Below are 144,179 nucleotides of genomic sequence, written 5' to 3'. Positions count from 1 at the left end.
TATTGCATTTTCCGGCTGTTTGTTGCAAAAAAAAAAAATTATCCTTGTTTCCCATCTTTCCTGACCTAGAGTAGTCCAAATACAGGCTTTGCTGTATTCTGGACTTTTGGAAAGTTCCTGTGTTGCCCATTTCCTTTCTTGGATAAAGGGAGGCTTCTTTGTTCACCAGTGGCAGTGGGGAGCTTAGAGCAGCCTATCTATCCCTGGAGGAGTGTTCCCAGCACAAGAATCTGGTAGTCTATTGGCCGTTTTGGGCCAATTTCTAGCTCTTTCAATTCCCCTGTATAAAACCCACTTTGGCGCGGTCAAGCTCCTCGTGGTCCTGCAGAGTGGTGCTAGCAGCAGAGAGGCTAAAAGAGTGACTGCTAACCTGATAAAAGTGTTTTTTTCTGCTACTACCTGGGTGACTGTCCGATCTAGCTAAATTGCAAGTATTTCTGCTTCTTGAACTGTTTTAAACTGTTTAAAGTTGTTTTTGCACCTGCACTTTTAAAGTTTGTCCTGTTTGTTGCATTTACCTGTTGAGGCTTCACACTCAAGTGTGCTAGCCTGTGCTACATATTTATTGCATTTTCCTGCTGTTTGTTGCAAAAAAGAAAAAAAAAATATCCTTGTTTCCCATCTTTCCTGACCTAGAGTAGTCCAAATACAGGCTTTGCTGTATTCTGGACTTTTGGAAAGTTCCTGTGTTGCCCATTTCCTTTCTTGGATAAAGGGAGGATTCTTTGTGCACCAGTCTATTGGGGAGCTTAGAGCAACCTTTCTATCCCTGTAGGTGTAAAACCCACTTTGGCGTGGCTTTGTACGATTTTGCGCATAGCGTAGCATCGGGCAGCTCCGCTTAATTGGGTTTAAACCATTCTCAGCTCCACAAAGTCTGCTCTTCACTTTTTCCCTTAGAACTGATTTAGTTCTCATAATAAACACCCTATTCTGACTCTAAAGCCTGGCACTTGCTCACTAAAGCAATTATATAAGTCAGCATTAAAAAATTAAAAGCACTACACCTTCACAAACTCCCCTTGAGTACCTTGTTTCCCATTGGCCCTTTTTTTCAATTATAAAGGAATTCCAAATACTATTCTAGCATGTCCAAAGGTCAGTTGTCAATCTCCTCTCCGGTCCAGCTGGTGAATCTGGGAATCTTGAGGCAATGTTACAACTGCCTCATGTACACAGACAACCCTCTCCTCCTCCACCCAACAAATTCCAACACATGTGAGAGATGCAACTATATAGCCAAACTGGAGGCTAAGCTCTCTCAACTCAGTACTGGCCTAACCAGTCAGGAGGAGAAGGAAACCACACTCACTACAATTCCACTTTCACATAAACCTACCACGACAGCAAACCAAACACATAAACACACAAAAACATACTCGGAGGCTCTAAATAAAAATCTGTCTAAGCAGCAGAGACCTCCAAAGCAGACACCTAAGCAACTGCTACCCCAGAACAAAACATGTGCAACACATAGCTCACAAAGCCAGTGTGCCGAACAGTCACAACCCTTAAGGCTAAACAACACACCTGATACACTTGTAATAGGTGACTCTATCATCAGACACACTGACGTCCCGCTCACCATGCTGAACAAGGAGAAGGTCACGGTGAGCTGCCTGTCGGGCGCTAGGATCCGCCACATAACACAAGCACTCAGGTCACTCCAAGGCAAGTACAAATATGACTCAGTCCTTGTCCATGCTGGTGTGAATGACCTGAGACGTACCTCCCTGGACTACATGAAAAGAGACATAGAGGAGCTCTCTGAGCATGTAGCCCAGGCCGGTATGACCCTGACCGTGAGTAGCATTTTACCCTCACCAAGAATGATGCCACAATATAAAGACAAGATGATCAGTTTCAACAATTGGCCTAAGTATTGGTGTCATTCAAAGGGGATCCAATGCCTGTCAGCCTGGGATGACATGCTCGACAAGCCATGATCCTTCGCTAGGGACGGCTTGCACCTGTCACCTCTGGGCTTTCGGATGTTGGCAAAGGCTCTTGCCACCCCCATAGTGCCTTTTTTAGGCAAGGCTCAAAAGACAAACCCACCTCCATAGGTATCACAAGGGATAAGAAACTAAGAGTAATGCTACTCAATGCCAGAAGTCTAAACCTCAAGATACATGCACTCAAAACTCTCCTTAGCATGGAGAACATTGATATCTGTGCAGTAACAGAAACCTGGTTCAAGGCTCCTGAGAGCACCCCAGCACTACCAGGTTATACCTCATACCATGCTTTTCAGCCCCAAAACTTGGACCGAACCACAAAAGGAGGGGGAAGTATCAATATTCGTCAAAGATACCCACACCTCCAGGTTGGTGGCACAGCACGAAGCATCAGAGACTGACCATGTGCAACTAACAGTGGGTAAAACTGCCTTCTAGTTTATAGCCTGCTACAGACCACCCTCCCAAACCCAGGAACCCCACTCGGCCTTCCTGAGAACACTGGAAAATATGAAGGTCTCTCCAAACACCATTATATTTGGCGACTTCAACTACCCAAACATAGACTGGGAGCATTACTCTAGCTCCAACACCCTAGCCCAAAGGTTCCTAGAATTTATAAACTCAAATGCTATGGAACAACTTGTTACCACTGCCACAAGAGGGGAAAACATACTGGACCTGATCATCACCAACATGGGCGCTCTATGCTCCAGACCAGAAGTGTATCCCTCACTGGTAAGATCAGACCATAAACTAATCTCACTGGATATTCATATCCCGTCCCCACCTCCTGCCCAGAAAACCACAATGAAAAACTTCTCTAAAGCAAATTTCACACTCCTCAAAACTGAGGTGGAATCCTTCAAAGCCCCCGGGCCTGTGGAAAATACGGCCCAGACCGTAGAATCCTTTATAAATGCATTCTATGAACACCTTCAGGAATGCATGGATCATGCAATCCCAAATAAAACCAAGACTCAATCCTCCAAAGGCAGGCATCCTGCCTGATGGACCCCAGCCATAAACAAAGTATACAATAAAAGGAGGAAGCTACTACATGACAGAGCAAAATCCCAAAAAGGGAAGGCATCTCTGATCAGTATTAGCAAAACACTATGAGCACTCATAAAATCGTCTAAGGCCAGCTTTGAGAGAAAAATTGCACAGGACACTAAGGATAATCACAAGGCTTTCTTTAGTTATGTTAGGAACCTGGTCGGGAATTCCCAGATATGCTCAGAATTAGTCCAAAATGACAAAAAAATACACCAAACCTACAGACATTGCCGACATCCTAGTTGACAGGTTCAGCGCAAACCCCCCCCCCACCAAAAGGGCAAATATCTAACCCAGCAAAGTGCTGCCCCCTGACATCTCAGATGCTCAGGTAAGAGCCGCCCTCTCCAAAGCAAAAAACACAGCATCAATGGGACCAGACGGTGTCCCGGGCTGCGTCCTACATGAACTCCAAGAAGAGCTAAACCCAAACATAAAACTACTGTTCAATCTCAGCCTTACTATAGGATATGTACCCAAAGAGTGGCATACAGCAACAGTGGTCCCTCTCCACAAAGGTGGTGCCTCAACGGATCCTGGAAACTATCGCCCCATAAGCCTGACTAGCTTGGTCTGCAAAGCTATGGAAAGGATCATCATGGACCTCATAAATAAAGATATTGGGGACCTACAGACACTGGATCCTACCCAGTTCAGCTTTGTTAAGGGCAGATCCTGCCTCTTAAACCTGGTCAATTTCTTTGAAACAGTCACCAAGGCCATTGGCTGGGAAGGTGGTCCACACAGCCTACCTGGACCTCGCAAAAGCCTTCGATACAATACCCCACTCAGGCATTATAGATAAGCTCACCAGCTTAAATATAAACCCTATGTCACTAGATGGGTTGCAAACTGGCTCAAGGACAGAACCCACATGGTTAGAATTGCTGGAGCCATGTCAGACTCCAAATCAGTTACAAGTGGCATCCCACAAGGCTCAGTCCTGGGACCTCTCTTGTTCGGTATATATTTCTCGGAGGTACATGCCAACATGGAAGGACTGTGGCTGACCAAGTTTGCAGATGACTGCAAACTAGGCGCCATAATCGACTCTCCAGCTGATACAAGCATCCTACAAAAGGGCCTCATAGAAACAGACAACTGGTGCCAGAGCCATGGCCTCAAGCTAAATGCCAAAAAGTGTATAGTCATCCCCTTTGGCAAAATCTAAGTGCCCACAAATTACCACATAGGTGGTAATCCATTAAGTACGGAAGAAGTAATTAGGGACCTGGGGACCCAAGTTGATAGCAATCTCTCATTTGAAAACCAGTGGCCAAAGTGGTTAGAAAATCATTTTATATAGCCCACCTAATCATGAAGGGATTCACATCTAGATCAGGGGAGGTCATCGTGCCTCTTCACTCATCCCTCATCAGGCCCATAATTGAGTACAATGCCCCTTTTGGGATGTACCTTACCAGACACGTGCAGCAACTGGAAAGACCCCAAAAGTACCTCAGCAAGAGGATCAAAGGGCTCAAACAGATGCCATATGCTGCCCGGTTAAAGAAACTCCAGCTCTACTCAGTGGCATACTGCCTGCTCAGAGGCGATCTGTGCCTGACGTATAAAGCCATGTCCAACCCGGAATTAATGGACATGCTGCACCTCAGAAAATCCAAATCCCATCGAGCTACGCGCTCAAGAGACTTCAACCTCAGCACTGAAATAAATAGGACATGTTGGAGGGACAGATTCATAACCCAGAGGCTCCCTTCACTCTGGAATAAAATCCCAGTCCAGGTTAGGCAGAGTCCCTCATTGACTCTCTTCAAGAGGAATCTTGATGAGTGGATGGGAGATCGTAGGTTTACCCCAGGTATCACTTCTGTGTCACTGTTAGACAGAGGCACAGTATACTAACCTCGAAAAAGGGCATAGCAAAATTAATTTAAAATGGGTGGCGAAAGCCAAACACACTCTGGCTAGGCTTATAAATGCCCTAGGGCAGATAGCCTAGTATGAACCTATGAACCTATGAACCTATAATAGGCAGAAAGTAGGTACAGCCAATGGTGAGGATTTTACCATAGTAAAATAAAAGTTGAAACCACCACAGAAAGCGAGGAGAAAAAACAAGAACTAGGTATAGTGCAGCATGAAGATGGAGTAACACACACACGTTTAAAGGATACTGCATTTATAATTATAGTACCATGAAAATCACCCCAGAGCATTTTTCAGTTTTTGAAAAAGGACTTAAATTTGTTCCAACTGGAAAATGTAATATTTGTGATACACTTATCAAACTCAAATTATTTATTAAAAGTTAAATTTAGCCCTTGTCTTTGATAGTAGGGAAGGAAAAAGCTATCAGGAAAGAGGTACCCTGTATAGAAAAAGTCCTATTAACCTCCCCATTACACCCCACTCTGCAGGTTTTTGAATCAGAGTGCATAGAAAGCCTATATAAACTGCCTACAAACAAGAACTTACATAGGCCATGTAACTTGACACTTAAAGAAAAAGAGACCTTGGAAGAGTTGACCTGTAACCCTAATTTTAGTATGGTTCTGTATGATTCAGTAGATTATTCTACTACTATGTTACCCATTCTACACAATACCTCCACTTATTCCGTGGTTTCTCAAAATGAAATCAATACACCACAGAATAGATTTATTTTTGGAGGATTTATTAATTGAAAAAAATAGTACATGCCAAAACGTATGACTTCTTTAAGGTGGACAAACCAAGAGTCCCTTCCATCTTTGGGATCCCCAAGATCCACAAGAGCATTATTAATCCACCGTTCAGACCAGTAGTGGCTGCCGCGGGATCAAATCCACACCCGATAGCACTCCTTATTGATAAATCTCTGAAATTTGTCACACAATGAAAATGCATTTAGTAAAATACTCTTGGGATTTTTTTAGGGAGGCTTATCCCCACAGATGAAGGTTTAAATTTATTTGATAGTTTATCCAGATTTGAGCAATTGAAGGTTTGCATTATCAACTAGCTAGTTGCTAGTAGAGTGGTACTTTGAGGGGAAAACCTTTAAACAGACCAAGAGTATTGCAATGGGTGCAGCCTGTGCCCTAGTATATGCAAACTTGGTTCTATTAGAATGGGAGAAAGAGCATATTTTTAACTCTGATTTTTGGTCATCATCAAGTTATATCTGAAATTTTTGCATGGCATATTTATTCTCTGGGATGGGCCAGAGGAGAGGGTCAGTGAACATATCACCTTTTTGAATAACACCTCTACCTTCTTGAAATTCACACACACTTACCATAAAAGTGCAATAAACTATTTGGACACAAATACTGGAAATTAGGGATGGCAAATTTTGATCAAAGGTTTACAGGAAACCTACTTTTAGTAATTCTTTTTTGCCCTTCACCAGTTCCCACACTATTAGTCAGAAAAGAAGTTTGGTGAAAGGGTAAGTTATACATGCAGCCAGGATGACTTCTAATATAGAAGATCTGATTAATGAAATTGCATTCATTTCAGACTTATTTATGGATAGAGGTTACTCACGGGATCTTGTGACCAGTATCACACATGAAGTTAAAGTAGGATAGGGAAACAAGTATAAGCTCATTTTGGGCACCGAATACGTTGCTGCAAAGGTTGTTACTAATGCTGTAGATGAAAACTACAATAGGGCTATGATAGTTGAGTTCAATTACGTTGCACCAAAATTCAAAGAGATTATTTCTTGTAACTAGAACATGCTCAGGTTCAATCCTGATTTGGTGGTGTCTTAGGTACTGACCCTTAGTTTGTATTTAAAACAGGATGAAAGTTGAAGTGCTGATATGAAATGAATACCCACCATAAAAAGAAAAAAAGGAATAGCAGTTACTAGTAAATGTGGGAACTGTGGACAATGCCACTACATCATGGAAAGTGAGGGCATTACTTCAGACAACACAGCAAAAAGTAGTGTAGTTTTCATGAAGGGAACTTGTAACAGTAAGGGATTAGTTTATTTGTCAATTTGTAGCAAATGTCCTTGTTTTTACATTGGAATGACAGAAAGAAATTTAAATAAAAGAATATACAAGCACACATATAGTATTAAAACTAAAATCCCCAACAATGCTCTATTCAAACATTCTCTCTCAAAAATTTCTCATGATGAATTTTAGTTACCATTCTGGAGCATGTCGATGTGGACCGGTGGGAGGGTGACTGGAAAAATGTTGTTGTTTGTCTTTCAGCTTTTCCCGGTTAGGGGTTGCCACAGCTGAACTCCGGTCCGTAATGATTGGCAGTAGATTTTCACGAACGCCAAGGTGCCAGCTCAACTTCCAACCTTCAATGAAGGCACGCCCATTTACACATGTCTTTCAAATGCCACCCAACCATGTGGAGGACATGCAGACTCTTCACAGAAGGCACTCCCCACACTCCAGCCGAGAATCGAACGGGAGAACCTGTTGCTGTGGGGCAACAACGCTACCGCTGCACCACCACGGCTGGGTGACTGGAAAAATACTCTGCAATATAAGGAATTAGTGTGGCAATTTAGGTTGAATTCCTTTACATACCCTGGCTTGAATGACTATGTTTCCATGAAGCCCATCTTAAAACGAAGGGCAGCTAAATTGTAGCTACGCTTACTGTTTTAATTTTTGAGTTTAACATTTGGTTGCCATAGGATATTCTTACCATTTGTTTTATTTATTTACTAGACACACTCACTGGAAACACTAAGAACATATATACACTTGATAACCTTCATAACAACTAATATCTTATTATATTTTGTTTGTTTCAAAACAAAATTTAAACACATTTACTATGTTCAGATTTCAAATGTTTTAAATATTCCAAATGTACTTAATTAGGACACTTTAAGACAAAAGCAGTACCAATTATATTGGACTGTATTTTATTTTATTTTATGTGACAACTGGATCTGATTCTGGTAGAGTTTAACGTGCTAATGCTTTAAGAGCAAAATGGTTGTCCATGAGAATTTAAATACTATATTGTTATGATTCTGCCTTGGTTTGGGGATGCGTGATGGTATTTAAACCTTTCTATTACTTTGTTTTTTATTCTGATGAAGTCCAGAGCTACAGCATGAAAGCTCTTAGTCAATTATTAAAAATATTTGGATTGTTTTACTTTGGCTCCATTTTCATCTTATCTGTGCACCTACTGCCAAGCCAACATTCATTTGTTGGTATTGGTATTTTTGTTGGTAGTTTTTGCCTGATTAAGTGTGAGGAATTCCAAGCACAAAAGGTAGCATGTTGAGGAAACAAAAATATTTCTCCCTCACTACATCAAGACCCTCAGTATAAAGCAGAGGCCTGGAAAAGCTCAAATTGAGACTTGTCAGGTGCCACTGGAATCCCTTGCATTGGAGTATGATGTCTTCATTACTAGAGTGACCTAAGGAAACATAGTCCCTATCTTCTGGGTCAATGGGAAGCAGAGGTGAGGGTGCACCCACCATCTATGTACTGTAAGTAATCCCTGAATTACCTTCACATGCAAACTGCCAGTGTTTGCCATGAAAATTCTAGTGCCCTCACATTTCTTTCTCCTCAGCTGCCGAAAATGCGCAGCTGCAAAGGACTAGGCTGGAGAGCCTCAAAGAGTGCTGGGATGAGTATACCTGTTACAAGCAGTAGAAGTGTGTAAATTAACAATCCAGTCAGTTCTAGCTGTAGTCAAAGTAGGTATGGGTTTTCCACATGGTTGCCACCTATTTTTGAAAACATATAACTTGGCAGGACTAACTATAACTACAAACAGTGAGAAGTACTGTAGTTCAGTCCTTACCCTACAACAAGATCAGTGTTGTAGAATTTCAGATGTTTCCTATCTATCCTATAAGAATCATTTTTTTCTGGTGCAACAGCAATTGTTTAATGCAACTGTAACAGGAATGTTAGGAGATATCTGTTACCCTAGTAGTTTAGGAGTCTTGCTATTTTCCTTGTTATTTCACAGAACCCAGCTGCCCTTATAGGGAGTGTTCTACATGAAGGGGAACCACCACTATAGGGAGTGTTCTACATAAAGGAGAACCACCACTATAGGGAGTGTTCTACATAAAGGAGAACCACCACTATAGGGAGTGTTCTACATGAAGGGGAACCACCACTATAGGGAGTGTTCTACATGAAGGGGAACCACCACTATAGGGAGTGTTCTACAGGAAGGAGAACCACCACTATAGGGAGTGTTCTACATGAAGGGGAACCACCACTATAGGGAGTGTTCTACATAAAGGAGAACCACCACTATAGGGAGTGTTCTACATAAAGGTGAACCACCACTATAGGGAGTGTTCTACATGAAGGGGAACTACCACTATAGGGAGTGTTCTACATAAAGGAGAACCACCACTATAGGGAATGTTCTACATGAAGGGGAAACACCACTATAGGGAGTGTTCTACATGAAGGAGAACCACCACTATAGGGAGTGTTCTACAAGAAAGGGAACCACCACTATAGGGAGTGCTCTACATGAAGGGGAACAACCACTATAGGGAGTGTTCTACATAAAAGAGAACCACCACTATAGGGAATATTCTACATGAAGGGGAACCACCACTATAGGGAGTGTTCTACATGAAGGGGAACTACCACTATAGGGAGTGTTCTACATGAAGGGGAACAGTTGTTAAGCCTTGATTTACATAGTATTGCCACTTAGGTTGTGAGATCAATACTGACCGCTAGCACAATGGATGTAAGATGAGATATATGTCTGTGGGTGCACACATCTATGGACTTATACGTGTAATGCAGCATGTTAAGGTGCTGCTGCTTTTGCCTTATGTTGCCAGTGGGCTCAATCCATTCCTCATAGGTGGATTACTTTCACAGTATTGGTGGTGGTTGGCTATTATGTTTCTTGTACTTTACAGCAGTACAGATACTCCATTTCATGGGAAATTCTGTGAAACTTGTGGTCTCCATGTCATTGGTACAAATTTCACACCTCTGCTTTATTCACCTTCCTGAAGTGATGACATTAATTCATATTTAACTGTAACCTTCAATCAGATTGTGCAGGTGGCTTAGATGCTCGAACTTTTGTCTTATACTTTGTATATGATAATGGTTATGGTTCATAGGTGTTTACTAAGCTAATGACCACAAGGACCTTTTAAAACCTAGGTATGCATCCCAAATCTCTGACAAGTTCTCATACCCTTGATAAATGTAAGCAAGGGCTTGGGGGATGAAGCATTTACAAGCAGGGCCTGCAAGATAAGCCATTTACAGGCTGTCTGTGTCCATTAGAGACATAGGTGCAAAACCAGGGATGAATTTCCCGTTCTCAATCCAATTGTCCAAGTTACACTTGAATTGGATTAGGGAGGAACTCTGCTTCATATGGATGGGGAGCCTGTTTCAGAGAAGGGGTAGTCTGTGGGATACACACCTGTCTCTCCAGCAGGTCCTATTTATATTACAGGCAAGGTTTACATTTTTAGAAAGGGTAATTCTGGTGCTGTTTGTTTTTGCAGATATGCAGGAGGTTCATCAGGGCAGATTCTATTCCCAACCCTTGTTTGTTTAGAGTGGCATGATTGCACATATTTTCAAGGGGTCTGTATTTGTCTTTCTGACTCCTGAGACCAAAATATTTATCATCATCATCATCATCAGCCCCATTTTTGCCATTTTCTACATGGGGTCGGGGTATCATGTTAGCTGTCACCATCTCTCTTGATTCAGTGCTGCACTGCTGCCTTCTTCAACACTCATGCCTGACTGTCGCACATCTTCTTTCACACAATCCATCCACCTCTTTGCTAGATGTCCTCGTTTCCTCTTACCTTCTTTCTGTCTGTCCAAAACCTTCTTCACCAGATTATCTTCTGCTTTTCTGCACGTGTCCGAACCACCATAATCTGTTCCCTTCGATCTTTTCTGCAATTGCAGCTACTTTGGCTTCTGCTCTTATGTCCTCATTTATTCATCTGTCCCACAGTGTGCATCCTACCACCCTTCTCAGGCACTTCATTTTCATCTCCTCTAGCTTCTTTATCTGCTCTGCCTTTAATGCCCAGGTTTCTGTACCACACAGTAGTACTGGTCGCACCACTGTCTTATACACCCTATTTTTCAGCTTCTTTGCCAGCTGGCTGCCTCTCATTCTAGCTTTGATCTCTTATAAGTTCATAGGTTCATAGGATGATAATAGGCTATTGGTCTGGAGACCTTTATAAGCCTAGCCAAGAATTTTGCCCATGAATTTTCTTCTTTCAGACTTCCCTTCTCCTCAACCACCCCTCCCAGATACTAGAAGCTATTTATCTATTCCACTATCTTCCCTTCTATCTCAGTTCTCAGCTTCTTCTGATTTCCCAAATTTGCTGCCATTACTACTGTTTTATTTGTGCTTAGTTTAATTCCATGTGCCTTCAGTTTTACATTCCATTCCCCTATGCTTTGCTGATTTTCTTGTTCAGAGTCTGTCTGTAATGCCACAACATCTGCATACAGTAACTTTGTTGATCTGTCCCCTCCAACCTGTTTGCTAATGTAGTCCGTCACCAATATGAACAGCAGTGGGCTCAGAGCTGAACCCTGATGTACACCCACTCCCACTGGGAACCCCTCTTTGAGGCAGAACACTGTTCGTACTTGAGTCACTGGGTCCTTGCACATAGCCTGCACTAATTCTACCAGTGTTTCTGGGACTTCAAACCACTGCAGTACTGCTCAGATCAGCTTTCTTTGGACCTTGTCATATGCTTTCTCCACATCTAGGAATGCCCAGTTGGACACTTTCCTCATTTCTAGCTTCTTCTCAACTATCTTTCTCTCTGCAAACACTGGCCCAGTTGTTCTGCATCCTGATCTGAATCCAAACTGCTCATATACTATCTTACATTCTACTACTCCGCATACCCATTTATCACTCACCCTCTCCAGAACTTTCATGCAATATGATAGGAGTTTGATGCCTCTGTACTGCCCACAGTTGTGGATGTCCCCTTTGTTCTTGTACACTGGCAGGAGTATACTTATTCTCCAGTCATCTAGGATATACCTTTCTCTCCACACTGTTATGAGTACCCTCAGGAGACATTTCTCCCCTATCGCACCCAGCATCTTTATCACATCTGCTGTGACCTCATCTGATCCTGCTGCTTTCCCTGACTTCATTTTCCTTAGTGCTGCTCTTACTTCTTCTAAGCTGGGCTCCTCTTCTTCTCTCATTGTAGACTGTTTCTGGGGAAGTACAGCTTCTGTGGGTTTTTTTCATTCAGAAGCTGCTAGAAATACTCCTTCCATCTGCCTTTAATGTCCCATGAACTGGTAAGCAGGTTGTTTCTGGCATCCCTTATGAAGGGTGTCTGACTATCTTCTTTATCTTTCTGTCTTTGCCTTGCAACCTAATATAGTTTCTTTGTACCACCTGCTGAGTCACTTTTCAGATGTTGGTAGAGTGCTTCTGATGCCCTATTGCAACTCCTTTCTTTGCTTCTTTGTTAGCCAACCAGTATTCCTTCCTATCCTGGTCAGTCTTTTCTATCTCCCATTTTTTCCTACACTCCTTCTTTCTTTTGATGACTTTCTGCACTTCTGCATTCCACCACTAGCTTTCCTTATGTACCTTATTTCCATATCTAGCTCAGCCACATATCTGTTCTGTAGTCCTAGCACATGCTCTTTTGAGGCGCTCTTCTTCAACTCCACCTATTTCCTGCTCTTCTTGGGGTGCTAGAGCCTTGAGTAATTCCTTGAACTGTTGCACTTTCTCTCCAGTCAACTTCCAGGTCTTCAGCCTGGTCTCTGTTGACCTTAGAGCCTTCTTTGACCACTGTTTGCAACTGATTGTGGCAACCAGTGGTTTATGCTGTGGGCCGACTGTGTCACTGGGGATGACTTTGCAATCATGGACTCTGCCCCAGTGCCTTTTCCTTATTAGGAGGAAGTCTACCTGGGTTGCATGTTGGCTACTCTTGTATGTGATCTTGTGACTGTCTCTCTTTCTGAACCATGTGTTGGCTACTATCAAGCCATTTGCCAGACAGACATCTAGAATGGCTTTTTCTTCTTTATTCCGGTTGCCCCACACATGTGGACTTAGGCAGTCCTCATATCCTGTTCTATCTGTCCCAATATGTACATTCAAGTCACCCATTATCAACACCAATTCATGTTGTCCTGCTTTATCTAATAGGTCCTGCAACTGAGAATGCACTCTTTTCCTCACTCTCACAGCCCTGCTGTGGGGCATAGGCTGAGATTAAGAATACTGCCCTATCATTACACTGGGGTCTGATTACAATGAGTCTGTCACTAATTCTGATGATATAACTCACTGCTTTCTGAAGTCTCTCTCTGACCACAATTCCCACACCATTTCTAGCCTGTCCCCCTCCTGAGTATTAGACTCTGAATCCCAAACCACGTGGATTCGCTGCATTGCCCTTCCATCTTGTCTCTTGGATACATAGGATGTCCAGCCTCCTCTGTATCATCACGTCATCCACTTCCAAGCTGCATCCTGTCAGTGAACCTGCATTAAGTATAGTAATTCTCAGTTCATGTTTGGCAGGTTGATTGGTTTTACATCCAGATTTTGCTCAATAGAGCTATCCCAGGTAACCCAGATTGGGCAACTAGACACCATCTAGCCAGTAGCTTATTGACCCAGGGCTGCTGGGCTTTATGTCAGGTACACACTGGCCAATAGGGGCACATACACCCCTCCCACTATTAACATGGGTACCTGGCATAGGTCGGAGTAGGCCAGGTCCTCAACCACTTATCACCGGTAACTACCCATGCCCATTTTGGAGACATTAGTCAACATGACCAAATCACCTAGAGCCATATTTTTACACCATCAAGTGGTTAGCCCTGCCTCAGCATGCAGTCTGTGATCCATGTTCTCCTATCTTGACGATACGGTGCACCACAGTAGATGCCCAAAGTGGTTGGCCTGTACAACTCTTCCTCTTAAAGGGCATCATGTAGAGTCTGTGCTGCTGCTGCCCACAGCTCCATTCATTGGTGAGTTTTGAGATGGAAAACCTCAGCATGTTTTACAGATGTGGATGGAACCCCACAGAAACAACATGCAAATTCAAATATGCATTGGTTGGAGGTCAGGATTGAACCTTGTACCTTGCAGGCGAAGACTTTAACCATTATGACAATTGTGATTTAAATATTGACGTGAGCTATATGTTGTCTCTTTAATTATTCATTTGTGTGACAAACACCATTACAATGTGTTTCAGTGCAGATTATACTTCGATTGTGACTTAGCCGAATATGTAAATGCATTATCTTTTCAGTTTGCATGTGATGCTGGTTGTGGGTTCAAATCTTCTTTGGTTGTCTGTTGCACCATCAGTAGTACTTTGGGATTGGTGTTTCTTGTCCTTTCAACTGTATGGCCTATTCTGCTGTTAGTTAACAGTCAGAACTAGAGGGAATAACATCTTGGATCTTGTACTTACTAATATGGTACCATCTTGCACCATCCCTTGTGCATCTTCATCACTTGTTATATCTGACCATAAAGCTGTCTCTTTCAAAATAAAATTGAAACCAGAGATCCCTTCCTCCCAAGGTACTTTTATAAATTTCTTTAAGACAAACTACTTACTCCTAAGTGATACATTGCCTAACTTTAAATCCCCACCAAACCCAGTTAACTTCATTGAATACACAAAAACATACACCATCACACTATACCAGCTAGTAAACAGCTGTATAGTCGCAGCTGTATCCCGTAGGAACAAGTGCAGACCAAACTCCAGAAACAAACCCACAGTGTAGGACCATAATATCAACAAGCTTTTTAACAAAAGGAAAACAAAATTGGCAAGAAGTGTAATTCCTAGAATGTTAGAGCCCTTGTTATTGAAATAAACAAACAAGTCAGTAGCTTAATAAAATCCACCAAAGCCAAGTCTGAAGCAAGCCAAAGACAATCACAAGGCATTTTTATAGTTATGTTTATAATCTCAAAAGCAGAATGCAACAATAAGCTGAGCTGATTGTGAACAATGTTACCTACACCGAGGCTGAAGATATAATGAACCTACTGCCGATAAATTTAGTTCACTCACTCCCCTCCATCTGTCCCTCAAGATATACCTAAAACTGGCTCACCTCCAGCTATCACACACAACCAAGTCATAAAAGTGCTACCAAAAGCTAAAAATACTGCATCAATGGGTTCTGCCAATATTTCTGGATGCATTTTAAGTAGCATGATGCATGATTTAGCCACACCCCTAACAACACTGTTCAATCTCCAGACTCCATACAGGTTTTGTACCAAGTGAATCAAAAATAGCTACAGTCATCCCCCTGCATAAGGGAGGCTGTTCCACAGTCCCAGGCAATTACAGACCTATAAGTCTGACTAGTCTGATATGCAAAGCCATGGAAAGACTTATTGTGGAACTAATCAGTCAGGACATAGAGGACCTTCAAACATTGGACCTGTCTCAGTTTGGATTCATCAAGGGCACGTCATGCTTACTCAGCCTGTTGGATTTTTTGAAAAGGTCACCAAAGCAATAGACAAAGACAAAATGGTACACAGTGCATACCTCGACCTGGCCAAAGCTTTTTACACAGTTCCCCACTCAAGAATAGTAGAAAAGCTAAATAAACTAGGAATAAACCCCTGTGTCACCCATTGGATTGCTAGATGGCTCACAGATAGGTTGCAGGAAATCAAAATAGGAGAAGATACCTGCACAAAGAGACCAGTCAACAGTGGAGTCCCTCAGGGTTCTGTGCTGTGACCTCTCCTGTTTGGCCTCTACTTTTCTAAAGTAAAAGCCAATACCAAAGGGCTCTGGCTGACTAAGTGTGCAGATGATTACAAGCTAGGAGCAGTACTGAATTCCTAAATGATGTAGCCATCTTGCAGGAATGTTTGTCCTAAACCACGTGGTGCCAAAGTGGTGCCAAAATCATGAACAGAAACTAAATGCAAAAATGCATTACTGTATCCTTTGAGAAGTCATCTACCCCAGAGAACTATCACATTGACAATACACCCCTAAGAGTTGGCTCATTTCTTTGGTATTTGGGAATTTATGTGGACTGTGACCTAACTTTTAACCAATGTTTCCATTGTTGTAAGAAAGTCCTTCTATTTTAGACAGATTATAAACAAAGGGATTGAATCTAGCTCTAGGGATGTCATTGTCCCCTTTTACTTGGCCCTCATTAAGCCAGTCATTGAATATAATGCCCCATTTAACATGTACAACAACTGGAATGCCCACAGAGATACCTTATTAAAAGGATATGAGGCCAAAACAACATGTCCTACACTGGCCAACTCAAAGTCCTGTCACTACACTTGGTATCCTACAGAGTACTAAGAGGTGACCTGTGTCTGGCATACAAGGTATCCCCTAACCCAGCATTAATGGATTTATTGAATATCAGCAAGTCTATTGGCATCAGAGATACTCAGCATAGGTATCTAACATCTTCTGCAACATTAACAGAATGGGTTGGCGGTGCAGATATATTTCGCTGAGGATTGTTCTGGAACAGACTCCTCACCCACATAAAACAATGTTCATCCCTGTCCCCAGTCATGCACAACTTGGTTCTATGGATGGGAAAAGACAATTTACACCAGGATGGAGGCAGCTTCTAAATGCTTTATCTCATGCATGGGTCTCTCAAATGTATATATGGTAAGATCCCAGTTATTTTCATTAGGGGTAATATATAGTTATCGACCATGGGATGGGTAAAGCCAATCTCTAGCCAAAAGAGATAGGTTAATTCAAGCAATAAAGGAAAATGGCTAGGCTTAAAATGGCCTTCAAGGGTAGCCTAGTACTTACCTATGTACCTATAAGCATGATTCTCTTTTATTTCTGCACATGTACACTTGTGTCACACATACAATGTTTGCACCCTACAGTGTACTTGCAGAAGTAGCAATATATGTAAACCCTTTCCTTCTGAATTACTTATGTTTATTTCTGTGGGTTCAAGTCCGTTAATGCCACATCATTGTAACTGTGGGGTGTTGTTCATTGCATTATAGTATATGTAATGTAATACGGGTAAGGTTATGCTGTATTTGTACTTCTCTCTCCCTCACCCTGTTTCTCCCTATCTTTTCTATTATATATATTAATTTTTTCTTTAGTTTCTTTCCATTTATTTTATATTTATATGCAGCAGCATCCACAGCAGTAGCCATTTCACCATTAAGGCCTATGACCCACCACCACTGTCAAGAGCCGCCACCACTAGCATCTTCAACATCAGTGTCCACAGGTTTTGCTTTTGACTAAACTCTCACTGGGTCATGGCTGGCAGGGGGCTCAGCTGTGCACCACATTCTATTCCATAAGCCTGGTGTTCCCCTCCCTTTTATGTCCATGTCCCTCCTTGTTAGTCATCCAGTCCTTCCCATCACCATTGTCTTTCTTCTGTGTATCTGTTGTCTCCTTCTTCATTGTCAATCCCAACCCATGGTGTCAGCACCTCTCCTGCCAATCTTGTCTTTCTTCTACTTTGTTTGTGTGCCCCTTTTTACCTACACAATCCCTCTTAACTTCCTCTTACATCTCTTATTACATTTCCCAACTTACCTTTCCTTCATTTTCATATTGTTTTAATATATACATCTATATATAAAATGGGCACCTGACCCACAAAAAAAAAAAAAAAAAGAATCTCCTCTTACATCTCCTCCTTCCTCAATATTCTCTAATTTTCCACCTTCTGCTTGTCTCCCCTTTTCATCACTTTCCTATATTTCCATTTAAATGTGTTTTATTCAAAACATATGAGTTCCCATGCATCATGGCCCTTTAAGGTATCCACATCCTTTTCCTTCTTGCTGTTATACTGCACATGGGACTGCTGAGACTATCATAGAGCCATAGGCATGCCAGTAAACACTGCTTTTGCTTCTGTTTCCTGCAGCTGCAGTGTAGTACTACACACTCTTCCAGCAGTCCCTGCTGCAGCCCTGAGTGGGATATTTAATGAGTGGTACTACACACTCTTCCAGCAGTCCCTGCTGCAGCCCTGAGTGGGATATTTAATGAGTGGTACTGCACACTCTTCCAGCAGTCCCTGCTGCCGCCCAGAGTGGGATATTTAATGAGTGGTACTACACACTCTTCCAGCAGTCCCTGCTGCCGCCCAGAGTGGGATATTTAATGAGTGGTACTACACACTCTTCCAGCAGTCCCTGCTGCAGCATTGAGTGGGATATTTAATGGGTGGTACTACACACTCTTCCAGCAGTCCCTGCTGCAGCCCAGAGTGGGATATTTAATGAGTGGTGCTACACATTTTTCCAGCAGTCACTGCTGCAGCCCAGAGTGGGATATTTAATGAGTGGTATGACACACACACTTCCAGCAGTCCCTGCTGCAGCCCAGAGTGGGATATTTAATGAGTGGTACTACACACTCTTCCAGCAGTCCCTGCGGCACTCCTAAGTGGGATATTTAATGAGTGGTACTACACACTCTTCCAGCAGTCCCTGCTGCAGCCCAGAGTGGGATATTTAATGAGTGGTGCTACACATTCTTCCAGCAGTCTCTGCTGCAGCCCAGAGTGGGATATTTAATGAGTGGTACTGCACACTCTTCCAGCAGTCCCTGCTGCAGCCCAGAGTGGGATATTTAATGAGTGGTATTACACACCCTTCCAGCAGTCCCTGCTGCAGCCCAGAGTGGGATGTTTAATGAGTGGTACTACATACTCTTCCAGCAGTCCCTGTGGCACTCCTAAGTGGGATATTTAATGAGTGGTACTACACACTCTACCAGCAGTCCCTGCTGCAGCACTGAGTGAGATATTTAATTGGTGGTACTACACACTCTTCCAGCAGTCCCTGCTGCAGCATTGAGTGGGATATTTAATGAGTGGTACTACACACTCTTCCAGCAGTCCCTGCGGCAACCCTAAGTGGGATATTTAATGAGTGGTATTACACACTCTAGCAGCAGTCGCTGTTGCAGCCCTGAGTGGGATATTTAATGAGTGGTACTACACACTCTACCAGCAGTCCCTGCTGCAGCACTGAGTGGGATATTTAATGAGTGTTACTGCACACTCTTCCAGCAGTCCCTGCTGCAGCCCTGAGTGGGATATTTAATAAGTGGTACTACTAACTCTACCAGCAGTCCCTGTTGCAGCACTGAGTGGGATATTTAATGGGTGGTACTACACACTCTTCCAGCAATCCCTGTTGCAGCCCTGAGTGGGATATTCAATGAGTGGTACTACACACTCTTCCAGCAGTCCCTGCTGCAGCCCAGAGTGGGATATTTAATTAGTGGTACTACACACTCTTCCAGCAGTGCCTGCTGCAGTATTGAGTGGGATATTTAATGAGTGGTGCTACACACTCTTCCAGCAATCCATGCTGGAGCCCTGAGTGGGATATTTAATGAGTGGTACTACACACTCTTCCAGCAGTCTGTGCTGCATCCCTGAGTGGGATATTTTATTAGTGGTACTGCACACTCTTCCAGCAGTCCCTGCTGCAGCCCTGGAGTGGGATATTTAATGAGTGGTACTACACACTCTACCAGCAGTCCCTGCTGCAGCACTGAGTGGGATATTTAATGAGTGGTACTGCACACTCTTCCAGCAGTCCCTGCTGCAGCCCTGAGTGGATATTTAATGAATGGTACTACACACTCTACCAGCAGTCCCTATTGCAGCACTGAGTGGGATATTTAATGGGTGGTACTACACACTCTTCCAGCAATCCCTGCTGCAGCCCTGAGTGGGATATTTAATTAGTGGTGCTACACACTCTTCCGGCAGTGCCTGCTGCAGTATTGAGTGGGATATTTAATGAGTGGTACTACACACTCTTCCAGCAGTCCCTGCTGCATCCCTGAGTGGGATATTTAATGAGTGGTACTACACAATCTTCCAGCAGTCCCTGCTGCAGCCCAGAGTGGGATATTTAATGAGTGGTACTACACACTCTACTAGCAGTCCCTGCTGCAGCACTGAGTGGGATATTTAATGAGCGGTACTGCACACTCTTCCAGCAGTCCCTGCTGCAGCCCTGAGTGGGATATGTAATGAGTGGTACTACACACTCTACCAGCAGTCCCTGCTGCAGCATTGAGTGGGATATTTAATGGGTGGTACTACACACTCTTCCAGCAATCCCTGCTGCAGCCCTGAGTGGGATATTTAATTAGTGGTACTAGACACTCTTCCAGCAGTCCCTGGTGCATCCCTGAGTGGGATATTTAATTAGTGGTGCTACACACTCTTCCAGCAGTAACTGCTGCAGTATTGAGTGGGATATTTAATGAGTGGTACTACACACTCTTCCAGCAATCCCTGCTGCAGCCCTGAGTGGGATATTTAATGAGTGGTACTACACACTCTTCCAGCAGTCCCTGCTGCATCCCTGAGTGGGATATTTAATGAGTGGTACTACACACTCTTCCAGCAGTCCCTGCTGCAGCCCAGAGTGGGATATTTAATGAGTGGTACTACACACTCTACCAGCAGTCCCTGTTGCAGCATTGAGTGGGATATTTAATGGGTGGTACTACACACTCTTCCAGCAATCCCTGATGCAGCCCTGAGTGGGATATTTAATTAGTGGTACTACACACTCTTCCAGTAGTCCCTGCTGCATCCCTGAGTGGGATATTTAATTAGTGGTACTACACACTCTTCCAGTAGTCCCTGCTGCATCCCTGAGTGGGATATTTAATTAGTGGTGCTACACACTCTTCCAGCAATCCCTGCTGCAGCCCTGAGTGGGATATTTAATTAGTGGTGCTACACACTCTTCCAGCAGTGCCTGCTGCAGTATTGAGTGGGATATTTAATGAGTGGTACTACACACTCTTCCAGCAATCCCTGCTGCAGCCCTGAGTGGGATATTTAATTAGTGGTGCTACACACTCTTCCAGCAGTGCCTGCTGCAGCCCAGAGTGGGATATTTAATTAGTGGTACTGCACACTCTTCCAGCAGTGCCTGCTGCAGTATTGAGTGGGATATTTAATGAGTGGTACTACACACTCTTCTAGCAATCCTTGCTGCAGCCCTGAGTGGGATATTTAATGAGTGGTACTACACACTCTTCCAGCCATCCCTGCGGCAACCCTAAGTGGGATATTTAATGAGTGGTACTACACACTCTAGCAGCAGTCGCTGTTGCAGCCCTGAGCGGGATATTTAATAAGTGGTACTACACACTCTAACAGCAGTCCCTGCTGCATCCCTGAGTGGGATATTTAATGAGTGGTACTACACACTCTTCCAGCAGTCCCTGCTGCAGCCCTGGAGTGGGATATTTAATGAGTGGTACTACACACTCTTCCAGCAGTCCCTGCTGCAGCACTGAGTGAGATATTTAATGAGTGGTACTGCACACTCTTCCAGCAATCCTTGCTGCAGCATTGAGTGGGATATTTAATGAGTGGTACTACACACTCTTCCAGCAGTCCGTGCTGCATCCTTGAGTGGGATATTTAATGAGTGGTACTACACACTCTTCCAGCAGTCCCTGCTGCAGCCCTGGAGTGGGATATTTAATGAGTGGTACTACACACTCTTCCAGCAGTCCCTGCTGCAGCACTGAGTGAGATATTTAATGAGTGGTACTGCACACTCTTCCAGCAATCCCTGCTGCAGCATTGAGTGGGATATTTAATGAGTGGTACTACACACTCTTCCAGCAATCCCTGCTGCATCCTTGAGTGGGATATTTAATGAGTGGTACTACACACTCTTCCAGCAATCCCTGCTGCAGCATTGAGTGGGATATTTAATGAGTGGCACTATACACTCTTCTAGCAATCCTTGCTGCAGCACTGAGTGGGATATTTAATGAGTAGTATTACACACTCTTTCAGCAGTCCCTGCGGCAGTCCTAAGTGGGATATTTAATGAGTGGTACTACACACTCTTCCAGCATCCCTGCTGCAGCCCTGAGTGGGATATTTAATGAGTAGTAGTCCTGGAAGTCCTCAAGCTGTTTTCCAGAAGTATTCATTTTTAAAGAGCATTAAACTTCTTCTCACAAAGTAGGCAGTGGTGGGCTACCTGCGACCATGATCACCATCTTTCTGAGCCCCAGGGATTGTGTTCTAACAATTGTAATAATCTGTGTGGTTCTGTTAACTGTACAGGAAGACTGCATTTTGACAAGGTTAGCAACAGCACAATGACAAAAATATGATTCTATATTTTTAATACCTAATTCAGCACTATTACATTCCATGGGCAACCCTTTACGGATAGTATGTCTATTTACTAGGCTACTCATCTGTGAAAATCATTAAAACTCTATCCTTACATTCCCATGCAGTCTTTTAGCCATTATACTGTGTGTGTGTGAATTACCCAGAGCAGCTAGAACAAAGATATGTTGGGACATTACTTGGTTGCAATTTCCATAAGGGACATAGTTGCTAAGCCAGGAATGAGTTTATGGTTTCCCATCCAGTCATCCAAATTTAGTTTGACTAGAGTAATAGTAGAGTTTTACTTTATACAGTGCAGAAGACAGTTCTATAGGAGTGATATTTTCTGTGATACATATCAATCTCAGATAATAAATCCAAAACCTGGAAACACAGGATTGAGTCAAAGTAAAAGCACTTTATTCCAAGCCAACTGTCAAAGCTTTGGGGATATTCCCTTCATCAGTGTGTATCACTTAAACTGAAATAAGTATTTAAATGTTCAATTGTTATCACATGACACAGTCCAATTAAACCTAAAAGAACCACTCAGCCATAATAAAATTATATAAAAAAATGCAATGATGCCTATATAAAACTACTATGCAATAGTGCCTATTCAAAAATTATGTAAAAATAAACATATAAAACCTGCTTATACATACAAACACTAAAATGTGCATGCTAGAACTATGTATCAAAAAATATGTGTGTATATACATACATATACATGCATACACACACATATATATATATATATATATATATATATATATATATATATATATATATGCAGACATACACATATAAATAAATCACAATTCAGTTAGTTTAATAGCATCTATCTCTCTTTTTTTTTCTTTTTTTTTTTACACTAACAACCACTGTGTTTAAATGTGGTGGGTGGTCTGCTTACAAAAGTGTCATTTGTGAATATTCACTTACTTCTAATTCATTATTGAAGTCACCACCCATTTTATTGTGTGTAGATTAGCTATAGCCTCAGGAGGTGAGTATGCAATATAACTCACTGTTAGCTCTGTACTGTACTGTGCATGGTTTCTGAGGTTTCTAACACAGACCAAGAATGTGTTGTTCATAGGTTCATAGGTTCATAGGTTGATACTAGGCTATCTGCCCTAGGGCATTTATAAGCCTAGCCAGAGTGTGTTTGGCATTCGCCACCCTTTTAGATTAGTTGACTGTGCCTCTGTATAGTAGGTCACAGAAGATAGCCCTTTTGAAGTTAGTTTACTGTGCCTCTGTCTAGTAGGGACACAGAAGAGATCCCAGGGGTAAACCTACGATCTCCCATCCACTCGTCAAGATTTCTCTTGAAGAGGGTCATTGAGGGACTCTGCCTAACATGGATTGGGATTTTGTTCCAGAGTGAGGGGAGCCTCTGGGATATGAATCTGTCCCTCCAGCATGTCCTATTTATTTCTGTGCTGAGGTTTAAGTCCCTGGAACGTGTAGCTCTAAGGGATTTGGATTTCCTGAGGTGGAGCATGTCCATTAATTCTGGGTTGGACATGGCTTACTACGTCAGGCACAGATCACCTCTGAGTAGGCGGTAAGCAGCTGAATAGAGCTGGAGTTTCTTTAGCCTAACTGCGTAGGGCATCTGTTTGAGTCCCTTGATCCTCTTGGTGAGGTACTTTTGGGGTCTTTCCAGTTGCTGCAGGTGTCGGGTAAGGTACATCCCAAATGGGGCATTGTATTCAATTATGGGCCTGATGAGTGATGAGTAGAGGGGCACAATGACCTTTCTTGATCTAGATGTGAACCCTTTCATGATAAGGTGGGCTATATAGAAGGTCTTTCTAACCACTTTGGCAATGTGATTGTCAAAGGAGAGATTGCTATCTACTTGGGTCCCCAAATCCCTAATTTCTTCTTCTGTACTTAATGGATTACCACCTATGTGGTAATTTGTGGGCACTTTGTTTTTCCCAAAGGGAATGACTATGCACTTTTTGGCATTTAGCTTTAGGCCATGGCTCTGGCACCAGTTATACGTCTCTGTGAGACCCTTTTGGATGATGCTTGTGTCAGTCGGTGAGTCGATTATGGCACCCAGTTTGCAGTCATCTGCAAACTTGGTCAGCCATAGTCCTCCCATGTTAGCCTGTACCTCAGAGAAATACATACCGAACAAGAGAGGTCCCAGGAATGAGCTTTGTGGGATGCCATTTGTAACTGGTTTAGAGTCTGACATGGCACCTACAATTCTGACCATGTGGGTTCTATCCCTGAGCCTGTTTGCAACCCATCTTGTGACATAGGGGTTAATATTTAAGCTGGTGATCTTATTTATGATGCCCGAGTGGGGTATTGTGTCAAAGGCTTTTGCGAGGTCCAGGTAGGCTGTGTGGACTACCTTCCCTTCAACTATGGCCTTGGTGACTGTTTCAAAGAAGTCGACCAGGTTCAAGAGGCAAGATCTGCCCTTAACAAAGCTAAATTGGGTAGGATCCAGTGTTTGGAGGTTCCCAATGTCTTTGTTTATGAGTTTCATGATGATACGCTCCATAGCTTTGCAGACCAGGCTAGTCAGGCTTATAGGGCGATAGTTTCTGGGGTCCGTTGTGGCACCACCTTTGTGGAGTAGGACCACTGTTGCTGTACGCCATTCCTTGGGTACATATCCTGTAGTAAGGCTGAGATTGAACAGTGATTTTATGTGAGGGTTCAGTTCTTCTTGGAGTTCATGTAAGACGCAGCCCAGGACACCTTCCGGTCCCATTTATGCTGTGTTTTTTGCTTTGGAGAGGGCAGCTCTCACCTGTGCATCTGTGATGTCAGGGAGGCTACACTCTGTTGGGATAGACATTTGCTCTTTTGGGGAGGAAGGAGGGGAGAAGTTTGCACTGAACCTGTCTGCCAGGATGTTGGCAATATCTGTGGGTTCAGTGTATTTTTTGTCATTTTGAACTAACTCAGAGCATATCTGGGAGTTGCCACCCAGGTTCCTAACATAACTAAAGAAGGCCTTGTGATTATCTTTAGCATCTTGTGCAATTTTTCTTTCGAAGCTGGCCTTAGATGATTTTATGAGGGATCATAGTTTCTTGCTAGTACTGATCAGAGATGCCTTCCCTTTTTGGGATTTTGCTGTATCATGTAGTACCTTCCTCCTTCTGTTGTATAGCTTATTTATGGCTGGGGTCCACCACACAGGTCTCCTGCCTTTGGAGGAATGAGTCTTGGTTTTATTTGGGATAGCACGATCCATGCATTCCTGTAGGTGTGCATAGAAAGCTTTTTGTAAAGGATTCTGTGGTTTGGGCTGTATTTTCCATTGGCCCGGGGGCTTTGAAGGATTCCACCTCGGTTTTGAGAAGTGTGAAGTTTGCTTTTGAGAAGTTCTTCACCGTGGTTTCCTTGGCTGGGGGTGGGGATGGGATATGGATGTCCAGTGAGATTAATTTATGGTCAGATCTTACCAATGAGGGGTATACCTCTGGTATGGAACATAGAGTCCCCATGTTGGTGATGATCAGGTCCAATATGTTTTCCCCTCTTGTGGGAGTGGTGACCAGTAGTTCCATAGCATTTGAGTTTATAAATTCTAGGAACCATTGGGCGAGGGTGTTGGGGCTTGAGTAGTGCTCCCAGTCTATGTTTGGGTAGTTGAAGTCACCCAATATAATGGTGTTTGGAGAGACCTTCATATTCTCCAGTCTTCTCAGGAAAGCCGAGTGGGGTTCCTGAGTTTGGGAGGGTAGTCTGTAGCAGGCTACAAACTGAAAGGCAGTTTTGCCCACTGTTAGTTGCACATGGATGGTCTCCGATGCTTCATGCAGTGCCACTAACCTGAAGGTGTGGGTATCTTTGATGAATATGGATACTCCCCCTTCTTTTGTGGTTCAGTCTGAGTTTTGGGGCCGAAAAGCATGGTATGAGGTATAACCTGGTAGTGCTGGGGTGCTCTCGGGAGCCTTGAACCAGGTTTCTGTTACTGCACAGATATCAATATTCTCCATACTGAGGAGAGCCTCGAGTGCATGCAACTTGAGGTTTAGACTTCTGGCGTTGAGCAGCATTACCCTTAGTTTCTTTTTCTTTGTGTTGTCTATGGAGGTGGGTTTGTCTTTTGAGCCTTACCTAAAAAAGGCACTATGGGGGTGGCAAGAGCCTTAGCCAGTATTCGCAAGCCCAGGGGTGACAGGTGCAAGCCATCCCTAGCGAAGCAACGTGGCTTGTCGAGTATGTCATCCCAGGCTGACAGACACTGGATCCCCTTTGAATGACACCAATACTTTAGCCAATTGTTAAAATTGATCATTTTGTCTTTATACAGTGGCATCATTCTTGGTGAGGGTAAGATGCTACTCAAGGTCAGGGTCATACCGGCCTGGGCTACATGATCAGAGAGCTCCTCTATGTCTGTTTTCATGTAGTCCAGGGAGGTACGTCTCAGGTCATTAACACCAGCATGGACAATGACGGAGTCATATTTGTACTTGCTTTGGAGTGACCTGAGTGCTTGTGTTATGTGGCGGATCCTGGCACCTGATAGGCAGCTTACAGTGACCTTCTCCTTGTTCAGCCTGGTGAGTGGGACATCAGTGTGTCTGACAATACAGTCACCTATTACAAGTGTATTAGGTGTGTTGTTTAGCCTTAAGGGCTGTGACTGTGTGGCACACTGACTTTGTGAACTATGTGATACGTGGGTATTGTTGTGGGGTAGCGGTTGCTTGGATGTCTGATTTGGAGGTCTCTGCTGCTTGGGCAGATTTTTATTTAAAGCCTCCGAGTATGTTTTTGTGTGTTTATGTGTTTGGTTTTCTGTTGCGATAGGTCTTTGTGAGACTGGATTTGTGGTGTGAGTGGTTACCTTCTCCTCCTGACTGACTGCGGCAGTATTGGGTTGAGTGAGCTCAGCCTCCAGTTTGGCTATATAGTTGCATCTCTCACATATATTTGAGCTTGTTGGGTGGAGGAGAGGGTGGTCTGTGTACATAAGGCAGTTGTAACATTGCCTCAAGTTTCCCAGATTCACCAGCTGGACTGGAGAGTAAACCCAAAACTGACTTTTGGACATGCCAGAATAGTATAAGGAACTTGTGGTTATGCTTTGCTTGGGAGACTATTTTACCTCCTGTCTGGCTTTGGTTAGTTTGATCAATGTCCAGAGTTCCCTCTTAAGTTTAGCAAGATTGTTTTTTGCATCTTGAGAGTTACATTCATTTTTGCATGTAATGAATTTTTTTTTGTTTTATTATAGAGTCTAATTATATTAGGGTTCCGCCATATAGATTTCTTCTTAAATCTGGCTTTGAATTTACTTTGATGGGAGAAAATGCATATGTGCAACTGTTTGCATGTGAATAGAATCAGGCAGTAAAGGATTCTGCATAAGCAGTGTGGTCATCGTGTTTGAAGGGGATTTTGAATTTAGTGAAGTCATCACTCCATTTTAGCAGATTAGCCTTTGCATGATCTCTAATCACAGTGGTATTGGATAATGCTTCTGGCTTCAGTATCATGGAGAATTTGAGTGATATGTGGTTTGATTTGACCAGGAAGGAGATGGCAATTGGTGGGGAGCAAAGCTGCCCCATACTGGTAACGACCAAGTTCAGGATTTTATCTTCCTTTATGGGGTGCAACTAGACTATCACGAGAGTTTGTACTGATGAAGCCTAGAAATTTCTGAGCATACATGTTTGAGATTGTATGACTCCAAGTTAATGGAGGGTTGTTAAAGTCTCCTAGAGGAATGGGGTTTGGCGTGATGTAGAGGGACTCCACCACACTAATTAGGTAGAAGACATGGGCTGAGAGGACATAGAGACCATATTGGCAAGCTAGAAGGGCATTAATGCCCGTGCTTGAAATACTTGTATGTATGTATGTATGTATGTATAGGTTCATAGGTTGGTATTAGGCTATCGGCCCTAGGGCCTATACAAGCCTAGCCATAACAATTCCCTGGATATTTCTTCCCACAATATTTACTTCTCTGGACCCCTGTCTAGCAGGGCAACTGACATGATCCCCGGGGTGAATTTCCTATCTCCCATCCTATCATCAATGTACCTTTTGAAGAAGGCCAAGAAGGCGGTCTGCTTGACATGTATGGGCAGTCTATTCCAGAGTCTGGGGAGTCTCTGGGTCAGGAACCTATCCCTCCAGCATGTTTTGTTCATTGTGATGACAAGGTTTAGATCCCAGGAGCGCATGGCTCTGACGAATTGGGATTTCTTTAAGTGGAGCATGTCAAACAGCTCAGGGTATGACATAGCCTTGTATGTTAAGCAGAGATTACCTCTGAGTAGACGATATGCCACAGAGTATAGGTGGAGATTTTTTAGATGGTCAGCATATGGCATCTGGTTTAGGCCTGTGATTCTTTTAATGAGGTATTTCTGTGGCCTTTCCAGCTGTCACAGATGTCTTGTGAGGTACATACCAAATGGGGCATTATACTCTATAATGGGTCTAATGAGGGATGAGTACAGTGGGACAATGACCTCCTTTCTTCTGGATGAAAAGCCCTTAGTGATGAGGTGTGCCACATTGAAGGATTTCCTGACTGTTGTGGCGATGTGGTTATCGAAAGTGAGACCACTGTCCACCTGTGTCCCTACGTCTCTCATCACACTTTCAATGTTTAGTGTACTGCCACCTATGTGGTAATTCATGGGTACATGTTTTTTTCCAAAGGGGATAACTATACATTTCTTGGCATTAAGCTTGAGCCCATGGCTCTGGCACCAGGCATCTGTTTTTGTAAGGTCCTTTTGTAGAATATCCACATCATTTGGGGATTCAGTAATGGCTCCCAGTTTGCAGTCATCTGTGAACTTTGTTACCCAGAGTCCCTTAGTGTTGACCTGTACTTCAGAGAAGTAGATGCCAAACAAGAGTGGTCCCATGACTGAACCCTGAGGTACTCCACTTGTCACTTGTCTGGAGCTGGATTTGGAGTCCGCTACTTTTACAGTCTGGGTTCTGTCAGTAAGCCAGTTGGCAACCCATTGAGTGATGTAGGGATTTATGCCCAGCTTAGTAAGTTTATCTATAATTCCAGAGTGGGGGGTGGTGTTGAAGGCCTTGGCATGGTCCAGATAGGCTGTGTGGACCACCTTACCCTCATCTGCAGCTCTGGAGACTGATTCGAAGAAGTTAATTAGCTTCAGGAGACAAGATCGGCCCTTCACAAACCCAAACTGGGTGGGGTCCAGTGTTTGAAGTTTGCCAATGTCTTTGTTTATAAGTTCCATGATAATGTGTTCCATGCCCTTGCAGATCAGGCTCGTCAGACTGATGTGACGGTAGTTCCTGGGATCCAAGGTGGATCCCCCCTTGTGGAGTGGGATAACTGTAGCTGTGCGCCACTCAGTGGGCATGAAGCCTGAGGTGAGGTTATGATTAAACATGACACTTAGGTGAGGTGCCCTTTCATTTTGTAGTTCATGTAGTACACAGCCTGGGATGTCATCTGGTCCCATCGATGCTGTATTCTTAGCTTTGGAGAGTGCAGTTTCTACCTGTGTGGCCATGATTACCGGAATTTGGCAATCTTTTGGTATTGAGATGGGCCCTTTAGAGGGTGAGAGGAGGGTGAAGTTGGCACTAAATCGATCTGCCAGGATATTGGCAATATCCTTGGGATCAGTATACTTAATGCCATTCTGTTGAAACTCAGAGTAGATCTGAGCATTACCATTTAGATTCTTGACATAACTATAGAATGCCTTGTGGTTGTCTTTGGAATCTTTGGCAGTTTTATTTTCGTAACTAGCTTTTGAGAATTTTATGAGGGATCTCAGCATCTTACTGAGGCTGGTGAGGGAGTTTTTTGCATCCTGGGATTTTCCTCTTTTCTGCAACAGTTTCTTCCTTCTGTTGTATAGTTTGTTTATAGCAGGGGACCACCAGATTGGCTTCCTTTTTTTGAAGGAGAGCATCTTGGTTCTATTTGGGATGGCACGATTCATGCACAAGTGGATGTGTTCATACAGTGCCTTAGTGTAGGATTCTGCAGTCAAACTTTCAGATACCGTCTGCATGGGTGTCATGAAGTTTGTCACTTCTGACTTCAGTAGCATGAAGTTGGCTTTGGAGAAGTTTTTTAAGGAGGTTTCCTTACTGGGGGGTGGGGGTGGGATATGGATGTCAAGGGTGATTTGCTTATGGTCAGACCTGACCAATGAGGGGGTGACCACTGGTGTGGAGCATCTATCTCCCATGTTGGTAATGACCAGGTCTAGGATGTTGGAGCCCCTGGTGGGACAATGGATTAGTTGATCCAGGGCATTGGAATTTATGAATTTCAAGAACCGTTGGGAAAAGGAGTTGGTACCCGAGTAGTTTTCCCAGTTAATGACAGGGTAGTTGAAATCACCCAGTATTAGGGTGTTTGTTTGTATCTTAATATTTTCCAGCATGTTTAGAAAGGTGTAGTGAGAATCTTGGGGCATGGTGGGGGATCTGTAGCAAGCTACAATTTGGATTGCAGTCTTACCTAGTGTTAGTTGCCCCTGGAGAATTTCAGATGCATTGTGTTGGGCAACTAGCCTGGAGGTGTGAATATCCTTGGTGAATATGGACACTCCTACACCTTTAGTGTTTCGGTCTTGGTTTTGTGGCTGAAAAGCGTGGTAAGAGTTGTAGCCTGGTATTGCAGGGGTGCTCTCTGGAGCCTTGAACCAAGTCTCAGTTACTGCACAGATATCGATGTTCTCCATTTTTAGGAGTGCCTCGAGAGTGCATTTTGAGGTTTAGACTTCTAGCATTGAGTAGCATTACCTTCAGATTTTGCATGCTTGTATCTGTTATGGTGGTGGTTTTGTCCTTTGAACCTTGCCTAAAAAAAGCACTATAGTGGTGGCAAGAGCTTTAGCCAGTAACCTGAATCCCAGGGGTGACAGGTGCAGACCATCTCTGGCAAAGCATCGTGGTTTGTTGATCATGTCTTCCCAGGCAGACAGATAATGGATCCCCTTTGAATGACACCAGAAGCTTAGACAGTTGCTGAAGTCAATCATTTTGTCCTTATACTGTGGTATCATGCTGGGTGAAGGCAGGATGCTACTCAGGCCTAGGGTCATACCTGCCTGGGCCACATGATCCGAGAGCTCTTCCATGTCTCTTCATGTAGTCCAGGGAGGTATGTCTCAAGTCCTTCACTCCAGCATGGACAATGACATAGTCGTATTTGTACTTGTTGTGGAGTGACTTGAGTGCATGCGTTATGTGGCGGATCCTGGCACCGGACAGGCATCTGACTGTAATTTTCTCCTTGTTCAGCCTGGTGAGTGGGACATCAGTGTGCCTGACTATAGAGTCATATATGACTAAAGTGTTGGGTACATGGTCTTGCTTTAGGGGCTGTTGTTGGGTGGCACACTGGTGTTGTGAGCTATGTGTCACTTTGGTTGTGACTGGTGTTTGTTTGCGTTTCAGCTTGGGAGGTCCTTGTTGCTTGGGCAGGTTAATGTTAAGGGCCTCTGCATATGTGGGTTTAGTGGTGCTGTGTGTGGATGTTGATGGTGTGGGTTTTGAAGGGCTATGAGTTGCTTGAGGTGTAGTGCAGGTGTTAACTTTCTCCTCTTGACTGTCTAGCACAATTTTGGCCGGAGAGAGCTTTGCTTCCAGTTTGGCTATGTAAGTGCATCTCTCGCAGGTTTTAGTGTTGGGTGGTAGGAGGAGAGAGTTTTCTGTGTACATGAGGCAGTTGCTGCATTGCCCCAGTATGCCCAGATTCACCAGGTGGACAGGAGAAATCACCAGAAGCTAACCCTTGGACTTGCCTGTTTAGGTGCTTTTTTTGTAAAGTATAAGAGCTGTTTTCCCTTACCTTTGCAAGGTACTTTGCAATTATAGGCTGTTTAGTGCCCACAATTAATTTCTCCTTATTGACAAGGAGAGTTGAGTGCTTGTATCAGTTTCAGGCTTCCTAGTGCTTTCCAGCAGGTGCTAGAGCAAGTGCTAGTCACAGGGGTTCCTATATAGAGGGATTCCTGTCATTAGATATGATATGATAATGGGTTTTGTTAATAGTATATCGGATATAGAGAAGTTCCAAGGCATTGTCTTTTCTAATGAGTCTGTAGGCAAAATGTTGCTTTAAGAATATGGAGACACAGGCACCTTACGTGCCTTTATCTAGTGTGAACATGTGGCAGGCATTGAAACTTTGCCCTTATGAAGGTTTTCATTGGTTTGGACTGATGTCTTCTAGAGTGATGAATGCTTCTAAGGAGTGGAGTTTTTTGTTAAGGCTCTTAACACTGAGCAGCAATACCTTTATGTTATCCATATTCAGTTTTGTTATGCTGGAAACTTTAGGAGACTGACATTGTCTAAAAAAGCAGCATGGCCATGGAGAAAGAGTTACTCCAATATATGCAAGCCTTTGGGGTATCCCTAGCAAAGCAGTTAAGACTGCCATCTCTTGCCAAGCTGATGTATATTTTATCTCCTTTGAATGACAGCAGAAAATAAGGTTGTTGTTGGTCTTTCAGCTTTTCCTGGTTAGGGGTTGCCACAGCGGAACTCCTGTCCGCTAATGATTGGCAATATATTTTCATGAACGCTGAGGTGCCAGCTCAATGTTCAACCTTCAACAATGGCACACCCATTTACGCATGTCTTTCAAACGCCCATCAAACCGTGAGGAGGACATGCAGACTCTACACAGAAGGTACTCCCCACACTCCAGCCGAGAATCGAAAGGGAGAACCTCTTGCTGTGAGGCAACAATGCTACCGCTGCACCACCATGGATGTTACACAGCAGAAAATAAGGTAATTGTTGAAATCAATATTCTTTTGTTTGGCATCTCTAGGAAAGTAGTTAGGTATGTCTGTCATCTCCTTCCAGGCTGATAAATATTATACCACCTCTGAATGACAGTGGAAGATAAGCTAATTATTGAAGTCAATAATTGTTCATATTGCTGCATCATTTTTGGTGATGGTAAAATGCTGCTCAAAGCTAGGATCATACTGACCTCAGACATGCATTCTGAGAGTTTTATCATGTCTCTATATTCCAGGGAGGTGCATCTCAAGTAATTTGTACACCCACTTGCACTATGACTGTGTCATATGTGCATCTGTGGTAACAAGGAGTTGAGTGCATGTGTGATGTGTTGAATTCTGGCACCTGTTAGGCAACTGACTGTGACCTTCTTCTTGTACAGCCTGGTGAGTTGCATATGTGTGTGTCTCACCATGGATTTACTTATAACATAGATACTGAATTGTCTAGAGATTTGCCTTTCTGGCTTTTGACTCGAGGTAATGTGATTCTTGGATGTGTGTTTCTTGGTATGTGCTGCCTGTGCTTTCTGTTTGCCAGGTTGCTGGGGGTTCTTGTTTCTTAGTTTACATTTAAGAGGCCTTTGTGGTTTGGACAGGTTATGTTTAAGATCCTTAGCATATGTAGATCCACTTGTTTGGTCTGCGCTGTGTGTGATTGATTTAGTATGATGGTGTATGATACAACAAACTGCTCCTTGTTTGTAGAGGCTTTACATGAGAGCTTTGCTTCCAGTAACATTTTATAACTACATCTCTTACACACTGTATCATTCTGTTTAAGTAGTAGGCAGTTTTCAGTAAAATGAGGCAATTCTTACATTGTCACAGGATTCCCATTTCAACCAAGATAACTACAGAGACAGTTGGAAAGTGCAAATCTATGGTTCTAGATGCTTACAGTGCGTCTAAAGGGGGAATATCACCCGTGAAGTTTGGAGTTGATTTACTGGAGTGGTATCTGTCTAAAAGAAAACATATAAGTCTACACTCAAAGAACATGCACCTTTTAGCACAAATCAGAGCCTCTGTGCAACTGCTAAGGGAAGTGTATCAGCCTGCAGTTTAGGTATTTGATTTGATGCATAAGTGTGGCCAGACAAGATTTGGTTTGAGTACTAACACCAGGTAAGTGATAGTTAATTTGTTTTTACCATCTATGAGATCAGCTTTAAACATGCAACAATATACTGCTGCTTAACTTTGTGGTTATAGAGTTATAAATGGGAGGTGGAGTTAACTAAGTTTCTTAAGAGAAAATGAAGATGCCCCAAACTGCCAGCAGATTTTTTTTTTTTTTATTTATTTTAACCGGGAAAGTCCAACTAGGACAGAGCTTATTTTCAGCGGAGGCCTAGGGAGAAATGCTCCAGATGCATGTCTTTGGATTGTGGGAGGAAACTGGAGTACCCGGAGGAAAGCCATGTGAATGCAGGGAGAACATGCAAACTCCACACAGAAGGCACCCCAGCTGAGAATTGAACAGGAGAGCCTCTTGCTCTGAGGCGAAAATGTTAACCGCTGCACCACTGACTGGATTTTGAGAACTGTCCCAATGCCATCATATATTGCTTTCTGCTACCTGTAGAATATTTCTGTACCAGCACAATTTATTTACTTATTTGTTTGATAAGTGAATTGGGGGACTGGTACAGGACCCTTTCCAGCCACCACCTGGGCCATGTAGCAAAAACAATATAATAGCAATAGACAGGGAAGTAACATATTAATTAAGTTGAAATATCATCCACTTAAAATGTTTGCAGTATACATACAGTAGAATATTAAAGCAGAACATAAAGAACTACTTGGTACAATAGCTGAAGCAATTAAAACCATACCTCTCAACCTCTTACAGCAAGAATTCTGGACAAAGCCATAAAGGCCCAAAAACAGGGACAATTTTTAAATATTGCTCTTACATACTTAGAAAGTTGATAGAATAACAGGTTTTGCATTGGTATATATTTTCTGAAGGATATGAAGTCTGAAATTCAAATGTCTGTCATTATTTTCTAACTTCAGTCTTTAATGAGTTGCCAGTAAGTTGCCGGAAAACTACAATTTTATGAAAAAACGACCAAAAATATGAGGCAAAAATCTGGACATTTTGCGAAAATCTGTACAGTTGAGAGATATGACAGAAAGTCATTAGTAAGTTAATGTAGCAAGTCAAACAATGATAGCAGAAACAGTTTCACTAACAAAGCTGTTTTTTTATTTTATCATTACATAGGGTCATTTCTGCTAAATTAAATTTGTGCATGCATCTGTTCTTCTATTTCACAGAACTTTTATATGCAGCTGTTGTGGCATTTTAGTGTAAAAACAACACTACAATATATGAAAAGAAGCCTAATGTAACAATAGTATACAGTCAGATTTTCCCTTCACTGTAAGGTGTAGATATATGAATATAATTCTGGATACACACCAGTTTCTACTTATTTATAAAATTGATGCAAATTTAAAGGCATATTATAGTCAAAACAATGTTATAAACTGGTAATGGGTGGTGTATGATGACCCTGCTATATACATACCTGGCAAGCATGCAGATTTTTAGTGAATGCAATTTTGACATATTGATATTCACCTACTGTGCTGAAAATATGTATAGCACTTACATGTTATTTTTTATTCAAAATAATACAGAGGATTAAGGCTATAAGCTGGTAACAAGCTGCTGCCTATAGTCCAGGGTTCGAGTCCCTCAGCCGCCATTTATCTACTATATGACTCTGGGTAAGTAACTTAACCAGATGGTGCTCCTGAGTTAAACATTAAAAAGGTCCATGTAGATCAGTGCTCTACCCAGGTTAACAAAACCAAACAAGCAGCAGTTTGGGATTGAGTTATACCATAAAAAGCAAGGGTGATCCAGGAAGATCTGCAAATGAGACAGTTATGTGGTATCTGTGGAGCATAATTATAGATATATACCAGCATGCACACACCATTCAGAAAACATCAGTGTGTCTGAAGGCAATTTTAGATTCACAGGAGAAAAAAAAAGATACAAACGTGGGAAAACATATTGTCTTATGTGTGCATGCATGCTTGTGTGTGTGCGTATGTGTGTGTATGTGTGCGTATGTGTATGTATGTATATGCGAACATGTTCATACTTACATGTTGGTGACATCATTATTTTATTTATGCAAATGGTGTAAATAAGTACTTTGGGGAGGATAAATAAAGGCTAATAACATGGAGTATTATAAGTGGGTCACCAAAAATAATCTGCTTTTATGTGCTCAAGACATGGATATCAAGAAGTTCACCTTGAATGAAGCTCAAGAGGTAAATCTTGGCATCCATGTCGAAAACACATAATAAAGGGTTATGCTTGAAGACTCAGTCGTAATTCTTTGTAGTGCATGGAGCTTTATCTGTGTTCTACTAGTTACAGAAGGGAAATAGGATAAGTGCTTTGCCGGGTTTCAAAGCCATGAAGCAGTTAGTGAATGCTGTAAAAAACACACTACAAGAGATTCTGCTTTGTTAGAAAAAGTCAGGGACACATGACCAGCATAGACAGCAGACAGAAACAAATCTGTTTTTCATTCTGCCACTGCCATTTGCTGGTCATTACTGGCAGACTTAACTGCCTAGTATTATACTCAGTCTTAACAACTGAAGCAGGAGGTGCTTAACAATTGTTAAGATCGGGTCTTGCACTACGAAAGTACTTAGCTGGTTTGCCTTTTACCAAATAGCTGATACTAATCACTATGCTCCATGCACTACATGTATATTAAATATGCAATCATCTGCATAACAAGTTGTATATACATTTGGAAAGAAAGGGAGAGGGAAGGATGGCTAGGACCAAGGAGACTTTTAAAAATTGCTAAATGTTTAACTACCATTACAAACAGAAGCAGGGTGAGAAGGTAACCTTGCAAATTACTGTTAGTAATTTCAAACATGGAGGAAAATATACCACTTGTACAGATAGCAGCTGTAGAGGACTTATCTATAAAGGTATCTAGAAATCAAAAATATACAAACACAAGCCATAAATAACTGCAATCCACGATATCAATGTTTTTTTCTGAAGTCTAGAAATACAGTAGCAGGTATATTACTCTTCTCCATCTTCTGTATTACCAAATGTACTTTCTTGGACGGTGTCTGTAAGGTATGAGATAACTGTTTCTACATGATATACACATATTTTTGCATAGATCATAACCTTCAAGTGTAAAAGAAAGGTAGATAACAATTGTTTGGACTAACTTATCTTTAGATAATGTTCAAAACATACACTATTTCTGTAATGGGCAATGAGCATTCTCCAGAAGGGTACAATTGTACACACATCACCCACATATTGAAAAAAAACACACCATTTTTACACTCTCCAAATACAGCTTAGCTGTTTATTTCTTTAGTGAAGCATTTAAAGCACCATCTCTATTTCTTTATTAAAGCATTTAAAGAAGTCAGGGTAATTCCAGTTTGGTCAAGGAGCTTTACAGGAGGGCAATCAACTTCCTAAGGGAGAGGCTTATCTAACATATTGCTGTTATGCAGCTGTATATTAATTAAGTTCAGCCTTTATTAAAACTACTTAACTTCTGCACCTGATTGGAAAGTGATTGCAAGAACCTTAATATTTGTTTGTCTTCAACTCATTTATTCCATTAGGGTCCCAGATTACATTAATCTGAGGAGGATCTTGAAGCAAACACATTAACCCACACACACACACACACACACACACACACACACACACACACACACACACACACACACACACACACACACACACACACACACACACACACATACACACTAATTCTTGTAGTTTATTTACTGAAATGTTTGAAGATGTGATCCCATTATCCCAGTAAACGAGAGAAAGCACGTTCCACCTTTTCTGTATGTTAGTATGCTGTGTCATGTTCTTATCTGATTTAGAAGTAATCTGTAGAAGTTCCTGGTTCTTTTATACTTTTCTTGAGTTCGGCAGCATCTTAACTGATTCTTTCTATTTCTTGTATAGCATATCTCTCTATGTATATTTTGTGATATTTCTGTAAATATAAAATATTCCCAGTAATAAAAAAGCAATCCCACTTCTCACATAATTTGCCCAAAGTTATTGATCAGTCATATACTTTGGTAAATTTGTTCTAATCACTGAGTAAACAATAACCCATTTTTTGTGCTAGACAAGTAAAGTCCGATGCTGTGGTATGCAAAGATCTCCAAATATATTCTAAATTAAATTTACGTAAACCTCTTGTTGCCATAATGTAGCAGCTTTTTGTTTTTGTTCTTTCCCATTTGGTGTCGTATCCACAATGAAATTTAAGACTGCATAATAATCCCCTGCCATAAATAAAGACTACTGAGGAATTTCTTTACTTATCAGAATTTATAAAAAAAATCAAAAGGAATTGTGTTATCAATATTCTACCCATAAAATGTCAGCATAACCAGGTAACCAAGACAAGGGATCCATCTATCATCAATATCCACATAAGAATATGTTAATGACCATCCTAACATAATTCTAAACAGAACTGGAAATACCTTATCCATTCTAATATTTTAGAAAACTGTTTACTTCTTTTTTCATAAATTTTGTTTACTGTAGTAACACAACCCTGTTTTCTAAGGACTTAGTCTGTTGTATAACCATATGAAAGCACACATCTGGATAAACAATTAGCTTGAGCAGAGGTTAAGATATTGTAAGCTGTTAACAAAATACTACAGAACGTAATATTTTCTGTTATTCTGATTTGTAGCTTGCAGTGTAAGCCCAAGAATCTAATGAACAATATTATTTCATACTGAGCCACCATTTCCACTTTAGCAACACTTCTACTTCTAGAAATGTAAATATGTGTCTGAAGTCTGAAGGTACAACATGATTTTTCTAGAAGGTACAGGATGCACCTGCTGGAAGTTGTACAAATGTCTGAAGCTCCATTTGAGGTAATGAGTTAATTCATTGACCGACAGTTCCGTTAAGTGGCATTTTCACCCAATTCACCAGAAATGGTGATTCCTTTGAATTATGAAGAGGCAGACTGATCTTCTAAATTTCTGGATCTTTGCAATGGCAGCAGGTCCCTTTGCATTATCCGTGTGACAGTTGTGACCCCACCCACCTTAATCTTATATCTGCTGTGTCTAAAGTCACATTACCTCAGAGAAAAAGGGGGTACACAAATTCAGAATTTCAGAGTGTGCATTATTTTGGTTCTCTCTCTGTTCCCTCTGTTAGACCTTCTCTCTCACACACCTCATCACGCTTACCTCACTATGCTCTTCTGTCTTTCAACTCCAATATCCCCGTATCTGTGTACTGTCATTCTACTGTACTTCACTTTATACTCTTAAAATCCTTCTGCACCTTACAAACTACCCCTCACACCTCTCTAATCCCACCTGTATTAGCCAGTTCACTCATCTATGAATGTTGTGTATGGGTTCATACGTTCATAGCTGTGTACTAGGCTAATGGCCCTGGAGCTTATATAAGCCTAGCCCAAGAAGATTCCTTGGCATCATGCCGCCCAAAGTTAGTTCCCAGTGCCCCTGTCAAGCAAGGCCACTAAAGTGATCCCCGGGGTGAACTTCCTATTGCCCAGCCACTTATCAAGATTTCTCTTAAAGAGGGCCAGTGAAGTGCTCTGCTTGGCGTGAATGGGAAGTTTGTTCCAGAGTATGGTAAGTCTCTGGGTTAGGAACCTGTCCCTCCAGCATGTTATGTTTATTGTGGTAGTGAGGTTTAGTTCCCTGGTGTATGTGGCACAGAGGGATTGGGATTTCTTTAGGTGTAGCATATCTAGCAGCTCTGGGTCAGACATGGCTTTGTGGGTCAAGCAGAGATAATCTCTAAGTAGGCGATAAGAGACAGAGTATAGCTGGAGTTTTTTGAGTCTGTCCCTATAGGGCATGTGTCTAAGCCCTAATATCCTCTTAGTGAGGTATTTCTGTGGCCTTTCCAGTTATTCTAGGTGTCTAGTGTGGTACATACCAAATGGGGTATTGTATTCTATAATAGGTCTAATGAGGGATGAGTTGAGAGGGATTATGACCTCTTTCTTCCTGGATGAGAAACCTTTTGTAATGAGATGTGCCACACAGAAGGACTTTTTTCCAGACTACATGTGGTTATCAAAGGAGAGGTTGCTGTCAACCTGTGTTCCCAGGTCTTTTATCACACCTTCAGTGTTTACTGGGCTACCACCTATGTGGTAGTTCATGGACACCAAATTTTTCCCAAAGGGAATGACAATGCACTTTTTTGGCATTGAGCTTAAGGCCATAGTTCTGGCACCAGTCACTGCTGTCAGTGAGACATTTTGTAGAATGTCTACATCAGTTGGAGAATCAGTAATGGCTCCCAGTTTGCAATCATCTGCGAACTGGGTCAGTCACAGTCCTTTTGTATTGGCTTGAACTTCAGAGAAGTAGATATCAAACAGGAGAGGACTTAGGACTGATCCCTGTGGGACGCACTTGTAACTGGCCGGTAGTCAGATTTGGAGTCCACTGCTTTCACAGTGTGTGTTCTATCAGTGAACCAGTTGGCAATCCATCTTATGACATAGGGGTTTATGCCTAGTTTAGTGAGTCTTTCTATGATTCCTGCGTGAGGGATGGTGTCAAAGGTCTTGGCAAGATCTAGGCAGACCGTGTGAACTATCTTGCCCTCATTTATAGCTCTGGTGACAGACTCGAAGAAGTCTGGCATGATCTACCTTTCACAAACCCAAACTGTGTGAGGTCCAGACTTTGGAGATTCCCAGTGTCCTTATTTATAAGGTCCATGATGATGTGCTCCATAGCCTTACATATCAGACTCGTCAGACTAATGGGGTGGTAGTTCCCAGGGTCTGTAGCCACTCCCCCTTTGTGGAGTGGGATGACCATAGCAGTGCACCATTCGGTAGGATCAAAGCCTGAAATGAGGCTGTGATTAAACAGGGTACTCAGGTGTGATATCAGTTCACTTTGTAATTCATGTATAACACAGCCAGGGATATTATCAGGTCCCATGGAAGCTGTATTCTTGGCTTTGGACAGTGTGGTTTTTACCTGTGTAGCTGTGATAATAGGGACTTGGCATTCCTCAGGTATTGTGATAGGCCCTTTAGGGGGTGAAAGGGGGGTAAAGTTCGCACTGAACCTGTCGACAATATGTTGGCAATATCAGTTGGTTCTGTATGTGTATTGCCACTGTGCTGTAACTCATAGCAGATCTGAATATTGCAATTTAGATTCTTGACATAACTATTGAATGCCTTGTGGTTGTCTTTAGAATCTGCAGCAATTTTGTTTTCATAGCTAGCTTTAGAAGATTTGATGATGGATCTCAGTTTTTTGCTGAGGCTAACAAAGGAGTTTTTCCAGTCTTGGGAATTCACCCTTTTCTGCAACAGTTTTTTCTTTCTGTTGTAGAGTTTGTTTATGGTGGGGGCCACCAGATTGGCTTCCTTTTTTTTGGAGGAGAGCATCTTGATTCTGTTTGGTATGGCCCATTCCATGCACTTATGTATGTGCTCATACAGTGCATTGGTGTATGATTCAGCAGTCATACACCTGTTTTTATAGGTTCATAGGTTAGTACTAGGCCATCAGCCCTAGGGCCTATACAATCCTAGCCATAACAATTCCCTGGCTATTTCTTCCCACAATATTTACTCCCCTGGACCCCTGTCTAGCAGGACGACTGATGTGATCCCCAGGGTGAATTTCCTATCTCCCATCCAATCATCAAGGTTCCTTTTGAAGAGGGCCAAAGAGGTGATCTGCTTGACATGTATTGGCAGTCTATTCCAGAGTCTGGGGAGTCTCTGGATCAGGAACCAATCCCTCCAGCATGTTTTGTTCATTGTGATGACAAGGTTTAGATCCCTGGAGCATGGGTCTCTGAGGGATTGGGATTTCTTTAAGTGTAGCATGTCCAACAGCTCTGGGTTTGACATGGCCTTGTATGTTAAGCAGAGATTGCCTCTGAGTAGACAATATGCAACAGAGTATAGGTGGTGTTTTTTTAGACCATCAGCATAGGGCATCTGCTTTAGGACTGTGATTCTTTTAGTGAGGTATATCTGCAGCCCTTCCAGTTGTTGCAGATGTCTTTAGAGGCATATACCAAACAGGTTGTTGTATTCTATAATGGATCTAATGAGGGATGAGTACAGTGGAACAATGACCTCCTTTTTTCTGGATGAAAAGCCCTTAGTGATGCATGAGTGTTGTGAAGTTAGCCACCTCTGTTTTTAGAAGCCCAAAACTGGCTTTGGAGACGTTTTTATGGTGGTTTCCCTTGGGGGGGAAGTGAGGGGGGATGTGGATATCCATGGTGATTAGCTTGTGGTCAGATCTGACCAGGGAGGAGATGATTACTGGTGTAGAGCAATAGTCACCCATGTTAGTAATGAGCAAGTCAAGGATGTTTCTACCCCTGGTGGGGATAAAAATGAGTTGGTCCAGGACGTTGGAATTAATGAATTCCAGAAAATGTTGAGCAAGTATGTTGGTACATGAGTAATTTTTCCAGTTAATGGAGGGGTAGTTAAAGTCTCCCAGTATAAGGGTATTAGGTTGTACCCTGATATTTTCCAGTGTGTTTAGGAATGTGGAGTAGGGGTCTTGGGACATGGTGTGGGGGGGGGGTCTATAGCAGGCTACAACCTGGATTGCAGTTTTACCCAGTGTTAGTTGTACCTGAAATATCTCTGATGCGTTATGTTGGGCTATTAGTCTGGAGGTGTGCATAACCTTTATGAATATGAAGACATCACTGCCTTTAGTGCTTCGGTCCAGGCTTAGAGGCCGAAAGGTGTGGTATGAATTATAGCCTGGTAGTGCTGGAGTGCTTTCCAGAGCCTTGAACCAGGTCTTGGTCACTGCACAGATGTCGATGTTCTCCATTTTAAGAAGTGCTTCGAGCAAGTGCATTTTGAGATTTAGACTTCTAGAGATGAGTAGCATAACCCTCAGATTTTGTTTGCTTGTAGCTGTTACAGTGGTAATTTTGTCTTCAGGACATTGCCTAAAAAGGCACTATAGGGGTGGCAAGAGCCTTGGCCAGTATCCGGAATCCCAGGGGTGACAGCTGCAGGCCATCTCTGGCAAAGCATAAGGTCTGTCAATCATGTCATCCCAGGCAGACAGATACTGGATCCTTTTAGAATAGTACCAGAAACTTAGCCAATTGTTGAAGACAATCATTTTCTGCTTGTACTGTGGTATCATTCTGGGTGATGGTAGGATGCTACTCAGAGCTAGGGTCATACCTGCCTGGGCTACAAGATCCTGTATTCCAGGGAGGTATGTCTCAGGTTATTCACACCAACATGGGCAATGACAGAGTCATATTTGTACCTGTTGTGGAGCTACCTAAGTGTGTGCATTATGTGGCGGATCCTGGCACCCGATAAGCAGCTGACTGTAACTTTCTCCTTATTCAACCTAGTGAGTGGGACATCAATGTGCCTTACTATTGAGTCACCTATGAGTAGTGTATTGGGTAAGTTGTTTTGCTTTATGGACTTTGGTTGAGTGGCCACTGTTTATGTGAGCTGTGTCTCATGGTTTGTGCTGAAATGTGGTGGTTGTTTGCATTTCTGCCTTCGAGGTCTCTGTTGTTTGGGCAGATTTTTATTGAAAGCCTCCACGAAAGTAGGTGTGTGTTTTGTGTTACTATGTGAGGGTTGTGGTGGCGTAAGTTCTGGAGGGCTATGTGTTGAATGTGGTGTGGTGCAGGTGTTAACCTCCTCCTCTTGACTGGCTAATCCAGTCTTGGCTGGAGAGTGCTTGGTTTCCAGTTTGGCTCTATATGTGCATCTCTCACAAGTTATAGTGTTGTGAGGTAAGAGGAAAGGGTTGTCTGTGTACATGAGGCAGTTGCTACATTGCCTCAGGATGCCCAAGTTCACCAGGTTGACAGGAGAAAGCACAGGGAACTGACCTTTAGACATGCCTGGATATGAGCTCAATATATTAAGTACTGAAGCCTTTTATGGGAAAGATGTCACTCAAAGTGTCTGAGTCTGTACAGAGCACTGCCAAGCACTTGAGGGGAAATTAATACATAGACCCTGAAAATGTAAGGATGAAGTATTTAGGCAGATATTCTAAGGTTAGGAAGAAATCAAACAGTACTTACTGAAAATAAAGAATTAGCTTGTCATGAATGATGAAAAGAGGGGAGTCGCATGAATGGTTACTGCCTGGCTACTATTAATGCTGGTTTCAGCACAGCTTCACTCTGGTGGGATGCAATACTCCTTTGCTTCTTCTCTCACCAGAAACAAAATGTTAGCACCAATCCCAAGAAGAGAAGCAGGCCATGGCCTGTTTGGTGATCCACATTCTTGTTCCAGATGTTGCAAGGGTCTGCAGGCTTGTAGCCTTTTTCTGGTAGATGCCTCAAATAGCAACCAAACCAATCAGGTACGTTAAGCATAGACACTCACTCTCTAACCGGAAAGATTCAGGAATCAGTGCACTCTGCTCCTGCTCTCACCAGAATCAGAATATAAGCACAGATTCCAAGCTGTCACCTATAAAGCAGTTATTAAGCTTTCTGGTGATCAGCAGTGTCCAGGAAATAATGTAACTGCACTCCTTCTCTCTCCAGGAGAAAACAGAAGCACTAATCCCAAGATGACTACTGAGAGGCAGAATGTGGGCTCTACAATAACTGGTGGTCTTGCAATAGATGCTTAAAGGTAAGATGAAAAAAATGGTTTATCCTAAACACTGCAGTGTGCACTAGAGGAGTTAGATGTGAAAGTAGGTAACTTAAGTTTTACTAGTCTAAAAAGTTAAGTTTTAGTGGAGAGTCACAATTTTTAAAGCAGCAAGATAAATTGAAAGGGGGTGGTCACTTTTTTATTCCAGTACTATGGAATACAGTAGGCTGGCCAATAAATTTAAATAGCTGATGGGGAGTGATTTCACAAAATGATAATTTTGTGCTTACACCAACCAGTGAAAGCAGAGAGGAAATGAGATATATGGGTGGGAGGATGGCAGAATGGTTAAGGTGTTTACCTTGGAGACACAAGTTGCAGGATTTGATTCTCACATGGGGTAATTGGCTAGGCTTAAAATGGGCAACAAGTCTAGTACTAATCTATGAACCTTTCTATGGTCAAATTAACATAAGGGGCAGCAACTAGAAAAACAGTGGTGTTTAAGAACACAACACTAACCAGGTGGGAGGGTGGGAAAAATCTCTGTCTGACTCACAAGAGACAGAGCTGTGGTGTCTTTTTAAGTTTTAATATGTAGTTAAAAGCAGTAGAAGCCTGATCCTAGAAGGCAGTTCTGCAGTAACTACCTATTTGCTGCTGATTGCTCACACTTATCTTATAGATTCATAGATTCATAGATTAGTACTAGGCTAACTACCCTTGTGGGCCATTTCAAGCCTAGCCAATTACCCCATGTGAGAATCAAACCCTGCACCTTGTGTCTGTAAGGTAAACACCTTAACCATTATGCCATCCTCCCACCCTTATGCCATCCTCCCACCCGTCATTATCCCTTGACTCTTGTTGATTATTTAAGATCTTTAGCCATGTCTGTAACATGTACAAGCAAAATTATTAATTTCTGTACTTTAATAGCTCTATTTAGTTGTTAATGTTCAACATATATTATTAGATTTCTGTTTTGGTTTAATAGTTTAGACTATCTACTCATTCCTGTAACATGCACTTTTTATCTTCTACCCATTATCTGATAATTGCTAGTAATATTTTTATTAAACATGTACTCCTCTCTCTTACGATAGACTTTTGTAAATGTAATGGATGTATTATGCATTGAACATTTCCCCAGGCCCCCCTTAAATGGCTACCCCCAGTAAATAAACACTAATAATTAAATGAATGAATGAATTAATTAATTAGTGCACTGATTCAATGTTTTTGCTTTGATATTCAAATATTAGAACTTCTCAGTTTTTTATATTCCCCACAGAACTCCTGGAATGCTCTCAAGAGTATCATGGGCTGCCTTACAATGTTACTTCAAGTCGACAACTTGCTGTTGGTTGGTGAACGATGGCAAACTTCCTTGCTGCAATTAAGTGGTAAAGGGAGGAAAAAAAATCACATTTATTTGGCAAAATGCACAGGACAAAACTTTGGTTAACTTTACATGATGGAAAAGCTAACTGCCTCTACTACCTCATCCTCTTTTCATCCATCCATCCATCCATCCATCCAGCCATTCACCCATGCATTTTCTAAACCTTTTTTTCCTTGGCAAGGGTCACAGTAGTAGTAAGGTGAGCAGGGAACTTCCCTTTTCCAACTAACAGCCACCAACTCATGCGCTGTGATCTGCAGGCATTCCCATGGAAGCTGAGAGATGTAATTCCTCCAACAGGTCCAAGGTCTACCTGAGGGTCTTTTTCTATGGGATATCCTCACAACACAGACAGACCATGTCATGTGACTTCCTCAGTTTTTTTTATTTTTTTCAAGTCTTTTGGGTTTCTAATACCATGATGGGAATGGACCCCCATTCCTAAGTTAAGGTATAATTAAAGTCCATGAAATTATTATTGCTTCAATCTTTGATGTTAGCCAGAAGTGTTCTTTGCACCACCTGCAATGTGCCCAGTAATGACTCCAGCAGTTTGTACAGAGTTGCATGTATCGGTAACGGGTCTATATCAGATGAACAAAAAATCCATTAATCGAACGTGTAAAGAGCGAAGCTTCACGGACATCGAAAACGGTATTGTGGGGTCTCAGTACAGTGAGGAGTAGGGTATTTGCCCTTTCCTCACTGTAGTGCGATCTTGGAGTTAGAATATAAATGTAGCAGGGGGTGTGGGGGGCTACCGATTTTGATTTTCATGACGTTTTGATTATTCTGTATTCGATGAACGGATTTTTCTTTCATCTGATATAGACCCATCGGTAACATATTAAGTACAATTGTAAATTCTTCTTTATAACACCCGTTGCTCCTGCTACTTCTAGAACTGTATGAGTATCTTTCTTCCACATTGCCCTCATTTCTGCCTGCAAATCCTGGTACTTTATGACTTTGTGTCTCTCTGTCAGCATCAATTCTAGTATATAGTTTATATGTTATCAGAAGACAAGTTACTGGGCTATAGTTTTTAGGATAGCTTGCAGGTTTACTCTTACGTAGGAGTATTGTTTTTCCTGTTGTTAGCCAGACTGGTGTCTGTTCAGAGTGTGCATATAAATAGTTCTTACTCATGGCGAAATCTTCATGTAAAGGTGTTAATACTTTTAACCAGAAGTTAGGCACTACATCTGGGCCTGGAGTTTTCAGTTTAGAAGCTTTTCTTAACTTTGTTTCAATCTCTCTGGCCGTTACTTCATCCCATTGCATATCCTATACATTTGAGCTTCTTATTCTTTCTTTTACACTTTCTATCCATTTAGCATGTTTGTTATGTTTTAGAGGGTCTTCATAAATATTTCTTCAAACTATTTCTATTTCTTCTTTTTTTGGTGGTGCCTTGTTTCCCAATTCTCTATAAAACTTTGGGTCATCAATAAATTGCTTATTTTGTACGGTTCCTTTCTATTTATCTGCATATCTTCTATTTTTTTTTCTGTCTGTGCTATTTTTAGTTTATTTGCAATAGTGCACAATAGATGCTGATATGTTCTGATACTGTGCGTTGCTTTTATCAAGTCTATCTTTCTCAGTATTTCTGTTGATCTGTTCCCTCTTCTATTTACTCTTCTAACCGTGACACTTCTTGTCTTAATTGCTTTATAGTTTTCTCTGTTTGATACTTCCATGATGGTATTGGTTTTCTCTCTTTCCTTTGCCTTACTACCCTGTATTTTTGTGGTAAGACTTTATCTGTTATTAATTTAGTTGCATAGTAATAATCCTATTTAATTCTGTTACATCGCATGAATTTCTGTGGATAGTCCTAATTACTGTGTTCATTTGTTTTATCAAACTTCTAACTTTTTGGGTTTTATTGACTTTCTGTAATCTGTTTCTTTCATTGATCTTAAAATGTCTGTCCATCTCTATTAAATCAAGCAATTCTTCTCTTAGGTCATTTTCCTCTAAACTGGGGGTATTTTTTTTTTGTTCTCCATTCCCTGTGGGCATTCTATAGGTAGTTTCACAGCATATTCCTGTGCCACATTCTCTTTGGTTTCATCCTGTGTCATCCATTGCTTTTTTGTATGGGAACTCACTGGCCTATCACCCCACAACATTGGCTGCTTCAGAGTTGTCAATATTTCCTGTGCCTCCCCTTGCTGTGCAACACCGACCGGACATTTGCACTGTGGAAAACTCCAAAGTGACTTCATCTGGCAACCGATCAGATGTTTCCCACTCCACTGGTTTCGCCTTAATTTGGGGATCTATTGTTCTAGCCTGCTGTGATGCTTTCTGAGTTAGATTTTCTACACTAAATCCTTCACTTCATAAGTAATCCATAATCTCAGTTTCTATTTTTATTTAACTTCTCCATTACTAATCCTCCTTTCTACTTTTTTTCTTTGTTTTCTTATTTTTTGTATTGTAAAATTTTCCATATCTGGATGTCTTTGCCTGTATTTCTCTTCAAATATCTTTGTTGCTGCTCTTTTTATTTTGATTATTTTTGCTTTCTCCTTTGCATAAATATTACACCATATTAAATCTCTTTTTCTTTTCCATTCCATATTTCTTCTTCGGATGTCTCCTGCTCCTCCTGTTTCTCCTTACTTTGGGGACTCGTTGTTCCATCATGCTGTGATGTAACCTGTGTCAAACTTTCTACACTAAATCCTTCACTTTGCAAGTGTTCCATACCTTCAGCTTCTATTTTTTAACTTCTGCTTCACTGATCTTCTGTTCTACAGTCCCTCTTTGTGATCTTATTTTTTGTATTGTGAACTTTTCCATATCTGGATGCCTTTGTCTGTATTTCTCTTCGAATATCTTTGGGGCTGCCTTTTTTGTGTAGATTAGTTTGGCTTTCTCCTTTGCATACATATTGTACCAGATCAGATATCTCTTTCTTTCCCATGTCCATATTTATTTTTTATACCTTTCAAAAGTATCTAGATATTGTTCTTTATATTATGTAACTTCCTCAGCTTAGAGAAGCAGTGGCTGTACTGTGAGATCCTCCTGGGATGCCAGGCTCCATACTCCATTACAGAGACTCTGCTTAGCTACCTTGTAAAGGAACCCTACTTCTGTTACTTGTATGTGTCATCTCATTGTTTCGGTCAGTATGCAGCATTCATGACCATAGGCTAGGATGGAGATATACAGTGACCAGTAAATTGAAAGTGTTTTCCTAAGATTCAGTTCTTGCTTCCTCACCATAGTCCCATAGAATGACTGCAGTATTGCTGCTGCTGTTGATTCACTCATCCACTGGTCTTTCCCATAATCCCCTTTACATTCACTCATAAGCAAGACACCAAGATACTTAAACTCTTCCACTTGAGGTTGCTGTCCCACCTTAGCTAGAGAGAACAGCTCACTCACTTCCAGGAGAGAAACTTATCCTGTCATTTGGAGGTGGTGATTTTCAGCCCAGCTGCTTCACACTCTGCAGCTGACCACTCCAGTACACACTGCAGGTCACATTCCCTTGAGGCTAAGAGAAAAATATCATGTGCAGGAAACTGATGTAACCCTCATAGCCCCAAACTAGGAAATGTCAGTGCAAACTGCAGTTTAAATAAATACCACTGTCTTTCTTATGTGATCTTTTCAGTCCTTAACATACCTCTCAGCCTCTTAGGGCAAGAAATCTGGAGGAAAGCCATAAATAATGTGGGAACAAAGACCGAAAAATAGGGACAATTTTTAAATATTGCTCTTTCAAATGTAGAAAGTTGATAGAATAACAGGTTTGCATTAGCATGAATTTTCTGAAGAGTGTCTGAAACTCAAATGTCTGTCATTATTTTCTGACTTCATTCCTCAGTGACTTGCAATAATTTGCCAGGACACCACAATTTTATGGAGAAAAGATGAAAAAGTATCACGCAAAAATCTGGACATTCTGCAAAAATATGGACAGTTGAGAGGTATGTTCCTTAACTTTCCCAACATACATTTCATAAGTATGTTGTTTTGCTCTTGACCAGTGTATTTATTTGAATATTTTCATTTTTTTCAGCTTTTCTGTGTTGTTTTAAATTGCCTGCATTATGGGCAATTTAATGACCTACTAGAGGAACTATACCTACTGGAGACACTCACTATTCAACCAAATACCCTATTCATGGGAGACTTTAACTACCAATCTATAGACTTGGAAATGTACACTGCCTTTAACTCATGGACACAACATTTCCTGGACTTTGTCAAACACCCTGGACAAAATAGTAGACTCTCCAACCAGACAATCAAATATATTGGACCTAGAAATCACCAACATAGGAGAGCATTGTAACCCCCCCCCCCCCCACCTCTGTGTCATGTACTCATTGGTGAAGTTGGAGAGCAAAGCTGTTTCCCTTGAAATAAAAATAAAATCAACACGGAAACCCCAACTAAACCTGTAGCAGTTAAGAACTATACTAAAGCAAACTACATCCTCTTAAGTGACAGTTTGTCAAAAATAATTATCTACAAACCCAGAGAACACAGCTACCTATGTAGAATTATTTACAGAAAACCTGTACAAACATGTAAATTGATGCATTGAGGCTGCTATACCTACCAGGAGTAAGCCAAATTCTAACCCCCAAAACAAAACCACACCGATGGAATCCTTACTTTAATAGGCTATATATCAAAAAAAGTCATGGCCAAAATCAGAAACAGCTCTCAAAGAGATTCAACTAATTCAACTAAACAGGAAACTAAAAAGTCTAATAAAGTCCAACATGACGGATTATGAGGTCATGATAGCCTCCCAGGCTAAGGACAACCCCAAGGCATTCTTTAGCTATGTCAGAAACCTTAAAGGTAATACTCAGCAGTGTGGAGAACTGGTGGAAAAATGACACAACCTTCACTGACCAGGGTGACATTGCAAATCTACTGGCTGATAAACCTAACTCTAATTTCACCCCCCCCTTCCCTCCACTGCCCCCGTGAAATCCCATCTAGCATAATCTCCAACTATCAACAGGGAGCAGGTCCTGGAGGCACTTATTAAGGCCAAAAACACTGCTTCAGTGGGCCCCCACACAATTTCCCCAGTTGCTTCTTAAATAGCTTAAAACAAGATCTAGCAGGACCACTTGAGGCACTCTTCAACTGCAGCCTCAAAATAGGCTACATGCCAGGTGAATAGAGCCCCACAATGGTCATTACTCCTCGTAAGGGTGGATCATCAGCTGACCCTGGGAACTACAGACCAATCAGTCTAACAAGTCTAATATGCAAAGCCATGGAACAAATTATCATGTAAATGATCACCAAAGGAACTGGCAATCTACAGACACTGTACCAATCCAAGTTTGGCTTTGCTAATTGAAGGTCTTGTTTGCTAAACCTGGTAGACTTCCTTGAGAGGGTCACCATGGGTATGGATGATGGGAAAATGGTGCATACTGCCTACGTAGACCTGGCCAAGGCATTTGATACAATACCCCTCAGGAATTGTTGCAAACTCTCCAAACTAGGCATAAATCTCTACATAACTCATTGGATTGCCAGATGACTCACAGATAGGACCCAGTAAGTCAGGATAGGGGAGACCACTTCTACCAAGAGACTGATCACCTATAGAATATCCTAGAGCACAGTGATGGGCATGCTCCTGTTTGGTATCTACTTCTTGGAAGTCAAGGCTAATGTCAAAGGTCTCTGGCTCACCAAGTTTGCAGATGAAAATTGTAAGCAATCATAGACTCACTACAAGAGGGTCTAACACAAACAAATGACTGATGCAAAAGCCACGGATTAAAACTCAATACAAATAAATGCATTATAGTGCCCTATGGGAAAGCATCTACCCTAGCTAATTACTTCATTGATAAAACACCTCTAATAGTAAGAGGTGACCTGATAGTTAGGGATCCGAGAACATATGTAGACAGTAATCTGGAGCTCGACCAGCACATAGCCAAATAGTAAGAAAATCATTCTATGTCACCTAACTCATAAGCAAGGTTAAGGCATCCAGGTCCAAGGAAGTATCAGTACCACTCTACTCAGCCCTTATCAGACCCATCATCGAGTACAATGACCCCTTTGGCATGTATCTAAACAGGTACTTGCAGCAGATGGAATACCCTCAAATGTTCCTCAACAGGAGAATCCAGGGTATGAATATCCTGTCCTACACAGATTACCTTATGGCCCTATCTGTGTCCTCAGTCATCTACAGATTACTGAGAGGTGATCTATGCCTAGCATATAAGCCATCCTCAGATCAAGCTCTGATGGATCTATTGGACATCCGCAAGACAAACAGCACCATAAACACTAGATCCAAGGACCTGAACTTTTTTTGTGACATAAATAGAATCTGCTGGAGGGACTGATATGTGTCTAAAGGATTCTTGCACTATAGAATAAGCTCCCCATGAATGTGAAGCAGAGTTCATTCCCTTCCCTGTTCAAAAGATACCTTAATCATTGGATGGGAAATAGCAAATTCACTCCTAGTCAGGCCCTCATGTCTCTGATGGACAAAGGTCAACAGTAAGTAAATTAATTTTCAATGAACATGGTATCCTCATAACCCTGAGCTACCTCTTTATTAACATGCCCTACCATATATGTGTCTGAGGAACTCTGAGACAAAACTGAGTTGGTTTGCATGGCTGAGCTTGTAAAGACCCTTGTTCATATGTTCATAGTAGATTATTAGGCTAATGGATTAAGAACCTTTGCAAGCCTAGCCAATATAACCCAATTTTACCCGATATATGGCCCCTATACACAAGATGATGGCATGGATTTGTGCCTGTGAATTGAGTATCTTACTGACTGTTAGCCTAGTATGAATCTATGAACCTACAGTATGTTCTGCATATTAAATGCATTTATCTGCAGGGATTCTAAGATGGCCGCCAGCTAAATAGCACATACTACAGCCTGCTCTCAACATCATCTCCTAATGTAACCTAATCGGAAGCTATCGCTTCATTAAAAATCAACAAAAAAGTACATCCTGCGTGAATAATCCTATCTTTACACTGATAAAGAAGTTGTTTTTCAGATCTAAAATAAGGAAAAGCTATACTAACACTCGGATCAGGTTGGTAAATGCACATTCTCTCCTGTACATGTGCTTGAGCCTTCTGGTATATTAGAAGGTATCTACAAAAGGACAAGAAGTAAGATTTCACATATCACAAGAAGAATGGAACAAATGGAAACTCACTCTTCTAAGACAAGACTCTCACTTATTGCATCTCCTGATAAAGAAGTATCTACCAAAAGAGAGAAAAAACACAAAAATATAAGCTGAGGCTATAAAACAGCCACTGAAACCAAAGCCTGAACAATCCTTCGATATGGAAGACTTAAAAACAGCCCTACTTCCCCTGCAAACGGAAATACAGTTTCTCTTCAAAACTTACAGCTTTTGGTAATAATCTAGATCAAATTCTGTCCAGATTAGACAAAAATGAGGCAGGAATCCTGAGCAATGAGATAAAAATAAATGAGATACAGAAAGCCTCCAACATTACCGAAAGTTTAATCAAAGATATGCAGCAAAAACTGATTGATATAAAGCTAGAGCGAGACGAAACAATGTTCTAATTAGAGGCATTCCAGAAAGGTATGAACAGTCACAACTGACAAACATAGCAAAAGAAATCTTTCAACTATTTCTTGAAAACAAGGATCTGACTCAATAAATGACTATAGAGAGAATTCACCAGACTCTAAGAAAATCTCAAACACTAGATACCCCTAGACAAATATATGTAAGAAACCAAATATATACCAAATATACGCTAAAAAGAACCATGACTCACTGCAAGTGCTTGCTTTCAAGAAATCACTTTTAATAGAAAACAAATAAAAACAAACCCCTGAGGGTTAAAACTATTTTACACACAGGTTAAGCGCTTTCAGTTAGCAGATGAAGTCTGATGAAGTTGGAGCATTGTCTCTGACGAAAGCGCTCACAATAAATAGTGTGGTGTGGAGTATATACAGCCTGTTTGCTTTTTTTGTTAGTTTACCACTCTATATATATAAATAAAATGCAATCAAAACCTATCCCTATTGTCAACGGCACAAGGCAAGGATGTCTGCTTTCACCATACTTGTTCAACATTTATATAGAAACTCTTCTTATCAAAATAAGTCAAAGAACCTATCATCATTTTATGCACATCTTTAAAGTCCAAATAAAATATACAGCTTTTGCTGATGACCTAAATATTTACTTCAAACTCCCAAATATTGATCTAAATAAAATTCTAAAGTCCATTGAAAATTTTTCCAAAATATCTAACCATGCCATTAACCCAAATAAATCCGTTATATTCCCTTTAAATCCCTTAGGACACAAAGAATTATATTTTCCTGATTCTAAAATCAAAGTAGATTACTCTCTCAAATATCTGGGTATTACTTTTGCCTGCCCCCACTCTGATTTAAGTAAAAACAACCTGTACAAAACATGGACAAATATTATGGAAGACATAAAGAGATGGTTAAATCTAAATCTATCCCCTCTATCTAAGGCTGCAATAGTTAAAATGAACATTCTCCCTAAATTACTGTTTCATTTTAATGCTATTAATCAATATATACCAAATTTCTTTTTCTCCAAATTAAGAACAACTCTAAGGAAGTTTATATGGCATCCTAAAAGCACCAGAATTAGCTATTCCAGATTAATATTCCCAAAGAAAAAGGAGGTCTAGGACTACCTGACTTTCAACCTTACTATGATATTATTAATGCTAGTCGAATCATACAAATAGCATACTATGAATCTTCTAATAATGAATGGTACCCACTCTGCATTAAACTATACTATCATCATCTAATCTCCTCAAATCTAAACCCTAAAGCCATACCCTTTTTAAAAGCCAAGACACTAAGGGAGTTCAAAATACACCCCATAATCATAAGAAATAGCCTACTATTCCAGAAACGTATATCTTCCATAAATATTAGCGACAGCTTAATACTTGGACAACCAATCCACCTCAACCCAAACATTAAATTAAATAGCACTATGGTAAATCTACAACATTACCCCCTAATTAAAAGTGTACAGTTTGGGATTTCTGCCAAATTAAAAATCTTTCAATCGAAAACATAAGGCAAAGATTAAAAGTAAACAAGAGTTATAACATTATAATTAAACAAATAATATATTTAACCAACACAATTGTAGCAAATGTCAAAATAGGCAAGCAGGGAATGCATATATACCAACAAATTATAAAATGATTGCTTCTAAGAACAAAAATGCTATCAAATACTTATAGACTAATAACAAAAATTAAATACCAAGACTCAATCCTATACTCAAAATGTTTGGAAGAGAAAAACAACAAGATTACCTTAGCTCAAAAATCTGCTGCAATTGATCTTACCATGAAACTAACCCCTTTTAAAAAATTAATATATACTCAGATAATGATTAACAACAATGCATACCACACACCAGTCTTTTTACATAAAATCAATCCTACCTAATCACCTTTTTGTCCTTCTTGCCCAAATAGTGAAGCTGACACCCTACATATTTTCTGGAGCTGCAAAATATATATAAATTATGGTGTTCGCTAAGATCTAAATTGGAGGAAAAAGGTGTACACTAAATCCACTTTGTCATGGAAAATTGCAATTCTCCATATATTCCCCAAAAATTATTCATATACAAACAAGCACATCATAATAACGCTATGTGCCATGGTTAAATCATATATAGCACAAAGCTGGCTAGACAGAACTAAAATTACATGGGATGAATACAAATGCATGGCTACGAAATATATCAGCTAATAAGCTAATTACTAAAAGCAAAAAAAAAAACTACTCTATTATCAAAAATATTGGAAAGCTCTTTTAGATGTCTTAGAGTAATCATAAAGGCAATCTGGAGACATTAGAATTGCTATTGCATTAGGTATTGGGGACTATCTAAAGAACATAAAAATTTAGATTAATTTTCACTATATGACAAATTTGAGAGGTCATGTAAAGGTAACTTATCATCAGGAGTGACATAGAGCTGTAAATAGTGTGTACATAGTTAGTACAAAGTATAGTTTCTAGTTAGGTTGAGTAATGTTAACCAGTGTGTTTGGTCAGTGGCAGATCCTACTAAGACCAAGTTAGGTCACTGCTATTTATGCACAAACCTCAAGACAATAAATGTTTTTTATCTAATAAGTTGTCACATCAATAACTGTATGTACCAAATGGCTAAAATCTCTTTTTATTTACTTTGTATAACTGTATTGGTCACCGATTGTTTATGCTCTGTTATATTAAAATTGCATATGTTACTGGGATTATTTTGTACCTTGTCATTTTTATTTAAAAAGATAGAAAAATATCAATAAAAATTTAAATTTGAAAAAAAATACATTTATCTGCAAATACTTTTCAAATAGTGTGATCTATCTACACTGTTATGGGGCATTTAATGATAAAGTGGTGTAGTGAGTAGCTTTGTCAACTCAGAGCATGAGGCTCTCCAAATCTGGTTCTTAGCTGATGTGCCTTCTTTGTGGATTCTGTATGTCTTTCATAAGTTCTTGTAAGATTTCTCTATTTTCCTAGGTACTTCAGTTTCCTTTCACATCAAAAAAACATGCAGTAGTTGGATTGGTGACTCTAAATTTTCTGCAGGTGTGGGTGTATGTGTGTGTGTGTTTGTGTATGCATGCATCTGTGTTTATGATATAGAAGAAAGGCCTTGCAATCTATGTCCACTCCCTACTTATCTAGCAAACCCTTGGGATGGGGGTTGTTATTCATGGGGAGGAGGCATATGTGACTTCACAACGTTTGACTTGATGTCAGTAAGCAAAAGCTGAAAGTTAGGATTTTGATTACTGAAGTATCAAGATAACTGCACTTATACTAGCATAAGCAAAAGTGTTTGTACTTGATTTGGTCATGCATGTCTACAGAGCTAAGTGCCAATATGTTGTGAATGGTTTACTATCAAAATGTGGAATGGCACTTATGCAAAACTGGGATGGTCAAATGCGTGTTTTCCAGTTTCCGTAATGCCAATCTGGAAATATTCAAATCCTCATTAGCGAACGGTTGTGTGCATTTGCTAATCTGTTGTCAGAATGTCAATCCCATATTAGCGAATGCACACAACCATTCGCTAATCCTCATTAGCACACGGTTGTGTGCATTCACTAATATGGGATCGACATTCTAATAACAGATTGCACTAAGGTCGAGATCTGGAAATTTACTGTTTTCCTCACTGTAGTGCGATCTCTGATTTGGAATATATAATATGCAAGGGCTTGCCCCCCTGCAAAAACATTACTGTTAACACAAAATTTCTACATTAGAACTTCTGGTGTTCGAATGTCGATTGTATGGTTACCGTTTCTGACATTTTGGCAATTCTGTATTACCAGTTTCGGGTAACGAATTTGATTAAACAATGGAAAATTGTTTTTATTTTCCACATTTTGATAGTAAATCATTGTGAATATTTATAAACAAGAAGTCAGTAAGAACTAATTAACTAACTAACTGGCCAATTTATTAACTAACTGCAGTTGGCCCTAAATGTAAATGTTCCTTATTTCTTTGCTATATACTCACAGTGATCAAATTTACAACTTCTAAAATATATTTCATATCATGTTTACAAGTTTTAATTTCATGAATATATATTATAGTTATGCAACCACAAATGTGAGTGAAAACAAATATTGCTCAGTATGAGTCTCATGAAAAATCTTTCGGACACATTTGATTGTTACCATCAATTCTAATTGTCTAACTTGGGCCTGCCAATTAGTACAACTGCAATGATCTCCATTTCGGAGACAAGGTATATAGGTATAGCCATTCAGAGAAATTCCTGATTACTGTCTTGTCAGACCTCACTGTGCCAGTGCTCCCCCTACCAGTATCATGGTTGCACAGGCACCTACCAACACACACACACACACACACACACACACACACACACACACACACACACACACACACACACACACACACACACACAAACATCCATGCAGATGCAAACAAGTTCCTACAGCTCACACTCACTAAACCATTCAGTCACACACCCACATGCATGCTCCTCCCACACATTAACATACAGAGGAAGCCTCCCTATATTCATCTCCCACAGGTCAACCACCAGTACATACACACACTCATTAACCTGTAGCTGCATTTATGCCACTATGGACACACACACACACACACACACACACACACACACACACACACACACACACACACACACACACACACAGTCACATTCAACCGGCTGTGTGGTACCTACCCTTAGTTATGGTACAAGCCACAACCATTGCATAGGAGTGAACTGGAGTACATTTCCCTGTGTACACTTTTTCCTCCTTGAGAGAAAAATAACATGATAGACCAATTATCTGGAGTCACTCTACTGCATTATTCTGGTGCCCACACCATTTTTTGGGGAGAGCACATGGTTAGTATTAACTGCACTTCTAGACTGCCACACATGCATGTGGCTTCATCAGTGAAACTGCTGTTCATGCTATGGCCAGTGCTCACATAAAACAGCAGTGGGATATTGGTCTCTGAGTCACCCGGCCTTACTGCTTTGCAGAAAACTTCATAGTAAAGACTTTTGCAGTGTAGTAAGCCTTTCAGGATCACAGGAAATATTTTTAGAAATAAAATACTTCTGTTTTTGTAGAACATGCATTGTATTTTACAGAAATAAATGTGTAATGTGTTAATATTTTCACCATGTTAAATCTTTGAGGGTGAATAGCAAAATTCACTTAGCTTATAAAAATGACTATTATTATTACTAATTTTGCTTCTGTTCTGCTTATTTATATAGTTACTCTACAGATCTCTTCTGTTGAGAAATGCCATCTCAGCCTCCACTGAAGTATGCAGTTAAATTTAAAAACAAGAACCTGTGATTAAGTTAATAGATTTTCATGCAAGAGTTCACCTGCAAGATTTCTTTTCCAATGGCCATCAATTATTACCAGTTCTGACCACAAACAGAAGAATGACAAAATAAAAAAAAGGATACTTGACTACACAAAGGGTTATAGTTAGCCATATGAGCAAATATTAACTTTAAAGTGTTGTTATTCATTGTCTGACAATTACAACAATAAAGGGCTTTGTTCTTTCTCCTTTCTCTTTATTAGTCACAGACACAAAATGTTGTCTTCTTCACACTCTTTCCCTATCATGCTCATGTGTGTGTGTGTGTGTGTGTGTGTGTGTGTGTGTGTGTGTGTGAGTGTGTATGTATATATATATATATATATATATATATATATATATATATATATATATATATATATATATAGACATAAAGATATATAGATAGAGATATATAGATATATAGACATAGATATACATGTGCATGCATAGTAATTGTATAAGTTATACTGGGATGCAAACAACCTGTGTAGTTTGAGTTAAGAAGCTTATAGGAGAGAAATAAATGGGATAATGGAAAATGCTACACACACAGCTGTAGGAAAAAATCAAATGCTGAAATTTACATAGAACGGGCAACTCTATAACTTTCTGTACTATCACTGGGGAACAGGTCCCTAATGCTGTCTCTAAGGCCAAGAACATTGCATCAATGGGCCCAGACAATATCCCAGGATACCTTCAAGATAGCATGGAACATGACCTATAAGGCCCTCTGGAATTGCTATTTAATTGTAGCCTCCAAATAGGCTTTATGCCTCATGAACGAGAACAGCAACAGCCACCCCTCTGCTCAAAGTTGGGCTATCTACAAACCCTGGAAACTACAGACCCATAAGTCTTACTGGTCTCATATGCAAGCCATGGAAAGAATTATCATGGAAATGATCAATAATGACGTAGGAAACCTCCAGACAATGGAACTAACCCAATTTGGTTTCATTAAGGGCAGGTCATGCCTACTCAACCCGGTGGATTTCTTTGAAAAGGTCACCAAACAAATGGATGAGGGGAAAATGGTTCACAACACCACAGTACTGCATTCAGGCATTGTTGACAAACTCAAGAGGTTAGGTATAAACCCTTATGTCACCTGGTGGATAGTCAGCTGACTCACAGACAGGACCCAGGAAGCATGAATTGGGGAGGTCCAGCTCTACAAAGAGGTCAGTCATAAGTGGAGTCCCTCAGGGATCGGTCCTGGCACTGCTTCTTTTTGGCATTTACTTCTCTGAAGTCAAGGCTAATGACAATGACCTCTGCTTGACTAAATTTGCAGATGATTACAAATTAGAAACAGTCAAAGAATCTCTCATCTACACAAACTTATTTATTTATTTGTTGATTGATTGACATTTGCTGACCAGGAAAGTCTACTGGGTCAGAAATCCATTTTCAGTAGAGGCTCGGGTACATATCAAAATTTTTATCACAAGATAATATTTACAATAATAAAACAGTATATACATTTTTTTATGCAATCTCCTAGTGGTTATTAATACACAGAGTACAACGTTTTACACAATCTGCTTAAGTGTCAGTAGTGCAAAAATAGTATTTTTGATGGCATTCATTGTATGGAGGGAAAAAGACAGTAGATACAATTATAATAAACAGTTAATTTATACACTTTAATACATGAGAAGCTTAGGATTTATCCTAATAATGATTCTAAAAACAAGACAGTGAATGCTTCATCTTCCTTCTTGTATATGTTTAATCTCCCAAGCCTCTGCCTGATTACACTTATCAAGGGTATTAGAACTTGCCAGAGATTTGGGATGCATGACTAAGCTTAAAAAAGGACATTGTGGTCATTAGCCTAGTACACACCTATGAACAGTATTAGACTACAACTGAGCCACCGTATACCTGGAGAATGGACTTAGCCAGAGCTGTATGATTCCTGGATATGTGCTGTAGTGTGCATGTGGAACATCTCTTCAGTAAATCACAAGGACACTACCTACCTGGACCTGACCAAGAAATTTGACACAGTACCGCATTCGGGCCAGAGCTACTCTTTATGCATTCAGCACAGAAGAGATGCAAAGCAGACTAAGTACAATAAGCACCTATGTAGTAATCATAGACATTTACTTATGAGTTATAGGCCTATGAAGTCTTCCTCAGCAGGCAGCTAACCCTTATACAGCTGTGCCCCTTTCTCTGATATGTCTTCTCTGGTATTGTGAATGTGCTCATTTCTTTAAATTCACCTACTCATTTAGGAAAGCTGTACCATTTCCTTACTGTCCTATTACCACCCTCTCTATAAATAGGTATTTCCATACATTTTTCTCAACTTCCCACCCTCTGTTAGCCATGTCTCTTTCTCACCTCTCTGTCTCTCTCTTCACATTATATAGTATTTTTTCATTAAGTGTCATAACATCTAGCATAAATGAGTACATTTTGCATATAATGTAAATAGGAAGATGTGTTAAAGTAACATATGTAAGGAGGACACATAACTGTTACGTAGTTAGTCTACAACTGATGTTCTTTTGCAGGCTTGGTATCAAAATAGCTGTGGTGTAAGATGTATTTTGCAAGAGCACATTTTGTGAAAGATTCAGCAGCACTAGCACAAATATGCACCTCATCAAGGGATGCTGGAAGAACATTAAGCACTCTCCCTTAAAGTACATTGATCTATGTTATTTGCTAAATGGTTAGAGTACATTAACAACATTAAGAACATTTCCAAACTCTTAAAAACCAATACAAACAAAACCCTAAAAAGTTCTGGGGAGCACTCAACTCCCTACTTTGTCCAGGCACTAAAAATAATCCTTGTCAAAATCCTGACGAGACCCCCACTGAGATAGCCACTCTCTTTATTTTTCTAACTTTATTGACACCATAGCAAAGCTAACCTCCACCTTCCCACCAACAAACCAAAAACCACCAAATACACCATCATCTCCTTGCCCAAACTCCTCTATATCTACTTTCACATTCACACCAATACCCACCTCCACTAAACAAAAACTCCTTCATAAACTCAAACCATGTACAAATGCTCCCTACAACTTACCGGCTGAACTTCTACAATTAGCAGCCAACTCTGTTGCCTGTTCGGTTAGTATACTCCTCAACAGATCCATTAAGGAGGCCATCATACCTAACATTTGAAAGAAAGCATTTGTTCTTCCTCTACATAAAGGCGGCAACAATTCTGATATCTCTCTCCCATCTTTAAAATATTAGAAAAATGTGTTCACATTCAGCCTCTCAGTTATCTTGTTAATAACCACATCCTCTCCCCTACTCAGCACAGCTTCAGGCCAGGGCATAGAACCAGCACTGCTCTCATATCCTTTCTGGACACAGTAAATAGGTCTCAAGACTCTGGATACTTAGTTTCCTTACTCTTCCTTGACCTCTCAAAGGCCTTTGATATGGTTTCCCATCCCCTACTACTTACCAGACTCTCTAACTTAGGTATGTCACCCTCACCCTGAACTGGTTTTCTAATTATCTCTTATACAGGCAATAAGCCACCAAATGGCAAAAATCCTGCTCATCATTTCTGAAGACAACAACAGGTGTCCCCCAGGGTTCAGTACTAGGCCCCCTCCTATTCAGCATATTCATAAATAACTTCCATCCTACTCTTACTCATGGCATGGTTATCCAATATGTCAATGATTCTGCAATCATCTGCTCTGCAAAAACTGTTTCCGACCTGCAGCAACTTACCAAACAGACCTGTACAGAAACCAAAGCCTGAATGTCAAGCAACTATCTCTCTGTTAACCCTGGTAAAACTAAGTTTATAATATTTACCCCCCCAAAAATACCCCTCTCAACAGAAATGAATTCTCTGTCCATTCCATAACTAATACTAGCATTGCCATCATTCCGAGTACCAAACCGTTAGGTGTCATCATTGATGAAAATCTAATGTTCATCCTCCATATCTATACCAATATCAAAAAAACACATTAGAAACTAGGTACCCTCTATAGGCACAAGCACTTCCTTAACTTCACTGCCAAGAAAGTTCTAGCCTCTTCTTTCCTGCTTCCATCCCTATGTTACGGTGCCCACATCCTCACCAACATACAGTCCTCTCTGAAAACCAAACTTGACTCATGCTACAATAAGATCGCCAAGTTTGTAACGATCTCAAAATATTCATCCCATAACTGTCTATCCTTACATCGACTAAACTGGCTTGAACTGCCACAACACCTCACATACCTTCAATTAACTACTGCACATAAATTTATATAGAAAACGTCTATGCACCCCTCTCTCTCACTTCTTTACTGTCTCATTGGTAAGATCTCATTGGTAAGATCAGACCATAAATTAATTTCACTGGATGTCCACATCCCGACCCCACCCCCAGCCCAGAAAAGCACAGTGAAAAACTTCTCAAAAGCGAACTTCTCACTTCTCAAATCCGAAGTGGAATCCTTCAAGGCCCCAGGGCCAGTGGAAACTACAGCCCAAACTGCAGAATCCTATATAAATGCATTCTACGGACATCTCCAGGAATGCATGGATCATGCTATCCCAAACAAAACCAAGACCCAATCATCCAAAGGCAGGCGTCCAGTCTGGTGGACCCCTGCCATAAATAAACTGTACAACAGAAGGAGGAAGCTACTACATGACAGAGCAAAATCCCTAATAGGGAAGGCATCTCTGATCAGTACTAGCAAAAAATTACGATCCCTCATAAAATCCTCCAAGGCCAGCTTTGAGAGAAAAATTGCACAGGACATCAAAGACAATCATAAGGCTTTTTTCAGTTATGTTAGAAACCTGGGATGCAACTCCCAGACTTGTTCTGAGTTGATTCTAAACGACAAAAAATACACTGAACCCACAGACATCGCCAATACCCTGGCAGACAGGTTCAGTGCAAACTTCTCCACCCCCTCCCGCCAAAAAGAGCAAGTATCTATCCCGGCAGAGAGCTGCCTCCCAAGCATCTCAGATGCTTAGGTGAAGGCTGCCCTCTCCAAAGCAAAAAACACTGCTTCCATGGGACCAGATGGCATCCCAGGTTGCGTCCTACATGAACTCCAAGAGGAACTAATCCCTCAAATAAAACAGCTATACAATCTCAGCCTCACTACAGGATATGTGCCCACAGAATGGCGTACAGCAACAGTGGTCCCACTCCACAAAGGTGGAGCCTCTACGGACCCTGGAAACTAGTGCCCCATAAGCCTGACTAGCTTAGTCTGCAAGGCTATGGAGAGGATCATCATGGAGCTCATAAACAAAGACATTGGGGACCTACAGACACTAGATCCCACCCAGTTCGGCTTTGTCAAGGGCAGATCCTGCCTTTTGAACCTGGTTGACTTCTTTGAAACAGTCACCAAAGCTGTAGATGAAGGGAAGGTAGTCCACACAGCCTATCTGGACCTTGCAAAGGCATTTGACACAATACCCCACTCGGGCATCATAGATAAGCTATCCAGCTTAAATATAAACCCCTATGTCACAAGATGGGTCACAAACTGGCTCAAAGACAGAACCCACAGAGTGAGAGTTGCTGGAGCCATATCAGACTCGAAACCGGTCACAAGTGGCATCCCACAGGGTTCTGTCCTGGGACCACTCTTGTTCAGTATATACTTTTCTGAGGTACAGGCAAACGTGGGAGGACTATGGCTCACCATGTTCAGAGCGACTGCAAACTGGGCGCCACAATAAACTCTCCAGCTGACACAAACATCCTCCAAAAGGTCTCACAGAGACAGATAACTGGTGCCAGTGCCATGGTTTAAAGCTAAATGCCAAAAATGTATAGTCATACCCTTTGGCAAAAACAATGTGCCCACAAATTACCACATAGGCGGAAACCCATTAAGTACAGAGAAAGTTATTAGGGACCTGGGGACCCAAGTTGATAGCAATCTCTCCTTTGAAAACCACATTGCCAAAGTGGTTAGAAAGACCTTCTACATAGCCCACCTCATCACGAAGGGTTTCACATCTAGATCAAGAGAGGTAATTGTGCCCCTTTATTCATCCCTCATCAGGCCCATCATAGAATACAATGCCCTTTTGGGATGTACCTTACCCGACACCTGCAGCAATTAGAAAGACCCCAAAAGTATCTCACCAAGAGGATCAAGGGTCTCAAACAGATGCCATATGCTGCTCGGTTAAAAAACTCCAGCTCTACTCAGTTGCATACCGCCTACTTCGAGGCGATCTATGCCTGACATACAAAGCTATGTCAAATCCAGAATTAATGGACATGCTCCACCTCAGTAAATCTAAATCCCTTAGACCCACATGCTCGAGGGACTTGAACCTCAGCACAGAAATAAATAGAACTTGCTGGAGGGACATGTTCATAACCCAGAGGCTCCCTTCACTCTGGAATAGAATTCCAGTTCATGTGAGGCAGAGCACCTCACTGAATCTCTTCAAGAAGAATCTCGATAAGTGGATGGGGGATCGTAGGTTTGTCAAAGGGATTACTCCCGTGTCACTATTAGACAGAGGCACAGTAAACTAAACCTTAAAAAGGGCACAGTATACTCAAATCAAGGGGTGGCGTAAGCCATACAGAATCGGGCTAGGCTTATAATTGCCCCAGGGCAGATAGCCTAGTCTGAACCTATGAACATATCTTCCCAACAGACCTCTTAGATCTGAAAACACATCATTGCTAAATGTTGACAAACTAAATCTCTCAGCTGGTCAAATGCTATACTCTTTCACAGTCTCTAAACTCTGGAATACCCTCCCACTTTCTATCAGAACCATAAGTAATCCTGTTCTCTTTAAGTCATCCCTAAGAAAACATTTTTCTTCACTCTGGAACTGTTCTTGTTCCAAAATAAATCCTCCTTAAATATATGCCTCCTCACCTTAAACCCTCTTTATTCCATCTCAGTACGTTTTAAATCTCTCTCACATTATCTCACCACAACAACTGCATGAGCTCAAACTCTAGCTGTTAAATCTTTGCAACTAACACCCACAACCCAATAACAATTACTCTTTCAAAGCTGTTTCAAAATCATCTAATTCTACTATCAATGTTAGTAATATGACACAAGGTAGAAGTGTGTAAATATGTATATAACATTGAACCATTGGGATTACATTATTCCTAATGTAGTATGGCTGTACAAACTCTGCATTAGTGTCAACTTCAATGTTTTACTCCATTGTAACTATACTGTACTCTATAATGCATGTTATTTTTCTTGTATGTACTGTCATATTATGTGGAGCTTTTCTCCCCAGCCCTCCACTGAAAATGTGCTCACCTAGGCCCAGTGGACCATCCCAGTAAACAAATGCAATAAATAAATAAATAAATAAATAAATAAGATTAAGGGTACAGCCCCCTTCGATGGGGGCATAGTTGTTTTGCATCTCAATAAAAATAAGATGTTTTGTATATATGATTTGATATGGTGGTGTTGCTTTCACCAAAGCTACTTTTACACAGTTTTTGTTTCTTCTTTTTTCTCCACTTGGTACCATGGATGTTACAAGTGTGTTTTTGAAAGTGTTAAGTTTTACTGTCCAAATATGAATCCCACACTTAATATTTTACTGTACTTATATGTTAATATGTAATCCTGTTTTTTGTGTGTGCATTTTAATAACATTGTAATTGTTATTCAGTTTATGCTTTGCTGACAAAATATTACTTACAACATTATGTGTAGTTTAGTTTGACAGTAATTATAGCCAAAAGGTCATTACTTTGGCAGATGCTCTCAAGGACTGCATCACTCCCTTCCCAGATTATCATACCTAAGCACATTATTCTGATTTTTTTAATCTGGAAATGATAGAATTCATGTACATTTTACCAACAATGTTCCACTATTTCTTTTCCAAATCTATAGACAGGGATGGCTCTGACAGAACAGATTATTATTACTAGGCTAACTGTCAATGCAGACCATTGTAAACCTAACCAGTTACCCAATGTGAGAATCAAACCCTGCCTGCACCTTGTGCTGGTTAGGTAAATACCTTAACCATTATGCCAACCTCACAAAGCCAAGTTGAAGGGCTAGCACAGACACACAAAGCAATTGTAAAGCTTCAAAAATCTCTAGAACAGTCCAAGAAAGTGATAAAAGAGGTGAAAGGGATGACAGAAATTTTAATTTTTAAAGGCTAACCCTGGCATTCAGAAATGTGTAACATAGAAGTATGAGGGCTAACTCAGTGATGACAAGTTGTGCAACATACCTCAAAGGTAATTATCAATTAAAATGGACACATTTAGTGCCTCAGCCATTAACTAGTTAAGAAATTAATCTGTATAACTTGTACAGACAGTTAAAGCTGGAAGAATATACAGGAGGGGATCATCCCTACTACTCAAACGACTCACAAACAGGTCAGAAACAAATTTCAGGTACTTAATCTTGCTTAAATGATTTTTTACTCACCAAATATAAAATGAAGCACTCAAAATGCTCAAAACAAATTTTTTATTAAACAAAATGTCTGAAACTACGATATATTGATAAAAACATTCGAAAAAATTACGAAAATGTTTGTCACAATATCTGAATCACATAAAATGTACAAAAAAGGGAAACAACCGTATTTGTTTGCTATGTGCTACTTTTTTGTATCAATTAAACCCATTTAAAGTATCTGAAGTGTGCAAAGTGTTGGCAAGTATGTGTAGTATTACAGTACAATTATTTTGCAAAGTACAGTAATTTCAAAGCATATTTCGCAAAGTACAGTCTTTCAAAGAGTTTATTGTGCATTTGAATGTTATTACAAGTACCTGGTGTCTGTGCATGTTTGTACATAATTACAAGGGCCATATTTGCATTGTGTTTAAACATAATTTGTTGGCATGGCAGAAGGAGTTCGCAAACCAAGTCTGCTTGTGTTTGATAACAATACTGCAGAAAATTGGAGACTGTTTGATATTTTCATACAGGCTACTTTTTCTGACAAAGACACATACAAAGGCATTTATTCTGCTTAATGTAGCTGGTTCTGAAGCCATTGAAAAGGATCATTCATTTGTGTATGCCCCAGCTGTGTATGCAGGGAAGGGAGAAGATTGCCATATTGTGGTACCGACTGAATGTGGGAAGACCCCCGAGTGTTTAAAATGTAAATTTAGAGAAATGTGCAACCCCCAAATTAATATTACAATGGAAAGACATTTATTTTATATAAGGGATCAAAAGCCTGGTAAATTTTTTGCAGCATATATAACTGACTTGAGAAATAAGGCTATAATATGTACATTTGGTGATTTGAGACATGAATTGATACAATACAGGCTTCTGTGTGGTATTAAAGATGATGTAGTGAGAAAGATTTTGCTTCAAGACACTGATTTAACTTTGAATAAGGCCATAGAGATTTGTCAGATATATGAGCTCACAAAAAAGCACACAAATATCTTTACAAATGAGAAATGCATGCTTGCAGTGCCTTCCAGTGCTAATGTAGACAGTATGCAACACATGGTTAAAATGTACAGCTTCAGTGAAACTCAGAGCCTTTCTAGCAAGTTTTAGGGCATGCTCTGTGAAGCGGACATGCTCAGTGAAGCACAAGGGTGACTCAGCTAAATCAAAGAATGTGCCCCCACCTAGCCTCATAGTCAACTGTCACAATTGTAGTGGTAATCATGAACCTAAAAGAGAAAACTGCTTAGCTTTTGGTCAGCAGTGCAATACATGTAGAAAGTGAAATCATTTTAAAATGTTTTGTAAATCAAAAGAGGTTCATTATTTTATTAAGAAAGAGCATTCAAAGAGGCAAGTTGATCAATTAGAAAGTTGTGACCCTACTTTTTATGTTGATAGTGTGTCTGTGCTTGGTGAAGCAGCCAGTGCAGTAGATTTGTGGGCAAAGAATGAAGTATTTTATACTGTTCAGATAAATGGGGGACCCACAGAGCTCAAAGCTGATACTGGTTCAAAGTGCAATGTTATGTAGAAATGTTCGCTAGAGTAAGAGCTGGTGAGAAGCTTGATTTGGCAAAGTGTGTGAAGCTTGTTGACTATGGTGGAGAAGAAATCCAAACTGATGGCTCAGTAGTGCTTTCTTATTACTGTGCTGGGAACAGCTATGACTTGCAGTTTTATGTAGTTAAGAGACATATGCAGTCATTATTAGGCCTCAGAAACAGTTTGAAAATGGGACTGCTTCATACCTCTCAACCATACCGAATTCCTTGGAATTTACCAGTTTTGAGGGCAGAATAATGGGGTGCCACGAATTCCCGAGTGGCCCCCTTTAAATCCCGATTTTGTTCTTTTTTATTTTTTACAATTTTTACTTTTTGTAGTTACAGCTGACGTCATCATTAGCTTCATGAGCCAATGACTGACTGCCTGACTACTACAATTATTGGCTGCACTTTAACTATCAAGTTGAAATTAAAATCACATTGTTCCTTCTTCCCACCCATCATCTTTCACTGCCAGTGCTCCATACCATAAATCCTTAACTTAAACAATATCCTTAGTGCAGTCTAAGTAAGCTTTCAGGAATCTGAAAACTTTTCTACACTGTTAGCAGTTCTGCAGAAAGGAATGAAATTTGATACACCATGGCACTTAATTCACTGATGTTTTTCACTTAAGTAAGGAACTTGATGGTAAGCTCAGTTTTTATGGTTAACTGAGGCATTCAGGTTCATAGATTAAAGTAAATTTTGATTTTTACAAAGAAGCCTTTATTTATTTAGGGTGTTTAAGCAATAAAAGTTTTCAGCAAAGTGCAACAGCAGCTTCAGAGAGCATGCCATTATGACTGCAGTGCTGCAGAAATTCTCACTTTTTGAGGTTTATAGTCAGTCAGCAACACCGGACATTACAGAACACTGAGCTTGCTTACACTCACTTGCCTAGAGCAAGCAATCTCAGAGATTGCTGCGGCTGCTGCTAGTCAAGAACAGACCCAAGGACAGTTTTCCATTGCAGGTACCACTTTGGGTAATGGCAAGACAGCAGCACGTTTATAAGAACCAGGGTAGGGGAGGGTGGACCAATGCATAGAAAGTGAAACACTCACTAGTTAAATATTTTTTTAATATTTTAATTTTGTTTTACTTACTTTAGAACTGGTGCATGTGTATGTGTGTGCGATTATGCATATGTCTGAAGGTATGTGCATGGAAGTGTGTGTGCGACTGTTGGTTTGTGATTATGCATATGTGCGAATGTACGAGGGTCCAAGTGTGCGAGTGTATGTGGGAGCAATGTGCAGAACTCTCAGATGTTACAGATTTTGGCAGAGCATCCATTTCTTTTGCCTCTTATTTTTTTGGAACGATTTTACTGTTCCAGGTATGCCCTAGAAATTGCTTGTTTGCTTAGGTATTCACCAGAGCCAATGTTTTCTATCTGCAAAGATAGTTTTATGCAGGAGAAATAGTTTTTAGTTAATGTTATGACAGTAGTAGATATTGATAGCATCTACTCATAGTAAGCTTTTTTTTTAACATTTATTTTTACTTTATTGCAGATATGCCTGTGTGTGTGTGTGTGTGTGTGTGTGTGTGTGTGTGTGTGTGTGTGTGTGTGTGTGTGTGTGTGTGTGTGCATATATATATATATATATATATATATATATATATATATATATATATATATATACACACATGTATAATATTGTGTAGATATCTATAAAAAAATAGATATATCTAGGTGAGGGGGAAGAGATGCATAGCTCTCAAATATTGCTGATTTGACAGAGCATCCACAACTTTTGCCTCTTATTTTGAGTCTACTTCTACTGTTCCAGGTAAGCATTATAGATCATTTTCGAAGCAATCTCAGTGCTTACCAGAAGTCCTCACTTGAGTAAATGTTCCATATGTACAAGGATGTTTTTTATTGCAGGCGGTGCAAATATGGCAGAATACCAGATAATAATGATCCAGTTACTGTTTTAAACTTGTGTACAACTTTTATTTATTTATTTATTACAGTAGCGGTTGTATGTTTCTCTGTATGTACATGCAGCAGTTGCAATGTATTGCACTGTCTGTCATACAGCACATCTCTCAATTGTTCCTGATTTAGAGTTTCATATCTCTTACTCTTAAAAACAAAAAAAGCATGCTGATGCAAAACCTGTTCCATTAACTTTTTAAATGAATCAACATAATTAACAATTGTCCTGGTTTGATTCTTGGCTGGAGTACCTTCTGGCAGAGTCTGCATGTCCTCCCTTTGTTTGAGTGGGTTTCCTTGAAGTGCTCCAGTTTTCTCCCATGTTACAAAGACATGCGGTAGGTGCATTGGGTACTCTGAACTGGCCATAGGTGTGAGTGTGCATATGAATGTGAGGGGTTCAAGAACAACATAATATAAAAACATTGGTTAAGAATTGATGCAAGTTGTATGACAGTCATTTAATATTTAGAGAAATTTTAGACAGTTTGTAGAAAAATTAAAGATAAGTAAGGCAAATACAACAGGAATTGCAGTATGAAGTGAGGTAGAAACAGGCTTATGCTATATTTATAGAGAAAGTCAGGGAAGAGAATTTGATAACAGTAAGGAATTAAATGAAGAAGGGAGAGTAAGGAGGTATAAGGAAGGAAAAGGTACTTGTTCGCATTTAGGGATATATTTTATCCTGGTTTTGGGCAAGAATAAATCCACATTTTAGCTAGGAAGTCTTTCAGAGCAGTTCTGAAAGATGGGAGGATGGTACTGACCTGAAGGATACAGGTAAGGAGTTCCAAGCCTTAGCAGCCTTGTACGAGTACAGACAATGCCCAGCAGATTTGCTAGGTTTGTAGACAGAGAGACATTTTTGGTCACTGGCTTGTAAAGACTGACTGGGAACATAGTTGTGTAGAATGTACTTTAGTTTCATACAAGTTCAAATGTTAATATAAATCAAACACAATTGCTATGGTTATATTTTGTGGTGTTTAATATTTTATCTGTTCTTCAATTTGTATTTGAATTTTGGTATCGCACAGTTCCTGTGGAGTGGGCAGGGTTGCATAATTATGTATGCAAATGTTATGTTAATCAGCATCTAGATTTCTGGCCAGCTGTACCTATTTTTCATGGGCCTTTGTCCAGATTTTTGATGTTTCCAGGTTGAGAGGTATTGACTGCTTTCATTTAATGCGAAGGTCCATTATGTAAACTTGAAGGATAACAGCTCAAATTTCGCCCAGACTATTTTTTCTGACTATGCTGATCTTTTCGAAGACAAACTAGGTAAACTCCCAGTTGTGTACTTCATGAAGCTAAACCCTAAGTAAGCCTAGTTGTCAAACCAGCAAGGAAAGTTCCAGTAGCTATGAAGGACAGAGTCAAAGCTGAGCTAGACAGAATGGCGGAGCAAAGAGTAATTTGTCCAGTAGCAGAATCAACTGAATGGGTCTCCTCCATGGTGGTAGCTCATAAGAAAAGCTGAAATGATATTAGAGTTTGTATTGATCCAAGAGATTTGAACAAAGCACTAAAATGACCTCATCATCCAATGCACAGAACAAAAGAAGTTGCTGCTCTTACACCAAATGCCACTCTTTTTTTCTGTATTGGATGAAAAAAAGTTCTTTTTGGTAGATATTGCTTGACCATAAATCCTCTTTACTGACCACATTCAGTACACCGTTTGGCAGGTGAATATTTTTGAGAATGCCATTTGGAATAAATTCAGCTAGTGAAGTCTTTCAGCGTGCAATGGAGCTATTTTTTTCAAGCTATCCATGTGTTATTATAGTAGATGATATTCTTGTAGGAGGCAATGGTGAAGTCGAACATGACCGGAAACTCAAAACTGTTTTGGACAGAGCTCATGAAGTCAGTCTTAAGCTGAAACCTCAGAAAAGTACATTATGGCTATGAGAAGTTACTTATGTTGGTCATTTATTTGCCAGTTCAGGCTTATGACCAGATCCTTCCAAGGAAACAGCGATTCTTGAGATGCCAGCTCCAGACAATGTTCAGGCCCTACAACATCTTCTTGGCATGGTTAACTACCTAGGAAATTTCATTCCAGATTTGATCCAACTTTTAGCACCATTAAGAGAGCTAATGCACAAAGATGTACCTTGGTCCTGGTCAGAGCAACACCAAAGAGCATTTGATGTCCTGAAGCAGAGAATTGCCAGTCCACTTACATTATGATATTATGATGTTCACAAACATATAACTCTTTCATTTGATGCATCAAAGTTTGGTCTTGGTGCAGTCATTCTTTAAGAGGGTAGACCAGTAGCCTAAGTATCGAGAATTCTAACCCAAAATGAGGTGCAGTATGCTCAGATAGAGAAAGAACTCTTGGCAATTGTGTTTGCATGTTCGAATTTCCATGATTATATTTATGGCTAACCCATTCAAATCAAGACTGACCATCAACCTCTAGTCACAATTCTGAGAAAGCCAATGCACACAGCTCCTGCTAGATTGCAAAGCATGATGCTCAAACTGCAAACATACAATTTCAATCTTGTTTACACAAAAGGCAAACTTCTTTATCTTACCGATACTTTATCCAGATTGCCCAGAAGAACTACTGAACATCATGAAAATGAGAAACCTGATATTGAAGTCATGGAAGTGAGAAATTTTTCTTCCACACATCTTGATGAGCTTAGAACTCATATAGCTTCAGACCCAGCTCTCCAGAAGCTCAACCACTTCCTCAATCAAGAATGGCCTTCAAAGCAATCTTGTTTACCAGTAGAAGTGCAACAGTATTTTCCTTACGGAAATGAGATTTTGTCTGACAAGGGTATCATCATGAAAGGTCCAAAAGTGATTGCTCCAAAATCCTTGCAACAAGAGTACATTAAGATCTTGCATTGTGGCCACCCAGGAACTGATTCTACCAAAAGAAGGGTGAGAGGAGAAGAATCTTGGCCTTCTATGTCAAAGGATATTGAGAAAGTAATCTCATCTTGTTCTGTTTGTAATAGTACCAAGTCACATCAACCAAAAGAACCACTTCAGCTAAGCCAGATTCCTGAACTGGTTTGGTTGACAATAGCTGCAGACATCTTTGAGTGGAATGGTCAACATTATTTGGTATTAGTAGGCTCTTATTCATATTGGTTCGAGATTGACCTTCTTCCCATCCTAACGTTCAATACTGTCATCACTAAGTTGAGGAGACATTTTTCTGTCCATGGTAGTCTGCACAAATTCATTTCTGACAATGGTGCACAGTTCAAAAGATTTGCTAAAGCGTGGGACTTTGTTCATATTATGAGTAGCCCTGAATACCCGCAGTCAAATGGTTTGGCAGAATGTGCAGTTCAAAGTGCAAAACAGCTGTTAGAGAAATCAAAATGTGACAATACAGATGCTTTTCTAAATCTCCTGAATCTCAGAAACATCCCTCGTGATAATCATCTTGGTTCACTTGCCCAGAGACTTATGTCGAGACAAACCAGAACAACACTACCAATCAGTAGCAATTTTTTGGTTCCATGTGCTAAGCACAACTAAGCAGTGAAAGCTCAACTCCTAAAAAAACATTTGTCCCAGAAGTCTTATTATCAGAAGTCCAGCAAATGACTCAATCCATTACAAGAAGGGAAGATAGTGAGAATGCAGGCAGCAAAACATTTTGATTGGATTGGATTTGTGAAAAGTTTGTGTCGGGAGCTGAGATTGTGCATTGTGGAATTGCAGGGAATAGAATTTAGGCAGAATAAGAAACATTTATTACTGGTGTCCGAGCCAGTGTTACAGCAGCTTGCCTGTAATAAAGACTTTAGTTCTCAGAGTGACTTATTCAATGATCAAGTTCTAGAGGACATTCCAGAAGATATTCCTATTCCTGAGAATATTCCCAAGTTTCCTAAAACAGAACAATCACTTGTGACTGTCCCTGTTGCTAAACCCAGTCCTAACTATTACATTACAATATCAGGTCACATTTCCAGACCTAGATCAAGATACATGGCAACCTGGACATGAATGTTGTTTTGTTCATTACTGTCAGTATAATTTGCATGCCTATTCAAATGTCATTATTATTGCAAGACAGCTCAGTAAACAGGGACGATGTAGATCAGAGTGCGTGCTATACCTTTAAGAAAATTTCAGTCAGCAGAAGCATGCATATAAGTACTGAGCACGTGCAAGCAAGATTGCCATTTCGTAGTGTGCAGTCAAGATGTAACCTTGCATGTGTGTAGTAGTCAGTCAGTTTGTTAGTTTGTTTAAGTGTAATGTTCCTGCTATCCATCCTGATGTGTTTGTATATAATAAAATACTTAAACGAACACCCAAGCCTCATCATCTTATTCAGATGTACAAGACGAGCGACAGAGAAAATGGAAATATAAAAAGTCAGAAAGAGGGAAGAAGATGTAGAGGAATACAGTGAGGGATACAGTGAAGGAAAGTGTGAGAAGGGGGTGGAAGGGTATATTTTTTGGGTCCAGGTGCCCACTTCTTTCTGCAAATAGGGTAGATGATGAGAGATGTAAGGAAATTTGGAGAATGGGAAGAGGTTACAGGGATGGAAGCAATGGCACATAAGAAATCATTAAATACATACAAAGAACAACAAAGGACGTGCTGACAGAAAGTGAGTGTGTGTGTGTGTGTGTGTGTGTGTGTGTGTGTGTGTGTGTGTGTGTGTGTGTGTGTGTGTGTGTGTGTATAGGGGGGTTGGGAACTCATAAACACACATACTGACAGAGGAGTTACAAGTACTGTTGGGGCAGATTGGACTACAAGCAAGGAGGAGAAGAGACTTCCCATACTCTGGAACAGGCTACCCATCTATGTCAAGCAAAGTTCTTCATTAGCACTCTTCAAGAAATATATTGATGAGTGGATGGCAAATAGGAAATACACCTTGGGGATCACTTCTGTGACTCTGCTTGACAGTGGCACAGGAAAATAACTTTCTTGGGTGGCGTAAGCCAGGGAACCTTGTTGGCTAGGCTTATGTAGGCCCTTGGGCCGATAGCCTAGTACCTACCTATGAACCTATGAACCTATGACAGACAAGGAATTGGAGCCCCATGACTTAGGAAAGGGTGGGCTACTGGCTCCTTTTAACACTGCCTTGGATGGGACCCAGGCAGAGGTCAGTCACCACTGTGACTGCCTTTTCTGCTGGATCCTGCCTCAGATGTCAGGCTACACAATGCCAGGTAGTGGTGTGACTCTGCTAGTCACCAAGAATGGTCTCCAGGCAGTCAGCATAAGGATCCATCCACCAGCCCTAAAACTCTACCATCACCTCCTTCAACTCTTGCCAGGTTACAAGATGTGATCTACTGCTGGTGCCTCCTGAAAGTGATTAGCTAACACCTTCTCCACTGTCAGAGGTCACCAAGGACACCTTCAGGTTGCCCACTGCAGTATGATTTACATAATTTGATGAGGCGACAAGCATGAAGACAGATGATAAGCCAGTGCGAGAAGGCAGGACAGAAATGTGGAATGGAAACTACTGCCTCACCACATGCAGAGCTGCATCTGACATTGTATAAAATAGTAATATAAATGGAGGGAAATCAAACAAGAAATATTAAATAAAAATATAAAACAAGGATAGTGACACAGAAAGAGAGAGTAAAAACAAAAAACAGTACTAACGTGTTTGCATCTGACTGTCAGCCATACAAGTACCTCCTAGGTATGATATAATACTAGGGGCCATAATGATGACCTAGGTACAGAATGTAATATGCTTCTTTTGGATGATGTGTGCAAATGGGTGAAGAAATATCGTAGCAATGTCCTTACTGGGATGACACTACTATCACTTTGGGGTCATTGGCCATTAATCCCTTACCAGGTATGTGTGTAGGTAGACCAGTGTAGATGTGTCATATGTGACAAGGACAAAGAAAAGCTATGTGGATATGGTCACTGCTACAAACTATGTAGGCCAACAGGCATACAAAGCAAGTGTGTCATATTAAAAGCAGTCAAGATCGTGGAGGTAACACAGGCAGCTATCAACATATCATGGTCAACTACTCTAAGTTAACATTTTCTATGGGACAGAACCGTTAGAATGTAGGAATGCCACGGATATGCCAGTTCAAAGTGATGCATACACAGACATTTGATGCACAGCCAGTATGGTGAGTTGTGTACCCTTCATGTCAGGTACTGCACATGGCATTGCAGCAGACCAACAGCACTGCAAGTCTGGCAATGTCTGCCAGTGAGCATAAAGTATGGACGTGTCATGCGGGGGCAGGACATATGTTTCAAACAGGGAATGTCTGGCTCCCTTGAACATGTCCTTTGCAGACATCTGGTATCATAGGTTCATAGGTTCATAGGTTCATACTAGGCTATCTGCCCTAGGGCATTTATAAGCCTAGCCAGAGTGTGTGTGGCTTTCACCACCCCTTAGGATGAGAATACTATACCCATTAGTTTGCTGTGACTCTGTCCAGCAGTGACACAGAGATGATTCCTGGGGTAAACCTACGATCTCCCATCCACTCGCCAAGATTTCTCTTGAACAGAGTCAGTGAGGGGCTCTGCCTCACATGGACTGGGATTCTGTTCCATAGTGTAGGGAGTCTCTGGGTGATGAATCTGTCCCTCCAGCACGTCCTATTTATATCCGTGTTGAGGTTTAAGTCTCTTGCTCTCGTGGCTCTGGTGGATTTGGATTTTTTGAGGTGGAGCATGTCCATTAATTCCGGGTTGGACATGGCCTTGTATGTCAGGCACAGATCACCTCTGAGCAGACGGTATGCGACTGAATAGAGCTGGAGTTTCTTCAGTCGGGCATCGTATGACATATGTTTGAGTCCCTTTATCCTTTTGGTGAGGAACTTTTGGGGTCTTTCCAACTGCTGCAGGTGTCGGGTAAGGTACATTCCGAATGGGCGTTGTACTCAATCATTGGTCTGATAAGTGAAGAGTACAGGGTACAATGACCTCTCCTGATCTGGATGTGAATCCCTTCATGATCAGGTGGGCAATGTAGAAGGTCTTCCTAACCACTTTGGCAATGTGAGTGTTAAAAGAGAGGTTACTGTCAACTTGGGTCCCCAGGTCCCTGATAACTTCTTCCGTGTTTAATGGATTACCACCTATGTGGTAATTAGGGGTTACCTTGTTTTTCCCAAAGGGTACGACTATACATTTTTTGGCATTTAGCTTAAGGCCATGGCTCTGGCACCAGTTATCCATTTCTATGAGACCTCTCTGGAGGATGTCTGTGTCTGATGGAGTGTCAATTATGGTGCCCAGTTTGCAGTCATCTGCAAATTTTGTCAGCCACAATCCCCTATGTTTGCCTGCACTTCAGAAAAATAAATGCCGAGCAAGAGGGGCCCAGGACTGAGCCCTGTGGGACACCGCCGTGACCCGCTTTAGAGTCTGACATGGCACCAGCAACTCTAACCCTGTGTGTTCTGTCCTTGAGCCAGTTTGCAACCCATCTTGTGACATATGGGTTTACATCTAAGCTGGTGAGCTTTTCTATGATGCCCGAGTGGGGTATTGTGTCAACGCTTTTGCTAGGTCAAGGTAGGCTGTGTGAACTGCCTTACCCTCATCAATGGCCTTAGTGACTGTTTCAAAAGTCGACCAAGTTCAAGAGGCAGGATCTGCCCTTGACAAAGCCAAATTGGGTAGGATCCAGTGTCTGTAGGTCCCCAATGTCTTTATTTATGAGTTCCATTATGATCCTCTCCATAGCTTTGCAGACAAGGCTGTCAAGCTTATGGGCGGTAATTTCCAGGGTCCGTGGAAGCACTGCCTTTGTGGAGTGGGACCACAGTTGCCGTGACGTCATTCTTTGGGTACGATCCTGTAGTAAGGCTAAGATTAAACAGCAGCCTTATGTGTGGGTTTAGTTCCTCATTGAGTTCGTGTAGCACACAGCCAGGGACACCGTCCAGTCCCATTGATGCTGTATTTTTGCTTTAGAGAGCAGCTCTCACCTGGGCATCTGAGATGTTTGGGAGGCTAGACTCTGGTGGGATAGATATTTCTCCTTTGGGGGAATTTGCAATGAACCTGTCTGCCAGTATGTTGGCAATGTCTGTGGGTTCAGTGATTTTTTTATCATTTTGGACTAATTCTGAGCATATCTGGGAGTTTCCACCCAGGTTTCTAACATAGCTAAAGAAGGCCTTATGATTGTCTATTGTGTCATTAGCGATTTTTCTCTCAAAGTTGGCCTTGGATGATTTTATGAGTGATCGTAGTTTTTTGCTAGTATTGATCAGAGATGCCTTCCCTTTTAGGGATTTTGCTCTGTCATGTAGTAGCTTTCTCCTCTTGTTGTAGAGTTTGTTTATGGCTGGGGTCCACCAGACGGGCGCCTGCCTTTGGTGGAAAGGGTCTTGATTTTATTAGGGATTGCTTGATCCATACATTCCTGGAGGTGCTCGTAGAAGGCATTTGTAAGGGTTTCAGCAGCGTGGGTTGTGGTTTCCACTGGCTCGGGGGCCTTGAAGTATACCACTCCAGTCTTAAGAAGTGTGAAGTTTGCTTTTGAGAAGTTCTTCACTGTGGTCTTTTTTGCTGGGGGTGGGGCGGGATGTGGATCTCCAATGAGATTAATTTATGGTCTGATCTCACCAATGAGGGATATACTTCCAGTGTGGAGCATTTTGTCCCCATGTTTGTGATGATCAGGTCTAGTATATTTTCTCCTCTTGTGGGAATGGTGACTAGTTGTTCCATAGCATTTGAGTTTATGAACTCCAGGAACCTTTGGGCTAGGGTGTTGGGGCTTGAGTAATGTTCCCAGTCTATGTTTGGGTAGTTGAAGTCACCCAATATGATGGTGTTTGGAGAGACATTCATACTCTCCAGTGTCTTCAGGAAGGCTGTGTGGGTTTCCTGAGTTTGAGAAGGTGGTCTGTAGCATGCTACAAAATGTAGGGCAGTTTTACCTATGGTTAATTGCACCTGGATGGTCTCCGATGCTTCGTGCATTGCCACTAACCTGGAGGTGTGGGTATCCTTTATGAATATGGATACTCCCCCTCCTTTTGTGGTTCGGTCCGGATTTTGGGGCCAGAACGCATGATATGAGGTATAACCTGATAGTGCTGGGGTGCTCTCAGGAGCCTTGAACCAGGTTTCAGTCACAGCACAGACATCGATGTTCTCCATACTGAGGAGGGCTTCATTCATAGCTTCATAGGTTAGTACTAGGCTAACTGCCCTTTTGAGCCATTTGAAGCCTAGCCAGTTACCCCATGTGAGAATCAAACCCTGCACCTTGTGTCTTTAAGGTAAACACCTTAACCATTATGTCATCCTCCTCTCCCACCAACATGTATGTATAGGGTGAGTCAGGCAATATGTAGTGGTATCACATATGGGTGTTACAGTTACTTCTACACACATTGGTTAACATACCTTTACTATGATATACTGAACTTATTTATGAGATGACTTACCCCTGCACCCGGAGAGGCACGGCATCCTGCAACAAAATAGAAACCTTTTGTGCTCAGGAGCTGAAAAACAGTATCAAAAAGACAAGCATCTTGAATGAAATGTCCTACAAGGGTCATTTTGACTACATAAAAAATACAGTGCAATGATTTGTTTTCCAATTTATTGTACATCTGAGAAGCACTCTCTCTTTTGAAGTCATGGTAGTGACTTCTCTCCATTGGCATAGAAGGTTAAGATGGTATCTCATAAGGTCACTGTATTATTGCCTGCACTGCTCATCAGAACAGTTGATGCAAGTAGTAGCAGTCACTGCCTGCCAAAATTGAGCCAAGCAGACACTTTATTCTGGGGGGTCCTCATATTTTGGTTTCCTTAGAGCACGATCTAGGAACCCTGACACTTTTAGTTCTTTCTTTTTTTCAAAACAGGTTTATTGTTTTAACATACAAGAGAAATATCATAACAATTTTATACAAGTAATTAAAAATAGATATGATTATAACATTCAACAAAACAACTAAAGTATTTACAAAGACATCCACTACAATCAGATCAATTAATTAAACTAAAATACCATGCTATTGAAATTAGGATTTTTTTAACAAATTTTGTAAATTATCCCATACAATATAATAAGATGTTTTTCTAGTTGTTCTTGACCTAATTGTGTTTATTTCCATATGGCACACTATATTCATAACATTTTAAATTCATTGAACGAAGGAGGTGTATCTGAAATCCAATTTCTGGTTATTATTTTCCTAGCCACTGCTAGAATAGACCATAACAAGGGAAGCTTAACCTTTTTAACACTTTGAGGTACAGGTGTGTTGAATAATATAAGAGATTTAGAAATAATGAAATTATCTGTAAAAAGAGCCTGCAAAAATTCATTAATTGACTTCCAGTATTCTTTCAATTTTATACAGTCATAAAACATATGAGCCCAGTCAGCATTAATTTCTACATTACATCTCTTACATAGATTATCTTTATTATTTATTTTATTCATCATCAAAGGTGTATAAAAAGATCTATGTAAAAATTTCTATGTATAAAGTCTCCAGACAATGGAAGATGTAGTTCTATAGGCAGATTCCAATATATATTGTTTATCTTGTTGATTTGGTGGGTCCCCATTAATAGAAGTGAAATAATTCCAGTATGTATCTACACTGTAAAAAGTTTCTTGTCTGATAATTTTATGTATGTATGAAAGTTTACCTTTATCAGAAACTTTATGTTGTAAATTTAATATCAAGTAATCAATCAGTGTTGGAATAGATTCTTTAACTGTTATAGACATTAGATCTATTTTATTAATGAGATGTTGTCTAAAGGTCTGAACCTCTAACCAGCAAGTTTCTCTTAGATCAAATTCTTGTTTTAAGAAATCTAGATTTTTAACTTTATTATCAGATATCAACTGATACCAGTACTTTAGATCATTATCTATAGCTAAATGAGTTCCTTCAGAAGTAGATGACAAAAGCATACCCTGAGTATACATTATAGGGAATATAATAAAATTCCATTCCCTATACTTAGGGTGCATGAATATAAAGTTACGATAGGTAATAATAATATTTAATGGGTAACAAACCATATGTTTAGGTGTAATAGGTGAAGTACAAAATTCCTTTAGTAACCATAACATGGAGTTATTTACAATCATATTTTTATGTGTTAAGGAGATTTTCATGAAGTGCATACTAATTAGCTCCCAATAATCTTTCCATTTTGCGACATATGACTGATCTATTAATAAAGTAATAACTTTTACAATAGAAGAGATAGTATATAAATTAAAGTCTGGAAAAGAAATACCCCCTTGAGACCAGCTATTAGTATGTTTCTTTAATGCAATCTTAGGTCTATTAGGTGCCCATAGGAAATTTAACATTAGTGTATTCAGTTTCTTGATAATTATTTTTATAGGTGGAAGTATTATTGATTGTATTAAGTATAAAATCTTGGGGAATATTATCATTTTAATAATTGTAAGTCTCTCCCCCATAGTAAAAAACATATTATTCCAGGTATTAAAAAGATTTTGTATATTAAGAAAACAGGTATTATAATTATTATTTATAATAGATTTAATATCTTTAGATAGTATTATACCTAAATAAGTTATCTGACCTGAATTGGGTACATATTTAGTAAAATCACTAATGAGAATATTTTTTCGTGTATATATAGGTAGTATTTTAGTTTTTCTTCATTGAATATTAAACCAGAAATACTTTTAAAATTCATCATTTTATCAAATAGAGACTGCATAGAAGAATTAGATCCTGCTGATGTAATTAGAACATCATCTGCAAAAGCTGAATTTTGGATGTTGTATTTTCATCTATTTCAAAACCCTCTATGTCAGTACTGTTTCTGATTAAATTAGCCCAAGGCTCCATTACTAAAGTGAATAATAGTGGAGAAAGTGGACATCCTTGTTTTGTACCTTTAAAATGGGTATTTTTGTGAAACATATGTTCCTACCTTAATATAAGCCAATGTTCCTTTGTATAAATGCTCAATTAGATTTACAAATGCATCTGAGAAGTTTGTGCACTTCAGTAAGGTAAACAGATAGTCCCAACTTACTGAATCAAATGCTGAACTTATATCAAGACTAATAAGTGTTAAATCTTTCTTTTTCCTATTTGCAAAATCAATTAATGTTAAAGTTTTTCTTATATTATCAAAAGTATTTCTATTTACAATGAAGCCTGTCTGATCTATATCTATAATGCCGGGGATGATTGTCTTCAATCTATCAGCAAAAATACTCATAAACATTTTATAATCAACATTAAGTAATGAGATGGGCTGATATGAAATACATCTAGTTGGATCTTTATTAGGTTTTAAAATTGGCGAAATAAATGTATATTGCCAAGATGGGGGGGGGTTATTAACTCAGTTTGGGCCAAAATAAAAACCTTATGTATTAATGAATATGTACTTTTAGAAAGGATTTTATATATCTCTGGTATAATACCATCATTACCCGGTGCTTTGTTTGATTTAAGCTTATTTATTTGTGTAATAACCTCTGTATATGAAATACTTTTGTCCAATAGTTTAATCTGTTGTTTATTAAGCTTTCTATTCATGTTTGTGGTTATAAACTCCTTTATTTTATCTTTAGGTTCCATGTTAATGTTATTATGGTTAATTTTGTGAAAGTGATTTCTAAATTCATCTAGTATTTCTGGTATACTAGAAACATTCTTCTTTTTCCTTAGAGAAAAGATTTCTTTGATATGGTTTTGTTTATTCAACCTTTTGTTTTATTTTTAAGTCTATGTAAGTATTTGGGGCTTATTGAATAAGACAAAAACTTGTATTTCTCTAACGTTATTTTAACTTTATGAGTTAAAATTTCTTTGTATTTCTCATTTAGTTTGTTTATTTCTTCAATAACTTTCTTGTCCATAATATTTTCTTTATTATTATGTTTATAAGAGTCTAATTTACTTTGAATATCTAACAATTCCTTATCCCAAGATTTCCTTTTATTATTATACCATCTGATACTTTGTCCATATAGATATGATTTTAAGGCATCCCAAACATAGACAATGGAGACTTCAGGAGTATTATTTATGTCTAAAAAATGTTTTACTTCTGAAAGTATATATTCTTTATAGTCTTTTAGTTGAGTTAAGTATGCTGGTATCCTTTTGATCTGAACATTATGAGTATTTTTTATCATGAATTCAAAAACAATTGAATTATGATCAGATATAGGACATGAAATGATTTTGGAATTAATTAAATCTGTTACCATCTGGTTAGAAATAAAGACCCTATCTATTTTTGAATAAGTTTTGTATCTGTTAGAAAAAAGGTGTATGGTAATGATTTTGAATCTATCTGATTATTAATATAATTCAAATGATAAGAATTAGCAACATCATTTAAATGTTTTGCATTAGATGTAATTCTTCTTTTTCCTATAGTGGTAGTATCACTTTCATGTAGTATACAATTAAAGTCACCAGCTAAAATAATATCTCCTATAGAGAATGATATGATCTTATCAAGATGATGTTTCACTGTATTAATACCAATTCCAGGTATCCAATATACATTAATTAAAGTGTAAGTCTTCCCATTAATTTGTATTGTAACCATACAAAACATTCCTTTGTCATCCTGATAAGACTTAATGGTTTTAGGAATGGGCATACTTTTATTCCATAAAATAGCCACTCCTCTTTTTTCTGAGTGTGCTCTGAACTAACCAATACTGTATATTTGTTTGTGGCTAGTTTATCAATATCTTTTTTCAAGAGATGGGTTTCTTGCAGGAAGACTAAGTTGGCCTTATGTAAATTAATGTATCTTATTAGGCTTGCCCTTTTACACGGATTATTTAATCCATTAATGTTTAAAGAAATTCCTTTTAAAGATGTCATTTGGCATTTTAAAACTTAAGAATCTTATGATCAAAATAACAAATAACAACATAAGTAATGTTACATCTCCTCCTTTAGGTGTACCTTTAAATATAGCTGTATTTATTGAATCTCTTATGGGATTTTGTATAGGATTCAATTTTGTTTGTAGTGACAATGAGTGTACAAAATATATTGTGGATGTCAAAACTATATACATATAACAATGAACAAGTGAAAATAATGTAAGGATTAAACCTTGCATCCAGCCTGGAGTTAAAAACTCCAACTTAGAGTAGTATTTGCCACTCAAGTTAACCCTACCCTAAGCAGCAGTACCTCAGCTACCACCTTATCAATTTAATACTGGTTATATTTAACTTAAATTAATAGCTTTCAATTCAATTATCTAGCAAGACAAGACTACACATTTGATAAAACAGCATCATATAAACTAAAATAAACTTTTTTTTTTTTAAAACTATTCATACTACTATATACATCTATGTAATATAATACACTTGTATTCAAATAGCATTCAAATAATCTTGATATTAGGAACCAAGAGGAGAGAGAGAAATAAAAGACATGAAAGAGGGAGAGAGTGAAAGAAAGAGAGAAAAAAAGGAAGGCATATTTACATATTAATTTATTCAAAGTATGTAAAAATAAGTTCTAACATTCATTTAAATCAAAAACTTTGGCTAATATGGTTCAGACATTACATATATTAAGATGCATCTATTTTCTGTCATGTAAATGCAGTCAACAGCTTCCAAAAAACCCTTGAATTGCTTGTATATGAGCATTTTACTCATACTCATTATTGTCAATAGAATAAAATATTATATTTATAGAAATTGTTATAAATCATACTGCATAGTTATGCAAATTCTCAGAAACACTTGCATTATTGTAAAAAGCCATCTGTATTTTGTATGTCTATACTACTGCTTTAAAATATATCACATGACAATTTCTTCCAGAATAGAGTTATAAAGTTATTTATGCTTGTCAATCAGATTAATTAAATGAGTTATAGTAATGTATATGTTTGGAACATAAGTTTTAACACAGATTAGTATGCTGCAGTCAAGTAGATTTTCAAAAACACTTGAATAAATGTTTCATTTTCTATGCCTTCTAAAATAAGACATTTACTTACTACAAGAAACTGCATCATTTAAAATCATTATAACTGACATATTTTATGAATTATAACATAGATATTTAAGTAATTATATAAAATAACTCACATTTAAATGTTAAAGAGTTCATTTTCCTTCACATAGTCACATTTGCATCAGTTCTACTTCCTGGTAGAGTGTTCTTCCTGAATCTGCGATGTGTCAGTGTGATATCTGGGTCAAAGGTCAGATTGACTGCTTTCAGCTTCTCTGTGAGAATTCTGAGAGTTGAAGCTTTTGAAACAACTCGAGGACACTGTTCATGAGGTGGCCCACATCCCAGATTGTCTCCCTTAACATTTTGGCGGGAAACTTGTTAAAGACTAGTGACAAACATTCATTTAGCAGTGTAAATGCATCTAAAGATGACAAAACCTTCGCGATGTATTTTACAGGTTATTACAGCCTCTATGTAAGTGAAATTAAGCCCAAAGTTATTAATAAGTAATAAAACTCAATATTTTTGTCCCAACTCAATTTTTATGCAAATCTTATTATTTACTGTGTCTATATGATCAAAAGCATTTCTATATATTAATATGAAAAAAAATAAAGAGAAAGAATAAAGAAAAGAAAAAGAGAGTAGAAAATAAAAGAGTGTAAAGCAGAAATAAAAAATGTAAGAGAAAGCTATAAGAAGTATATACAATGGAATATTACTTACTGTTTATATTAATAGAGTTAAAAATAAAACATTATTTACTATTATTTAGTTCTAATTATTATTAGTTAAAGCATGACAGATTATTTACAAACAAGCATAAGCAGTATAATCAAGAAAGTATAATTAGGAATAGCATTTGAAGAACATATAAACTTTTTACAAGGAATAAATATGTTATTATTCCATTTATCATATTTTCATTACTCTTCTCTCCCTGCCCTCCCCCACCCTTTAGCCACTACATAATCTAAATAGAATGTCATTGTTTAAACAAAGAAAAGAAGAAAAGGAGAAAAAAAAAGAAAAAAAAGTATCAAATTACTGACCTTACTTCTCTTTTTCAGAAAGAGAAACAAATTGAATAATAGCTTGTTATTAGTTCCTCAGATATTTTGACTCGTTATGAAACAAAACATTTCTCTGCACACAGAGAATAACTTTGATTAAATCTTTTTCAGAATATTTGTGGCTTTCTGGAAATGCAGGAACTATATTTAAAAAGATTAATAATGAAGTAAAATGATGAGAGAAAAAAAGAAAAAAACATAGAACAAATAATTTGTTTTTTAGTCTCTTCTTCTTCTCTGAAGTCTTCCACGAAGTTTCAGTTGCCAGTCTCTTTAATGAAGGACTAGCCCATTCCATTTCCTCTATTTTATCCAAAATCTTTGATAAACAGTAAAGCAGAGTCTAAGTCATCAAAAATTTTAGGACCATCAGGAAGGAAGATTTTTAGCTTGGCAGGAAACAGAAGGTATGTTTTAAACTGTGCTTTTTTAAGCTCCCGTATTAGTGGCAGAAAAACTTTTCTTTTACCTATTACCAAGGAAGAATAGTCATTGTCAAAACGCACAGTTGTCTCATTAATTTTAACAGGAGCTTTAGCCCAAGCAGATTTAAGAACCATCTCTTTATCAAAAGATGATAGAAATCTAACTATAACTGATCTAGGATAGTTTTTGTTAGAGTTAGTATTAGCTATAGATCTATGTGCTCTTTCGATACCAAAAGAGAATGCTTCTGGTAAGTCTAAAGTTTTAGGGAGCCATGTTGTTAAAAAGAAGTAATATTGTTACCTTCAATATTTTCTGGCAGTCCAAAAATCCTAATGTTATTAGCCTAGATCTATTTTCCAGGTCATCCAGCTTTGTTTGTAAATGTGTATTTTGTTTCAGCAGAAACTCAATGTTGATTTCCTCTTCTTGGATTCTATTTTCCATGTCATTCACAGCTTCTTCTATGCCTGTCATCTGGATCTTCTGTTGTTGAAGGTCTATATGTAACAAGTCTATTTGTTTTGTAGTTTGTTCTATGAATGTATAAATTTTAGTATCCATTTTATCCATCTTAGCAGTAAGTTGCTGGATTATAGTTATCAGAGACTGAAGTTCTTTCTTGATGCTGGAGTCTTGAGAATTTGTCTTACTGGAACTCATTTCAGACTGATAAACTGACAGGAAAATTTCCAAAGTGATTTCTGACAGGAATATTGTTAAAATTTCCTTTCTTTTTTAGATATAGTTCAAGAACTATATAAAACAAACATATTTAGAAAAAAAATTACTTCAAAAATTAATTTTTTAAGTAATTAATTCCTATCAGTGTAATGAAATTGGTGGAGCTGAAGAAATCTGCTGCTATCCTGTGTTCATCCTTGGCCACGCCCCCACTTTTAGTTCTTTCTGAAGCCATAGTCATCTATCAGGTCATACTCCAGAGGAATATAGTAGTTCTCATGTGTCCATGCATAATGCTGTTATCAGCACTTGACGGGCAACATTGGACACTCAGTTTATGCAACATGTTGCTTTACCACCATACTGTAACTCAGATATTCATGGTGTGGTAGGATAATTTTAGGGTGTGAACTGTGGCATGTAACAGCAGTGCATAGTCTACATATGTTTTCATTTCTGCACTGTACCAACTTTACGGGCCACAATAATTCAAATGTTTTACCCAAGTTCCTTTGGGGGTCATTGACCTGCCCACACATGTGCATTACACTGCAGGTATTCATGTGAGTCCATAATATTGAATGAGCTTTGCTGTGTAGCCTTGTGTGATACGCCACCACTGGACCAGTAATCAAGGAGCCTCAATCCTCACCACTGGCACCAGTGGGGGACATACACTGGGAGGATGACAGGTTCACACACAGTATTTCCAGATGCAGCTCTCTGCATCAAGTGCAATTTCCCTTAAAAGCACACAGAGACCACAGTCAGTCCGGGGCTGGTTTCTCCCTCTTTCTCCAGATCCCCAATAAGACTCTCCACTGGCACAGCTAAAGAGTTGAGTCCTTAGCTAGCGTTCCAAGCCAAGTCCTCCAACACTCTCTCTCTCTGTCCAACCAGTGCTTTGTGTTCCTGACAAAAGTAGCTGACACATAATCTTGGAGATTTGTTTTATACACTCACACTCCTGGGAAAGGCTGGCACAGGTTTACTAGATATGCCCCCTTCTGCCCATATTATAAGGTAGTTATCACTGCCACCAGAACCCTTTATCAGCTACTTTAAGACCCTTAACAAAGGGTGTCCAATCTTACTGTGTAATGTTAATATTAACATAAATGGTAGTTTGACCAAGAGCGAGGCTATTAGTAGTGGCCCACACAGTGTCACCAAATAAATATGCAAGTTCTCTCAAGACTTAAATATCTCTGCACAGATCAGCCACAATAAAAGGTTTAAATATATTTAATAATAAATAATAAAAGAACAACACAATACTAAATATATATTCACATTGACATCAGAGTTCAAAACCACATGAAATATTTAAAACAACATTGCAGGACAGTCTCAAATAAATAAAAAAAGTATCTAAACTAAGCTTCACTATATTCCTGACTGAATCTAAGAGAATTATACTATAATCTAGGAAGCTACTAATAGAGCAATGCAGATGTGCAGAATGGATCTTCTAGCTGCTGTCAGGTCCAAGGCATAACACAGAATGCTCTAATTTCACTAAGAGACTTCTCAAATTAATATCTACAGTATTATTGCTGGGATAGCTTGCGGAATGACATACTTTTTTGTCATCTGATTCCTAGTTCCCAGGTGAAACCCCCATTGCTGGAAGCTGGCAGTATTTAACATCTACCTGTAAAAATACATAGACCTCAGATCTTTGGGAGATGCTGGAAGTCATAAAAGAATTACATTCCTTCAGGCTTTCAGTGGTAGTAATTAGTTCACTCTGAAGACAATACAGAAAGCTTCTCAGCACAGACTCTATGTCTCTAGCCGCATTGAAAACTGAAAGATACCATATTTTATTGCAAGGCCTATAAAGTAATTTAATTTCAGCTATTTTCCTAAAATTTGCTGGACTGAAGTTAACTTCCTGTACTCCAGTTTCCACTGTCTAAATATATAGATTTAGACAGTTACAATAATGCATGTACATTTCTGTTGTCTTCCAGCAGGACACACTGTGGATGCATTTCAAACACAAACACTTAATAAAATACCTTTTCAACACACCTCTGTACAAACCAGGTTGATATACAAATGACATACAGTTCTAATACAGTTGTAACACAAGCATCTTATATAAATCATGTTGATAGTCACAAATGACACATAATTATTTACAAAATTCTAGATAGCTGTGCTGGTAGTATCTACCTTCATCACACCTTGCTCATGTACACATTGTGGAAAAATGTGGTTCAAAAATAGTTGCTCTAAATAGGCTCATTAGCATAATGACGATACTAGGAGCCTTGGAACTACATGATAAGAGCATGCGTCACCATTAGTTTGCTCACTGTGCCACAGAATTTGCTTCTCATTAAGCAGTACAGTGGGTTTATCCCTGTGGAGATGTGCATTTTTTTTTCTTTTACCACAATGCACATGAGACATGTGATTCATGAGTAGTAGCTGCATATTTTGTGAAAAGTATAATCCAAGGCAGCGAAGAGCAGCAAGAAACAACGATGAAGCCAAAGGTAATCTCCACAAAAAGTTTATTCAAACACACAACATAAATTTCTCCAAGTCCTTCTCTCAAATACACAACATAAATTTCTCCAAATCCTTCTCTCAAGCGCTTTCGCTCAGTACAATACTGAGCTTTATCAAGATAAAAATGCAGAGCAGAACAACCTTATTTGTAAGTCTCTTAATGAGATCATGTGCTTCATTAATTAAAACCAGTCAAGTTACAATTAAAATTAATTGGTGACCAATTTAAAATTAAAGAGCAAGATGTTGTATGAAATACATAAAATCCTAAATCAAATACCTTTTGTTAAATATGTTGTAGTTGAAAAATATGTTATTTAAAAGATATGTCATTTGAAAATCACAAAGCATTCGTGTATAAATAAATAAATATTGTTATATGTTAATGTCCCATGAAACCACATTTGTAGTGATTGATTCTTATAACACTGTTTAGTGTGCAATAAATATTACAATGGGGTACCACGAATAAATGATGTGAGTAATAAATAGTAATAGATAAAAATCAAATGTTAAAAATACAAAATTAAAAATAAAAATAATAATCAAGTATTAAGTGTTCAAGCGTTGTTACATAGATTACATTCCCTATACTCAGAATAAATATAAATATAAAATACAAATAATTTGATACAAATAAGTAATGTTGATAATCTCTTACTAAATGCTGTATGCTATAACTTAGCTCTTCTTAGTTTTAAAACACTACTTAAATTTGTGTAGTCATTTAACCCTGGCCATTTAGCTGCATCCAGTCTTAGTTGCCATATAAGCTCCCTATATTCCAATTTAGTCTCCCAGTCACCCTCTCTCTTGTTGGGTGTTATCTGGTCTAACACAATGAACTTGATTTCCATATCTGGGCAGGACAAAGAGTGTTTATAAAAGCATTGGTCTCTTTTTTTCTTGGAAATATCGTAGAAATGCTCATAAATTCTTCTCTTTAGAGTCCTTTCTGTTTTCCCAATATAGAAACTTTGACATTTTATACATGAGCCTAAATATACAACATATTTTGCATTGCAGTTAAAATACCCATTAGACCGGAATAGATATTTCCTAGATGGGATGTATATACTATGATCATTCAACATAGCAGTGCATTGTTTGCACATTCCACATTTATAAGTTCCTTTCTTGGATCTACTACCAGTGGTATTCGTCATTTCTTTTCTTTCAAATAGCTCTTTCATGTTAGTACCTTTGCGTCTAACAAATGTGGGTTTAGTTGTAACCTTTGTTGAAAAATCATCATGCAATGTAAGAACTGGCCAAGACCTTGTTATTGTTTCCTCTATCAGGTCAGAATTGCTGGAAAATGTGTGTATGTAACTAGTTTGTTCTAGCTGCTGGGTGTTCTTATGCAAGTTATCCACTTGCGGTAACATGCATCCTAAAAGTGGTGGGTATTTTTCTTCTCTACATGCGGAAATTTCCATGACCAAATTCTTGATTAGTTTGGCCGGGTAGCCCCTTTCACAAAATTTCTCTTCTAAAAAGCTAACCTCGTTTGAGAAGTATTCCGCAGTGATACACATTCTAGAAGCACGGATTAGTTGCCCTTTGCATAACATATAGCATAATGACGATACTAGGAGCTTTGGAACTACATGATAAGAACATCCGTCACCATTAGTTTGCTCACTGTGCCACAGAATTTGCTTCTCATTAAGCAGTACAGTGGGTTCATCCCTGTGGAGATGTGCATTTTTTTTCTTTTACCACAATGCACATGAGACATGTGATTCATGAGTAGTAGCTGCATATTTTGGTTACTGCTTTGTTCATATACTATAGATATATATTGTTTTTGGGGAATGGGGTTGAGCCTTTGGGTGTAGCATACAGCACATGAATTCTGTCTGAGGGTATGTGGATTAGGTCAGGGATTTAAGACACAGTCTGGCACTTGCAAGTGCTGTAATGTATGATTTTAAGTAAAACACTGGAAGGACAGAACTGTATTATAATATAAGGGACATATAGGCCCTGTTTTCAGGTTACAGGCCATGTGTGCTATATTCACTGTTGAAATCCCATGCATGTCAAGTGTTTTGTATGCTTTATGTAACTGACATTTGCTGCCATAAATCCTATTGTGTATTGTAAGAGAGGGTCCAGTGGGCATTATTCAGGGTGACACTTTTGTGTAATACATATTTACTGAGGATGCAGTCACACAGTAATTGTATTTTTTTGTTTTGTAGGGGGAGGGAACTTTGATCTACTAGAAGTATCATTGCAGTGTATCATGTAGTCCACAGGCCTCCATGGTGAGACTACAGTGAGTGGTGTATTCCCGCACTTTTTCAAATTACCATCTGTGACAGACTGTGTCTGTGAGAAGGAGTGTGTGCATGTGTCTTTGTAGGTTGTAGGGAAAATGAGGCCTAAAGTACCATTGATCAAGCAATCTCAAATGTCTTGTCTGTTTGACAGGATGTAACATTTATGGGCTGCCTCTTACTATATTTGTACCATGGTTATGTATGTCTGGAAATGGAATATGTTTTGTGGCTGGGGGCCTTATGTGGCTAATACTAGGAGACTGTACTGACATCCCAAATGAAGTTGTACCTTAGGTCATGGCCTGCTGTTGGGCTGCACACACAAACTGATCTCAGAGGTCATATAACAGTTAAGCATGCAGTGGAGACAGACATACTGTAGCTGACATTCATGGTGCATGTCATTTTCAGAGTGGTTGACATACCATGGCAGTCAGCTGCACTGCTGGACCCGGCAGCTGTTCCACAGTTAATGGGAAAGAAACAACTCACTGAAAAAATTTGTACTTGACCACAGTTTGGGTAAAGGCAATATGTGTGCTGTTATTGGCCACAGACACACATAACACATGACTAGCTCCTGACATTCTTATTTTGTCCCTGTTTCTGCATAGTTTCCCTTGCAGGTTAATACAGTACCCAGCCATGTTTCACTGCAACACCTAACATCATTGCATACTGACTGCCAATGAAAATCTGGCAACCATACAGCCAACTTGTACCATATCACAGATGACATATAACTCTGGCCATAGGAATATTGGACATATGTATGTGGTGCTGAGGTATGTGTATAACATGTATTACATGCCACCAAATGACAACATATATATCTTTAAGATTACAGTTAACAGGTAGACCTGAGTAATGGTGGAAGAGGGAAGAAGGTACAGAGAATGACATCATATTTTAGGACTTCTCTGAGCATAGTTGATAGATGCTCCAGAAAATTAGGGAACAGACCAGGTCTTTCATTAGTTTGCCTGACAAGACCTTGTAGGACAAGATAATGCAGTCAGTGGCCACAATAGAGCCCATGAATTGCTTCAAAGAATGGTCACTGTCATGAATTTGATTGTATGCACAAGGCAACCAGGCTGGTACAGGAGCAAAGGTCCAGGAGCGGGTGTCTGCTGACAAAGACACCATTAACTTATATGGCAGAGTTTCTGGCATATCTTTCTGGGGAACCAGACAGCTCACATATGTATGGTGGGGTAATTGACCTGGAAGCAGAACTCGATGGATCACCTCACATATCATTTGGTGATGCCCCAAATGGGTGTTATCTAACATGTGAGACAATGTGTACTATCTGCTAGATTGCATGGCTATTTTATTATTACAGGTACATCAGGGCTACAGCTACAGCATCATTCTGCTGAAGGTATGGTAACTTTAGATTTTTCGTGGCACTGTTGCATGGAGGTTTAGTTTTGTGTTAGTGAAAGCTGCATTCATATACTTTGATATGTTTATGTGTTTTCACAGGTGCTACATTGGCAGGTTCCTTCACCATGGATAGGCATGCCTTGTGTTGCGGTCCTATCTGATCCCAGTGATGATGGAAACAACATCCTATCACAGATGAGGGTCATGGTAGCAGTAATGGTGGCAGTAATGGTAGACATGGATAATGTGACAGCCATAGCCCCTCTCACCTTACAAGGACACAGCTCTAGTGCCTATGCGATCCACTTCTTGGTATCAGGATGCTATAGAAGATAGGAGTTGGTTGACCCCCCCTCCCCCCCAAAAGGAGAGATATCTATTCCAGAGGATTGTAGCCCCCCAAACATCTCCAACGCCCAGGTGAGAACTGCCCTCACTAAGGCAAAAAACACAGCATCCATGGGACCGGATGGTGTCCCGGCTGTGTGCTTCATGAACTCAACGAGGAATTAAACCCACAGTTAGGACAGCTGTTTAATCTTAGCCTCACCTCAGGATACGTACCCAAGGAGTGGCATGTGACTGTGGTCCCACTTCATAAGGCGGTGCCTCCACAGACCCTGGAAATTACCCCCATTAGCTTGACAAGCCTTATCTGCAAAGCCATGGAGAGGATCATAATGGAACTCATAAATAAAGACATAGGGAACTTGCAGACTTTGGATCCAACCCAGTTTGGCTTTGTCAAAGGCAGATCCTGCCTCTTAAACTTGGTTGACTTTTTCGAGACAGTCACCAAGGCCATTGATGAGGAAAGGCAGTCCATACAGCCTACCTCGACCTGGCAAAGGCCTTGACACAATACCCCACTCAGGTATCATCGAAAAACTCATCAGCTTGAATGTAAACCCATACATCACAAGATGGGTTGCAAACTGGCTAGCGACAGAACCCACAGGGTCAGAGTTGCTGGAGCCATGTCAGACTCAAAGCCTGTCACAAGTGGTGTCCCACAGGGCTCAGTCCTGGGTCCACTCTTGTTCGGCATCTACTTTTCTGAAGTACAAGCAAACACAGGAGGGTTATGGCTGACAAAGTTTGCAGATGACTGCAAACTGGGCCATAGTCGAAAACACATCTGACACAGATATCCTCCAGAAGGGCCTCACAGAAACAGATAACTGGTGCCAGAGCCATGGCCTGAAGTTAAGCCAAAAATGCATAGTCATACCCTTGGGAAAAACAAGGTTACCTAGCTACCATATAGGTGACAATCCACTGAGCACAGAAAAAGTCATCAGGGATCTGGGGACCCAAGTTGACAGTAGTCTTTCGTTTGACACTCATGTTGCTAAAGTAGTTAGGAAAACCTTCTATATCGCCCACCTGATCATGAAGGGATTCACATCTAGATCAAGGAGGTCATCGTCCCCTGTACTCATCACTCATTAGACCTATGATTGAGTACAATGCCCGTTCGGAATGTATCTGACCAGACACCTGATGTAGCTTGAAAGGCCCCAAAGTTCCTCACCAAAAGGATAAAGGGTCTCAAAATATGTCTTATGCTGCCCGACTGAAAGAACTCCAGCTTTATTCAGTCTCATACCGCTTGCTCAGAGGTGACCTGTGCCTGACATATAAGGCCATGTCAAACCCAGATTTGATGAATATGCTTCACCTCAAAAATCTAGATCCCTCAGAACCACAAGGGCGGAGACTTAAACCTTGACACGGTTATAAATAGAACGTGCTGGAGGGACAGATTCATCACCCAGAGACTCCCTATGCTGTGGAACAAAATCCCGGTACATGTGAGGCAGAGCACCTTGCTGGCCTTGTTCAAGAGGAATCTTGACCAATGGATGGGAGATCGCAGATATACCCCAGGGATTACTTCAGTGTCACTGCTTGACAGAGGCACAGAAAAATGATAGGCATAGTTTTTATTCAAACTAAAGGGGTGGCGAAAGCCACATAACTATGGGCTAGGCTTATAAATGCCCTTGGGCAGATAGCCTAGTATGACCCTATGAACCTATGAACCTATGACATAGCAGTACAGGAAGCACCCTCTCCTCAAGCTGCTAAATCAGTCTTGGTAGTAACCATCCCTATTAAAGACTGGGAGGGTAACAATGGTCAACTTACTAGTGGAAGGCAGCACCATGGGTACAACCCCCTCTCAAGATATGGATGTCTCTATGACAACTACTCAGTATTTATGCAGAACTATTTTACAAGGTGAGTTAGAGACCAATACAGCAATTACAGTAATGGTGATACATGGTCTGGGTGACATCCTTTGTGAAAGCCAGACTCATTTATGTAGCAAAATGGAAATCCTGTATAAGAAGTTTATAGGCCACCGAAGTCCCTGTGTAACCACCCATCATGATCTTTACTATTCTTATAGTCAGTCCTTCACCATTCCTGGTGGAGATGCTCACACTGGGAGGGCAAAGGCATGGTCTAGATCCCATAGTGATACCATCTCATCACCTGCATCCAGTGATGAGGGCACTCAGGGATGCCATGGACACAGATGTGGATGGAGTATTCATACTGAGACCACTGTTAGCACATCAGACCATTCCCATCAGAGAGCACTCCAACCTCTGTGCATGATGTGGATCATACCTGTGACAATCCCTAGACATGGCACCACCATGGATGTGGATGTACATGTCCAGTTCATATATCTCCTCTGGGCCCCATAAACATGTCCATCAGACCCTAGCACAGTGCTACATCTTCTTTTTAAGCTCTGCCTTTGCACACCCGCACAAGCCCATCAACACTGTTTACATCTGCCCAGTTATACCATATGAGAGACCAGTCTTCCTGGCTCCAAACACTCATCCTTCCAAGACACACACGCGCACACACACACACACACACACACACACACACACACACACACACACACACACACACACACACACACACACAAACACACACGCACACACTCACACATGCACACACTCGCACACGCACACACACTCTCACCATTAGCATTACCAGACCACACACACACATACACACATACACGAGCAATGCTTCCCTACAGGCAAATTGAAAGAGCAGTAATCCAGCTATTCATGTCTTTGAGGGTGTTGGGGAAGCCTGACCACCTAGATAAACCCAAACAGAAACAGGAAGGACATGCTTTTACACAGTTCCAGACCATACCTCCAAAGACAGCTAATTATTGTAGATAATGCTGATGATTGAGTGCAACTGAATGTGAAAAAAAAATATGGCCAACTTAAATACATTGCAAAATTCCACCCCACACGCACACATATACAGTCATAAGCCAAAACAATGATAATTTTACACTGATTTCAGCACTTACATTTTGTATCACTGTTTCTGCCATGCCAGATCAGTGACTGTTTAACAGTGATCAAACAATTGGAGGAGTACGCTACTTTTATCACAATTGACCTCTGTGGCCAGCAATTCAAAACACTCTTTGATCCTGTATATCTTAGCTGTTAGACAGAGATAAAAAATGGCCACAGTGAAGTATTCCTACTTGTTATACACATATGTTCACTAATCCTGCAAAACTACATTAATGTTAGTTTAACTTTGTCATGACAATAGGAGCAGTAATTTTCATTCACAAACATCCCCCATATCAAGTAATAATGGCCAAATTGTTGACTGTGTACATCTCAGATATCTGAGTATGGTACCAATAAAAATAAGAATGGTTATAATAATTATAATGGCTGCAATCATTTCTTTTAAGTTTGCTTCACAAGTCCTCAGTAGCCACTGTAAATCATTTCAGATTTCTTTACAAAAAATACACATAGTCCTGCACAGCCTGATTAATGACTATTTAAACTGAGCAAATGACAAGAGAATAAGTTACTTTCATCCAAAGATAGCCACCTACCGCCACATAACAGTAATAGCCATTTTGTTTATTGTGTATATCTCAGACATCAGATTGTGATAGAAAGATGGCCACAATAATGTATTCCTACTCTTTCTTACTAAGATAGTCAAATAACTTGCTTCATTCAAATCACATTAGTCCTGCAATACCATAACAATTAACAAACAACAGCAGTCATTTTCATCCACAGAGACATCCTTTATCCAGCAGTTATAGCTACTGTCTTGTTTGCATTTTCACACAAACACATATTTCCTTACCATACACAGTAAACTACCCAGCATTAGCCCTACAAAGCATTCTACTGCCCATATCTGGTTACCTGCTAGGATTAAAAAAAACTTCATTCACACTACTGTCAGCCACTGCTGCTGCTTTTTTCCCATCCTTTGAATCAGATCATTTGTGAAACAGCAAGGAGCAAGGTGTATAGCACATATTCCATAGGACATTGCAGCTGTTTTGAATATGAGCTCTGTGGGCCATTTATTTCTATTGCTTTTATGGTAAACAAATGCTGCTGCATGTCTTTACTTTAAATTATATAAATAAATAAATAAATAAACAAACAAATAAAGGTATCTCTGAAAAGAAAATCTAGCTGAATGGCACCTTCAGCAGTCACCTAGTCTACCTGTTGGTAAAGCTGGCCATAGGCATGGGGACTGAGGAGTTACAGTTTTGGGGTGGTTTGGGAAGTGGTTCCACATTTGCCTTGAGTGGAGGAAATCATACGTCCCTTCTAATAAATGAAAAGGCTACAGAAACAGGAATACAGATACTTTTGCCTGTCAAGTGTTTGTTTACCATAAAAGCTATAGAAATAAATGGCCCACAGACACTTGACCAACGTTTCCTGGAATTCATTAATTCCAGTGCCCTGGACCAGCTCATTCTTACCCCCACTAGAGGTAGCAACATCCTTGACCTGGTCATTACTAACATGGGCGACCATTGCTCTACACCAATAGTCAACTCCTCCCTGGTTAGATCTGACCACAAACTAATCACCTTGGAAATCCACATCCCCCCGCAAAGGTAATTACCATGAAAAACTTCTCCAAAGCTAACTTTGGGCTCCTAAAAACAGAGGTAACTTCACGACACCCATACAAATGGAGAATAGTTGCATGACCACTGAATCATACACCAATGCACTGTATGAACATGTACACAAATGCATGGATCTCGCCATACCCAATAGAACCAAGATGATTTCCTCCAAAAAAAGGAAGCCAATCTGGTGGTCCACTCCCATAAACAAACTCTACAAGAGAAGGAGGAAACTAATGCGGAATAAGATGAAGTCCCAAGTCTGGAAAAACTCCCTTATCAGCCTCAACAAAAAGTTGAGAACCCTCATCAAATCCTCTAAAGCTAGCTATGAAAACAGAATTGTAACAGATAGTAAAGGCAACCACAAGGCCTTCTATAGTTATGTAAAGAATCTCCATGGCAATACCCAGATTTGCTCTAAGCTACTGCCCAATGGTACCTCCTATACCGAGCCAACAGATATTGCTAATATACTGGCCGACAGATTCAGTGCCAGCTTTACCCCTACAAAGGACCAATCAATATACCACTAGATTGCCAGGCACCCAGTATTAGTGCTGCACAGCTTAAAACAGCACTGTCCAAGGCAAAGAATACAGCTTCTATGGGACCTGACAATATCCCTGGCTGTGTTCTACATGAACTACAGAATGAACTGGCACCTCAATCCACAAAAGAGGAGTGACTACAAACCCTGGGAACTATCACCCAATTAGCCTGACGAGTCTGATATACAAAGCTATGGAACACATCATCATGGACCTAATAAACGAGGATATAGGGAATCTCCAAATTCTGGATCCCACACAGTTTGGTTTTGTGAAGGGTAGATCATGCCTGCTCAACTTGGTCAACTTCTTTGAGTCAGTCACCAGAGCTGTGGATGAAGGCAAGATGGTTCATACAGCCTACCTTGATCTGGCCAAAGCCTTTGATACCATTCCCCACTCAGGAATCATAGAAAAACTCACTAAGCTAGGTATCAACCCCTATATCACTAGGTGGGTTGCAAACTGGCTCACAGATAGAACCCACAGTGTGAAAGTAGCTGACTCCAAGTCAGACTGCTGACCAGTCACAAGTGGAGTCCTATAGGGTTCAGTCCTGGGTCCTCTCCTGTTTGGTATCTATTTCTCTGAAGTCCAGGCCAACACAAAGGGACTCTGGCTGACAAAGTTTGCAGATGATTGCAAGGTGGGAGCTATTATTAACTCCCCAAGTGATGTTGACATCCCACAGAAAGGCCTCACTGAGACCAATGACTGGTGTCAGAACCATGGCCTTAAGCTCAATGCCAAAAAATGTGTCATCTCCTTTGGGGAAAAACCCAGTTCCCATGAATTACCACATCGATGGTAGTCCACTGAACACAGAAGGCGTTATAAGAGATCTGGGAACACAGGTTGACATAAACCCCTATTTTGACCACCACATTGTCACTGTAGTCAGAAAGTCCTTCTATGTGACACATCTCATTACTAAGGGTTTTGCATCCAGGAAGAAAGAGGTCATTGTCTCCCTCTACTCTTCCCTCATTAGGCCAATCATCAAGTACAATGCCCCATTTGGCATGTACCTCACTAGACACTTGCAACAACTGGAGAGGATGCAAAAGTACCTCACAAAGAGGATCTTAGGCCTTAAACACTTGCCCTATATGGACAGACTCAAAAAACTACAACTATTCTCTTTCTCATATTGCCTACTTAGAGGCGATCTCTGCTTCACTTACAAAGCCATGTCTGACCCAGCTCAGTTAGAAATGCTACATCTAATGAAATCCCAATCTCTCTGCACCACATGCTCCAGAGACCTCAACCTCATTACCACAATCAACAGAATGTGCTGAAGGGACAAGTTCATAATCCAGCGACTGCCCATGCTATGGAATAGACTTCCCATACATGTCAAACAGAGCACCTTACTGGCCTCTTCAAGAGAAATCTTGATGAGTGAATGGGAAATAGAAAATTCACCCTGGGGATCACTCTAGTGGCTCTACTCGACAGAGGCACTGTGAACTAAGGTCGGATGGCATGATGCCAGGGTTATTCTATGGGCTAGGCTTGTAAAGGCTCCAGGGCCATTAGCCTAGTACACACCTATGAACCTATGAACCTATAAGTTAGAAGGAGCCTTACTGTGTCATGGAGACTAGAATCTGAATAACAGAGAAATGTGGTGGCAACTGGAAAGCCTTGGACTGAGATGAGTCAATTAGCAGTGAGCTATTACACGTTGAGTGAAAGACTGAACTACAATATCAGGCAGCATTAATGTGTGATATTTTGAAAAATTCACTTAAAATGGTTCACTGATAAAGTGGGATAAATGTTTCCTTTAAATTAACAAACTAAAGCTGAATATTTTATTTTACATATGCAATCTCTGTCTGTTATATGAAAGCTAATGATGAGTATGAAAGATGGGAGTTTCACTTATTAAGGGAATTAGGCTAGAAGGCCTGGAAACTTTAGGGTAAAATGGTGAACAAAGCTAAGCAGGCTTCTTTATCTGTCAATTGTCAATACTAAGGGACTATTATATCGGCAACAATATTTGCTCTGAGTGATATATGGAGGCTTGATTTAGCAATAAGAGTAGGTCACTGTGACATTTAAAATGTATTCTGGAAATGGAATAGCTTTGTGAGATTATATTAAAGAATTGCAACAAAATGACAAAAGGTGTGTGAAAAAATGTATTCAACAAAGCAATAGTTCCCATTGCGGTTTTGATGAAAAAGGTTCTGATTATTAAAAAAACAATCTGTCACAGAAATATGATTCATTTTGAGTAAAACAAGAAGGAGGTGTTGATTCTGAAAAAAAAGCCCTGGGATTCATGAAGCTTGTGCCAGGTGCAGGCGTAGTGTCGGCGTTCTAACACCAAAAATGGCCACCGAGCGATTCAGGTACGAGCTGTTTCCACGTGCCCTACCTGCGTACGCTATGCTCTCACAACTCCCGAGCCTTGTATGCTAATTACCCCATGTGCAGCAGTGTAGCATGCAAATGAAGGTATGTAGCGATTGAAGAAGTGGTGCAGGCGTAGTGTAAGCATGCAGAAATGTAAACCGTAGAAAACGGTTTACATTTTTGCAAACATAAAATTGGAGCTATGACAGCCGACCAAACACATGTATTATATTGTTAATATATGCCAATGGCTAAATATATAGCCACTGGCATAAAAAAAACATGTACAAAATATAAAATTAACATTTAATATATATAGTCGCACTATCAGGATGTGAAAGCACAGGGCAGCGGTGCACAAAGGGGATCGCAAGGAATATATAAAAATATAGAATAAAACCGCAATGAAACACATATTACAATTTCCCCATAATAGTCAATGGCAGGCATGCTACACCATACTCATGGTGCAAGGGTTGCTAAGGGGCAGTGATAGTGTTATGCGCAGTAGCTAGGAATTAGTAGGCAATGCCATGCAAATGAGAGGAGTAATAGTGAATCGCAGATTCCCCGCTGGTGTAAGGATGCACCTCACAGCATAGCATTATAACACCGAGGTATGCCCTTGAGATAAAGATGACATCAAGAGAGGGGTGTGCCGCCATTGCTGTAAGCACATTGGAGCATTGCTAAACCGTCTGCCCCTAGCTAGGCAAAGTTGCAGCATAGGGGTGTGTCGAATTGCCCATAGCTATGCTTAGCTGAGAGTACACAAGGTAACTGAGTATGCATGTGAACGGAGATGAAAATGCGCGTAAACCCGGTAAATGGGTATGCGCAACACGCACTGCAGCTGAAACAGGAAGGATATAGGAAATAAATAAGGAAATGCTGCAGCAGTGAACTTGGAGTACAAATGACTAATTAATACCTAGGAGCATACAGTGGGCCATTGACAACAGCTAACAAGGCTGCAAGCAGCTACCTGCAGAACAGGGAAGGGGAGGGGCTGTACTGTAAAGAAAACAGCAAAGTGTCAAAGCAGAACAAAGCTGATGTGCAGTATATCAGCTACAAGGCACATTTTGCCATGACTGGGTAGTGAAAGTACAAAACAAGAAAGACAGCAGGTGGATGCATGCCTGATAATGGGAGGGGATCCAGGTGTAAAAGTGAATTAAAGGGCAACAGATTAATCAAAACAGGCAAGTAGATCTCCATATTAAAGCCCCCACACTTGCAGTACTCATTGTAAAACCCATAATTAAGACATGCAGCAGCTGGAATAGCTCATACACACCCACTTACATCAGTAGCGTCCATAGCACAATACTATAAAGTGTGAAAGCACCTCACACACATTTGTGTATTCCCATACACTCTGCACCAGTGGTGTATACAGACATGGAACTTGTATTATGTACATGTTAGGGGCTATCATAGCTTTGATCCACCAGCATGTGTTGGAGACTGAAGGTGGTGTGGAGGCTAATGCACATGACCACCTCAGGCATCAGAGGAGGAGGAGAGTGTTCAGACCTAGGGTAGCCTACCAGGGGCTAAATGATCTGGAAATAGTAGAGCATTACAGCGTGGACAGGGACACCCTACAGCAACTTGTGGAGCTGTGCCGGCCATGCCGCAGAGCCAGAACAAACAGAGGGGAACCCATCCCAGTGGATACGAAGGTATGTGTAAGCCTGAGAATACTAGCTACAGGTACCTTTCAAAGACCAACTGGGGATATCATGGGGATTTCACAGGCATCAGCATCCAGGATACTACACCAGTTTCTGGATGTCATGTTACCACATGCCAATGAGCACATATACTTCCCCTGAACGCAGGAGGAGTTGGCCAGCAATATGTGTCTCTTCCACAGTGTGGCAGAATACCCAGAGGTACTGGGTGCAATAGACTGCATGCACATACACATCAAGTCACCAGCCAGTGAGCAGGGTAGGCACTACATAAACCGCAAGGGATACCCCTCCATCAACTGCCAGGTCATGTGCAATGCCCAGGGCATTATCATGGATGTGTGTGCTGGCAGCCCTGGAAGCTATCACGACTCCCACATCTGGCATGCCTCACAGCTGTATTGGTTATTTGCCAGGGGGGACATCCCAAATGGCCACCTGGTTGGGGATGCTGGCTATGCACTGGAACCGTGGATGATGACTCCCATCAGAAATGCACACACACCCATGCAGGAATGCCATAATTAGGCACACGAACAAACCAAAATCATCATAGAGTGAGTGTTTGGGATGCTGAAATCACGATTCCGTTGCTTGGACATATCTGGTGGAGCCTTGCAGTACTCTCCAGGCACATGTGCCCACATCTTCATAGTGTGTGCCATGCTACACAATATGGTCCTGTGGAAACAGCTGCAGCAGGGACAGAATGGTAAAGGCCCTCACAGGCCACCACCATTGCCAAGGGCCCCACAGGCACAGAGGTACTCAGACCACGAACACCCTGAGCCAGCCCCACTAGGCAGACAACGGCGTGCCCAGTATGCCCATGCCTTGGCAAAGAGGGAACATATAGCACACATACACTGACAGTGTAGGCACCTAAGGACTTTCACCTTTCTCCACCTGCACACACAGTAAAAATGGATGGCACACACACAAGACTACCTGTAAATTGTCATGTATAGGCAGTCTACTGTGTGCATCCAACATAGGCAGCTATTGCACACACAACAGCCATTGGCACAAGGTAAGTCAACACCTGAACAGTAAATTAAGCTATCAGCATATGCAGATCCTGTATGTATAGATTCATAGGTAGATACTTGGCCAACTGCCAGAAGCCATTCATAAGGCCAGCCAAAATGTGTCAGCTTTTGCCACCCCATTGATTCATTAACTGTCCCTCTGTGGAGCAGAGCCAATGGTGGGATCCCCGGGGTGCATCTACTGTTCCCCATCCACCATTCAAGGTTTCTCTTGCAGAGTGTTAGTGAGGGGCTCTGTATAATGTAGTTAGGGATGTTGTTCCAAAGTATGGGGAGTGTCGGTGACAGGAAGCTGTCCCTCCAGCATCTTCAGTTATTGTTGTGGCAAGGTTCAGCTCACTACAGTGTGTGGCACACTGTGACATGGATTCCTATAGGTGGAGCATATCCATCAAGCCTGAGTTCGATACCACTGTGTTGGCCAGCAAAGATCATCTCTGGTAAACGAGATGCCACTGAGTAAAGCAGGAGTTTATTCAGTCTGGCTGCATAGGCCATATGTTGGAGGCCAGTATTCCCATTGGCGAGGTACATTTGTGGACCCCCCGGCTGTTGGACATGTCTTCTGAGGTACATCCCACATGGGTTATTATACCCTATGATGGGACTGATGAGTGATGAGTAAAGGGGCACTATAACCCCAGTATGTCTAGATCGGAATCCTTTGGTAATCAGATGGCCTACATAGAAGGATGTCCAAATTACCATGGAGATATGATTGTCAAAGGGGAGATCACTATCTACCTTAGTCCCCAGATACCCCATTACCTCGTCTGTATTAAAGTGGCTACCACTTATGTGTTAATATGTGGGTGCCAATTCCACAATGGAATGACCATGTAGTTAGTGGCACTTGGGTGGAGTCCATGCCATTGGCACCCTGTGACATTCTCTGTGAGGCCCCTTGAGGGATGTCTGTGTCAGCTGGACTATTAATCATGGCTCCCAGTTCGCAGTCATTGCCAAACATGGTCTGCCATAGTCCACCTGTGTTTTCCTCTACCTCTGAGATATATATGCCAAACAGTAGGGCTCCCAGGACTGAGTCCTGTGGGACACTAGTCGTGACTGTTCAGGAGTTGGACCTGGAGACCGCTAGTTGTACCATGTGGGTTCTGTGTGTAAGCCTGTTGGCAACCCAACCTGTGATGTATGGGTGAATGTACAGGCAGGTGTGTTTATCAACAATACCTGAGTGGGGCATGGTGTCAAAAGCCTTAGTGAGGTCCAGGTAGTATGTGTGAACCACCTCCCCCGTCATCTAACGTCATGTTGACTGTATGTAAAATGTCAAACAGGTTCAGTAGGCATGAACTGCGCTCAACCAAGCTGACCTGGGTTGGGTAACGTGTTCGGAGGTTACCAATGTCATTGTTAATGAGTGCCATGAGGATGCGAACCATACCATTGCAGACCAGGCTAGTCAGGCTTATGGGGTGGTAGTTACCATGGTCAGTTGTGATTCCACCTTGATGGACTGGAATAACCATTGCCACGTGCCATTGTATGGGCATGTAGCCTGTGGAGAGGCTGGGGTAGGAATGCTTAATTAGGTGGTGGGCAAGTTGTCTTGTACAGTTTGCAAAATGTAGTCTGGGTCAACATCTGCCTCCATTGATGCTGTGTTCTGCTGTTAGAGAGGGCCATTTCCACCTCTGTGTCTCTGATGGTTGGGATATGTTTGAGTAGTGCTGTGGGCTCTTTAGGGGGTGAAGTATGCACTGAATGTATCTACAAGGATGTTGGTGATATCAGTAGGGTCAGCATATTTTGTGCTATATTTCACCGGTACAGTTCAAATCTGTATGTCACCACATAGATCCTTGACATAGCCAAAGAAGGCTTTGTGGTTATCTTTCGAATCCTTGCGTATTCTCCTGCTGATGTTAGCCTTGGATGATGTCATGAGGGACCTACGTATCATACTAATAGTGGTCACGGATGTTTGCCCTTCGTGGGATTTGCTGTGTGTCTGGAGCACTGTCCTACTTCTGTAGTATAGCCTGTTTATTGCAGAGGTCCACCAGACTGGTGTCCTTGTCTAGGAGGAGGGAGTCTTGGTTTACCAGTGATGGCATGAGCCATACATCTGTGTTGGTGCTTATAGACTGCATTTGTAAATCTGTCTATATCTTGAGCAGTGTTTCCCCTTAGCGTGGGGGCTGTGAAAACCCCCACTCCTGTCACTAGTAGTATAAATTTAGCTGTAGGAAAGGTATACACTGTGGTATCTGTGGGTGTGGGAGATGCTAGGATGTGGAAACAGTGTGTAGTTCATGGTCTGATCTAACCAGTGACCAGTAAACCTCTGCTGTGGTGCACCTGTTGCCCATGTTGGTGATGACCACATCTAGTAGTTTCCACCTCACATTAGGGAGGTTACCACCTGATACAGGGCATATGAGGTGATACATTCCAGGAAACGCTGGGCCTGGAAGTGAGTACCGGAGTATGTTTCCCAGTTAATGGTATGATAGTTGACATTGACCAATGCCAGGGTGTGCGTTAGGACTGTTATGTTCTCCACTGTCTCCAGGTAGGTGGAGTGGAGGTCCTGGGTCATGGAGGGTGATCCGTAGCAGGCCACATTTCACATTGCAGTTGTGGCTGATGTTAGATGCACATGGATGATCACAGAGGTATCATGCTGCCCCACTAACCTGGAGGTGTAGGTATCACTAATGAATATGGATACAGTCCCTCCATGTCTGTCAGTCCATGTTCTCTGGCTGAAATTTGTGGTATGGGTTGTAGTCTGGTAGTGCTGGTGTGCTCTCAGGAGCCTTAAGACAGATTTCAGTTAATGCACAGATGTTGATGTTGTCCATCCTGAGGAGTGCTGTGAGTGCATGCATGTTGTGATCACAACCCCTGGTGCTGAGTAGCATAATCATCATTGAATCTGCTGTTGTGATGTTTATTGAGCTGGTATTCACCTTCAAGAGTCTCCTAAATAAGGCACCATGGGGTTGCCAATAGCCTTGGCCAGTATTCCAAAGCCTAAGGCTGACACATAGGCCTGTATGGTATCATTGCATGCATGTTCCCAATCTGTGTTTGTTTTTCATCTCCCATGTAGGTAACCTACTGGCAAGCAATAGAAAGCCTTAAACTTATACAAGTCTTCTAGCTTCCAAGATAGGCTTTTGGAGTGACTAAGTATCAGTGTTCTGTATGTTCTTGCTGTACTCAACTGTTTCCTGACTACTTGGTGATGTCTCACTGTATATTGTGATCTGAAGGTCTGTTTATTCACATATTATGGCTGTGATGGCCTGCACATTAGAGGTTCACAGATAGCCTACTACCTATCTGCCCAAGGGCAATTAGAAGCATAGCTACAGTGTGTTGGCTTTCCCCACACCATTGATGAAGTAACTGAGCCTCTGTCAAGCATAGCCAATGAACCAATGAAGACTGAAAAAACCAAATAGAAACAAGACGAGGTCCTTGTCCGCAGAAACCACACAAAGAAGGAAAATCCTTAACGCGTTTTATTTGTAGTGACAGCAAAGCGTTTTCGCCACAGCAATCCGTGGCTTCTTCAGAGGAATAAACACCAAACACATTACACTCCATTTATATCTGGAAATAAGGAAGTGACATCTTCCAATTTCCTGAACTGAGCAGCCATTTTTATATAATAAACAATACAATGTACTGCAAAACATCTAATACAAAAACAAGTATATAAAACTTCATATAAAGAGTATTAAAAGTAATAATAAATTAAAACATTACATCTAAATATTAATTAACCTAAAACAGTTAAAAACATAACTTTTATTTTATTTTATTTATTTTTAGGACCAGCTGACCTAATAAACAAACCTAAAAGTGTGTATATATTTTTATACAAGTATGTATATTTTTTAATATGTTGTTTTTGAATTTTATGTTTTGTATTTTGTGTTTTATATTTTGTATTTTATATTTTATATTTTATATATATATATACACCTGCAAGGGCAGACTGCTACACTCAACTATTGTTGGCACAATAAAAGACATCATATCTTGTACTTATTAAAAGTATAATTAACCAAATTTTAACCCCTTGAAATATAAGGAACCCATTTGTTCATTATTCTACTACCAGTGGTAGATGTTTTTGACTATGGTATTTCCACATGTTCTTAAAACTATAGCAAAAGTAGGGGGTCCTACACTGACCTATTATTATAATAGTGACCAAGACGAAAATAGGAGACCCCAATATCATATAATCTACCTAAGATAACTTTTTAATTTTAGTACAGGAGCTATATTGCAGTTGCTATTCAACCCAGGATGCCTGAACGCATCAAGGCGTAACTGCCATTCAAGCTCCCAATTTTCCAAAATTAATGAAAAAGGGCCTCCCCTAGTCTTTAATGGTACATGGTCAATGGCCATAAACTGGAAACTATGACCTGGATTTAAACCTATATGCTTTGCCAGTGCATTGTCACCCTTGTCGTTCTTAATAGCGTACATATGTTCATACATTCGGTCCCGGATCCGACGGTCCGTTTTTCCGATGTAGAACGCCTGGCAACAATTACACATGGCAATGTAAATAATAGATCTACTCTCACAGTTTAAGGTAAAACGGATATGGTACTTCCTTTCCCTAACCATAAAGGTTTCACCTGTTCTGACTTTACTACAGAATTTGCAAAAACCACATTTAAACATACCTCTCTTTTTATAAAAGGTGTTTTGAGGTACGCCTTTTTGTAACAATTCCTTAAGGTTGTTTGATCTCTTAAATATAAATCTAGGTTTACTACCTAGTTTTTCAACCAAAAGAGAATTTGAAGATATAAGATGCCAATTCTTACATTATTACGTAGAATCCTTAGAATTTTTACTAAAGGTAGTGATGAAGCTTAAAGAAAAGTCACATTCTACACCTAAAGGTGTCCCTATTGCTATCTCCCCACTGTTCAAATCAATCTCAGTCATTACTGTATTAGCAATGGGGTCAGTGTGTGTATAATTTTTTTGAAATAATAAAGGTTTATAAAAACCATTAGACCTTTTGTAAGTGACCTCTCCAATCAGGTCTGATAGCATTTGGTCAGGGTACCCCCGGTTACTAAACATTTCTTTCAATAATCCACATTCTTTAATGAAATCAACCATAGTACTGCACATTCTTCCTGCCCTCACCAGTTGTCCCTTTACAATGGACCTTTTCTGTTGGTATGGGTGAAAACTGGAGAAGTGCAGGAAAGAATTGCAGTATGTAGATTTTCTAAACACTGTTGATGTAAGCCCTTGACTTATAATGTCCTTTTCTAACTTCACGTCAAGGTAGTCAATTTCACTAGTTGAAAATTTAAATGTGAATTTTAAGAATTCAGTTGTTGAATTAATGGTTTCCACGAAACCTGCAGCTTCTAATTCCGAGCCCCTGAACAAAATAAAAATATCGTCCAGGAACCGGGTATAGTACATAACAGGTTCCATTAAACCAGAGATCTTTCTTAAAATGTTAGCCTCCCAGTATCCCATAACATAATTTGCCACTCCAGACCCACATGGAGAGCTCATCGCTACACCACATTTTTGAAGGAAAAAGTCACCATTAAAGAAGTAGTTGGAAGTGAGGACAATGTCCAACAATTCTGTGACCAAGTCTATTTCCAACCTAGAGGCCCCAAATACCTGAAGCATAGACCCTATCCATTCCACCGCTTCTAAATGCGGTATGGAAGTATACAGGTCTACCACATCAATGGTCAAAAAATTGTTGTCACTATTATATGGGATACCATTGATGTTGTTAAGGAAGGACCACGAGTCTTTACATATACTAGTAATCTCCTTCATATATTTGTCCAGTATTTTTGTTATAAGTTTAGAACAGGGGTATATGATAGAGGACCTACAGTCGATCAAAGCTCTCATAGGGGGGTTGTTAATACTCTTATGAATCTTAGGGATTCCGAACATGGTAGGTATTTTTGGACAGTTAATGTCAATGTAGTTGTACAAGTTAATATCAATTTTTCCTGCCAGGAACAGATCCCTAAAATAACCCCTAATTCTATGAATATTACCATTGACCTCACTCTTAGATGATTTAATGTAAGCTTCAGTGTCCAATACCATAGTCATCTTCTCATTGTATGTTGTGTTGTCAAATAACACCAACCCACCACCTTTATCAGGTTTTAACAAACGTACAGGTAGCTGGCATATCTCATCTAATAACAACAGTTGTTCCTTAGAAATGTTTGAATTTCTTGTACCTGCCCTGTCATTACCATTAGTGGCAAGAAATCTGAAGTCCATTTCACAAATGTTTTCAAACAATTGTAATGTATTATGTAATGGAGGGTTGAACACACTAGCCAATTTCATGGTTGGTAAAACATCACCACTACTCCCAATGTTTAAATTTTCAGTGTCATTTTGTTGATTAAACACTAATTTTAGGTTCATTTTCCTCACATAACATTTTAATTCTATGATTTCCCTAGAAATACTCCCAGTTCTACCTGGAACAAAAGAATTGCCAAAAGCTAGTAATTCTATTAACTGCTCATCAAGGATGATGTCAGAAAAATTATAAATCTTAAAATCCCCATTTTTGTTGGTATGAATAACAGGGTATTTATGTACAATAGGCGGACAGAATAAATCAGTTTGCACAACAAACGAGGAGGATGCCCCATTAGGGTCTTGATCTACAATTAATTCTTCCTCCTGTTCACATAAGGCCTGTTGCTGCGTTGGCCTAAAAAATTGTTACCATTGTTCTGGTTACCTGATTTGTTATTAGTACTAGAACCATGTTGGTAACTACCAGGTCCTCCATTGTTTCTGGCAAAACCTTTTATTCGATTACTCCGTCTTAGTCCTGTACTGCTATGACCATCATTATTTTCTTCTGTTACATCATCCAACCCACTCATCTCCTCCACCACATCAACCATCTGACTGTCACTAGTGTGACCTGAGCGGGTACCATTAAATCCCTTTAATTTAGGGTATGCACAGTTTTTAGAGTAGGCTTCCCTATCTCTAATCAGTTTTTTATTTTTACCAGCTTTTAACTTCAACAGCAAAGTATCTATACTAGACAAAATCCGTCCATAGTCGAATTTGTACCTAGTAAAGTCCAAATCAATTTTAATGTCATTGTCCAGCTTATTAATTTCGTCCATTAGTACATCAATATGCAATGAATAATGCTTAACAATAAGTTCTAAAAGTTGAACACCTTGTTGTTGGAACAGTATTTCCAAATCAGTAAAAAATACCTGGTCAGTTATCAGAGCAGATGGCACAAAATTATTACGTAACCCTTTTGGTATTAATTTTTCCACAATGCACTGTTTAAAATAGGCCGACTCCAACTGCAATTTTTTTAATTTAAGCAGTTTGGAGTCGAATAATTTTAGCTTATCTGCTAAACATGTGTTTTTAATATTGGATACGTCATTGCTAGATAGCGTACCTTCATGACCGAAAGTTAAGTTGGCAGTGTCCAATAACCAACCCCCTAAGTCCGGTAAGCAAAAATTAGTCCCATCAGGTCCGTTGTTGGAATTTACCAAACCTGTATTATCAGTTCGTAAATTAGACCGTTCGTTAAATAACGTGACAGCAGCATACGTGGCAGGGCGTCCCATCCTCTCTTCTCCACCAAGTCTGTCGCCGGACAACGGAAAAGTGCTTTCCGGACTGGTTCCTTGCCCCAAACTGGTGCTAGCAGGCAAGTTTTGTCGTTCCGGCTGGCCTGCCGGTATCCAATCTTCAAGACTCACTTGACTCACACCCATCGTGCTGGAAACACCGGAAGTACCTGCTGTAGACGTCCTGATAGCAGCCTGCATATCGTCAATTCTAGAGTTCAACTGGTCCAGTCTAACAGATAAGCCGGCAAGCACGCCGGCTAAATCTGTATTAGTATTATCAATGCCACTCGTCATGGAGATATTTAATGGGTAACTGTCAAGACAATCAGGAATCCTCGCAAACAAAAAAACCACGAACCAATGAAGACTGAAAAAAAACAAATAGAAACAAGACGAGGTCCTTGTCCGCAGAAACCACACAAAGAAGGAAAATCCTTAACGCGTTTTATTTGTAGTGACAGCAAAGCGTTTTCGCCACAGCAATCTGTGGCTTCTTCAGAGGAATAAACACCAAACACATTACACTCCATTTATATCTGGAAATAAGGAAGTGACATAATAATAATAAACAAACCTAAAAGTGTGTATATATCTTTATACAAGTATGTATATTTTTTTAATATGTTGTTTTTGAATTTTATGTTTTGTATTTTGTGTTTTATATTTTGTATTTTATATTTTATATATATATACACCTGCAAGGGCAGACTGCTACACTCAACTATTGTTGGCACAATAAAAGACATCATATCTTGTACTTATTAAAAGTATAATTAACCAAATTTTAACCCCTTGAAATATAAGGAACCCATTTGTTCATTATTCTACTACCAGTGGTAGATGTTTTTGACTATGGTATTTCCACATGTTCTTAAAACTATAGCAATATATTAGGTCAGCTGGTCCTAAAAATAAATAAAATAAAATAAAAGTTATGTTTTTAACTGTTTTAGGTTAATTAATATTTAGATGTAATGTTTTAATTTATTATTACTTTTAATACTCTTTATATGAAGTTTTATATACTTGTTTTTGTATTAAAAATTTTTTTTTCAGGAAAATTGGGTTATTTTAGGCATCAGCATCCAGGATACTACACCAGTTTCTGGATGCCATGTTACCACATGCCAATGAGCACATATACTTCCCCCGAACGCAGGAGGAGTTGGCCAGCAATATGTGCCTCTTCCACAGTGTGGCAGAATACCCGGAGGTACTGAGTGCAATAGACTGCATGCACATACACATCAAGTCACCAGCCAGTGAGCAGGGTAGGCACTACATAAACCGCAAGGGATACCCCTCCATCAACTGCCAGTTCATGTGCAATTCCCAGGGCATTATCATGGATGTGTGTGCTGGCAGCCCTGGAAGCTATCATGACTTCCACATCTGGCATGCCTCACAGCTATATTGGTTATTTGCCAGGGGGGACATCCCAAATGGCCACCTGGTTGGCGATGCTGGCTATGCACTGGAAACGTGGATGATGACTCCCATCAGAAATGCACACACACCCATGGAGGAATGCCATAATTAAGCACACGCACAAACCAAAATCATCATAGAGCGAGTATTTGGGATGCTGAAATCACGATTCCGTTGCTTGGACATATCTGGTGGAGCCTTGCAGTACTCTCCAGGCACATGTGCCCACATCTTCATAGTGTGTGCCATGCTACACAATTTGGTCCTGCGGAAACAGCTGCAGCAGGGACAGAATGGTAAAGGCCCTCACAGGCCACCACCATTGCCAAGGGCCCCACAGGCACAGAGTACTCAGACCACGAACACCCTGAGCCAGCCCCACTAGGCAGACAGAGGTGTGCCCAGTATGCCCATGCCTTGGCAAAGAGGGAACGTATAGCACACACACACTGACAGTGTAGGCACCTAAGGACTGACACCTTTCTCCACCTGCACACACAGTAACAATGGATGGCACACACACAAGACTACCTGTAAATTGTCATGTATAGGCAGTCTACTGTGTGCATCCATCATAGGCAGCCCTCAACTATTGCACACACAACAGCCATTGGCACAAGGTAAATCAACACCTGAACAGTAAATTAAGCTATCAGCATATGCAGATACTGTATGTATAGATTCATAGGTAGGTACTTGGCCAACTGCCAGAAGCCATTCATAAGGCCAGCCAAAATGTGTCAGCTTTTGCCACCCCATTGATTCATTAACTGTCCCTCTGTGGAGTAGAGCCAATGGTGGGATCCCTGGGGTGCATCTACTGTTCCCCATCCACCCTTCAAGGTTTCTCTTGCAGAATGTTAGTGAGGGGCTCTGTATAATGTAGTTAGGGATGTTGTTCCAAAGTATGGGGAGTGTCTGTGACAAGAAGCTGTCCCTCCAGCATCTTCAGTTATTGTTGTGGCAAGGTTCAGCTCACTACAGTGTGTGGCACACTGTGACATGGATTCCCATAGGTGGAGCATATCCATCAAGCCTGAGTTCGATACGGCTCTGTTGGCCAGCAAAGATCATCTCTGGTAAATGAGATGCCACTGAGTAAAGCAGGAGTTTATTCAGTCTGGCTGCATAGGCCATATGTTGGAGGCCAGTATTCCCATTGGCGACGTACATTTGTGGACCCCCCGGCTGTTGGACGTGTCTTCTGAGGTACATCCCACATGGGTTATTATACCCTATGATGGGACTGATGAGTGATGAGTAAAGGGGAACTATAACCCCAGTATGTCTAGATGGGAATCCTTTGGTAATCAGATGGCCTACATAGAAGAATGTCCTAATTACCATGGAGATATGATTGTCAAAGGGGAGATCACTATCTACCTTAGTCCCCAGATACCCCATTACCTCATCTGTATTAAAGTGGCTGCCACTTATGTGTTAATATGTGGGTGCCAATTCCACAATGGAATGACCATGTAGTTAGTGGCACTTGGGTGGAGGCCATGTCATTGGCACCCTGTGACATTCTCTGTGAGGCCCCTTGAGGGATGTCTGTGTCAGCTGGACTATTAATCATGGCTCCCAGTTCGCAGTCATTGCCAAACATGGTCTGCCGTAGTCCACCTGTGTTTTCTGTACCTCTGAGACATATATGCCAAACAGTAGGGCTCCCAGGACTGAGTCCTGTGGGACACCAGTCGCGACTGTTCAGGAGTTGGACCTGGAGACCGCTAGTCGTACCATGTGGGTTCTGTGTGTAAGCCTGTTGGCAACCCAACCTGTGATATATGGGTGAATGTACAGGCAGGTGTGTTTATCAACAATACCTGAGTGGGGCATGGTGTCAAAAGCCTTAGTGAGGTTCAGGTAGTAGGTGTGAACCACCTCCCCCATCATCTAACGTCATGTTGACTGTATGTAAAATGTCAAACAGGTTCAGTAGGCATGAACTGCACTCAACCAAGCTGACCTGGGTTGGGTCACGTGTTCAGAGGTTACCAATGTCATTGTTAATGAGTGCCATGAGGATGCGAACCATACCATTGCAGACCAGGCTAGTCAGGCTTATGGGGTGGTAGTTACCATGGTCAGTTGTGATTCCACCTTGATGGAGTGGAATAACCATTGCCACGTGCCATTGTATGGGCATGTAGCCTGTGGAGAGGCTGGGGTAGGAATGCTTAATTAGGTGGGGGGCAGGATGTCTTGTACAGTTTGCAAAATGTAGTCTGGGTCAACATCTGCCTCCACTGATGCTGTGTTCTGCTGTTAGAGAGGGCCATTTCCACCTCTGTGTCTCTGATGGTTGGGATACTGTACCTTTTGAGTAGTGTTGTGGGCTCTTTAGGGGGTGAAGTATGCACCGAATGTATCTGCAAGGATGTTGGTGATATCAGTAGGGTCAGCATATTTTGTGCTATATTTCACTGGCACAGTTCAAATCTGTATGTCACCACGTAGATCCTTGACATAGCCAAAGAAGGCTTTGTGGTTATCTTTCGAATCCTTGCGTATTCTCCTGCTAATGTTAGCCTTGGATGATGTCATGAGGGACCTACGTATCATACTAATAGTGGTCATGGATGTTTGCCCTTCGTGGGATTTGCTGTGTGTCTGGAGCACTGTCCTACTTCTGTAGTATAGCCTGTTTATTGCAGAGGTCCTGGAATTGAATGGTGTTGAATTGTCACTTTAACATGCCCTCTTTAGATCACTAAGTGCCCCTATCACCCTCCACAACCCCAGTCTTCACCAGCTTCCAGCAACTCTGCCTGGAATTGCTTCATTGGCTATGCTTGACAGAGGCTCAGTTACTTCATCAATGGTGCGGGGAAAGCCAACACACTGTAGCTATGCTTCTAATTGCCCTTGGGCAGATAAGTAGTAGGCTATCTGTGAACCTCTAACGTGCAGGCCATCACAGCCATAATATGTGAATAAACAGACTTTCAGATCACAATATACAGTGAGACATCACCAAGTAGTCAGGAAACAGTTGAGTACAGCAAGAACATACAGAACACTGATACTTAGTCACTACAAAAGCCTATCTTGGAAGCTAGAAGACTTGTATAAGTTTAAGGCTTTCTATTGCTTACCAGTAGGTTACCTACATAGGAGATGAAAAACAAGCACAGATGGGGAACATGCATGCAATGATACCATACCGGCCTATGTGTCAGCCTTAGGCTTTGGAATACTGGCCAAGGCTATTGGCATCCCCATGGTGCATTATTTAGGAGACTCTTGAAGGTGAATACCAGCTCCATAAACATCACAACAGCAGATTCAATGAGGATTATGCTACTCAACACCAGGGGTTGTGATCACAACATGAATGCACTCACAGCACTCCTAAGGATGGACAACATCAACATCTGTGCATTAACTGAAATCTGTCTTAAGGCTCCTGAGAGTACACCAGCACTACCAGACTACAACCCATACCACAAATTTCAGCCACAGAACATGGACTGACAGACATGGAGGGGCTGTATCCATATTCATTAGGGATACCTACACCTCCAGGTTAGTGGGGCAGAATGATACCTCTGTGATCATCCATGTGCATCTAACATCAGCCACAACTGCAATGTGAAATGTGGCCTGCTACGGATCACCCTCCATGACCCAGGACCTCCACTCCACCTACCTGGAGACAGTGGAGAACATAACAGTCCTAACGCACACCCTGGCATTGGTCATTGTCAACTACCATACCATTAACTGGGAAACATACTCCGGTACTCACTTCCAGGCCCAGCGCTTCCTGGAATGTATCTCCTCATATGCCCTGTATCAGGTGGTAACCTCCCTAACGTGAGGTGGAAACTACTAGATGTGGTCATCACCAACATGGGCAACAGGTGCACCACAGCAGAGGTTTACTGGTCACTGGTTAGATCTGACCATGAACTATTCACTGTTTCCACACCCTAGCATCTCCCACACCCACAGATACCACAGTGTATACCTTTCCTACAGCTAAATTTATACTACTAGTGACAGGAGTGGGGGTTTTCACAGCCCCCATGCTAAGGGGAAACACTGCTCAAGATACAGACAGATTTACAAATGCAGTCTATAAGCACCTACACGGATGTATGGCTCATGCCATCACTGGTAAACCAAGACTCACTTCTCCGTGACACAGAAGCACTCCAAAGGAATTGGAGTGTACACAAAACACATGCAGCTCTGGTATTATAACAATTAATATTAACCTAATTCACCATAGAAGGGGTGGTTGTTGTGTATGTGAAGATTGGGGTGGGGGAGGAATGATGGGTAATGCAATCATGCATCAAGGAGGGCCTGGGTCGGATGTCCAATAAGTGAACTGGAGAGGCATGCATGGATTATGGGGACAATATAAAAAGGACACAAAGCAAGAACCTTTTTCATTCATAATACACCCTGTCATGTCACATTGCAATACCTAATTTCACAAACATATGAACATAAACATGTATCAGACATGTGTACACCAAATGACTGTCACATTTGTTTTCAGTAGTGAGGAATGTCTGTAGTACATTGCATATTCTAAACACCATAACATTTGTACATATCTCAGATGCCTTAGTGGTAAAGTCAGTGATTGTGGTGTTCATGGTCTTGGGTGCAAGGGCTGTTAGGTTATTTTGAGGGCCAGAATAAGGGCTTTTGGATGCAGGTGGATTAAAGCACTCTTAAGCAGTTTTAAGTGGGCTTCTACATGTTTGCGCGATGGTAAGTGGTGAAACATGGTAAACGGAGAAGCGCTTCGCACATTTAACCTTTGCTTAACGTCGCGCAGACCACGGGCACCTGCTCACAACCACGTAAATGTGAGTTATTCACACTTTCCCTACCAGTGCCTACTCTGAGAGGTAAAATAATAACACCTTCCAGGAGTAGAACCCGCAACCATGTACTCCATCCTCAGAGTAACCTAACACTAAGCTACCTGGGATGCACCTATCCCAGTTGTGTATGCAGACAGGTTAAATCACAAAAGGGAGGAATGTGTTGAAATAGGACAACCCACCATGTACCCAATTAAAGGTGTATGCTCATATATATATATATATATATATATATATATATATATATATATATATATATAGAGAGAGAGAGAGAGAGATACATAGAGATATGTCGATATATACAGGTCTACATATATGTAGATATATATAGATAGGTTAAAAACATCTACACATCTATGGAGGTACAGATAAACTTACGCAATAATGTATATATCTATATACATATACACACACACACATATATATATATATATATATATATATATATATATATATATATATATATATATATATACACACACACACACACACACACACACACATATATATATATATATATATATATATATATACACACACACACACACACACACACACACACACACACACACACACACACACACACACACATATATATATATATATATATATACACACACACACACACACACACACACACACACACACACACACACATATATATATATATATATATATATATATATATATATATATATATATATATATATATATATATATATATATATATATACATATTGTCAAAGGAAAAAAACTTTAAAGACCAATTCACTTAAGGTTCAAGCAAGGCACCCTTTATTAACTTGCAGCAAGGAGACAATGCATGCTGGCAGAATGGTTTGTCTGAACATTAATAATTAGTATGGTATTTTTATACAGTTTTTTCCATGTCACACGGAAATGTTACTTCAATTGCTGATGCAGTTTGACACAGCTTTCTGTATTGTTCTACAGAAAATGTTACTAGACTAATTGAGGACTAGTTGAGAATAACTGCTGATTTACAAAATATTTGAGAAAAACAACCTGGCCTTGGGGCTTATTTTAGCCCACCACAAACTTTCAATTCTTCAATTGTGCAGTTCTAATATGTGTGTTACATTTTGCCTAGATTCAAGGTACATTTCTAGCTTAGGTACAAGTAATGCTGACTACGGTTTATACTTTCAAGCATCCATTGTGTTCCTTATCAAAGCTTCTAACAGCTGTGTACTTTCCCATGGCATAAGCAGAAAATCAATAACTCTTTGTTAAGTCTCATGATACTAGTAGAAATGAAACACTTCTTGTTATTTGCTAACATTAGCAGGAAATAGAATGCTTATTGTTAAGTTTCTAATAGCTGTGCAGATTCATGCAGTGTGAACAGAATAAATGTATTAACCCTTTTAAACCTTGAATGCTTAATGCACTAAGCATGCATATTACTAATACATATTTTTCTAACATTTCCCCCCTTTTAATACTTTTATTCTACTTTCAAAATAAGCATAAACAGTTGTTTTTTCTTCTCCTAACCTCTTCCTACCCAGGATTTGCAGTTAAGAGAGTCATTCAGTTTAAACTTATGAAAACATTTTCAATTTTTCAGCAATTCTTCAAGTTCAGCACCTTGGTATAAGGTTTCTGAAACTGACATGTCTATAAAGTCTTTAATCAGTCTTTTCATGCAGGGGATGCAGCAGCACACACATACCACCAGCAGGAACATTCCTACACAGATGGCAATCAGGGTGTTCATTAGGATACTGCCCCACCCCCCAAACAATCTCTGGAAAAAGTCCATCAATGGATTTGGTCCTGGCTTGGTCATACTCGACACCTGCTGAATTACCTCAAGATGATTGTCTATCTCGTGTTTGTGGTCAGGAATATACGAACAGCACTCCTCCTGGATTAAAGCGCAAGTACCTCCTCTCGCCACTAGGGTGAAGTCAAGAGCCATGCGGTTTTGAAGCACTGCAGTTCTCATGGCAGTTAGTTCATCAGTCACCAATTCTAGGGCAGAAAAGGTTGCATTGCTCATTATTTCAAGAAGTTTAGACAATTTTCTCAGTTCCCAGATTGATTTCATTGCTCCATATGCTGGCAGTACACCTGCGCACGAGATGATGGTATCACCCAAGTCCATATGTGACAGTCCATTTTTCCCTAGGCTCACAGCATGATGGTTTTTCCAGCCCACATTGATTTGCCCCACTGGGTTGACAGGCTTCTTGATTTCTCGTCGAACATTCCGAATTTTCCCCTGAGGTAAAACTGCTGTGTGTTGTATGGCCGGAACCAGGTACCCCAAATAACAACTGCCAGAGCAATTCTCAGGTAACCACTTATATGCTTTCCTACCACATACAAAGTAGCAATCTTCTACTTTGGTAGTAACTTTACTATGTCCTGGCTCTGGATGAAACATTTTTTTATCAACTATAATCAGTTGTTTATAGAGGTCAGCATTATGTTTTACTTCATCAGTTGCCCTATGCACCAGTTCAAAAAATGAATCATAGCATGTGTTGCAATAGGAACCTGTGTTGTCAGTTTTATTGTAGCATCTATAGGGAACAGTCACATTGCAATTGCTCCAACCCACCTGAACTGTATCATTTTTGTAAAAACACACAGTCCCCTTCTGTCGAACAGATGAGTGCAATGCTACTTTATCTTGTGATGTGACATCTGATGTATCATAGACTAAGTTTTCCCAGGTCTTGTTGGCTCCTAAGGGGACTGAAGTTAACAATAACCCACTGTATGCTGTTGGCAAAGCTGTGCAAATCCAGCAATTCGAAACATTGAAGGTCTCAGCATACACATATCTGATTGCCTGGTGAGTGTTGAAGTTTGGGTGCCACTCTACGTGCAACTCTCCACGCTTATTCAGTTCAGTTTGTGTGGCTGGGAAAAGGAATGGCCATAACAAAAAGATTATTGTCACTAGTACAGTCAACAGGATGATTATGCAATACTTCTGAGGAAACGGTTGTTCTGCATTCCTGTTTTCTCCGACTTTTCCGAGTAGGTACAAATGGATCTTACTGGATCCTGTCAAATTTATTTCAGACATGTGTTCTTACTCTCTGCCCTAATAGGACCTTCAGCACCGATGGTTTCTTCAATGGGGTTGAGACAGATCAGTCCTATTGATCTGACCCCCCCTTTGTAGCCAGACTTTGTGCTGAGGGCCCCGATGGAGAGGTAAGATTTTTGTCCAGTTCAAAGTTTTTAACTAGTTTGCAGTGCGTCAGGTGATCCACGAAGCTCAATCTGCTATCTTGACTGCAGTGGGTGTCAAAAGAAGCACTTGGTATGGACCTTTCCACCTTGGTGACAACTAATTCTTCTTCTTTATGACTTTTATCCACACCCAGTCCCCGGGTGTCACTGCCACCTCTGATGTCTCGGTTTGCTTTCTATCTGAAACAGAATTTGACTGCAACAGATGTTTAGAATTCATGACTTTCTTCATATATTCAGCTAGTGTAAAATCAGCTTCCTGGTCTGAGGACATGAGAAGTTTCCACTGGGGTGTATAATAAGCCCTTCCAAATAGTTTTTCAAAAGGAGTCAATCCTTTTGCAGTCGGAACAGTTCTCATGCTCAAGGGTTGGGAGGGTGGCCTAATGGTTAAGGTGTTTGCCTTACAACCACAATGTGCAGGGTTTGAGTCTCACAAGGGATAGTTGGCTAGGCTTAAAATGACCCACAAAGGCAGTTAGCCTAGTACGAACCTATGAACCTAACAGCGCCAGGGGCAAGCAATACAACCAATTATTTCCTGTCTCAGCTATTAACTTTCTCAATTTGTTTTTTAATATACCATTATGTCTTTCAACTAGCCCTGTAGATTGTGGATGGTATGCACAATAATTTTTTAAAGAAATACCAAAATGCTTACTTAACTGCTGTATGGTTTGGTTTACAAAGTGTGTACCATTGTCACTGTAGATCCCTTCCGGAATGTTGAATCTAGGGATGATTTCTTTGACAAGTACTTTTGCCACCGTGGCTGCATCTGGATTTTTGGTTGGAAAGGCTTCCACCCATCTGGAAAACAAATCTACAATGACAAGACAATACTTCTTATTTTCACATTTGTTCAATTCTATGAAATCCATACAGATAGTGTGAAATGGATATGGTGGTGTAGGGAAACTCCCTTGCTTGGGCTTTAACGCCCCTTGTGCATGATGTTTGTTGCAAATTTGACACGTCAACAAAATTTTTAGAGTAGTTTGTAAATCTGTACGTTGTGAACACCTGGTTCACCAGCTGTACCATCCCCCTTGTTGAGACATGGCACTGCCCATGGCTCAACAAAGCTGCATATCTAAACAAATTAGATGGTAGTATCGGTTTCCCTTCTTTAGAGATGTACAGCCCCTTTTCGAAAATTGCTCCTCGTTTTACCCATCTTTGTTTTTCAGCTTGCGTAGTGAGTGTCTGCATTGTTTTTAACATTTCTAAGTCTAAAATCTCAGAGAGTTGTAGTTCCTCATTTAAAAGAAATACTTCTGTAGCTGCTTGTTTTCCAGCTGTATCAGCTCTCGCATTACCTTTTGAAGTCCTATCTTGTTGCTTGGTGTGAACTGTGCATTTACAAATGGCTACTTTCTGAGGTAACTGAATAGATTCTAAAAGATCTAAAATAAACTGTGCATGATTTATAGGTTTGCCAGTAGATGTTATCATTCCTCGGTTTTTCCACTTTTGCTTAAAAACATGTACACTAGAGAAAGCATACTGGCTGTCAGTAAAAATGTTTACACATTTACCCTTTGCTAAGGTACATGCCCATGTCAAGGCAATCAATTCTGCTGCCTGTGCAGATAAGTTGTGTGGTAAAGGTTTTGCTTCTATAATCTCAGTGTCAGAAACTACTGCATATCCTACTAGGTTCTGTCCTGCAGGACCCCTTTTGCACGAACCATCCACATAGTATGTCACCTTGGCATCATCCAAGGGGACATCCGTGAGATCTTTTCTAGGTAGTGTCTTTTGCTCAATTACCTGCAGGCAGCGGTGTGGTGTGCTGTCTGCAGGGGTCGGGAGCAGAGTAGAAGGGTTCAAAGTCATGCATCGCTCAATTGTCATGTGAGGTTGGCCCAACAATATAGTCATACAGGAAAGATGCCTAGCAGGGGAAAGATATGCCACCGTTTCTTGTAGTAAAATAATCGTGACTGCATGAGGCGCTCTCAAAGTGAGAGGGTGGATTAAGACTACTGAGGCCGAAGCCTGTACTGCCATTGCAGCTGCAACTACTGCTTGTACACAGTGGGGTAAGGATCGTGCCACTGGGTCTAGTTGTGATGAATAGTAAGCAATGGGGCTTTGCTTATCCCCATGCTGTTGGGTTAACACTGATGTCATATAACCTTGCTTACAATCTACAGTTTGGAAAAAAACGTTTATGGTAGTTTGGTAATCCTAGAACTAATGAGGATGCTATTAACTGCTTCAGTTTGCAGAAAGCAGATTCTGCTTCTGGTGTCCATTGTAATAACTCCTGCACTGCCATAGGCTTCTTATATATAAGGTCAATTAGCGGTGCAGATTCCAAAGCATAGTTTGGAATCCAGCTCTGGCAAAAATTAGTTGTACCCAGGAAGGACATCATTTCCTTCTTGGTAGTGGGTTTTGGTGCTTGCAAAATTGCTACTTTTCTGTCCTCATCCAATGTTCTACCTTCCTTGGATATTACATATCCCAGGTATTTAACTTGTTTTTTCCAAAGCTGCAGTTTACTTTTATTTACCTTATGTCCTTCAGCGGCTAAAAATCATAATAGCGCTATGGTATCTTCTCTACAATCTTGCTGGGTGGGGGCTGCCAGCAAGATGTCGTCAAAATAAAGTAAAATCTGACTGCCTCTTGGTGGGGTGAATCCCCCCAAGTTGCTTGCCATTTCTTGTGAGAATATTGTTGGACTTTCACAATATCCTGTGGTAGCTGCGTATATGTATACCTTTTTCCCTGAAATGTGAATGCAAACCAATACTGGCTGTCAGGGTGTATCGGTATTGAAAAGAACGCATTGCTGATGTCTACCACAGAAAAATACTTCTGTTGAGGTTTTAAATCATTCAACAGGGTGTGTGGGTCTGGCACTGTAGGTGCCCTTGGTATTATTGCATCATTTACAGCTTGTAAATCTTGGACCATACTCCATTCTCCATTTGCTTTTTTAACTGGAAATAAGGGTGTGTTACATGGTGAATCAGGAGATTCTACTAGTATCCCTCCTTTAAGTAAGGCTGCTATAATAGACTTTATTCCTGCCTCTGCATCTTTTCTTAAGGGATACTGTCTTTTTTGTGGTCTGAATGTTGACTTTGGCGTGATAGTTACTGGTCCCGCTGTACGAATAAGTCCTACATCTGACTTTCCTGTTGACCAGAGAGTTTCTGGTATATTCTGTAAGGCATTCTCTTCCTCCTTTAATAGGAGTACTAATCAGCTGTCCTTGCTAGACTGCAAATGCACGGCTGGGTGGGTCTGAGTTATCCAATTCAACTTCTGTATTTATATTCCCTGTTCTGACAGTTCTAATTCTGTCTGTTTTTCCCATCTCGTGACTTTTTCTCCTAGGTCTGCCCATTCTATATTTTTGTTTTTGGTTAAGCTAACATGTGGTAATCGATTAGATTTATAAAGTGTAAAGAACTCCTGGGGCAATGAACAGCTGGCTACACTGTTCCCTTCTGTGTCCCAGTACAGGTTACGTAATATCAATCTGTTTGCATGATTTTTAAACAATTCCTGCTCATATTCCTTATCAGGTCCTGGTGTGTTACAGTAATACAGGGTACAGTGCAACAAGTGTTGCTTATCAATGTCAAGGGAGGGGAACTTGCTGATGGCTACATTCATTAATTCTTCAGTCACAGTCCCTGGACCAGTCGTAACCAAGTCCTGGCTGTACCAATAAAACATTTCACCCTCCGATTGCACTGAAAAGGTATCAATTTGTCGCTGTGCTTCCATACCCTGCATGGTTGGGACTACTGCTATCCCAAATAGTTGCATGAGGTCTCTGCCCAAGAGGTTTACTGGGCATTTTGCAGAAACAACAATTTTGCTTTTTTGTGTCACTCCTGAAACTGGATCAGTTATTGCAATGTTATGGGAGAGGGGCTCCCAATACAGCTGTCCATTAGCTGCTTTTACCAGATTCATGTAGTGTGAACAGAATAAATGTATTAACCCTTTTAAACCTCGAATGCTTAATGCACTAAGCATGCATATTACTAATACATATTTTTCTAACACACACACACACACACACATATATATATATATATATATATATATATATATATATATATATATATATATATATATATATATATATATATGTTTTATATATATATATATATATATATATATATATATATATATATATATATATATATTTATATACATAAATACACACGTTATACATTTTGCATAATTGTGCTACACCTCTGAACACGTGACTGGAAACATGCCCAACAGTACTCATTTCTGAATGCAAACTCTAGCACTATGTTACACACCAACCTATACTAGGGCATACATGCTGTCAGCTGCCTGTCTGCCATAATTAGCCACATACTCATACACTCAGACCACCTTTTGAACTATACACATGGCTCTGGCATATTTCATGTTGTTGTGCAGGACCTGTGATGCAGTAGCCTGGACTGTATGGAAACACAAGTAGGAACTGTCAGGTCTTGTAGCCCATGCAGGTATGTCCCAAGGCCTGGGTAACATTCTACCATTGGCTAGAATGATATTGCAGTACAGGGACAAAAGTACTGTACTCCACAATTGTCGAGTGTAGTGGTGCATGTCAAAGGATATCCAGTATCTGTCATCCTGGGATATCATGGTTGACAGACCATGATGCTTTGCCAGACAGGGCCTGCACCTGTCACCCCTGGGAATCTGGATACTGCCTAGGGCTCATGCTTCCCCTATAGTGCCTTCATCATGCACGGTTCAAGTGAGGGTCCACTGCTGTTACAGGGACTGCCAAGCAATAAACTGTGGGTCTCGCTACACAATGATACATATGAGAAACACTATACGGACACACATGTCAATCCCTAACATGGAGAACATATCTGTGCAGTGGCTGAGACATGTTTCAATGATCAGGAGAGCACACCTGCATGACCATGTTATAACACATACCTCACCTCTTGCCCACTATCCTTTATTGGAACACAGGGGCCGCAGGTGTGTCCATATTCCTGAAGGATATGTACACCCCCACGCTAATTGCACTTGCATAACATCAGATGCATTATGCTGAGCAACTACCTCTGTGCCAAAGTAGAATTCAAAATGCACCTTGAGACAGATCACCCACCAGGCTGCGGACTTCCCAACTGTCATAATGTGCTGTAAGAGGGAATATTAGGTCTGCGACAGAACCATAATAATGGCTACTCTCAACTATTCCATTATGAACTGGGAAGGACTCCTCATGTACCAACACCTGCGTTCAATGCATGTTGGATTCCATCAACCCCACTGACCTGGATCACAGTAGTCACACAAACAGGGCTAACAGTATGCTACACATAGTTAGTCTCCAATGCCAATGTTATGTTTCCTAAGAGCATAGTGGTGAGTGTCATTACACCAATGCAGATGAACAATACATGTGCAAATGCTGAATCCTGCACAAATGAACCTTAAGCAGTCATATATGTGCAGTGATTGTGCCATTGAAACAGAACCAGGATTCAACCCAACACAAACAAGTAGGCAAACTGGTGGTACCATGCTTTAAACTGTACTACAGAAGGTAGTAACTGTTGCAAGAATGAACACACATGAGTGTAGGTGATCCCTGGTCAGCCTCAGTAAGATGCAGATACACCATATAAAACCATGCAAAGCTACTGTCAAACTAATCAGCCACATATTATGAGGCCAAGCACAGAGCATTCTATAGCTGTGTCATTAATCATAATGGCAATGACAAGACCTTCCGTGCTGCACAGCACTATGGAATGGGAAGCACTTCACCTACAGAAATAGCAGCCATTCATCCAGATAGGGTCTTGGAGAACCTAGACCCATGCCCACCTCCCCACCAACAGGTACACTTAGTAATATATCCATGTACACTACAGGGCCCCTGTACTAATGACTATGCAGGTACAAGCTGCACTCTTTAAAGCCATACATACAGCTTTCATGGGACCTGTCAACATCCCAGTGTGTATCCTACACAAATGTAAGAACATTCAGCTATCCACTTACACATCATGTTCAATCATAGCTCCATGTCAGGCTGTGTACACACTGAGTGGTGCACAGCAACAGTTATCACACCCCACAAAGAGAGAGAGACCATTGATAATGGGACATAGTGCACAATTACCCTGCTGAGTCTGGTCTGTATGGCCATGAACCATGTTCAACGTATTTGATGTACTCGGTACAGATGTAGATGACAGTAGGGTTGATTCACACTGCATATCATGACCTTGCCAGGTCTTAGGACACCATCACCCATACTGTGTTCCAGCTACACTCAGTAAACTAGGTGTATATTCCTATGTCACAGGAGTGGTTGGCAACTGGACTGCTGGCAGAACCAACACTACAGAAGGTGTCTGACTAATACACACACATCAAACCAGTGCTAGCCACAGTAATACATGGGTCATTCCTGGTACTCCCCCTTTTTGTTATCTATACCACACAGACTAACACAGAAGGCATCAGCCTATTGATGTTTGCAAATGACTATAAACTAGGAGCAATAGTCGACTCAATGTGTGCTGCGTTCAACATACAGAAGGGCCTTAGTGTGTCAGATGTGCAGTGTGTGATGTATGGCCACAATCTGACAGTTAGGTATTGCATTGCCATCCCTATGTTACAAACCCTGTACCCATTAACTATCACCTAGGCAGCGGTCAGCATAATGGCAACTGTGTGTATGGGATGCAGCTAGACAGTAGTTCCCTTTGATAGTTACTTCACCACAAAAGACAGGTAGTCATGTGTGGCACCCCTAATCATGACAGGGTGCCATCCAGGAATATAGACATAACTGCTCAGCCATACTCAACACCCATGTGACCCATAATAGATCACATATTTACTTTAATTGTTATTGCCCATGTGTAGATGGCCTACACTGCCATTCCCAATCCCTAGATGCACTATGTAGCATGCAGCCTACCCTGAATAAAGCCATGTCCAACCCAGAGGTGTTGGACATGCTACACTTAACACATCCTGATCCCAAATAAACACATACATCATGGACATCCACCTTTCTAGTACAAGGATCACAACATGCCTGACAGATTCCTGTCCCATACACTTGACATACTCTTGCCATACTATGCATCCCTGTCCAGTGAAGCTGCACATTGCCCCTCTCTGTGACATGGTGTGATGACCGCATGCCAAATATATCAGTAACCATGTGTATCAGTTCTGTGGCACTGTTTGAACTGGCCACTGAAACTTACCTGTCTGTTGCCTACAGCTAGGTAACCTGTCTGCCTAGGCTCATAAATGGCCCAGGGCATATAGCCTACTAGATCACCATGACCATACATGCTATAGTTGATATCCAACCCTGCAAATACCATCAGGCTAGCTATTGTCCCATGTGTTACACTTGTGCAGCACAGGCAATACATGGCAGGATGCTACACAGCTGTACAGTGCCATGTAGATGTATATGGCAAAACACATACATGCTTGCAAGTCTGCAGGGTCACAGGTCATGTCCCTAATGGCTATGTATGATTATATATGTGACATATACACAGCATTAAGGTCAATTGCATTAATGTGAACACATCCAGGCATGTGCTGATAGGTAAAGACACCACTACAGGCGAACAGACATGCCCACATCAAGACAACATCCACATGGTGTATGAGCAATGTCATCACATGACACACACATATATGGCGATAACATCACATCACCAGTAGGTGTCAAATGTGTGTGACTTATACATGTCAGTAGTGTTAGTGTCATGTAGATTTGCAAAGATGTATTTGTAATCTTAATAAATGTGATACACATGTATGTTCAGCTGTACTGCTGTACTTCTCTGTGAGTTACTGTGACCTGTCTCCATCATTATGTCTTCCAGGTATACCACCTAGCAGACTGCCGGCATACAGCCGCTTGGAGGATGAGGTCCTCATCCCATACCTCCTCGACAACCACACAACGCAGGAGGGTAACTGATGTTGGTGGTCACAATCGCCCCTATCAGTAGGTGCGCCGACACTGCACTGACCTGATAAGATGGACGAAATAGCATGCTAATGCAATCGCCAGGGAACAAGGTGCAAAAGGTGGGGGCCACTCTCCAAGCCCCCACTCACATGTACTGAGGAGTTACTGGCCAACCTTGGGACACCTGCAGACCTCCATCCACAAGCTTTAGCTGGTATTGTGGAGGTGAGTGTCTCTCAACCACTGATCCTGGAGTTGCCTGGTAAGTCACTACTGCACATAAAACACAACTATATTTCACATAGTTACATGTGTTACTGTACAATATGTAATGTAACATCATATGCAAGGCATGTATGCACACATGCCACATACTATAGTTTGCTACTCTATGTATGCACAGATGTGCATACTCCATAGTATAGTGTATTGTACTGGCTTATGTGCTAACATGGACATTGCACCCTGTAGCTATCACACAGGTGTGGATAATGATCTTACTGCTGTGACACTCCTGTTTTGGTACCTCTGGCATTTTGCAGCGACAGCAGCCTGTGTCAGGTGAGATTGTTATTATTTACCAGGCTTGATAATGCATGGAACATATGAATTGCATGCTATCTGCCATAACACACATGCACATAATGTATGGTGGTCCTGGTAATGGGCACTGGTCAGACCTGGAATGCATCACACTGTTTACTTATGTGAAACAATTGAAGACTATATGAAACACCTACACTAAACCTTCCAAACTGTCATTGCCAGATGTGTGGACAACAGTGAATACATTGGTGGAGGTGTGTTCCACTGTAGGGACAGGTACTACATATCAGCATTACACATGTTGGGAATATGAACAGTACTGTACAGAGAGCATATGTGTGCACACACTCTAAATGTGTTGGAGCTGGAGTATGACTGGCCCACAGGATACACCCTTGTGGAGTATACCCTTGCTATGAATGTCACACAGTGTCATGTGCTATCAGACATGTCCATGACATGTAGTGGGCTGACTGCAGCACTGCTCAACTATCCTGCAAAACATGTCTCACATCCCATACATACCACCCTTTGTCTGCATAACCCTGACATGTGAAATAAGATGGCCATCACAACCATTGGACTGAACATCTGTACACATGGCCATGGAGGATGGCCAGAGACATGAAGCAACACACACAATAGAAGTGATGTACATGTGTGTACACCCTGTTGTACATTGGCTTGACACAATACAACTATGGAATTTGTATAATGGTGATATTGCAGATGTGAAACAGTAAACATCATACAAGCCTGTGCACAGCTTGTGTAGGCATAACATGAAACCACCACATAACATGTCTTGAACATCTTGAGTGTGTCACGACATGGAAGCATTCACCTATACAGTATCCAAATACATACATGTGTTGCACAACATACACATCCACATCAAGCCACAGATACAGTACATTCACCTTGCTGGTGTCAGACATCACTGTCATGCCTGCTCCTTATGTGTGTGAGGTACACAGATGGCATGTGGGACATAGAGTACTGCTAAGTTAGTCATGTGTGGGCATAGTTGCCAGGCATCAGTAATATGGTTGCAGATGTGCAGTGGTGTCATCCGTATACCCTTCTGTGACCTGTGTCACACATTTCACATTAGGGTTTAGTGTGTATGCACCTCAGTGACGTGGGTCACATTCCACATTAGATATGTATTGTATGTGAACATAGTCATGGCTATGAAATGTGTTAGTAGCTCACACTGTATAGCAATTCTGAAGCCACATGATGCCCTGCAATGGCTATGCACATCAGCTCAATATGCAGTATGCCCCTGCATATTTGTAGGGTGGACAGAAAACTCTGCTTCAGCTGAAGGCCCATGTTAGTATAACACATCCCTGCATTGGGACACCATTACCATACTGTAGATTGGGAAGGACACCGTTGTGTTAAACATGTATGCATGTCATTCAACACGTCAGCAGAAGACATGTCATACTACATGTGATTGGCAAGGTCATATACCACACAGTAGGCCGGTGTACTGTAAACCTGTGCTGGTCTGTGGCTTCATTGCAAAGTAGGGACAGCCATGTCAAACATGTGTGTACAGCCACATGCACAATGGCTACACTCAGCACAGGGGTAGGCGGAATAATGTTGAACAGACATGCACTGCTTTGGGGGAGATATGCAAGCTAGGGCTCAGGCAAACATAGTATGCAGTTGACATACCTACTGCTCATGTCCTCACACATAGGGGCGGTGGCCAACACAAAGCATCAGTGGCAGATGTACAAAGGTCAGCGATGGTCTGTTAACATGTGGTGTATGTTGCACACACCATGGCAGTGTGGTGCAACAATGCAAAGTGCATGCATTGTGTTGCAGGTATGGGGCATAGACTGCTAACACAAATGGTACAATACAAGTATGTATGTTAACCACCACTATAATTGTGTAAGGTGCATGCCGTCTGCCATAACACATGCATGCTGTTGTGTGCAACTCAGGGATGTATGATTACCACTATAATTGTCTAAGCTGAAACTATAATTGTCTAAGCTGAATGTCATCTGCCATATCACCTGCATGTAGTGTGTGTGTCTGTGTGTGTCTGTGTGTCTGTGTGTGTGTGTGTGTGTGTGTGTGTCTGTGTGTGTCTGTGTGTGTGTGTGTGTGTGTGTCTGTGTGTGTCTGTGTGTGTGTGTGTCTGTGTGTGTGTGTGTGTGTGTGTGTGTGTGTGTGTGTGTGTGTGTGTGTGTGTGTGTGTGTGTGTGTGTGTGTCTGTCTGTGTGTGTGTCTGTGTGTGTGTGTGTGTGTGTGTGTGTGTGTGTGTGTCTCTGTGTGTGTGTGTGTCTGTGTGTATGTGTGTGTATGTGGACCTCTGTGTGTGTGTGGGTGTCTGTGTGTGGGGGGGTCTCTGTGTATGTGTGTCTGTGTCTCTGTGTGTGTCTGTCTGCCTGTATGTGTGTCTGTCTATGTGTCTCTGTGTGTGTGTCTGTCTGTGTGTGTGTGTGTGTCTCTGTATTTGTGTGTGTGTCTCTGTCTGTGTGTGTGTGTGTGTGTGTGTGTGTGTGTGTGTGTGTGGGTCTCTGTGTGTGTGGATCTCTATGTGTGTAGGGGTCTCTGTGTGTGTGTCTGTGTCTGTCTGTGTGTATCTGTGTCTATGTCTCTGTCTGTGTGTCTGTCTGTGTGTGCGTCTGTATGTGTCTGCCTGTGTCTGTCTTTCTGTGTCTGTCTGTCTGTCTGTGTGTATGTCTGTCTGTTTGTCTGTCTGTGTGTCTCTGTCTGTCTGTCTGTGAGTGTCTCTGTCTGTCTGTGTGTGTCTCTGTCTGTCTGTGTGTGTCTGGTATAACTTGTAATGTACAGTTCTTGTCTTCACCTCACAGGTGTTGATGTAGGTGCATTGCCCTCCTGCGGTCCACCTGATATTAGAGTCCCCACAGACTCTAGCAGTGATTATGATAGTATGATTGAGGCACAGGCAGGGTTGTCAGGGGCTGCATCTGTGCCATTGGTTGCCATTCCACCTGTCTCCCCTCATCTTCACACACATTCTGCCTGCACATACCCCATCACCACTGGCCATAGAGGAAGGACAGTTGGTGGGTGGTAGCATGGAACAGGGAAGTGTGGTGACTATGGAAGGTGTACCTGCACACCATGATCCCAGTCAACAGACTGGTGATGTCCCACACATGCATGTGCCCAACTCTGCTCGTAGGAGGACCACTGGCCAACATGCCCCTGCGAGACAAAGCATATCAGCTGGAGTCACCAGATACATGTTTCGGTCTGTAATGGAGGCACAGGCATGTGCTGAATGGCACTACAGAGAAGGTCTGAGGCTTCAGAGGGCTGCTGTCCATTCATAAACTGACAACATCTGGGCACTTGCAAATGCCCACCATCATCTTGCAGATGTTTTGGATAGATGATTGGGTGACATGGTGGGAGTCCTTGACCTTGGCATGTCAATCCTTGAAAGTGGAATGTCTGTGCTGGAACATCTGGTGGGAGTGAGGCATCGGGCACATGGACGTAGGTCAGCTACATCACCTGTTGAAGGTCTATGTGAACATGCTACTGCACATATCCGCTCCCATAGTGGCAGTTATAGCAGCTGTGCTGCTGGTGCTGTGCAGTCCACACCAGGATACAGCAAGCCATGTGCACATGGTCCTGGATGGTCTCAACAGGGACATGATTCCAGTGGACATGTGTCATCAGACGATACCCAATCTGGACCTCTGCCTGGTAGTGCCCGTGCAACCCCTGGCAGGTGCAGGTCACGTGGCCATGGCCAGACACCGTGAACTGTGAAACCTGCCTTGTACAGTCTGCAGCTGTCAATAATACCCCTGTGTAGGCCAGCCACATGTCAGACCTGTGTGCATGCATACACACACACTGGAAACAAATGTAGGGCACCTCAACACACACACGCATAACATCCACACACACCCAGTGATATCACAGGCCATAACACACACACACATGATGTCATCCAATGGCACAGCCTAGGCCTCTGGCAAACATTATCACCCTGTGCATACGATAATGCCTGTGCCACATCCCTGTCATCCACACCATCGGTGCAGGGACATATTTATATGTTCTGATGCACAGGGTGAACATACTAGGTAGACAATTGTAGATTAATATTGTTGAGTAGTGTTGACAGGCAGCAGACATACCATGTATTACAGATGTAGAATTAATTTTGTATGTTTGACAGTATGTATCATGTGAAACACTAACAGCATGTTGATCTTGATGTTCTGCCTTCCTCTTTATGGCGTAGTTGCATGTGCTGGGGGATGTCGGTAATTGCAGGTGTCCCATATGTACATGTTGACTACCCACAGGTCAGTATGACAATACCTGCATGCACTTTGTAGCTTCCACATCACAGTTATATTCTCCCATGTTTCAATTATGTTTACTGTTCTAATAATTCAAGTGCATGATAGCTGTGTAGTAAGCTACTCTGTTCAGAGCAGTCACATCCATAGTGGGTGACATCACAGGTATAGTTACCTGGAGCACGGAGGGGGTAAAAGAGTGGTATGCCGGATGACAAGGGTAAAGGCCAGTGGAAAAAGTGGCTTCTCACTGGGAAGCAGTAATACCCACTGCCATGACAGCATGCAAACACAGACACACCCACACACTCAGGGATTCACAGACACAGTAACACACACTCTGACACACACAGTTGCCAGTGTTTGGATGGGAACCCCTGCCTATGTGCATATCATTATTATAGTACTATGTAATTACAAGATGCGCCACAGAGATTACACATGTACAGGTAGTTGGAATGGCCTAAGATTGAGGACATCGACAGGGATACTACAGTGCAGTGAGTGTATGTGGGGAGGGGGGGTCCATCAGTAGGCTATGTAACAACAGGTCAAACCCCAGGGTGTACATGTTAAAAGGCAGTTAGAATGCCCATCTACGATTGATGATATCAACAGGGATGCTAGATTGCATTGAGTGGATGGGGGGAGGGGGCATTAACACTTCACTATGGTAAAATACAGCCTCACTCCAGGAACCAGACAGCCATACACATGGACAGCCACACACACACACACACACACACACACACACACACACACACACACACACACACACACACACGCACACACACACACTGGCATTTACAAAGATATACACCTATGTCACACACATACAGGCAATTTACATGTGTGAGGTTTAACCACCTGCCTATGCCTTTCTTTCTACACTTTACTCTGTACTGGTGTCAACAACAGTTTTCAGGAGAGTGATAACATGCGGGATGTATTCCCAACCATACGTGACATATATGGACACACACACCAACACGTGCCAGTACTGTGAATCAAACACCTGCCTATCTCATGATAGGTACTACAGAAGTACAGCACTATCGCATCTGGTACAATGCTTACTGACTCCTTCCTTTGACAACTGTGCTGATATATGCACAATATATGCACAGGGCAGGTATTACTGTTACAGGGGTCATGAGGTTTGCCTTCAGTGTCACCCTTACAGCATTCTACATTGTCTGCCTTCCACTTCAATTAACAAAACCTGACCTTAGCAGTTACACAGGTTATTGTAGGACTGGTTGCAACACACCAGTGAGCTGTCCTCAGTAATCATTTATCTGCAAAGATGCCCCACCACTTAGTAGTCATGTCCAAACATCTGTCCATACCTCATGTATGGCTTACTGTACTTAGAGGATATCACCATATACAGTTGGCAATGTTGAGGCTGTATTGCAACAGCATGATGTACTAAGGCAACAGTCACCTTCAGACATCAGACACTGCACACACATGGAATCTACACAAACATCAATACATGTACACATATGCGGTCTACATCAGTACGTGCACTAGCAGGTCAAGAGGATACATTCCACACCTTCCCCACACCATGTGTGAAACATAGCCAAGCATTACACCATAATGGATGTTGTATTCATGTACTGGTAGGACACCACCACTTTCACTGAGTAGCCAAGTGTTATATATATATATATTACAACAGCACATATCAGTGAGACACACACAGCATTATTCCATATCATGCTCCTACAAACTGTTACTTGACAGTGCCATGGTGAAGCCAGGGCACTGTAATGGTCAACAGTGAGCACATCATATTTGCCACACACCTCATGTGTACTGGAAGAGTGCCAGCAATGTGCTCTGTTAGAGCTAGGCAGTGCACTCATTTAAGCATGTGCAAGGTCTGTGGCTTGTAAACATCTCATCCCAGCATGTACTGGCTATTGTGTTAGTAAAGCTAATGTCCAGACAGCACACATCATGCATGGCTTGCAATTGTTGACATGGGGTATATGTAGGAGCTGTGGCCACACATGGCTGTACATGTCATGAACATATCACCTGCGACTACTCAGGAACATACAGAGCAGAGCTGGATTTCCCCTGAGTCTGTCAATGTAGGCCTTGTGTAGGTCCTATGATCCTGTTATTTGGGTATGTTTGTAGTTATTGCATTAGGTGGACATATCTAAAGACATACATGCCACATGGGGTGTTGTATGATATGATAGGTGTCATGGGTGACCAGCAGAGAGGGGATATTACCTCTGTCAACATAGATATCAAACCTTATGTACTGTTAGCATGCTATCTGCCATGTACATGTGTGTAATGACTGTAGCCACCTGTATGTAGAAAGGAAAATGAAAGCTATGGTAATGTAATTTATGTTGTATGAGTGTGGGATGTACATATCCAGGGCAGGTATGGTTAGGTCATATCTAACCATGAGGGTGTTGTTTACTGGTGTACAGCAACAGTTGACCATGTTAATGCTGACAACATCTGAGGGACCCTGGTATGTGTACAACTGAGCTGGTTACAAACAGTGGTATTATTGCATTGCAAAACACATTATGCAGCTGTGTCTGTACATGGGTACTTTGCACAGTTGATGTAGGCCTAGGTACAGTCCACCAATTGAGGGTTATCTGGTGGTCTACCATACTATGACATACCACATATGGATGTGTGTTGGTAGTCTGGGAACAAGGTGGTGGATGTATATGAGGATACAACCTAGAATGCAGCATTTGCCACTGTCACCTGTACCTGACTCATCTGTGAAGCATTATGCCGGAGTAGTGGTCTTTACATGTGAGTAGCTTTAATGAATATGTGTACACCACCACCTGGAATGGTCCATACCACTGTTATGGCCCACATGTCTGGATCTGAGTTATATGATGTTAGTGCAATTGTGCACTACAGAGCCTTCAGCCAGGTGTTCCTCACAGCACAGATGTCAGTATACCCCATTGTAGGTTCTATATTGAGTAAATGGATTACTAAAGCCACACATCTAGCACTGGTTAGCATAAGCATCCAATGCAATTGTCATGTAGGTGTCAGGGTGTTACTTCTGTGTGTAGGACATTTGCCTTGGAATGCGGCTATATGGGTAAATACCACCTAGGTATTATACACACACGTGTAACATGGATGCACGTGCTCTGTGTTGAAGGCTCGTTGTTCGGTCATGACAGCACAGAATGACAGACACTGGACAACCTCATAATAACAGCATGACGTTGATGTTTTGGTCTAGCAGTTGCCACTCGTACCATGACATCACTGCACATGGCATTAATGTGCTTGATAGAAAATGCCTCATGTAAGGTGACGGACAGCAGCAGAACTTGTGTATATGACTAATGTGAGATATACTTAGGGTAGCAGTCCAGCTAATAATGACAACTACTAACACAGCCAGGAGAGGTCACCTTGACACCTGCACCTCAGTACCATTACACAAGGTGGCTCACACATTATGCTTGCACATGCCACTGTTCCATGTATAATGCCACTGTCCACAACCTGCTATCAATGTATGCCTTTCAGGGCAGCAAGGTGTGTGACACATGCTGTAGGTAGCATCTACCTGTGTGACCCAGGTAACCTATTGTCTGTCACGTCCACACATGCATGAATGTGTATACATAACATATATATGTCAGTACTTCATGTACATGTATGCATGTCTATCATGCAGCACAGACACAGATATATCATTTACGGGCCACATACAGGTATCAGGTAGTAAACCAGTATGATGTACATATATACTGACAGGTAAGATGTACCTAGCTGTAAACCTGTGTGTTTGCAATAGGAGTCCATTGCAACGTGTTCTGTACATGTAAATGTTTGAGCATGCACACTGTGGTCTTCAGTGGTTAGAATCGGAGTGCATCCCAAACAGCCCTGTGCTACTAAGTGTATGAGCATGTCCACTGTAACCCTATATAGTGATAGTAGTTGTCCATTATACAGATGGCCATACTCCAGTTCAGGTTCCTGTTGTGCTACAACTATACCTCTCAGGCCTACCTGCAGATGATGTGTCTTGTTTGTGCACACAGGTTGTAATGGACACCTACTTTAAACACACAGGTCTACAGCTATGTACTTTGTGACTGTCAGTCTCCCTGTTGTTGTCCTCAATCTTAGAAGGGCAGTCTGACTGCCTTGGAATGTGTAATCTCTGTGGCATGTCTCTTAACTACGTAGTACAGTAATAATGATCTGTAGATAGGCAGGAGTTCTGATCCCACCATTGGCAACTGTTTGTGTGTGTGATAACAAATGTCTGAGTATGTGTCAGCAAATGACTGAGTGTGTTTGTGTGTCAGCAAATACCTGAGTGTGTGTGTCAGCAAATGGCTGAGTGTGGTTGGGTGTGTGTATTTGTGTCTGCATGCTGTCATGACAGTGGGCTTTGCTGCATTCCAAAGATATACCTCCTTTTTGCACTGGCCTTTATCCTTGTCAACTGCTAAAACTCTCTCTTCCTCCTCCCAACTGCAAGTAATCGGTCCTGTGATGTCACCCAGCTCAGAAGTGGAATCAGAGTAAGTGTAATTGTATGTGTTCTGTGGCACATACCCCAACTGTATACCACTGTACCAGTTACCTTTACATAGGCAAGACGTGTATGCACAATACTGACAAGTGTGTGCGTGTTTGTGTGTGTGTGACTACCCTGTAGCCAGGCATACACATGTGTAATGTCTTTTAGCACGTCATGGTAGCCATCTGTGGTGACCGGTGTCTACAAAGTATTACATAGTTAGGAATGGTAAAGAATACACAGTCAAGCATGACTACAGTTGGGTATGTTATTTTCCTGTGCCACTGTCGAGCAGTGACACAGAAGTGGTCGCTGGGGTGTAGGTCCATACCCATCATTCCCCCACCCTAACTCCACAATCCCTGGGGCAGATTACATTAGCCATCATTCCCCACTCCAAACTCCACATACACAACAACCATCCCTTCTCTGGTGAACTGCTTATGATTAAAATGTTATAACACAAGAGATGCCTCTGTTTTGTGTACACATCAGTTCCTTTGGAACCCTTCTGTGTCCCAAAGGGTGTTCTTCAGACATGTGTGTATATATATATATATATATATATATATATATATAGAGAGAGAGAGAGAGAGAGAGAGCTATGGCTGTGTCTGTGTATATGCATATATATATATATATATATATATATATATATATATATATATATATATGTATGTGTGTGTGTGTGTGTGTGTGTGTGTGTGTGTGTGTGTGTGTATACATATATATATATATATATATATATATATATATATATATATATATATATATATATATTTATATGTAGTTATGGCAGTTGTACAGATGTAGACTTGTCTTTGTTGTTTCACAGAGTACAGTACATTCAAGGGTACTGTACATATGTACACAAAGTGACTGTCCCATTTGTTTTCAGTACTGTGGAATACCTGTAGTAGGATGTGCATTATAGACTCCATGCAACATGCATAAAACCCAGATGGCTTAGTAGTACATCCAGTGACCTCAGTGTGCATGGTCCAGGTTTCAAGACCTGCAAGCCTTGCTGATACTGTCAATTAGGACTGCATAAGGCAGTTGTAAGCAGGTGCAAATGTGTTTTTGTGACAGTAAGCAGCAGGTAACAGACATGTACAACTCACAGTACACTTGAAATGCCCTTCTTTGGCAATCCTGCTGATGTCACCCACATACGAATACACCTCTGTGACTGCTGCATCTTAGTAATTACTTCTCTATGGTGCGCGCTGTAACTGTGTAATGCTGTAGTGTGTTAAACTAGTTTAGTAGGTGTTCTAATCCCAGACAAGTCAACTGTGTGTGTCTGCCTGCCTGTGAAAGAAACAATGCTTTTAGAGTATGCACACTCTTTACAATTCACATGACCATGTTTGGCAATCCTGCTGATGTCACCCACCTAGAAATACACCTCTAGGACTGCTGTAACCCAGTATCATCTGTAGCATGTGCTGTAACTGTGTATTACTGTAGTGTGATAAGCTAGTTGGGTAAGGGTTCTATTCCCGGAAAGGCCAATGATGTGTCTGCCTGAAAAAGTAACAATGTCTTTTAGAGTATGCATACTCTTTACAATTCACATGACCACCTTTGGCAATCCTGCTGATGTCACCCACCTAGAAATAGACCTCTGGGAGTGCTGTAACCCAGTATTTTCCGTAGCACATACTATAACTGCACATTGCTGTAGTGTGGTAAATTGGTTAGGTAGGGGTTCTATTCCAAGAGAGATCAACTGTGTTTTCCTGTCTGCCTGAGAAAGTAACAATGCCTTTTAGCATATGCACACTCTTTACAATTCACATAACCACCTTTGGCAATCCTGCTGATGTCACCCACCTAGACATATACCTCTGGGATGACTGTAACCTAGTAATATCCATAGCATGTGCTGTAACTGCATAATGCTGTAGTGTGATACACTAGTTAGATAGGGATTCTATTCCAAGACATGGCAGGTGTGTGTGTGTTTGACTGTCAGAGCCTGTGTGGAGGTGGTTCTGAGTGTCTAACCACTAGACATGTTTTGGAGCGGATTTTGTAGTTTTCCTATATGGTGTCCGTCTTATATGTCACAATGTCCACCTCACGAGGAGTACAGATGTTAGTCAGCCAAGGGACTGTGTTGGCAAGACATACCTCTACATCTAGCAAAAGGCCTGGTGAACAAAGTATGCAACCCTACTATTACCCGGAATACATCCTGAACCCATGTGTCATACACAAACACACTTGCCTAGAATATCCTGCTATGTTGCTAGTACCATGCACATTGATGACAGATAGTAGGCATGGTGTGATTGCAGTGGGTTGCAGAGGGCATGGCACCCTGTACAGCAGTACAATAAGCACATAATTGCGGACAATATGCCTTCACTATGTTCCCTACTGGATGCCTGCAACATATGTGGTGCCATCAAATGTGATCCACAGAGGCCATATAATGCCTTACACATGTGCCCTGTATGAACTGATGCCACTGACACCAGGGAAAACCTGTATCATGCTATCAATGCAGGTGCAGGGTCAACCTGATGACTATAAGCAGGTCCTGCCACACCAGGCCAGTATTGGCATATCAGAGGATAACAGTCTGTGTACACAACATGTGTCAGCCAAACCAGGTACACCTGTACATGTCACTGTACGTTATTGTGGGACGTGCACATCCCAGGCAATGTCCATGCCAAGGACTATCAAACACAGGCATGGCATGCATTGCAAAGCTATGGCCATACACAATGGTAACCAGGATGTCTGGACAGTTCATACAACATTGCAGACACTACACCCCTGTGCCACACTGCACACCATTGTCGGGTGGTGTGATGCCAAGGATCACCCCTTACCCAGCCTTGTACAGCCATCTTGCACAGCCAGCCACTACACACCCATGAAGCAATGCACACATGCATGTCAGTACTGGCCCCTTGTGTCTGCATGTGGGGTATGATGCTCCCAACCACAGTCACTCCCAGTATAACTCCCATTGGCATACTGATAGATGTTAAATATGTTCACATGCCCTAGCCCATAGAACCTCCTGGTATCCCCTGTGGTGCATGTAGTACCTGTGCATTACTGCAGTGTGGCAAACTAAGTAGTTTGGAAGTGTATTGGTGGGCCTGGCAAAGAGTATCAATGTGAGTCCATTAGAGAGTGTGGTTGTGTTGACAATGACATCCGTTCATGTGGACAGTCATGTGTGCTACACCTAATGTATGCCTACTATATCCCTGTTGCAGATGTCGCTCACCATCACACATATATGTTCTTACAGCACACCACCATGTCAGATTTGTGGCACATGGAGTAAGTACATTCACTTGTAATAGTAATGACTAGCCAGTCAGGGGTTTGAACCCCTTTACTGGTAGGTGTGTGACAGACGATGCTTAGGTTTTAGTTTCCAAGCCCTTCTCTGATATACTTTGCCTCTGTCTGTCCCTCCCACACACTCTCCGGTGAATGTGGAGTTGTACACCTGCTCAGCGGTAGCTTGTGTTTTGTAAGTGATGGTCATGATCAGGTGATGGCCTCTGCACCTATTGCAGTCCTCCTCTAGCTGATTGCATGTGGAGCAGCTGTGATGTTGTTCTCATAGACAATCGCATAGAAACACAGTACAATATCTAGGAACATCATGTTGGTGTTTGCCCATGACAGTCACTGTGAGTGGTACCTGGATCTGGTGTTTGGTAAACGGCATCACAGATGATATCTGGATGTTCCTCAAACAACATACACAGTGGGAAATAGCCTAAAGACAGGAGGGTGATGTGCCAGACATGACTACAGCATGTAAGTGTTGCTATGCTTCATTGAGACTACTACCTGTTTAACAAGTTGTGTGTGGTAATGGCTATTCTACATGTTTTCAAACTGACAAGACACTGCTCTTTTTGTGAGGGACCCCCATCTGTAGTCTGTGGACTGGTCAGTGTGTGGAACCATTTGTTTCCTGTGTTACTCACTGAACACACATCTGTGTACTGCAGGAGCATAGTGTGAGGATTGTAGTCAGTACATGGTGATAGTGATGAGTTCATTCCATCGCATCCCTGATTGGACATATGTCACATGAAAAAGTGGTATGACAGACACTGTCTGGGGTTCTCAGTGACATGCTAATAATGGGCCACTGTTCATAGCTGCAGTCACAAGTCTTCTACACTTTATACTGATGTCATGCATTATATATGCATGTGTTGTGCTCCCTCTGCAAATGTATACCATCTGTTGTGTTGGGTTGATGGTCATATCTATGCATGCTGTTATAAGTAATCCTGAAGGCTGTTGACTATTACTAAGCCATATCTGTGTTTAAACTGCAACACCATAGGCTGTATGGGTTTGGAGGTCCCGGCAGAACCTCCTGTCCCACTTCAGCTGGCCATGGCACTGGGCACCAGCACATATGGAGCCCAGCCTTGGACCTCCACCTCTGTTGGCTCTGCATCACCTTCTGGTGGTACCGCCACTGAGGATGGGGCTTGTCCACCCTGGGAGCAAGTCCAGACAGGAACATGTCTGCTGTCGTACAATCCCGGACATGGTGTGTAGGGGGCTCAATAAGGGGTTTTGAGGCCAGATATGCCAGCTCGAGGGCAGAGTGTCACATTTACAGGGTGAGGCTGCCCTTCCTAGACAGCCCCAGCACTGCCACCTTTGCAGCTGTTTTGCTGCAGTGGTGGCTGCCCATGGCTGGGGACCTCCATCCCACTGTTTCCATCTAGGAGCTCATGGGCTTGTGACTGCTGAACACCCCTCCCCGTCCGAGGTGTA

The sequence above is a fragment of the Protopterus annectens genome, chromosome 1.part1, assembly GCF_019279795.1.
Source record: "Protopterus annectens isolate FY-2018-M chromosome 1.part1, PAN1.0, whole genome shotgun sequence".
Taxonomy (NCBI): Eukaryota; Metazoa; Chordata; order Ceratodontiformes; family Protopteridae; genus Protopterus; species Protopterus annectens.
The sequence above is the reverse complement of the archived record's forward strand: the minus strand, read 5'-3'. Positions refer to the sequence as shown.